Consider the following 144179-nt stretch of genomic DNA (forward strand, 5'->3'; position numbering starts at 1 on the left):
AAGGACGGCACAACATTCCCCAATTGGTCAACATCATACACCATATCAACAAAGCAAAGAATAAAAAACCTATAATCCTCTCAGTAGATGCAGAAAAGCATTTGACAAGATTTAACATTCATTCATGATAAAAACTCAACAAAATGAGGTTAGAGGGAACATACGTCAACATAATAAGGGCTATAAATGACAAACCCACAGCTAACATCATCTTCAATGGTGAAAAATTGAGAGCTTTCCCTCTAGCGTCAGGAGCAAAACAAGGATGTACACTCCCACTTTTTAGTTAACATAATACTGGAAGTCCTAGCCAAAGGATCAGCCAAAACAAAGAAATAAAAGGCATCCATATTGGTAAAGAAGAAGTTAAATTATAACTATTTGCAGATGACATGATACCATACATAGAAATGAATTCAGTGAAATGGTAGGATACATTTATACCCAGAAATTTGTAGCATTTCTAGAAATTAACAAAGTTGAAATTCTTTTAAATACCATTTACAATTGGACCACAAAGAACACCCAGAAATAAACTTAGCCAAAGAGGTGAAAGACCTATATTCTGAAAACTATAAAACACTGATGAAAGAAATTGAAGATGACACAAACAGAAAGATATTCCATACTCATAGATTAGAAGAATTAATATTGTCAAAATATCCACATTACCCAAAGCAATCTACAGATTCAATGCAATCTTTATCAAAATACCACAGCATTTTTCACAGAACAAGCACAAATAATACTAAAATCTGTATGGAACAAGGGGCGCCTGGGTGGCTCAGTTGGCTGGGGACTGACTTCAGCTCAGGTCACAATCTCACAGTTCGGGAGTTCGAGCCCCGCGTCGGGCTCTGTGCTGACAGCTCAGAGCCTGGAGCCTGCTTCGGATTCCGTGTCTCCCCCTCTCTCTGCCCCTCCCCTGCTCACCCTCTGTGTCTCTCCATCTCTCTGTAATAAATAAACGTTAAAAAAAAAAAATCTCTTCCTTAGCTACCATGTTCATTTGTCATTCTCATAAAGTCCTTCTAATCAAGCCAGTAAAGGCGCTTCCGTTTGGGTCTGGATAAACTTTTTTTCAAAAATTGTTAACGTTTATTTATTATTGAGAGACAGAGAGAGACAGAGCATGAACAGAGGAGGGGTAGAGAGAGGAGACACAGAATGTGAAGCAGGCTCCAGGCTCCCAGCTGTCAGCACAGAGCCCGACGCGGGGCTCGAACTCACGAACCGGGAGATCGTGACCTGAGCTGAAGTTGAACTCTCAACCGACTGAGCCACCCAGGTGCCCCTGGGCCTGGACAAACTTAATTTCCACTAATACTCCATAGTATTACAGACTCGGACCATTCCTTCATTTCTCTGCCTCTGTTCCAGGATTCACGTTAGTCCCTCTGTGCTAACCCTAGAGAAACCTACCCTATCCTTCAAGATCTCATAATGGCACTTTTCCTCCAGGAAGCTGTCCCTGATCACCCCAACAAAAATGACCTCTCCCTCCTCACAACCCTGCTTGTGCCCAGTTTACACTTCACTTAGGACCCTTGTCACACACAACCTTGAGATTTTTCAGTTACCTGGTGTCTTAAGACTAACTTCTTACTAGCTAAGATCATGCCTTACTCATCCTACCCTGGGAGCTGACCGAAGGCTTTGGAGGGAACAGCTCTCAGATATATGTTTACCGGTTACCAGAAGTCATATCCATTCTTTAGATGTTGTTCACTGAAGATGGTCAATGTAATGGCACTGAAATCCACAAAACTCCAGGTCACCAGGAACTGTAAGCCCTAAACTGGATATACCCACACGAGATGAAGTGAATTAGATCCTATGGACTTAAATAAAAAGTGTTCTTATACTCTTTTATAAAGCTTACTATAATGTACTAAACCATAGCTCATTAAAAAATTCTAAAGAAAAAAGACGACCATTAAATTGAGGCTGTAAACATTTGTTTTGGCAGACTAAATTTACACAACACAGAAGATATTATGTCACGATTATATAAGTTAACTGTTTTCAGTCCGTAGTCTTTAACTGCACTCATCCAATTATGAACAGAGTTCGTTTGTAGATGGCCTCGAATTACATAGGTTTTATTTTTCCAAAATAGATTCACTCAACTGTGCATGCAAACTTCATGCATTCAGACTTTATTAGAGCACTTAGGAATTGTCACATAGGCATGTCTCCTCTGCTAAAGCTGGCCGTTTTGTTTAAGTGCTGAAGAAAATAGAATATTTGCAGATCCAATGAAATAATAAGTATTTCAAAATACAACACTGTTTTCATCTGAGCTATTTGATCACAAATTAAATCTTCCCTCTACGAGACAGACCAAACAGCAGGTATACAGATGCTAAGATTTCCCCCCCAAAACTTGAGGACACCTCAAATAAAAGACTGATTTTACTTTAAAATCATTAAAAAAAAAAAAGCAACACCCCAAGTTAGTAAACATCCTGAGCTTCCTATTTTCTGACCAAATTTTGATACAGAACGCTAACATTTATGACAACTGGACAATAACACAACTACAAACTACCAACATATCCTGTTCTATTTCCAACTCTGCAGTTCTCAGGGATGCCATTTGGAGCAGAGCAAAATGAAGAAGCCAGGGCCACCGCTGTGTGACCCAAGCCAGCTTTGTCGTCTTCAGGTGGCTCAGACTGGTGGGGGGAAAAAAAAAAGAAAGAACAGCAATTAGTTGAGCCTGAACTACCCAGCTCTTGGTCCCTTAGAACTCGGTGAGCCAACATGAATGTCACTCTGTTTTATCAACTACGTCCCTAACTCAGATATCCAGCGAAGTTCTGTCTTCCACGGCCACTGGAAGCTAAAGTCAGTTCATTGCGGGAGAACTGGCTGGAGTCAAAAACACCCTGCAAAAATGTCTCGAACGTGTGACGCTTCGAGGATGTGCCCGCCATCTCTCAACAGTCCAGCACAGCAGGTTATTTTTTTCCTCCCTTATTGAAGAAAAGACCAGTATTTCTTGGGTGGAATACCAAAGGCTGGGCTGGCTTTCGGGGCCGTGCTGTGTGCAAAATGCATGTTTGTTAATACACGGATTGGGACGGAGCCCAACGTGATGCTCATAAAACAAGATGTAGGTAAGAGCTGATATCAAGGAGGGAACGGATTTTCCCGTCCTAAAGCGTCCTAGGCGCAGGCTCATCTGCAAAGAATGGCAGACAGAATCACCTGTGTGATTTAAGTTATTTCTCTTTTTTCTGTGTTCAGCTCGGGTAATTTGACTTGGGCATGAGAGACAGTCCTAGATACCTACCCAACGTCTGTTCTCCCTTTCTTCCTTATTTACAGAACCCCACTTGTTAGGAAGACAGTAGCAGTTAAATTCTCCCCAACTCCCTTTCAACCAGGGTGGGCTACTGACCCAGTCAGTAAGATGGAGACAAACTTCTGTTGGTTTGGGCTTCCATGAAAACAGTTTTCTTAATTTAGAAAAAAACGGAAGGGGAAGGTAGATTTTCCTGGCACACGTCTTTGACCTTTCACATTTCACCTATTCTCGTCCTTCCTACCTGGAGTGTAGAAGAGATACCCAGAAGTAGAGTGGACACTCTATCGAGCCCAAAGCCATATGAAGGATGGCTGAGCAGGAAACTAAAGGGACCTGGGTCTCTGATGGCTGCTTACTGTTACCGCATCACCGGCCCTGGATAACCTCCCTCCCTCTGGGCTGCCGCTTACAGGGAAAAAATAAAACCCCTGTTTGGTGTAGCTGCTGCAGCCTGATTCCTGTTACATGTGACCAACTGTAACATGTACATTTAATTCACATTTGATCCAGTTCTCCAGTAGAGCTAGGAATTAGGCTAATATTCTTAGCCCAGATTTGTCTTTTTCCTACATCCTCTTTTAGTGCTATTTTGATGTGAAGATTTGTTATTTTTGTTTCTCTAAATTTTGGGGGGGCCTTCCCAAATTTTTTCCTGATAATTCAAGTGATTCAAGATATAGGTCAAGTGATTCAAGATATAGGTAAAAGGATGATCACTACAAAATTATTTGTAATAATAATTTAAAATAAGCTGGATGTGCATCAATAGGGAATCAAATGTATAAGTTGTAGCAGGTCCACAACCTAGAATATTTTATAGTTATTAAAAAATAATTCTGGACTTGGAAAAGGATCCTTTTATTGCTCAGAGAACAAAAATACACATAATATTTAGTATAACATTTATGTTACTTAAAGACCTACACATGTATACTTATACAGACATTTGTATACATTCTTCTATAAGTATTGACAAAGTGTCTGAAAGAACATATACCAAACTATAAAGAGGTGGTTACTTCTAGATCACAGGTAAGAAGGAGGGTTAAGGAAAGGGGGAAAAATAACTCTTTATAAATGTTATGCTGTCTGAGTTTATTCCACAAAAGTAATTCGTATCCGGGACTAAATTCTAAAAATACAGAAGTAGTCTAGATTCACCTAAAATGTCACTACACAGAAATACCCCAGTTTGGTGCATATCTTCTAGAATCTAGACCTCTCACTGTGTATACATGCACGTACGTTGCGCAAACTCTCTTGTCACACCATCCTCCTTGTTATCTCATTGGTCAACTGGTTCTTCTCTTCTTCTCGCTTCATCTCCCTGGAGCAGCCCAAGAACTTCTCTCTATGCTGGCCCTTCTCTCTATGCTCAGTCCCTAAGTCAATTCGGCCAGTCTTATGCTCAGCTTTCTCTTTCCACACCGAATCAGTCTCTTTCATCACACTTTTTTTCTTCTTACCACTGTCACGAATTTTTATCTATTTACTCTTCACTCTCTGTCTATCCTACTAAAATGTACCCTCTAGACGGTCAAGGACCTCTTGGGTATCATTCTAACCCCAGCAGTGAAGACAATACTTGGCACCTAATAGATGCAGCAGTTTGTGGAGTGAATGGACATAATACACCCTCATCGAACATTTAAAACAAGTGGGATCTGGGGCGCCTGGGTGGCTCAGTCAGTTGAGCATCCGACTCTTGATTTTGGCTCAGGTCATGATCTCACAGTTCAGGAGGTGGAGCCCCACATGGGGCTTTGTGCTGACAGCACAGAGCCTGCTTGGGATTTTTTTTCTCTATTTCAAAATAAATAAATAAACTTTAAAAAAATAAAACTAAAAAAACCAAATGGGATCACGTGATATGCAATGCTTTTCAAGAGGCTTTTAACTTTTTACTCACGATCAAGTGTCTTCCCGAATCAATTAATCTAATCTAATTCTTTTCAATGGCAACGCGACAGATCATGTAAGTGTATCGATCTATTTAACCAAGCTCCAGCTAGGCATTCAGGCACTTTCCAACAGCTCCTTATCAGAACTGTTATACATACTACTCTACATTTCCTTGCGCAGTCCAATTTAATCTTTAAGAGAGTTCTCTAGAAGTGGGATTGCCAGGTCAAACATCACAGAGCACAACTTTGGATCCCAAAGGAGTTCTTAAAAGTCAACCACTTTTGGTTTTTTTTTTTGATAACTACTATACTCTAAGATATATGGAATTACATTCTTAATGAATATATTTTCATTATATGGTCTACTTAGGGAATCTACCTTAGACCTCTAAATTGAAATTTTCAAGTCGATAACCGTATAAAAAGCCCCATTATTAAATGCTGTGGGAAAGAAGCAAACAGTATTCAAAGAACCCAACCGGGTGAGAGGGTTGCTATCTTTAAAGCGACTGCATCCGGGGCGCCTGGGTAGCGCAGTCGGTTAAACGTCCGACTTCAGCCAGGTCACGATCTCGCGGTCCGTGAGTTCGAGCCCCGCGTCAGGCTCTGGGCTGATGGCTCGGAGCCTGGAGCCTGTTTCCGATTCTGTGTCTCCCTCTCTCTCTGCCCCTCCCCCGTTCATGCTCTGTCTCTCTCTGTCCCAAAAATAAATAAAAAACGTTGAAAAAAAAAAATTAAAGCGACTGCATCCAAGAACAGGATAGTTCGTAGTTGTTCAACACATTCCGTATTTGTTTACTCCGTGGGCCTCACAATACTTCCAGAAAGCTCACAGGGTGGTAGCCCCACGAGCTGCTGGGCCATCTAGAGAAGCATTAGGGCTCATAGTAATACTTCTATAAACTTCTTCCTTGAAAAATCTCTCCAAGTCCATCCCATCCTGTCTCCAATCCTCGGCCTTCCCAATATCCTCGGCCTCTTCTTGAAAGAAAATGTCTCCCTCCCTTCTCCTTCTCACTAAAATGTGGTTGACTTCTGAGGGTGCCACCTTCCCCAACACCCTCTCTCAATTAAAAGTTTTTGTCGTTGCTGTTGTTCTTTTTAACTCTGTTATCCCATTACTTCCTGGCCAGGCAGAGAAACAGGATTCTCCTTGCTCCAAAATGCCAAATACAGGAATTGTTCTCCTGCAGACACTTCTCTGCTGCTTATGCCAACCATCTGAATTATCATCCGTCACCCATCATCTTGGCCCCTCTGTTCACTTGGCCCTGCTTCCTGTCAAGCCTTAGTAGTTACTGAAACTCTGTCATGAGGGACCCACCTTCACTCTCTGGCTTCTCAGTTCTTTCACTTCCTCACCTCGTATAGGATTTTCTTCCATTTCACCATAGCTACACTCTCTCGGATGTGATCATTACAGAAATCCTGATTCATAACATCCTGTTTTCTAACTGCATTTTTCGGGCCTTTCCCAGCCACCTGCTCTCCTTCCCTCACTGTCCTAACTTTTGATCCCACTGAAACTGTCAATCCCTTGACACGATTTATGGGCGGAATGTCTGTATCACCCCCATTCCATTCAATTGCTGAAATTGCCCCCATCCCCGCCATGTGATGATGTTAGGAAGCAGAGCCTCGGGGAGGTAATCAGGATGAAATGAGGTCAGGAGATGAGCCCTCACAAGTGGATTAGTGCTCTTAGAAGAATCAGGACAGAGTTTGCACTCTCTGCTCTCCACCTTGTGAGAACGGACATCTTTATGTTACTGAGTCTCCCCATCTATTGGTCCTGAAATTAGTAACAATGCATTTAGAGTTTCTCCATTAAGCATGATACTGGCTTCTGGACTGATTTATCATACTACAGAGTATCTCATTACTACTATTTTATGTGGGCTTACACAAATTCAGACACAGATGTAGACTTTTTTCAAACACCTTTTGAAATCTATGAAAGAGAATCACAATGATTTTTCTCCCTAGGTCTATCAGCAATCAATGTATTGACAGATTCCCTAATATCACACCATCTTTGTATTGCTGGAATAAATCTCCCTTGATCATGACACATTATTCCTTTCATAAGTTGCTAAATGGTGTTTGCCGATATTTTGCTTAGAATTTTGCCTTAATTATTTTGAGGGAGATTTGTTCTATGGTTCTCTGTGTAATTCTTGTTGGATTTCAGCACTGTCACACAAGGTCCATTTAAAAATTGGGTAATTTTTATTCTTCTGTGTGCTGGAACAGTACTAACGTTACCCTTTAGTACCATTTAGTCAACAGCACCGAAGTTATCCTTTCCCGATAGAAGAACTTCGTGCACAATCTGAACCATTGACTCTCCACTTCTTCTATGAATAGTTCCCATCCCTGCAGGAGTCCATTTTGTTAAATTGTAGTTTCCTGGAAAATTGCCCGTGATTCCAAGTCCTCATCAAAACCAGTTAACACATGAACAAATAAACTCTAGTTCCTGCTTGACCCACACGTTCCTTCCACCCATCTCCCTAACCGGCAACGCCATCCATCCAACTGCTAGAAAACAGAATCCCAGGAGTCATCCTTACTTTATGCATCACTTCCATCTATCAGTGATTTATAAACCGTGGCCCCAAAAGGTACCTGGTGTCTCCCCATTTCTCACCGTCTCCAAAGCCCCTCCATCCAGTTCAGCTCCTCTCCTCTATTCTCACTTCCCCAGTCAATTCTTAACAAGGCAGCGAGGATGGGATTCTTAAAATATAAATCAGATCACAGTACCCTCACCCCCAATGCCTTTGCTCGAACCCACCCATATTTCCCTTCACCTGTAGTACGAAATTCAAGCTCCTCAGCCTGTTCAGTGAGGCCCTGACCTCAATGAGACTCAGTCATGCTCCCAGCTTCCTTTCAAGTAACTGTCCCCTCAAACACCACTCTGAGCTAAGAACTTTCAGTTTTTCAAATATGTCATGTTCTCCCCTACCCAATCCTGTTGCCTTAAACTGTTCCTAAGTCTGGTTCCTTCCTATTCTTTTTTTTTTTTTTTTTAATGTTAGTTTTGAGGGAGAGACAGAGCATGAATGGGGAAGGGTCAGAGACAGAGAGAGACACAGAATCTGAAGCAGGCTCCAGGTTCTGAGCTGTCAGCACAGAGCCTGACACGAGGCTCGAACCCACAAACCGTGAGAACATGACCGGAGCTGAAGTGGGATGCTTAACCGACTGAGCCACCCAGGCTCCCCTGGTTCCTTCCTATTCTTGAAACCCTATCTTAAACGTCACTTCCCCACAGAGACCTTTGATGACCATCCTATCTGAAACTGCACACCCTTGCTCTCGGCCACAGCACTTGTATCCCTCAAAAGCACTTTGTAAACTTGTGCTTAGTTTATTCGCTCACTTGTCTCTTTCTGTCTTTCCTCAAGGAATTTATTTGTAATGGGGGCAGGAACATATCTGTGTGTTACCAATTGTAGCTCCATGTTTAGCCTGTTGCCCGATGCAGAGCAAGCACTCAATTATAAATATTTGTTCAATGAAAGACCAGATCCAAAAGGATCATTTCTAGCATGGAAAATATTAGGAAAGAGGAGAAAGCTTCTTGGAGCCCAGAGCGTTAGAACATCTTTCCCCCATTCCAATTCCATCGAAGCAATCCTTTGCACCTACCCCAGGAATGCAGTCGTCACACAGGACTTTGGCTTTCCTCATGAAGACTGATCTGGATTGAGCCTGGAAAAAAACGGATCCATCTCATTATATTTAGCCAATTTAAGACTATACACAAATGTACATACATACATCATAAGGTTATTTCATAGATCGTTACATTCCTGGATGTCAGCTGAGGAGAATCAATGGCCAATCCAGAATACCATTCTAAGTAATTGATAATTTCACTTGATCCTATTTCATGCACTGCATCTGTCAACACCACTAGCCCAAAACATAGGTAGAGGGATCTCATGACAACCATTCAAAGTATTAATCCCTACTTCCTTGTAGCACTGCGCTAGGGGCTGAAATAATCTAGTCTGCAATAATCTAGTCTAGTGAAAGGAACGGTCTCCTTTCCCTAGCAAAATATGTAAAAACCATCACTGATGCACAAACATGCCAAGAGGGCAGCCCCTGGGTACCAATCAGATCCAGATACTGGATCTTGACCAAGTCCAAGCCTGGTGCCCAGTAAGCACCCAGCATGAGCTAAGAGCATCATTATCATCTCTCCTCTACAAGCCACGGGGTGGTTTCCTTAGGTGACTGGAAGAGTGGAGAGCAAAGGCAAAACCCTGGGAGATGTGTATTTTGGAGGGATTTTTTTTTTTTTTTTTAGTATTCTCAAGTCATACAAAGGGCCTATTGTCAAGGGAGGTGAAAGCAAATAGTAACTATTCCTACAATGTAATCTGTATGAACTGAAAAGACAGCTGTCTAAAAGCTGAGGTTTAGTCAAAATAAGTGAATTCTCCAGGTTTCAGAAATCTAGGAGGTATAATCTTTTCTGCTTCTTAATCTAGTGTTGGTTTATATCAGCAGTTCTCAAAGTGTGAACCTTTGGGACCCGCTGAGGGACCCCTTAAGTTGGAGACCCCTAAGCTTCCAAAGGTTCCTTGAGTCCAAAACTACTTTGGTAATAATGGTAAGTAATAGTAAGACATCATTTGCTTTTTTTCATTCTTTCTCGCACAAATATACAGTGTCTTCCAGAGGCTACAAGATATGTGATATCACAGCAGACTGAACTGAGAAGCAGATATGAGAATACAGCTATCTTCGGTGAAGCCTGATATTAAAGAAATTTGCAAACACAACCCAGTGCTATTCTTCTCACGTTTGTCTTGAAAAATCTGGTTATTTTTCATAAAAATATATTACTCATATCAATATGTAAAGTTTGTTATTTTTTTCATTAGTCATTGTATTTTTTTAATTTTTTTTAATGTTTATTTAGTTTTGAGAGAGAGAGAGAGAGAGACAGAGCATGAACGGGGGAGGGTCAGAGAGAGAGGGAGACACAGAATCCCAAGCAGGCTCCAGGCTCTGAGCTGTCAGCACAGAGCCTGATGCGGGGCTCGAACCCACAGAGTGTGAAATCATGTCCTGAGCTGAAGTCGGACGCCCAACCAACTGAGCCACCCAGGCGCCCCGGTCATTATATTTTTACAAACCAGTCTTTTGAATACGTTCAGCCATGAGTGAAAAAGACTCATTATCATTTGAATTGTGAGCTACATATATCATGACAAGCCTTTTGGAGAGTGAACCCAGGATAAACCCATACCAGTAAAACAAAAACCACTAAAAAACGACAACAACAAACCCTCATGAACATAATGTATAATAAATATACATACATGTTAATTTAACATAAAAAATATTATTGGATATTATGTATTATCCTGAGTTATTTATGTCAAATTCTATTTTTTTAATGTTTTTCTTTCACATTTTTAAGGTATAATTGATACGCAATGTAACATCAGTTACAGGTGTATACAACACAGTGGCTTTAACAACGCGGTAGATTTTGCTATGCTCACCATGGTGCGGCTACCATCTGTCACCATACGATGCTTCTAAAATACCACAGACTGTATTTCCTGTTGTACCTTTCATCCCCATGACTTATTCCTTCCATAACTGGAAGCAGGTGTCTCCCACTCCCCTTCACATATTTTGACCGCTCCCCCGTACCCCTACCTACCCCCATACCTCTGACAGCCACCAGCTTGTTCTCTGGACTTAGGAGTTTTTTGATTTGTTTTTTAGATTCCACATACAAGTGAAATATGGTATTTGTCTTTCTCTGTCTGGCTTATTTCACTTAGAATACCCCCTAGGTCCCTCCGTGTTTTCACACGTGGGAGAGTTCATGGTCTTTATGGCCGAGTAACAATCTGTTGTGTGTGTATATGTATATACACACATACGCCCCACATCTTTACCCATCCGTCTGTTGATGGACATCTAGGCTGCTTCCGGATCTTGGCTACTGTAAATAATAGGGGCGCATGTATCCTTTTGAACTTGTGGTTTTGTTTTCATTAAATACCCCGTCGCAGAATTTCTGGATCATATATTTCCATTTTAAATTTTGTTGAGAAAGCTCCAAACTGTTTCCCACAGTGACTGCATCAGTTTACATTCCTACCAACAAGGGTTCCTTTTTTTCTCATCCTCACCAACATCTGTCATTTCTTGCTTTTTTGATACCAGCCATTTTGACAGGTAGAAGGTGATAACTCATGGTGATTTAGAATTGCATTTCTCTAATGATTAGTGATGTTGAGTATCTTTTTATCTGTCTGTTGGCCATCTGTACGTCTTCTTAGAAGAAATTTCTATTCGGGTCCTCTGCCTATCTTTTAATTGGAACATTTGGCTTTTTGGTATGGAGCTATCTACGCCCTTCATTATATTTTAGATATTAACCCCTTAACAGATATATCATTTGCCAATATCTTCTCCCATTCAGTAGGTTGCCTTACATTATGTTGATGGTTTCTTTTGCTGTGCAAAACCTTTCTATTTTGATGTAGTCTCAATAGTTTAGTTTTGCTTTTGTTTCCCTCACCTGAGGAGACACAGGGTTGTGTCAAAGAGATTACCGCCTATGTGTTGTTTCAAGAGTCGTATGGTTTCAGGTCTCACAATGCATTAAGTCTCTAATCCATTTTGGGTTTATTCATATGCATGGTGTAAGAATGTGGTCCAGGGGCGCCTGGGTGGCTCAGTCGGTTAAGCATCCGACTTCAGCTCAGGTCATGATCTCACGGTCCGTGGGTTCGAGCCCCGCATCGGGCTCTGTGCTGACAGCTCAGAGCCTGGAGCCTGTTTCAGATTCTGTGTCTCCTTCTCTCTGTGACCCTCCCCCGTTCATGCTCTGTCTCTGTCTCAAAAAATAAATAAACGTTAAAAAAAAATAGATTACTTAAAAACAAAATATTAAAAAAAAAAAAAGAATGTGGTCCAGTTTTTCCAGCACCACTTATTGAAAAGATGGTCTTTTCCCTAGTGTATATTCTTGTCTTTTTTGTCATATATTAATTGACCATATAAGCATGGATTGATCTATGGGTCTATATTTGTGCCAGTACCATACTGTTTTGAATACCATAGCTTTGTAATATAGTTTGACACTAGGATTGTGACACCTCCACCTTTGTTCTTCTTTCTTAAGATTGCTTTGACTATTCAGGGTCTCTTGTACTTCTGGATATATTTTAGGATTATTTGTTCTAGTTCTGTGAAAAATGCTGTTTGTATTTTGATAGGGATTATGTTGAATCTGTAGGTTGGGGTAGTATGGACATTTTACAAATGCTAATTCTTCCAGTCCATAAGTATGTATATAGTTCCATTTGTGTCCTCTTCAATTTTTTTCATCAAGATTTTATAGTTTTCAGAGTACAGGTCTTTTTTCCACTTCTTTGGTTTTTATTCTTAGGTATCTTATTCTTGGTGATGCAATTGTAAATGAGATTGTTTTCTTACTTTCTCTTTCTGCTGCTTCATTATTAGTGTAAATATATGTAACAGATTTCTGTATATTAATTTTATATTCTGTGACTTTATTGTATTTATAGGTTCTAATAGTTTTTTGATGGGATCTTTAGGATTTTCTGGATATAGTATCATGTCATCTACAAATAGTGACAGTTCTACTTTTTCCTCCCCAATGTGGTGACTTTTCTTTTTCTTCTCCTATTGCTGTGTAAGACTTTCATTACTATGCTGAATAAAAGTGGTGAGTGGGGACAACCTTATCTTGTTCCTGATCTTAGAGAAAAAGTTTTCCATTTTTTACCATTGAGCATGATGTTAGATGTGGGTTTGACATATATGGCCTTTATTACGTTGAAGTAGGTTCCTCTAAACCCATCTCATTGGAAGTTTTCATCAGTAACAGAATTAGAACTTTGTCAAATGCTTTTACTATATCTATTGAGATGATATGATTGTTATCCTTCATTTTATTAATACAGCGTATCATGTGGATTAATTTGTGATATGGAATCATCCTTGAGTCCCTAGAATAAATCCCACTTGATCTTGGAGAATGATCCTTTTAATGTATGGTTGAATGCAGTTAACTAATATTTTCCTGAGGATTTTCGCATCTATGTTGATCAGGAATATTGGCCTATAGTTTTCTTGTTTTTGTAATATCTTTGCCTTATTTTGGTATCACAATAATGCTGGCCTTGTAGAATGTATTTGGAAGCTTTTCTTTCTTTTCTATTTTCTGGAATAATTTAAGAATGGTATTAATTTTTTTTTTTAATGTTGTTGGAACTCACCTGTAAATCCATATGGTCCTGGACTTATGTTTGTTGGGGCTCTTTTCACACACAGTGTTATATTCATTTCAGGTGTACAATGTAGTGATTCAACAATTCCATATATTACTCAGCACTCATCAAGTGTGTTCTTAATCCCCTTCACCTATTTTGCCCATCCCCTCACCCACGCCCCCCTCCCATAACCATCTGTTTGTTCTAGGTTTGTTTTTTGGTTTGTCTTTTATTTTTTCCCTTTGTTCTGTTTCTCAAATCCCACATATGAGTGAAATCATATGGTATTTGTTTTTCTCTGCCTTATATTTTGCTTAGCAGTATACTCTAGATCTATCCATGTTATTGTAAATGGCAAGATTTCATTTTTTTTATTAAGGTCGCTTCCATAAAGTAGCTATTATAAATAATGTCACAATACACGTAGGGGTGTGTGTATACCTTTGAATTCGTGTTTTTATTTTGGGGGTAAATACCCAGTAATCCAACTAGTGGATCATGGGGTAGTTTTATTTTTAATTTTTGGACGAACCTCCTTACTGTCTTCCACAGTAGCTGCACCAGTTTGCATTCCCACCAAAAGTACACGAGGGTTCTTATTTCTCCACAGTCTCATCAATTTTTGTTGTTGTGTTTTTTATTTTAGTCATTCTGACAGGTATGAGGTGATATCTCATTGTAGTTTTGATTTGCACAGCCATGATGAGTGATGTTGAGCATCTTTTCGTGTGTCTGTTGGCCATCTGGATGTTTTCTTTGGAAGAATGTTCATGTCTTCTGCACATTTTTAAACTGGATTCTTCGGTTTGGGGTGTTGAGCTGTATACATTCTTTATATTTTTTGGATCCTAACCCTTTATCAGATATGTCATTTTCAAATATCTTCCACTATTCAGTAGGTTGTCTTTTAGTTTTATTGGCTGTTACCTTCACTGTGCAGAAGCTTTTAATTTTGCTGTAGTCCCAATAGTTTATTTCTGCTTTTGTTTCCCTTGTTTCAGGAGACATATCTACAGATGTTGTAATGGGTAATGTCAGAAATTACTGCTTGTGCTTTCTCCTAGGATTTTTATGGTTTCAGATCTCATATTTAGGTCCTTACTCCATTTTTTGTTTGTTTTTGTGTATGGTGTAAGAAAATGGTCCAGCTTCATTATTTTGCATGTAAGTGTTGAATAGAATGTCTTTTTCCCCTTGTATATTCTTTCCTGCTTTGTCAAAGATTAATTGACCATATACTTGTGCATCCCCCCAATTCAAAACCAGATAAAGACCCACAAAAAAATGAAAACTACAGGCTAATATCTCTGATGAGCACAGATGCAAAAATCCTCAACAAAATTAGCAAACATAATCCAGCAATATGTTAAAAAAAAAAGCATTCCTCATGACTGAATGAGATTTATTCCTGGGATACACAGATGGTTCAATATTTGCAAACCAGTCAATGTGATACATCACATCAATAAGAGAAAGGATAAGAACCATATGATCATTTCAATAGATGCAGAAAAAGCATTTGACAAAGCACAACATCCATTCACGATAAAGCCCCTCAATAAAGTAGGTTTATACAAAACCTCGGAACAAGGTTTATACAAAACTCAGGAACAAGACAAGGATGTCCACTCTTACCACTGTTATTTAACATAGTACTGGATGTCCTAGCCACAGCAATCAGACAAGAGAAAGTAATAAAAGGCATCCAAATTGGTAAAGAAGAAGTTAAACTCTTACTGTTTGCAGATGACATGATACTATATACAGAAAACCCTAAAGACGCCACCAAAAAACTATTAGGTAAACGTATTCAGTAAAGTTGCAGGATGCGAAATCAATGTTCAGAAATCTGTTGCATTTCTATACACCAATAATGAAGCAGCAGAAAGAGAAGTTAAGAAAACAATCTCATTTACAATTGCACCTAAAATAATAAAGTACCTAGGAATAAGCTTAACCAAAGAGGTGACAGATCTGTCCTCTGAAAACTAGAAAATACTGATGAAAGAAATTGAAGAGACACAAAGAGATATTCGATGCTCATGGACTGGAAGAACAAATACTGGTTTTTAAAATTGTTTTTGATGTTTATTTTTGAGAGAGAGCAGGCAGAGACAGAGTGTGAGTGGGGGAGGGGCTAGAGAGAGAGGGAGACACAGAATCTGAAGCAGGCTCCGGGCTCTGAGCTGTCAGTACAGAGCCCGACGTGGGGCTCGAACTCATGAGCCCTGCGATCATGACCTGAGCTGAAGTCAAATGCTTAACCGACTAAGCCACCCAGGGACCCCAAGAACAAATACTGTTAAAATCTCCATACTGCCCAAAGAATATAGAGAGAGAGAATATATTCTACCATACCACAATTCACTATATATCTAAGTGTTTTTCTCAGGATGGACTCAATTTTTTAAAATTATTGCTTAAAAGAAAACAAACTGGATCAAAAACACTGACATTTGTATGATCCTGCTTATGCTTTTCAAAATTGACATTTCTAGAATGCCCTGAGCCACACTCTCTGCTCAGCGAGTGCCACAAAAGTAGTTGGTTTGAAAGGATGCAGGAACACAGCTGCTTCCGTGCAGTTTCACGCACGTCGATCACCCATCCTACAGCCAGCGCACTACCCTCATTCTTCAACTAAGATACTTCTAGAAGGAATGCTTTGAAAAAAAATACCTCAGCACTTGCAGATCACAGAATGACTTCAGGGCATCAGACTGTTTCCCCCAAAATTCCTAGAATTGAACAAAAGTTTTAAGTATTTGGCAGTTATTCTACTCTGGAACAGATCCTCGTAAGTCACAGAGGATATTCAAGAAAAGGACTTACCAGGGCATCCTCCTCAAGGTGTTTCAGAGCCTGGATATCCTTCTCAAGATTGCTCAGCTCTTGAAGGACCAAACTGTGAAACTTCTCTAGTTTATTCAGTCTGATAAAAGTAAAAAGCACCAGATTTCATTGGGACTGCTTGAATAGGACAAAAGACAATCCTCTTATTGCAAGGATACTTCTTATTGTTCTCCAGACGTTTGTTTTAAGGACACATAACTCAGGGCACCCGGGTGGCTCAGTAGGTTGAGCGTCCAACTCTTGATTTCAGCTCAGGTCATGATCTCACTATTTGTGAGTTCGAGCCCCACGTCAGGCTCCAGGCTGACAGAGCGGAGCCTGCTTGGGGTGCTCTGTCTCTCCCCAACTTGTGCACACTCTCTCTGTCCCCTCCCCCCCAACCCCACTCTCCCACCCCTGCGCTCAAAATAAATAAACTTAAAAAAAAAAAAAAAAAAGAACACCCGTCTCCTCTTCCCTCACTGACCATCTTCATCCCTTAGTTCTGCAAACTTTGATTTAGCCTTTCAACAGAAGACTGGAGGAAGCTAGTATTACAGAGCAAAGAAGAGATAACTCCAGGGAAAAGGACATGGAGGCCAGAGCTGTCCTGGAAGCTACTAGACCACCAATCATGGCTCCCCATCGCTTCTTACCTTCCATTTTCTCCCCTTTCTCTTGCCTTAAGCTGGTCCTGAAGGCTGAAATTGGCTAATAGACTCGTTTCTCCCCTACATGTTAGTTCTAAAGTTTCCAACAGTTGCTCTTTTAACGACCCCATAAACTGCTTTTTTCCCTTGTTTATGGTCTGTCTTCTCCATTAGGCTGGAAGTTCTATGAAGGCAAGAAGCTCCCAAAGCTTGTCATCACTGCTCTCCTGCACTTAGCACGGGACCTGGCACCTGGTGCCACTCAGTGTGCATTTGCCGAATGAAAAATGCATACATATATAACCCCTAAAAGATAATGGGAGTTCTAGAAGTCCAAAGTCCTTCATGGGCTCGTTTTGAAAACCAAATGACATTGCATGTAAGCAAGTTTGAAAAACATCATAAATTTCTACTCACATTACGTTTTCTGCCCTAAGAAACATCCTCCTTCAGTTAAGCAAACCAACCTGCCATTGTTTTCCTCCTCTCCTTCATTCACAGGTCATTCTCTTCAACAAGGAACGATCTCTATACATAGCTTCCTTATACCATTCAAACCTTTGTTTCCAAAACCTCACTACAGAAGCACTTCCGTTGTAATGGCTCTGGATTAACTCTAATCACTACAGAATCCCATCTCTACTCACCTTTCCTAACCTTCACATCTCTCTGAAATCTTATGCCTTTGTTGTTCTTGCTCCATGGTCAAGATATGTTTGTACACGTGTGCGTGTGCGTGTGTGTGTATGCATGAGTGCACAGCACTTTTTATTGTGGCCATATATGTAACATAAAATTTACCCTTTTAGCCATTTCTAATTCAGTGGCAGTAAGTGCATTCACAACGTTGTGCAACTGTCACCACCATCCGTCTCTAGAACTTTTCCCTCATCCCAACAGAAACTCCGTTCTGATTAAACAAGAATTCGTTCCCCACTCCCTCACCCTCTGGTATTCTCTACTCTGCTTTCCTTCTCTATGAATTTGCCTCTTTTAGGTACCTCCTACAAGTGAAATTGTGCAAGACTGGTCCTTTTGGATCTGGCTTATTTCACTGAGCATAATGTCCTCGAGGTTCATCCATATTGTAGCACGTGTCAGAATTTCATCCCTTAAGGCTGAATAATATTCCACTGCATGTATTTAACACATAGCACTTATCCAGCATTTTTACATAGATGTCCGTGCTTGCTCTGTCTTCACAACCGGATTATAAATTTTTTGAAAAGAGTGTTTTTAGGATCATACAATGGGAGACCATGAAGAGGCTTCAAGAAGGCTTTAACCCGTCATGTTACGAAGGAGGAAGGAGAAACCTAGGAAGGTTAGGTGAGGGAGCAAACCTCACACATCGGCTCAAGCTTCGGCTCCTCGTGACCCCAGCACAGTGGTCATGACACAAAAGCTTGTGAGCGATCCCACTTTCACAAACTTGTTCTGAAGCCCAACACTTACCTGCATTGGTGTATCTGGTTTAAAAGTTGGATTAAGCAATCTGGTGCTTGCTTTGCATTTTTTGAATCAAGCGGACTCCCTTTGTACCTAAGCTAAACCATAACAACAACAGCAAAATGATCACATTTGAGTTAACCATAACTACATAAATTCAGTTCAGGTGTTGCGTGGAAAAGACGTTGCATAGCAAACGTTACTGCTAAACGACTGTGATGAGACACCGTGCTACACGCGGTCTATGCATTACCTCAGGTTCAGTGCCAATAAAGAACAATAAGCTAAAATAGGAAAACCTACAGTCTCCCTGTCACAATGTATATTGAATGTTATGAACAAATTGCCATTATAAGTGAGTTTACATTGGTATCGAAGAAAATATAAGACTGTGGAGGCTTCCCATGTTAGTTAAATGAATGTATGTCAGGGTAAGAGATTCTTCCCAAATGTGCAAAGAAATAACTCTTTAGGGATTTAGGAACAATAGGACATCAAAGGAGGGAACTGAAATTCTTCCAGAGTTCATCCTGCAGACAAGATTACGGGATGGCCTACATGCGCATCGCTCAAACATACGCCACCACTCAGCTGACCATCTACCCAAAGCCCACCTCCGCCCTTATCCCAGACGCCTCTCGCATCCAGATGGTCCCCCACTCCCCTCTCCTCCCATCTATCATTATGACCGAATCATTGCTTCTGGTAGTTCAGTTGTCTGAGAACACTACCAATGAAACCAAACCATGAGTCTGATTTCCATAGAGGTGCATCTGGTCTCACCGTAGCAAATGCACAGGTAATAGCAGTCTCATAAATACAAGCCATAATTCACAAAGGCACTGAAATCAGTGACCATGGCTAAGGCAAACGTACCTCCCCAAAAGAGTGCGGAGAACCGTCACTCTGGGTTCACATGATATCCTCATCAAGGAGATCAACGGCACTGATGGATAATAGGAACTTGTTAAACTCGTAACAAGCTAGCTTTTCATTTTTAGTGGAAAATTACCTCAGTTTTTCTTCTCAGGTCTCTAGTGAAGGTTTCGAGGGTTGCGATAATAGCAGAACCATCTGAGTTCTCCGGCACAACTGCTGGGGACGGAGTGGAAATGCCTTCTGAACAATAAAGAGAGAACATCGGGTAAAACGAACACAGTGCTCGAGGTAGATGTGCTCAGTCTATCAGCTGCTCAGAGGTGGACGGGCAGCTAAGAAGCACAGATACGAGCCGCAGAAGTCCCACGGGGGCCTGGCCGTGACTGCAGCCTGGCCGACTCTGGCCAACAAGGCCAGCTTGATCCGAGAGTCCTCGTCGTGAGCACTTCGTGCCGCTTCCCACCGAACCTCACTCAAGTGCTCACCTCCTCCAAACTCTCCCGGAATTTCAAATCAGAGCAACTCTGCCTAAGCAGCAGGCAGAGAGAGGTGTTGTAAGAGGTTTTAAAGAGGATGTGATGGGTGGGACATTTCTATGGGGGCAACACTGGCATGATGGCTCCTGGGCGCCCCAAGTTTTAGGAGGGCTCGCAAGGGCTCCGGCACTATTAAGGGACTGGCAGGTTGTAGCTCATTTCAGCCTCACAAAAGCCACGTCAAATGGGCTCCGTTGTTCCCCATATTGAACAGAGGGATCCAGTAACTTGTGCAAGCTTGTTCTCCATATTGATCCAGTAACTTGTGCAAGCTCACACCAACAGTGCCAGGATTGGAACCCAAAACAAAAGGCTCCAAGAGAGCAAACTGGGAAGACCAGAGGCACCTAACCACCAAACTCTAGTATCTCTGGGCTTCCCAGTTTGCTCTCTTGGAGTCTTTCGTTTTGAAATATGGTGGCCTCACTTACGCAGAAGGCCATCCTTCACTGGGGTAGAGTGGATATCTCTACCACAAAAACCGAGCTAATAGCTACCAACTAAAGCAGAGACCATAATTTTAGGAGCTTTAGGCCCTGAAAATTGCCATCAAGAAGAGTAAAGAGGCAGACATCAACCTGCTAGAAGGACTAGAACATGCTAGAAGTACTTGCTTTGATCTCTAATTTGTGCAACAATTTACTTGTCTTTGAAAGGACAAAATGCTTCAAAATGCTTTGAAAGGACAAAATGCTTGTCTTTGAAAGGCAAAAGCCACTGTGATCTTCAAACCGTAACCCCCTTGGAGTGCGTGCAGGAGCATTCAGTGCTCACAAATCTGTCCCATTCTTGCTTGAATGGCTGGCCGGGCACGTAATGTCACCTGCTAAGCCCGTTTCTTCCGTCACCGACGAGGGGGATTCCGGAGCATCGCCTTCTTCCAGTTTTGATTGTTTGGACTTAGCGAAACTGCCTCCTGATAGGTCTAAAAGCAAGCACAGCACATTAACGATGGCACACCCGTTCCTTCTGTCCCAAATTTCATCTCGTCCTCTTCTTACCAGTTAATACCCAACCTTGGTGAGCAGCCAGCGGCACTTGTTCCCTGTGACTCATTACTTACCGGTGACAGCACCAGCATCAAAGCATGACGCGTACTGATGCCAGAAAGAGGACACATGGGAACAGGCACCCCTTCGACGAGCCCTGTAACATTTAGGAACGGCCTGCTTAGCAAGGGACAGGCTGATCCAAATGAAAAGCAGCAGTGGTTAGCATCAAAAACGCTGCCAGGGCTCAGGCTGAACGGGGCGGTAGCAAGGTAATCTGAGCAGATGGGCCTTCAGAAGCTCATCAGATGGCCCCGCGGAGCGCGCCACCTGCTGGCGACGCTGGAGCTTTACTGCTGCGCTGAGTGCCGCCTCCTAGAGGAGGTCATCTTGGCTGCTCACTAGCTGACGTGACTCTGAGACCTTCAGCTTCTGAGATGTAAATACAGATCCTCTTTTCAATTTGGCAATTACTCAGTATTTTCTATCCGATGTCCGCTTTCATCCCACACATGACCTTGGCTCCATCTGAGCCCTCCCAGTCTTAGCAGCGACACCACCCCGGTCAACAGAACCCTAGAATCAGGCTCAACTCCTGTGTTTCCTTACCATCCACGTCTCCTCCATCATCAAGGTCCTGCATACAGAACGAATCCATCCCTCTTTCTACATTCCCACACCATGACCCTGGTCCAAGGCCATCCTCCCCGGAGGACCTCATCAGTCTCATGCCTCCAACGGTATCGCCTCCCAAATCTCTCTCTTCCCTGAGCTCCACGAAGCAGCAACCTTGTGTTTCCGACTGCTTGGTCAACCACTCCATCTCAAAACCCACTCTATTCTATTCTTCCCACCCCAACCGCTTTCTTCCCCACCGTGCACTTAGCCCCGCTTAGCTGTGAAGTCATGTGGCTTTGCCCCTTCTCCTCACTGCTGTTTTTCCCCTCTGAAGTGGAAAAATCCAAATTCATTACTCAATAAATACTGTGTGTAATGAGCTGTACGATATGGTGCTATCGGAGAGAAGCAAAGACACAAGTTTCTCTTTCCGTGCTCTGCTTCTATACATGGTCTCCCTGTGGCGGGGGGGGGGGGGGGGGGCTCAGACACCCCACGCATGTTCTCATCTCAAGGTCTTTGGTTCTTGCTGCTCCTCGGACTTGAATCCTTTCCCTCACGGATCTGCCCTGAGCTTTCCTCTGGGCGACCGACGTAAAGTTTCAGTACAACCCCCCAGCTTTGAAATCTCTTTCCATGTTTTTCCTAGCCTCTATCACAACATAACACAGTGCGTGTTTTACTTTTCTTGTATATTATCTGCCCTCCCCGCCCCTCCTCCCAACACACACACACACACACTGGAAGGTAAGCTCCACTGAAAGTGGGCATGTTGTCTTCCCCCCCCCCCCCATCAGAATAACACTTAGCAAAGTGCCTGGTCTGTAGTAGACACTCAGGAGATGTTCATTGAATGCGTAAATAAGCGAATGCCAAAAATATCTAAGTTCCTACAAAAAAAAAAAAAAAAGATGTAAGATACCTTAGGAGTTCCTAAGACGGCAACAGAGGGAGACCCGGAACTCCCTCTTTCATAGACACACACACATTTCCAGAGCAATTCCTTCTAAAGAATGGTGGGCTGACTAAACAGCTTTTGCACAGCAAGAGAGAGGGAGACACAGTAATGAAGGGACTCCCATCTGCAGTGGGGAGGGAAAATACTAAGGGAAGGGGAACAGATTTGTCTGCTCCGGGGCACAGAATAAAAGCTGTGGTTTAAAAGGGCAACTAGAATATAAAAGATCTAGCCTTAGGAACCTGCCAAACAGAGGGGGCGCGGGGGGGCTGATCCACTCACTCTGGATCAGAGGGGCTGGTGAGCGCCATGGTTTACGTTCCCCTTCTACCTTGATAGCACAGATGGAAGCAGGGTTGGGCTGCCAGAGCCGACCTACCTCCACACCAGCTGCAGCCCCAGCCCTCCCATCAAGGGGGTGCCAGTGGAGCACACAGCAGACACCCCTGATCAGCAGTCACTACAGCTCTGGCGGACTCACCAAGACGCAAAACGCCCTGGAACACTCCAGGCCTGAACCACTTCACCTCCAGACAACTTGCCAGGGCACCTCCCTCAACTTCTCCCCCTCACGGAGAGTCCCAAAACCTCCGGGCCCTTGCCTGCTTCGGCTCCGGCTGCCCCAACAGAGTACCTTCTGCGTGGAGGCAGCCAGGACACCCCAGTCTGCACCCACTTCGGTTTCAACTATCCTGCCGGGGTGGCCCTCTACTTACAATGCCTGAGGATGTAGAGAAAAAGGAACCCTCTTGTACTGTTGGTGGGAAGGCAAACTGGTGCAGCCCCTGTGGACAACAGTACGGGAGTTCTTCAAAAAGTTAAAAACAGAACTACCTGATGATCCCGTAATAGCACTATTGGGTATTTACCACCAAAATACAAAAACACTAATTCAAAGGGATACATGCACCCTTATGTTTATAGCCAAATTATGGAATCAACCCAAGTACCCATCAATTGATGAATGGCTAACGAAGAGATGGTGTATACACACACACACACACACACACACACACACACACAATGGAATATTAGCCATAAAAAAGATCAGCCATAAAAAAGAATGAAATCTCGCCTTTTGCAATGACATGGATGGAGTTAGAGAATACAATGCTAAGAAAAATAAATCAGGCAGAGAAAGACAAATTTCATATGATTTCACTCATATGTGGAATTTAAGAAACAAAGGAGTAAAGAAAAAAAAAAAGAAAGACAAACTAAGAAACAGACTAACTATAGAGAACAAACTGAGGCACCTGGGTAGCTTAGTTGGGTAAGCATCCAGCTGTTGATTTCAGCTCAGGCCATGCTCCCAGGGTCATGGGATTGAGCCCCACCATTAGGAGGCTTTGTGCTCACAACAGACAGCCTGCTTGGGATTCTCTCGCTCCCTCTCTCTCTGCCCCTCCCCTGTTCACATGCACTCTCTCTCAAAATAAATAAACTTAAAAAAAAGGAGAACATCCATAATGTTTATCTCTGTTTATATTGAGCAGTTTGGGTATTACAGGTATAATTATTTTATATTATCTATCAGTAGATTTCTCATCAGATAATTTGAAGGCCAAGAAAAATGAAATGATAAAGTGCTGAAAAAAAAAACTGCCAACCATGAATACTTGACCTAGAAAAGTTGTCCTTCAGAAAATGGAAAGAGAGATAAAGACACTCCCAGACAATTAAAAGCTAAGGGAGCTTATCACCACAAGATCTGCCCTACAAGAAATGCTGAAAGTAGTTCATCAAGACAAAAATGAAAGGATACTAATTAGTAACATGAGTACATGTGAAAATATGTCACACTTTCAAGTATGTATATAGTCAATATCAGAATACTGTAATATGGTGGTATGTTAATCACTTAACTCTAGTACAAAGAATGAAAATATCGGAAATAACTATACCCATAATGTAATGTGTGCCCAATAGGAACAGAGATAAATTGTGACGACAAAAACATAAAATTTGGGGGAATTTGTATGGAATAAAACTTAAGTTGTTACCAGCTTGAAATAGACTATTAGATACCTAAGACCTTATATGTAAGCCTCATAGTAATGACAAAGCAAAACCTACACAAAAGGGAATATACAAGTATCACCAATTCACAAAAGAGAGGAAGAGATTAACAAAGGAACTACAAAGCAGCCAGAGAACAATAAGATGACATTAGGAATTCCTTACCTATCAATGGCTAAATGTAAATAGACCGATTTAAAAAATGGGCAGAGGATCTGAATACACATTTTTCCAAAGAAGACATCCAGATGGCCAACAGACACATGAAAAGATGCTCAACATCACTCATCATCAGGGAAATGCAAATCAAAACCACAATGAACTATCACCACACCTGTTAGATTGGCTAAAATCGGGGAAACAAGAAACCAGTGTCAACGAGGAGATGGACAAAAAGGAATCCTCATGCACTGTTGGTGAGAATGTAAACTGGTACAGCCACTGTGGAACCAGTATGGAGGTCCCTCAAAACATTAAAAATAGAAATACCATATGATCCAATAATTCCATTACTGAGGGGCATTTACCCAAAGAAAATAACTGGAAGAGATCTATGTACCCCTATGTTTATTGCAGCATCATTTACAACAGCCAAGAAATGAAAGCAACCTAAGTGTCCATCAATAGACAAATGGATAAGGAAGGTGCGAGGTGTGTGTATATTATATGTGGAATTTAAGAAACACAGCAGATGAACATAGGGGAAGGGAAGCAAAGATAAGATAAAAACAGAGGGAGACAAACCATAAGAGACTCTTAAATAGAACAAACTGAGGGTTCCTGGAGGGGTCGGGGGATGGGTTAAATGGGTGATGGGCATTAAGGAGGGCACTTGTGGGGATGAACACTGGGTGTTATATGTAAGTGATGAATCACTAAATTCTACTCCTGAAATCATTATTACACTATATGTTAGCTAATTTGGATTTAAATTAAAAAAATAAAAAATAAAATATATAAAGAAGTTATAAAACTCAACACCCACCCAAACATATAATCCAATTAAAAATGGGCAGAAGAAATGAGCTGAGAAGGACTCCTGGCACTCAGCCAGCAAGGAAATAGAAGACCAAATCCTCCAGCTATGTGGAACTGAATTCAGCCAACAACCTGAATGAGCTTTCGAGTGGATTTTCCTCCAGAACCTCATCCTCTGGCACCTTGTTCGGCCTTGGGAAACCCAGAGCAGAGAACCCCAAGCAGCCCCCGCCCTCCTGATCTACAGAACTGTAAGATAATAGATCTGTATGGTTCCAAGCATGTATTTGATCTGAGTTGTTTTAAGTTTGTGGTAACTTGTTATGGTAGCAATAAAAACCTTATATGTAGAAGACTAAAAAAAAAAAAAATTTAAATAGGCCAAAGAAATGAACAGATATTTCTCTGAAGAAATACAGATGGCCAACAAACACGTGAGAGATTCTCAACATTACTCATCAGAGAAATGCAAATCGAAACTACAATGAGGTATCACCTAACACCTGTCAGAATCGCTAAAATCAATAACACAAGGAACAAGTGTTGGCGAAGATATGGAGAAAAAGGAACCCTCTTGCACTGTTGGTGGGAACACAAATTGGTGCTGCCACTATGGAAAACAGTATGGTGGTTCCCCCAAAAGTTATAAATACATACATACATACATACAAATACATACATATATACATAAATAAAAGGGAGGCCTGGGTGGTTAAGTCAGTTGAGTGCCCGACTCTTGATTTCGGCTCAGGTCATGTTCCCAGGGTCGTGGGATCAAGCCCCACATCAGGCTCTGCACTGAGCATGAAACCTGCTTGGGATTCTATCTCTCTTTCCTTCTGCCCCTCTCCCCTGATTGCACACACTCTCTAAAATAAAATAATAGTTAAAAATAGAGCTACCCTACAATCCAGTAACCACACTACTGGGTATTTGTGAAAAAATACAGAAACACTAATTCGAAAGGGGTACATGCAAAAAAAAAAAAAAAAAAAAGAGAGAGAGAAGGCCAAATGAAGAAATCTACTCTTAACTATAGAGAACAAACACGGTGGCCAGAGGGGAGGTGGGTATGGGGATGCGTGAAATGGGTGATGATGATTAAGGCGTGCACTTGTCACGATGAGCACTGGGTAATGTATGGAAGTGTTGAATCACTATATTGTACATGTGAAACTAACATAACACTGTATGTTAACTATACAGGAATTTAAAATAAAAAAGTTCTATTAAACACTTTTGATTAAAAAATAAAATTAAAATCATATCAAATGTCATTTCCAACTATAATGGTATAAAACTAGAAATCAATTACATCAAATAAGGAAAAAATAGAAAAAACAAACATATAGAAGCTAATAACATGCTATTAAACAACCAATGGGTCCATATAGAAATCAAAGAAAAATTCAAATAATGCTTGGCGACAAATAAAAATGAAAACACAAGGATCTAAAATTTTTGCATTGCAGTAAAAGCAGTTCTAAAGGGGAAGTTTATAGTGACATACATCTATAGTGACATACATACATCTATAGTGACATACATCTACATACATACATACAAAAAAACAACAAAAATCTCAAATAAAGAGTGAAAGATTACACCTAAAGAAACTAGAAAAAATAAAGACCGAAGTAAACAGAAAAGGAAGATTAGAGCAAATATAAATGAAGTACAAGCAAAATTTAAAAACTCATTGAAACCTAGAATTGGTTCCTTGAAAAGACAAACAAATTGATAAACTCTGAGCAAGACACATCAAAAAACTTGAAAAATATGAAAAAAAACCCCCACTGATACCACAGAGATTAAAACAAATTATAAAGGAATACTATAAAAGGTTCTATGAAAACAAATTGGGCAAACCAGGAGATGGGTAATGCCCAGAAATATAAAATTGAGCAAAATTGAGTAAGGAAGAGAGAAAATCTGAAGAGATTGATTACAAGTAAGGAGATCAAATAAGTAGCCCAAAACTTCCCAACAAGCTAAACTTTATGACTACATGACTTTACTGGTAAACTCTATCAAAGAATATTAATCCTTGAGGTTGGCTCAGTAGGTTAAGCACCAGACTCCTGATTTCAGCTCAGGTCATGATCTCACTATTGTGAGACTGAGCTCCATATTGGACTCCGAGCTGAGCAGGAAGCCTCCCTGGGATTCTCTCTCTGCCTCTCTCTCTCTCTCTCTCTCTCTCTCTGCTCCTCTCTTGCTTGCGGTCTCTCCCTCTCTCTCAAAATAAACAAACATTTGGAAAAGGAAAGAATATAAATCCTCCTCTCAAACACTTCCCCCAAAACAGAAGAGGAGAGCACATTTCCAAATTCATTTTATGAGGCCGGTGCTACTATAATATCAAAACCAGAAAAAGAGACCACAAGAAAATTATAGGCCAGTGTACTTGATGAACATAGATGCAAAACTCCTTAACATCATATTACCAAACTGCATTTACCAACTTATTAAAATGATGGTCATGATCAAGCACGATTTATTCCGGGGATGCAACAGTTCAATATCTGCAAACCAACAGGATACGTAACATTCCCAAGAGGAAGGATCAAAACCATATGGTCATCTCGACAGGTGCAGAAAAAGCATTTGACACAGTACAACATCCATTCATGTTAAAAAGTCTCAACAAAGTTAGTTTGGAGGAACATACCTCACATCACAAAGGCTGGTCATGAAAAACCCACTGTTAACATCACACTCAATGGTGAAAAAGTGAACACTTTTTCTCTAAGATCAGGAATAAGACATGGATGTCTACTCCTACCACTTTCATTCAACCCCACACTGGAAGCCCTAGCAGTCGCGACTGACAAGGAAAAGAAATAAAAACCTCCATACTGGTAAGGAATAAAACTCTACTCACAGATGGCATCAAAGATAGTAGGTATATAGAAAACCCAACAAAACCTCTACCAAATATGCTCAGAATGACTAGATTTAGCACAGTTTCCAGAGATGGAATATATACAAATCTTCTGCATTTATTATACACTCATAAAGTAGAAGAGAAATTAATAAATCAATCCCATCTATAATTATACCACAAAGAACTTACCTAGTAAAACAAATGTAACCAAGGAGGTGAAAGACCTGTACACTGAGAACTGTAAGACATCGATGGAAGAAATTAAAGACAACATAAATGCGAAGATATGCCATGTTCATGGACTGGAAGAATTAATATTTGTTAAAATGTCCATACTACCCAAAGCAATCTATAGATTCAGTGTAATCCCTATCCACACGGCAACAGCATTGTTCACACATCTCAGAACAAATAATCCTAAAGTTGATATGGAACCACGCAAGACTGCAAATAGCCACAGCAATCATGAGAAAGAAGAACAAAACTGGAGGTATCACAACAAGGCACAAATCACTATCTTTAAGAGAAACTTTCACTCTCATGTTCACTGCAGCATTATTAACAATAGCCAAGACATGGAAATAATGAAAGTGTCCATCAGCAGATGAATGGACAAGGAATACGTGGCATATATACACTATGGGATATCATTCAGTGATTAAAAGATGGAAATCCTGGCATTTGTGACAATATGGTTGGACCTGAAGGCACTATGCTAAGTAAGCCAGATAGAGAAAGTATTGTATGATCTCTATCGCTATATGATGATGCATGTATAATCTAAAAAACCGAAGTCCTCAGAAGATGAATTGTTGGTTTCCAATAGTGGGGGTAGGGAGGAAATGGATGAAGTTGGTCAAATGGTATATACTTCATGGTCAAATGAGGTTATAAGATGAATACGTTTGGGGAATGTAATGTATAGCATGATGACTACAGTTAGCAATACTGTATTGAATATTTGAAAGTAGCTAAAAGAGTAGATCTTAAAAAAATTCTCACACACAAACTATTTGAAGTAACCTATGTATTGACCTTATTGTGGTAATCCTTTTGCAACAAATACATATATCATATTGTATACCTTATTCATTATTTGTCAATTAAATCTCAATAAAGCTGGAAAATAAAATTTATAGAAGCATAAAAGTTCCTTGAACAACTATGTCAACCTTAAAGAAGAGTCAAGAGGATCAACTCTCCCTATTAGATAGCAAGATGTGCTATGAAAGTAGAGTAATAAAAAAAGATAGTATTAGTGTGATAATCCAGACAGACCTATGAAACGCTAAAGAGCTCCCAGAGATTGACCTACATTTATATGGGAACTTAATATTTGACAGAAAGCATTTTAACAGCAGGGGAACAAAAAAAATTATTTAGAGGTGACACAAAAGACTTAAAATCACTAAATGATTTTAACATCTGGATCATTACTAAAGCCATATGAAACTAAGAAATCCACCTGGATAAGAGATTTCAGTGTGTAAGACAGAAGTCTAAAATTAAAAGAAAATTAAAAGTGTATCTTGGTTATCTAGGGAAACAGATAAGCATTACCAAAGGGGGGAAAAAAAGCAAACAAACCCAAATAATTGGGTTACATTAAAGTTGAGCAATCCTGCCCTGTAAAGAAACTTAACACAATTTTAGTAGGCAGACAATAGATTGGAAGATGTTTGCAATACTACAAACAGATACAAAAAGATAAAGAAAAAGAGATTGACATCTAGAATATTCAAGCAGCTACTTTAAAAGACAAGACAGAAACCTCAATGAAAAAGAGTGCAAGAGATATCAAAAGGAATTTACAGAAGAAGAAACCCCAAAGACACACAAGCATATAAAGAGATATCTAACTTAGTTATCAGAGAAATGGAAATGTAAAACAATGAAATATCAGGTTGCCCTAGTAGACTGACAAAACTTGGAAAGCTAAGTAATGCCAACTATTAGTGGGGGTACAGAAATTTAGAAACACTTTGCACTTCTTGTGGGAATTTATAATCATACCATTCAGGAGAGCAATTAATCTCATTAGGGTGCATAAGAAGATACACATAATGGTGTCCATTACTTTTGGTGATGACATGGAATTAAAAGTCATTGGTATCCATTACTGAGAGAGGATAGGCAAAGTGTAGTAGATGCATAACAGGAGTACTAGAGCAATGAATATAGATCTTAAAAACTGCTGAGTAAAATAAGAAATGAGATATAACAATACTATTTACATAAAATTACATGCATTTACTATTTTATAAGAACACATATAAACAAAAGTTGAGTATTAAACATTTTACAAGGTGAGGGAAATGGGGAGATATTGGTCAAAGGGTACAAACTTCCAATGATAAGATTAAGAAATTCCGGGGATCTAATGTACAGCATGGTGATTTTAGTTAGCAATATACAGCATGGCGATCTCAGGTCAGATTTTAGTGTTATATACTTGAAAGTTGCTAAGAGAGTAGGTCTTAATTGTTCTCACCACAAAAAAGAAAATGGTAAACGCTCTGATGGTAATCATTTTCCAATATATAAGTGTATCAAATCAATGTGTATTCTACCCAGTGAAAATTTATTCAAGAATAAGAGTCATTTTCATACAAGCAAAAATTGAGACATTCATTCCTACAAGCAGACCTTCACAAAAGATGTATTTTAGGCAGAAAGAGGTCCCCAAAAATGTGGAAGTGTAAGACACAGGAAAAATGTAAACAAAATGGTAAATATATAGGTGTATAAACATGGACATTACTACATAAAACAAAATCTTAAGGTTTAAAATTAAAATAAAGGACACTACCACATGTTGTGGTTGGGGCAGGCTAATGGGATTCAAGAGTCTTAAGTTCCTATACATAATCTAGGAGGAAAATAAGGTTATTGATTAGACTTTAAAAAGTTATGTATGTTATGATTTCTAAGTTAACCAGTAAATGAAAAGAAATAGAGTATATAAATGATTAGAAGGAGAAATAGAATTAAGAATAAAATACATAAAATGCTTAAGCAAAATGAGAAACACTTAAGCAAAATAATACGAGAAACAAAACAAAATGTTTGGGTCACACAGAAAGTATAAAATAAATTGGTAGATACAACCCAAATACAGGAGTATTACATTAAATGTAAATGGACTAAATACTCCAGTAAAAAGACTTACTATTATATGAGGGCAGGGGGAATCCAATTATAGGCTGTTTACAAATGATATCTGTAACATGAGGATATATATGTTAAACATAAAAGGATAAAAAACTTATACCATGCCAATGCTTAACAAAAGAAAGAAACTTCAAGACAAAAACATTACTGAAGATAAAGGCAGTCACTTTGTAATAATAAAAATTTCAGTATATTATGTGGATACACCATTTTATATTTATAACAACCTAAATATATTTTATACAAAGCAAAATAGAACAGAACCAGAAAGAGAAATTGGTGAGTCCACAAACATAATGAGAGGTTTTGACGTACTACTCTCAACAACTGATAGAACAATTAGACTGAAAAAAATTAGTAAGAATATAAAATTTGAAGAACATAGCTAAGAAAAGTGACTTGATGGATATACATTTGTATAGATGTTACGGTAACTGTGAAATATACTCTCTTAACAAGTTAGCTTTTTAAAAAGGTTGACATATACTGTGTCAGAAAGTATATCTCAAAATTTCAAAGGATTAAGTTATACAGACTCTAGCCACAATGTGTCCTCTAGCACAATGCAAACAAACCAGAAAAGAGTAACAGAATCATAGCTAAAAAAAAAAATCCCCTACCATTGTGAATTAAGAAATACACATCCAGAGCACCTGGGTGGCTCAATCGGTTAAAACATCTGACTCCTGATTTCAATTCAGGTCATGACCCCACAGTTTGTGATTAGAGCCTGAGTCAGACTCCGCACTGACAACATGGAGACTGCTTAGGATTTTCTCTCTCCCTCTCTCTTTGCCCCTCCCCTGCTCACGTACATTCTTTCTCTCTCTGTCTCAAAATAAATAAACTTAAAAAGAAAAAAAAAAAGAAAAGAAATACATTCCCAGGTAATCTTTGGGTCAAAGAAAAAAATTTTTAAAATAGAAAATACTTCAAAGTGATAATGTATGTTACAATGTGTGGCACTCACCTATAATGATAAGAAATGTACATCATTAAAAATATAGAACGTAGGAAATCATGTATGAGACTATCTTTGACTTTTTGGTAGGGAAGAATTTCTCAAGACTAAAAAGTGCTAACCATAGAGAAAAGATTAATAAATTAGAATTCATCAAAATTAAAAACTTTATCCGAAAAACCAGCCATAAAAACCTACAGTGAGAGCATCACAAAAAGAGAAGGTGCAAACCACATAGTGGAAGAAGACATTTTACAAGACCTATAACCAAGTCCTCAACATACGAAGAGTTCCTAGGAAGAGATCTAAAAAGACCATCCTTTAAGACAAGTGGGCAAGACATTTTAGACACTACACAAAAGAGGAAATTCAAATGGCTAACATACAAGATGATGCTTAATCTTATTCGGGGATATTCAAATGAAAACTTCAACGTGTGTACACACATAAACACACAGAAATTTTAAAATCCCAAGGGTTGGGTAACATGAAGCAACACAACTCTCGTACACAGCTGATGAGAAAGCAAATTGATACAACCAGTTTGGAAAACCGGTTTGGCACATCTTCAATAGTTGAAGATATATAAACTCTGTGGTCTACCAATTTTTTTCCTAAAAATATACCTAGAGAACATTTTACACATAGGTACCAGGAGAAACGTGTGCAATTCTGCACGGTGGCATTATTTATAAGCAACCCAAACTGCAAACAATCCAAATGTCCCACCTCCCTAGGACAGATAAAATATGCTCTATTCATATAACTGAATGTTATGCTGTGATTAAAATGAATACGCTTTCACCCACACCCATCAGCATGAATAGATTTTACAAATGATATTGACCAGAAGCAGGCCACATGAAATTTACACAGTATGACGCCACTGGTTTGTATTGTATGTGAGATAAAAACTACACTACATATTATTTAGGGATGCATACCAAGAAAGAATAATAAAGAAAAGCAACAGAAACCTTTTCACGAAAGTCAGGACTGTCATGATCTCTTCAAGGGATGGAGGGAAGTAACAGAACATGATCCAGTGTGGAAGGATGCTAGGTCAGCGACAATATTCTAGTTCTCGCTCTGGGTTGTGGTTACACACATGTTCGCTTTAGAACCATTCTTTAAACTGTGCACATATTTTCCATTCTCTTCTGAAGGTAGGATATTTATCACAATGTAGAAATGAAAAAAAAATAAAAGCACTGGAATCCAACACAAAATTAAGGCTAATGGGCTCCCATGAAGGGGGAAAGGGCAGGGATGGATTTGGGGTGGCGCCTAGCAAGATTGTGAGACAGTACTGTTCTTTTTCTTAACCCGGATGTTGATTCACAGATGTTTGTTGTGTTGACATACCGCACATAATAGATGCTACATATAATATAAAGCCATTTGAATCTTCCGGATACCTCATTTAAAATGTAAAGAGAAAACAAACTATTCAGGAACATCATCAAGAGTGGCTAGGTGCTATCCTAATTCACAGCACTGTGAACAGGCCTGCCTGAAAACCTTATCGTAAACTGTAAGTGACCAACTCACTTGGGAGTGGAAAGAACCCCTGGACCAGATCCTTAGCAAAGTGCCCCCACTGAGGCCTCCTTTGAGACTGCAGAAGAGGTAGCTGGCCCCAAGCTATATGCTTCTTGAAACTTCTTGGTCCTGAACAAACCACCCCCTGCCCCCGGTCTCTCCTTGACCTTCATGCACTTTTTGAGCAGGTAAGCAGATCACAGTGCTCTCTCCAACACTCTGTAGAGTGATTTTTCTTTGCTGCAATTAGAATAACAACCCAGTCTATCAAAAGCAAATTAATTTTGCTTTATTCTGCAAAGATTTTAATGTTCTCTCACCTCTGTCTTCCAAGTTTTGCAGCTTATGTTTGAACCCGGTACTTTTCATCAACGATTCTTGGTCCACCATCTCAAAAAAAAAAAAAAAAAAAAAAAAAAAAAAAAAAAAAAAAAAAAAAAAAAAGAAAAGGCCATAAATGTCTATTAAAATAAGAAACAAATGGTGCTACATCATCCCTTAAGAAGGAATAAGTACCTTATGCAAGTATAATATTAGTTCTGGAAAACCAGTTGAATAACAATTAAATAGTACCTTAGATACATTTTCTTCAACTTCTGAGTGCTCCAAGGAAGACAGATCGCTCAGTGCGTGGGGACTTTGAAGTTCTGAGTGTTAGAACAGTTTCAAGGGAATGAACAAGCTTAGAAGCAACGTCAGGTAATAAACTTCAGTCTCTATATTAAATATGACCATCCAAAAAATGGTACTAAATGAAAACAAGCAAACAAAAAAAACTTGCACCTTTCAGGGCATGTATGGTTATTAGGTTTGTAGATCTGTAGATAAAATCAAGGGCCTCAACTAAATCAGCCCCTTTCACAGCTGCCCACCACCTGGCCCCAAATATACAGGCAAGGTTCCTGCTACCTCAAGTTTGTGACCTTTCTTCCTCCTCTCATAGTTCCACTTCCTTCTTTCCTCTTACTCTCTAACAGTATATTTTTCTTTTTCTCTTCTCCTTACTCCTTTCCTCCCGGTGGCGGCCAAGCTAAGAGGTTGTCAGTCACGTCCTTACGGACTGCTATCATGTGCTTGGCAATGTGCTAAGCTGCAGAATTGATCAAGCAGAACAAACCAAAATCCCTAGCCTTACAAAAGATGTGAATACTTTTTCATAAAATACAGTGGAGGTTAAGATACACCTAGTGGAACAAAGGTTGGCAAACTCTGGCCCCTCAAGTCAAATCCAGTCTACCACCTGGTTTTATAAAGTTTTATGGAAACACAGCCATGCCCGTTGGTTTACATCTTGTCTGTGGTTCATCTGGGGCTACAACTGCCAAATTGAATAGTTGCAACAGAAACTATAGGGGCCAAAAAGCAAAAAAAAAAAAAAAAAAAAAAAATTACTATCTGGTTCTTTACAGAAAAAGTCTACCAATCCCTGTTATAAGTCATCACCTGAGTTTTCGTGCTTCTTTAAAGATGAACACAAGCTAATCTCAAATGTTAAAGCAAAATTAAAATATCCTCTATTTTTTGCTAATGAGGAAATTAAAGAAAAGATAGTATTCGTACTTTTAACAGATATTCAAAAAAATTTTTTGTTTAGTTCTAAGTATTTTTCCTAAAATATAAGTTTTTTTCTATGCAAATCAACAGAAAATCAGGTACCTGCTTTCTGGGCAGAATCTTCTGGAGTTAAAAGGGCAGAACTACTCTGAAATTTTGCTCCAGAAATTTTTGGAGGTATGGAATTATTTTGCTTGGAGGTATCTTTCCATAGCGGTATTAGAAGTTTAGCCTAAAATATAGTACCTTTTTAAGAGTGTTAACATTCATAACCCCTCAAAATAGTTTTTAGAAATTCCCATACATTTCTAATAACCTTTAACATAATTTAGGGAGCACCTGGGTCATGATCTCATGGTTTGTGGGTTCAAGCCCCGTGTTGGGCTCTGTGCTGGCAGTGTGGAGCCTGCTTGGGATTCTCTCTCTCTCCTTCTCTCTTTACCCGTTTCCCCACTTGCTCACTCGCTCTCTCTCAAAATATATAAACAAACTTAAAAAAAAAAAAAAATTAAATGCTTTACGTATTGGATTTTCTCCATTTGAAAATAAACACTAAGACCATAAGATCCTAGAATTGGAAGCACATGGTCATATATCAATTCACAATTCTAACTCAAAGATAACTCTAATCAAAGTTCTCAAAGTAGGGAACACAGCATCGGCAGCACCCCAGAACTTGACAGAAATGCAAATTCCAGAGCCCCATCTATTATTTACTCAGTCAGCAACAATGGGATGGAACCTAGCAATCTGCATTTAAACAAGCCTTCTTGGTCATTCTGATGATCCCTGCAGTTTGAGAACCACGTCTTATAAATAAAGTTTTATTGAAACGCAACACGCCCATTGCTTTAGGTATTGTTCATGGCTGCTTTCACGCTACAGTGGAAGAGATGTATAGTCACCACAGAAAATATTTACAATCTTCTGTGTCTAGAATGTTAACAATATTTACATCTAACCCTTCACAGAAAAAGTTTGCTGATTCCTGCCCTAAATTATCCTCTTGTACTCCAACACAGAGAAATGAATTTTGGATGCTAATATTTGTACAAACTCAGTAATGCCCTTGCCGGAAAATAAACAGACTTCCTGTCAGTTGCAGAGCTTAAATGTATGGATTCTCAAAGCTTTGATGTTTGGGGTTATTTCAAACAAAAGCTGCATGTACTTTAAATTTTTCTTTTGGCCTATTGCTAACGGATAACTCCTATTAGTTTGAACTATTCAAACAAATATTTAGGTCAGAACCTAATGCAGGGCTCAAACTCACGAACTGCGAGATCATGACCTGAGCTGAAGCCAGATGCTTCACTGACTGATCCACCCACATGCCCCAGTGTCCAATATTTTCAACTATGTTATTTTGTTATTTTTTTAATGTTTATTTTTGAGAGACAGAAAGAAAGAGAGACAGAGTGTGAGAGGGGTGGCAGGGAGGGGAGGAGCAGAGAGAGGGAGACACAGAATCAGAAGCAGGCTCTAGGCTCCAAGCTGTCAGCACAGAGCCCGACACGGGGCTGGAACTCACAAGCTGTGAGATCATGACCTGAGCCGAAGTCAGACGCTTAACTGACTGAGCCACCCGGGTGCCCCCTTAACTATGTTACTTTAAAACAAGAATAACCAAAGTGAATTCAGAAACTTTGAGGGTTTATTCAATATTTATGTAAGCCTGAAGTCATTTCAACCACTTACAAAGATTTAAATGTTTAAGTCATTAAAAGCTTTAGAAATAACAGGTCAGCCAACTGAAAACCAAGGGAAGAATTAAACCAAGAAGTTTATTTCAAAGTGTTAATTCAGAGAGCGTATATTTACAGGAAGTCAGGATAGCCCAGATTTTAGCATCATTCATAATAAACATCTTTCAACAAATTTGGCAACAATGAAGAAAGATCCTTAACTGTTTACCCAAGATTCACACTAAATAACCATTTATAAGACCTTGCAATTTCTATTGACAGCGATTTATGTACCAACAAACTACTGGTTATTCTCCTATTCCTGAAAGAAGATTTTTTTTTTTTTTTGAGAAATAAATGACATTTAACCCTAAACAGATTGAACTGTCTCATGCTAATGCCCTAGGGGCACATGACAGCCCAGATCAAATTTACTTACTTCGTCCTTCTCACGGTCACCGCCGCTGCTGGGAGGGGAAACTGGCAAAACTAAAAGAAAAGAAGTGTACAATGGGGAAGTTTGCCTATGAGACATACAAAAATTCATTTCTCCCTCTCTCCCAGTTATACATGCCCATACTAGAAGTGATTCCCACATCCTGAAGCTCGCTCACATGTGTAGCTCTTAAGATCCCTTTCTAATATCCACCTTGTTCCTGAGACCTCACCCCCCGACATGAATTTTGTGCTCCAGACCCTACCTCTGATGCTGTCCTCACGTCAATTTGTCCTCGTAATTTTACCTCATTTAAAACATTTCCTCTTCTGCACACCTGAGTGCTGGTCTTTCCCAAGGATTAGCTCAAATCCCACCTGCCTCTTCCTTGAAGCTTCTCCTAGCTCCTTCTTCTAGCTCATGTTAGATGATCCTTATCTGAACTCCTACTCCATTTATCTGCAGCTCATATTTAATTATCGGTCAATTCTACATTCTCTCGTATGGTTTCGTGGACGTACACGTTGGCCTTTCCAACGTAATGGTAGCAGGGAAGGGAGGGCACGTAATCAGTTTATCTTTGGTACCCTCCCTCCTTCCGTCACATAACTGAAAAATGCCTGATTTATTTGAAAAACGACTTGAAAGAAGACACGGACCAAACTCACTTCTCACGCTACTTCTAATTCTCGTCTTTTTCCTCCCGGAATACGGTCTTAGGGATTTCCTTTTTTGGTTACTGGTCCAAGATCGTTCACTGGTCCCAGTACTTGAATCCTGATCACTCTCTGAGAAGAGGTGTTTCCTGTAATTAAACTTTCACAAGCACAGATGAGAAATGAGCACTATTCACAGGGTGTTAGTGTCCTTTACGTACAATTAAACATATCGCTACAGGGTCAGACAAAAGACCGGTAACTCCTTCTAGAAGACTGCGCTCTCCTGTAGTATAAAGGCAGAGAAGTAAGGAGAGGGGAGAAAAAGAACAGGTTTCATCAGTCAGTTCTCAACCAAACTGCTGTTGTGAGGGATGGGAGTCCTCTCTCATCAAAAATAGTTGTAACTGAAGAGACCATAGGTGACTGTTCAGAAGCTGACATACCTGAATATCATCCCAACACTTTTAACTTCAAAATATTATTGCAAGTGACAGAAGAATTTATAAAAATACTTTTTGCAATGACAAGCATGTCATTTAGAGTAACTAAAGTCAAACAAGGGAGTAATTTCTATTTAAACCTCAAAGTATTTTTGAAAGTAAGACTAGCCTGGGGCGCCTGGGTGGCTCAGTTGGTTAAGCATCGAACCAGTTCAGGTCATGATCTCATGGTCCGTGAGTTCAAGCCCTGGGGCCGGGCTCTGTGCTGACAGCTCAGAGCCTGGAGCCTGCTTCAGATTCTGTGTCTCCTTCTCTGCCCCTCCCCTGCTCATACTCTGTCTCAAAAATAAATAAACAATAAAAAATTTTTAAAAAACAAGAGCAAGCATTCCTTCATTTCGTGCACAGAATTAAAAAAACCATGCGGCAAGGCTTGGCCAGTTTCTTTAGTTTATGTAAAAAGGTATTGTTATTCACAAAACAAAAATCTAGAGCAGTAGCTCTTAAATTTGGCTGCATGTTACAATCGTGGGGGTGGGAGAGCTTTAAAAATTTCCAGGGCCTAAACATCACCCTAGATCAGTTAAGTCAGAATCTTTGGGGGAAGGGACCCAGGCTCCAATAGTCTCATCAGCTTTCCTAGCGTGTTTCCAGTTCAAAGACTGAGCAGCAGAGAGTGAGGACCATTGCTAAAAGCAAGCCAGATGGAGACTTAACTTGATGAAAGCCCATGATCTCAATTAAAAAAATTTCATTTAATGTTCATTATAGAGTTTTTAAAATGCACTGACTATGGACTTGGAGCAGTGTGCTTCCTAAAGTGAGAGGCACACAGAAAGGGTGTAAGTTGGTGCAAATAGGAATGAAAAAAAAACACGTTATGGACTCACAGTAAATAATTTCTTTTCAGTTCATTAACACTTCTGATTCGATTCAGGATAAATCACAGGTGCTAGAGGGTCCTTAACACTTTTCTTCTACTTAATCTTTTTTAACAAAGCAAGAACTGACTTTCGTTTTAAAAGTGAAATAATTTTTTTATAATAAGTCTCAGATCAATTTAATTAGAGATAATAAATGACCAGGGCGGGGACACATTTTGAAGAAGACTTGCAAATAACTGAAATTTTGAAAGTAACTGCCTTAAGACAAGTAAAGTTACTCCATTACCGACATCCTTGTTTCTGGCTTTCTCTCCCTGTCGGAAGCAGAATCTGCCCTAAAACAAAATAGGTCAGATGAACAGAACTGTATCAACACTGCCTTCTCCCTCCCTTCACTGCCCAGCCCAGACATTTTTCCCCCCTTTCTGTGCCCTTTGTCTGATTGTGAGCCCAGTGCGTGGGAGGTACCCCCCACCCCCAATCCTGCAGACGGACTTCTTATCTTATAACCCATTTCTATAGATTCTCTACCAGACAACAACTGGTTCTTTAAAGCAAAGGAATCTTTGTTGGACTCTTCTCTGCCGGGCATACAGAGAACTGGGAAGGCCAAGTTAAAACCAGCAGGGAAGCAGGGAGGTGTGGCAATGCTGCAGAATGGCATTTCCTGCCTGGCTCTTCCTTAGAATCAACAAGGAAGCTTAACAAGAAAGCTCTTCCCAATAATTAGTGAATATTGAGCAATTTCTCATATACCTGCTGGCCATTTATGGTCTTCGGAGAAGTGTCTATTCAAGTCCTTTGCCCGCTTTTTAAATTGGGCTGATTTTATGGCTATTGAGTTGTAGGAGTTCCTTAGGTATTTTGGTAATTAACTCCTTATTGGATATATGCTATGATTTAAAAAAAACAACCACACCCAAAATATAACAAGTGTTGGTGAAAATGCGGAGAAATTGGAACACTCACAAATTGTTTGTAGGAGTGTAAAATGGTATAGCCACCATGGAAAACAATATAGAAATTCCTCAAAAAATTAAAAGTAGAACTAACGTATGATCCAGCAATTGTATTTCTGGGTATACACCCAAAAGAATTAAAATCAAGAGCTTGACGAGATACCAGCAATCCAATATTCATTTACGTATTACTTACAATAGTCAAGTTATGGAGACAATATGGATAAAATGTGGTGTTATATACGTTACTTACAGACAGACACACACGAATACTATTCAGCATTAAAGGAAAATCCTGAAATATGTAACAACATGGATAAACTTGGAAGGCATTTTGATAAAACAAACCAGCCGCAAAAGGACAAATAGAGCATGCTTCTACTTCTAGAATATCTAAAGTGATACCTACATATCTGATATTTTAGATATCCGATATCTAAAATAGTCAAACGATAGAAACAATAGAGAGGTTATTGAAAGGAGCTGGAGAGAGAAATATGGAGTTACTTTTCAATAGGTATAACGTTGTGTAAGACGCAGGATAAGTTTTAGAGATCCATTGTTTCACACTGTGCCTACAGTTAACAATACTGTGCTCTGCACTTAAAAATGTGTCAAGATGGTAGAACTCACGCTAAGTGTTTTTGTCATTATGAAAACCAAAATCAAAGACAAACGAAAAAGCTAACGCACCATATTTCTGGGTAACCATTGATCCACTTTCTGCCTCTATAAATTAGTTTGCATTTTCTAGTATCTTATATGAATGGAATCATACAACGTGTAGTCTTTTTTGTCTGGCTTCTTTCATTTGGCATGATTATTTGGAGATTATTCAGTTGTGTGTATCAACTTTTTATTTCTATTTCTGAGTAGTAGTCCGTCATATGGATATACTAAAATCTGTTTATGCACCCATCTGTTGATGGGCATTTGGGTTGTTTCCAGTTCAGGATAATTACAAATAAAGCTGCTCTAAACACTCATTTGTGTGGACATATGCTGTTCCTTCTCTTGGGTAGACGGCTAGGAGTGGAGAAGAGAGACTGTGAGACACGTACATATTTAACATTTTAAAAAACTACCAGCAGTGTATAAAGTCCCAGTTGTTCTTCATCCTCACCAACACTTGGTATAGTCTGTATTTCTCATTTTAATCACTGTACTACATGTGTGCTAGTATCTCATAATTTTCATCTAGATTTCCCTAATAGCTAATGACATTGAACAAGTACTTACCTATCTGTAGATCTTCCTTACTGAAGTGGCTGTTCAAATCTTTTGCCTATATTTTTACCGGGTTGTAGTTTTGTTATTGAATTTTGAGAGTACTTAACATATTTTGGGTACAAGTCCTTTAATAAGTACAGGTTTTACCAATTTTTTCTGCAAGTGTGTATCCGCTCCCTTCATTCTCCTAAATTTTTTTTTGAAAGTTTTAAATTTTGATTAAGTTCAATTTATCAATTTGTTTTTTTATGGCCTGCACTTTGGTGTTATATCTAAAAAATCTTTGCCTAATGGAAGGTCACAAAGATGTTTTCTTATGCTTTCTTTCAGTTAGGTTTTTACATTTGGATTTATGATTGATTTTGTTATTTGTGTGTGTGTGTGTGTGTGTGTGTGTGTGTGTGTGTGTGGTGGAATGTAAAGACCAAATACCATCGATCTTGTTGCATATACAGAGAGTCAATGGTTCTAGCACCATTTGTTGGAAAAAGTGATTTCTCCACTGAATTGTCTTTGCATTTTTGTCACATGGCAGTTGTCCATATAGGCATAGGAAGACTTCCCGCTCTGTTCCACTTATCTATCTACCTTTATGGCAACAACATACTCTCTTGATTACTGTTAGCTTTATACAAAGTCTTGAAATACATAATATATTAGTCACTTTGTATTTCTTTTTGAAATTTGTTCTGGGAGTTACAGGTTCTTTAAATTCCCATCTGAAATCTAAAAATACCTTGCCAATTTCTAAAAACAAAAACACAAATCTCTGCTGGGATTTGAACTGGGTTTGTATGAAACCTATTAGAGATCAATTTGAGAAAAATTGGCATCTTATCAACATTCAGGCTGCCATCCCATGAGGAGAGAGAGTTATCTCTCTCCATTTATTCAGATCTTCCTTAATAGCTCTTAGCAATACCTTGTACTCTTCAGTGTAAAAGTCTTGCAAATCTTTTGCCAAATTAATCCTTATCTATGTCATTTTTAATACTATTGTAAATGGTGATGCTAAAAAATTTGATTGTTGCTAGCATACAGAAAGAAACTTGATTTTGTATATCAATCTTGTATGCTTCAATTTTGTTACATTTACTTATTAGTCCTTTAATAATTAATTTCCACCGGGGGCTCACTCCTTGGGTGGCTCAGTCGGTTAAGCATCTGACTTCGGCTCAGGTCAGGATTTCATGATTTGTGAGTTTGAGTGCCATGTCTGGCTCTGTGCTCACAGCTTCGAGCCTGGAGCCTGGTTCAGATCCTGTGTCTCCCTCGCTCTTTGCCCCTCCCCCACTTGTGCTATGTCTGTCTCTGTCTTTCAAAAATAATAATCAACATAAAAAAAAATAATTTCCACAAAGTTGCAGGATACAAAATGAACACAGAGATGTCAGTTGTGTTTCTATACACCAATAAAGAACAATCTGCAAAGGAAATTAAGAAAATAATTCCATTTACAACAGCATCAAAAACAAATTATTTAGGCATAGACTCAAGGAGGTGAAAAATGGAAAGATATCCCATGTTCATGGATTAGAATACAATATCATTAAGATGTCAACACTATGCAAAGCATTCTACAAATTCAATACGATCCTTATAGAAATCCTAATTTTTTCAGAAAGAAGGGAACCCATCCTAATTGTCATATGATATCCCAAAGAACTCAGAAATGCAAAAGTCTTGGAAAACAAGAACAAAACTGAATACGTCACACTCCCTGATTTCAAAACTTACTACAAAATGACAGTCACAACACTGCGGTGCTGCCACGCAGACAGACATACAGACCAATAATAGAAGGGAGTGCACAGAAAAAAAACTTTCGCACATATGGCCAAATGATTTTTTGACAAAGATACCAAAACTATTCAACGGGGGAAAGAATAATGTCTTCAACAATGGTGTTGAGAAGCCTAGAAATTCACATTCAAAAGAATGAAGCTGGACCTTCTACAAATACAAAAAGAAACTCAAAATAGATCCAAGACTGAAACATAATCATTGAAACAATAAACCTCCTAACAGAGAAAAACTTAAATGACGTTGGACCTTGCCAGCAACGATTTCTTAAGTATGACACCAATAAGATAGCCAACAAAAGAAAAAAATACATTGGACTTTATCAAATTAAAACCTTCTGTGCACCAAGATATATAATCAACGAAGTGAAAAAACAGCCCATAGAGTGGAATATTTTCAGATCACATATTTGATACAGTTAACATCTAAAATATGCAAAGAACTCCTACAACTCAACAATAAATAAGCAAATTTAATTACTTGGCCATTTCTCCAAGTAACATATGCAAGTGGCCAATAAGCACATGAAAAGAGTCTCAACATCAGTAATTATAAAAGCAATTCAAACCCCCAGAAAGATACTGTCTTACGTGCATTAGCACGACTATTATCAAAAACAACGGTGTTGGCAAGGAGGTGGAGAAATTTACACCCTTGTGCACTGTTAGTAGGAATATAAAATGATGCAGTTGTTCCGGAGAATCTCAAAAAATTAAAACTAGACTGTTTTACATAAATTCCACTTCTGGATACATGCAAAAGAATTGAAGGTAGGAATTCAAACAGGTATTCAAACACCCATGTTCATAGCAGCATTATTCACAATAGCTAAAAGGTGGAAGCCACCCAAGTGTCCACTGAAGGATAAATGGATAAGCAAAATGTGGTATGTATGTATATTCAATCTTCAAAAGAAAGGAAATTCTAACAAAAGTTACAACATGAATGGATCTTGAAAACATTATGCTAAGTGAAATAAGCCAGACACAAAAGGACAAATTTATATGGTATACCTATGCTAGTCAAATTCAGACTAGGGGATGGGGGAGGGGGAAATTGGGAGCTATAGTTTAATGGTACAGAGTTATATTACAAAAAGAAAAAAAAAAAACAGACCAATATTCCTGATGAACATAGATTCAAAAATCCTCAAAAAAAATATCAGCAAACTGAATTCAGTAACACATGAAAAGGATCGTTCACCACAATCAAGTGGTATTTATTTCAGGGATGCAAGGATAGTACAATAGCCACAAATCAATCACCGTGATACACACATTAACAAATGAAGGATAAAAGTAATATGATGATCTCAAAAGATGCAGAAAAAAACGTTTGACAAAATTCTACATCCATTTGTAATAAAAACTCTCAACGTAAGTTTAAAGAGAACATACCTCAATGTAATAAAACCACATATGACAAACCCACAGCTAATATCCTACTCCATGGTGAAAGGCCGAAAGCTTTTACTCTAAGATCAGCGACAATAAGGATGCCTACTATCATCACTTTTACTCAACATAGTACTGGAAGGCCTAGCTGCAGCAGACAAGAAATAAACACAAATTCATGAGGAAGAAGGAAAACTGTCACTATTTGGGGCACCTGGGTGGCTCAGTTGGTTGAGCATCCGACTTCAGCTCAGGTCATGATTTCACAGCTCGTGAGTTCAAGCCCCGTGTCAGACTCTGTGCTGACAGCTCAGAGCCTGGAGCCTGCTTCAGAATCTGTGCCTCCCTCTCTCTCTCTCTGCCCCAACCCACTCACATTCTCTGTCTCTCTCAAAAATAAATAAAACATTAAAAAAAAAACCTATCACTATTTGCAGATGGCATAATAACTGCATATAGAAACCATAAAGACTCCACCAAAAAACTATTAGAATAAATGAATTCAGTAAAGTTGCAGATACAAAGTGTACAGAAATCTGTTGCATTTTTATACACTAATAATGAACTACCAGGGAAGTTAATAAAACAACCCATATAAAATTACACCAAAAAAAACCACCTAAAAAATAAATTTAACCAAAGTAGTGCAAGACCTATACTCTGAGAACTGTAGAATGTTAATGAAAGCTAATGAAAATGATATAAATAAATGGAAAGATATACTGTGCTCATGAATTGGAATAATACTGTTAAAATGTCCATGCTATCCAAAGCAATCTACAGATTCAATACAACCTCCATCAAAATACCAGAGTATTTTTAACTGGAATAATTTGTATGGAACCACAAAAGACCCCCAATATCCAAAGCAACCTTGAGAAAAAAAGAAGGAAAATGGCAGTATCCCAGTCCCAAATTTCAAATTATATTACAAAGCTTTAGAAATCAAAACAGTATGGTACTGGCCCAGATACAGACACACAGATCAATAGAACAGACAGTCCAGAAATAAACCCACAGTTACATGGTCAAGTAATCTACAGCAAAGGAGTAAAGAACATACTATGGGGAAAAGACAATCTCTTCAATACGTGGTGTCGAGAAAAATGGACAGGTACATGCAAAAGAATGAAACTGGACCACTTTCTTACGCCATACAAAAAAATAAACTCAAGTGGAACAAAGGCCTAAACAGAAGAACTGCAACCATAAAACTCCTAGAAGGAAATAGGCAGTAAACTCATGGACATCAGCTGTAACAATATTTTTCTTGGTCTTCTCAGGCAAGGGTGACAAAAGCCAAAAACAAACCATTGGGACTACACCAAAATAAAAAGCTTTTGCACAGCAAGGGAAACCATCGACAAAAGGAACAGACAACCTACTTAATGAAAGAAGATTTATGTAACTGATTTATCGGGTAAAGAGTTAATAACCAAAATATATGAAGCAGTGATATAAGTCAACACCAAAAAGACAAGTAATTCTAAAATGCGTGGAGGACCTGAATAGACCTCTTCCCAAAGATGACATAAAGATGACCAACAGACACATGCAAAGATGCCACTAATCAGGGAAATGCAAATCAAAACCACAGCGAGATATCACCTCACACCTGTTGGAAATGCTAGTATCAAACAAGAAATAACAAGTGTTGGTGAGGATGTAGAGAAAAGGTAGGAATGTAAATTGGTGCAGCCATTATGGAAAACAGTATGCCATTTCCTCAAAATTAAAAATAGAAATACCGTACAACCCAGCAATTCGACTTCCAGGTATTTACCTGAATAAAACAAAGACATAATTTGAAAGACACATGTGCCCTGTGTTTACTGCAGCACTATTTTCAATAGCGAAGATATGGAAGCAACCTTAGTGTCCGCTGACAGATCAAAAAAATAAAGATATGGTACACTATGCAATGGAATATTACTCAGCCATAAAACGATTACATCTTCCCATTTGTGATGGATGGAACTCGAGGGTATTCTGCTAAGTGAAAGAAGTCAGAGAAAGAGAAATACTATGTGATTTATATAACGTATCCAATTTATACGTAAACATATATAATTGTTGAATCACTAGGATGTACAACCGAAATTAATACTGCATGTCAACTATACAAAAAATGGGTAAAGAGTTTGTTTTTGCAAGATAAAGAGTTCGATGGATTGACTAGTGGGGATGGTTGTACAAGGTACATGTACTTAATGCTACTGAACTATACACTAAAGATTATCTCAACCATTTCTTTGTTCTGCATATTCAAAAATTTTTTTAATTTTATGTTAAAACTTATTAGTTCACACGAGGACACCTGGACTGCTTCCATCGTTTGGCTATTGTAAATAACTTCCATAAACATACGGGTGCATATATAACTTTGAATTAGTGTTTTTGTGTTTTTGGAAAATACCAGGTGGGTGATTGCTCGATCATAGGATAGTTTTATTTGTAACATTCATCCATTCATCTGTTGATGAACACTTGGTTTCCATATCCTGGCTATTGTAAATAGTGGTACAATAATCATACGGGTGCATATATCTTTTCAAATTAGTGTTTTTGTTTTCTTCAGGTAAATAACCAGTAATGGGATTACTGGACCATATAGTATTTCAGTTTCAATTTTTTTGAGGAAACTTTATACCGTTTTCCACAACAGCTGTACCAATTAGCATTCCCACCAACAATGCAAGAGGTTCCCTTTTTCTCCACATCCTCAACAACACCTGCTGTTTGTGTTTTTGATTTCAGCCATTATGACAGGTATGAGGTAATATCTCATTTTGGTTTTGATTTGCATTTTTCTGATGAATGATGTTGAGCATATTTTCATGTGTCTGTTGGCCATCCAGAGGTCTTCTTTGGAGGAATGTCTGTTCATGGCACCTGCCCATTTTTAAATGGGATTGTTTCTTGGGTGTTGAAGTTTATCAGTTCTTTATATATTTTGGATACTAGCCTTTTATTGGATACGTTATTTGCAAATATCTTCTCCCATTCTGTAGGTTATCATTTGGTTTCGTTGAACATTTCACCACACACTAACTTTATCTTGCAGTAGTCCCAATGGTTTATTTTTACTCCATAGTTCTCTTGCCTCTAGAGGCAACAAACAGAAATTTTCCTATGGCTAATGTCATATTGCTGTCTGTGTTCTCTTCTAGATGTTTTTGGTTTCAGGTCTCACATTTAGGTCTTGAATTTATTTTTAACTTATTTTTGTGTATGGTGAAAGAAAGTGGTCCAGTTTCATGCTTATGCAAGTGGCTGTCCAGTTTTCCCAACACTATTTGTTGAAGAGACTGTCTTCTTCCCACTGTATATCCATTTCTCTTTTGTCAAAGATTGAATGACCACATATTGTGGGTTTATTTCTGGGTTTTGTTCTATTCCATTGATCTGAGTCAATTTTTATGCCAGCACCATACTGTTTTTATCACTGCTGTTTTGTAATATAACCTGAAGTCTGAAATCGTGATACCTCCAGTTTTGTTATGTTTTAAGATTGCTTTGGATATTCACTATCTTTTATGGTTTCATACAAATTATAGAATTGTTTTAGCTCCATTAAAAATGCCATGGGCATTTTAATTGGGATTGCATTAAGTGTATAGATTGCTTTGGGTAGTATAGACGTTTTTAACAATATTTGTCCTTCTAACCCATGTGCATGGAATGTCTTTCCATTTCTTGGCATCGACTTGAAATTTTTTACAAGTGTTTTATAGTTCTCAGAGTACAGGTTTTTCACCTCTTTGGTTAAGTTTATTCCTGCCTATTTTAGTGTTTTTGGTGTAGTTGTCAATAGGGTTGTTTTCTTAATTTCACTTTCTCCTGCTTCATTATTACTGTAAAAGAATGCAACAGATCTCTGTATATTGACTTTACATTTATCAGCTCTAGTAGTTTTTGGTGGAAACTACAGGGTTTTCTATATCTAGTATCATTTATTTTTTCATCATTATAAATGTATTTTTTGTTTTATTTATTTTTAAATTTATATTCAAGTTAGTTAGCATATAGAATAAACGTACTTTTCAATAGGGGATGGGGATTAAAGAGTACACCTATTTCCCCCATCTCCTCTCTGGTAACCATCAGTTTGGGGAGTTGGCTAGGAAGATAGTAGAGTAGGAAGACCTTAAGTTCATCTTGTCCCGTGGATACAAGGGGACAAGAACCATGTCAGAATAAACCCCCTAAACAACTCCAAGACTGACAGAACAAACTACACAACTAAAGGTAGGGAAGAGGCCACATCAAAGGTAGGAAAGGCAAAGACAAGTTCTGGGAGTAAAATGGACAGTGGCCATCTGCAGCAGGAATAGGACCAATGTTGCAGAGAAGGGCAGAAAACAGACTTCGGCACTGGGCAGCCCACAAATAGGGAGGACAGATCTCTGTAACATTTGCCTTTGAAAGTAAGAAGCTGAATTTATAAGTTTGTAAAATCAGCCAGACTTAAAGCCTGGAATTTTAAAAATTGGCAAGCTTGGATCTGGGGGAGCCCAGGTGACATTAGAGAGACAGCATTAAAGAGACAACAGGAGGAAAAGCCTGTGTATATACAGCTAGAACTAGGAATATGAATAATGCTGGGGGCAGGTGGGAGGGTGATTTGCTCATTTCAGGGAGCAGCCTGGAGGGATCAGGAGGGTACCCTTCCAACAACAAGGGAGCTGGCAGATGCTATTTCCCTCCCTCATGCCCCAGCATAAACAATGGTCACCTAAGTGGCCCTGGCACTCCTTATTTAACTTGCTTGCACCAAACCACAATATCCCATACCCCCAACCCCAGTGCATCAGCCCTTCCGAGTCACTCTGGTCTCAGCCCCATCACAACAGACCCCTTTCCCCAGAAGACCAGCACAAACACCGCCAATACCACATCTCCTGACTCCCACATTTTGTGGGAATTCAGTTCCAGTAGCAGCATGGGTGGGTATCATTTTGCAAGCAGACCACCAAACACCTTGCTGGCCCACATTAGGGCAGCAGAGATCTGCAGAGATCTGGACTGAAGGTAAAAGAGGCCAAGATTCAATAGCAGAGCATATGCAAAACAAATAAGAGACACTCCATGAAGTCCCAGTCCCTGGGGAACAAGGGACACTGTAGTACAGGGCACTACAGAACAGAACCTCCTAAGAACAAGAGAAGTAGCTGACTTTTCTAACACATAGAAATAGACACAGAGTCAGACGAAATGAGAGAAACATCTCCCAAGTGAAAGAATAGGACCAAAACCAAGAGACCAAAGCAAAACAGACAGAAGTAATAAGCCTGATAGAGAATTTAATGTAATGATCATAAAGATACTCACAGGACTTGAGAGTGGAGAACATCAGTAAGACCCTTAACACAGAGACTAAAAAGAACCAGAGATGAACAACTCAATAAATGAAATTTGAAAAATATACTTGATGGAATAAATAACAGTCTAGATGCAGCAGAAAATGAATTAATGACCTGAAAGACAGAATAGAAAGTCTAAGCTGAATGAAAAACAACTATGCAAAATGAGAATAGACTTAGGGAACTCTGACTCCATCAAACATAGTAACATTCATATTATAGCAATCCCAGAAGAGAGAAAAGGGGGCAGAAATTTGAAGAGATCATGTCTGAAAACTTCCCTAATCAAGGAAAGGAAACAGATATCCAGATCCAGGAGGTACAGAGATTCCATCCTAAGTTCAACCCAAGATCCCTCCCAAAAATTCAATCACCTAAAATTCACAATAAGATGCATATTAATTAAAGTGACCAAAAGTAGCTATAAAGAAAAAACTTAAAGCAGCAAGAGAGAATCAGGGTAGAGACAAAGAGGAGTTAAGATGGTGGAGAATTAGGGGGACCCTGGGCTATCCTTGTCCCTCAAACACAGCTGTATTGAGGTCAGATTACTTGGGACACCCAGGAAATAGATCTGTGGAGTGGCAGAAGGATCTCCACAGTTCGAGGGAGATAGCTTGGCAGGAGCGAGGTATGTGATGTGAATTGGGCAAAAGAAAATGGCAGAGCCATGGAGGGGAGGGAATCCTTTCTATGGAGAGATAAAAGGGAGAGCAAGTGAAGGAGGCATTGAGAAAGTGTGGTATATGGTTACCACAGGAGGAAAACCTCTCTGGACCATGGACTGGGGAACAAGAAGTGCTAATGTCCTAGTTCATTTTTGCAAACATCTTTTGGAGATCAAACTCTGAGGTTTCAGAAGTCCGTGACCCTCCAGAGTGGCGCCATGGTGCGTGTTTGTAAGGAGGGAGCTGGCCATGGAGTGCATAGTGTGGTATAGAGAACTCTGGGGCACACTGGGAGAGAAGAGTCCCCTTCCTGGAGTACCTTTGGGAGACTGTTTATTGCCTCCCCAAAGACAGAAGACCCTGCAGGTGTCAGCCAAAGGCCTTTCATCAGCAGCGTGGAGAGGCTCCACTCAGGAGAGGAATGGATCCATGCCACGTCCTTTAAAACTTTGGGTTTTGAATCCCCGATGTGTGCCAAAGAGGAAGTACAGGATCGTTGTGATTCAGGGCAAGCTGACTGCCCTTGCTATTCTGGGAGGGCTACCAGAACAGTGGGGGTTGAGAGCCCTGGTCTAGGGATGAGAGAGTGGGGTGGCACCATTTTCCTTCTCAAAACCAAAAAGGTGGTACTTCAAGGAGGAGCACAGTGGACCCCAGCGGAGGCAGGATCCACTTACATCAAACCCTGCCCCTCCATGTCTGGCAACTGCTTATTTACGGGGGCAAGATGGACACTGAGCCAACAGAGCCAGCCTCCTCTTCAGACTAGCACAGTGAGCATCCCTAGGCACCAACAGACAGCTGTTTCTTTTTTCCTCATTTTTTTCTTTTGCAATCAGGCTCATAGTTTGATTTGTTTTTTGTCATCTTTTTTTTTTTTTTTCTTGGACCGGGCTTTTTTATTCTTTTCTTTTTCCTTCTTATCTTTTTCCCTTTCTTTTCCTTGAAATCAGCCTTAAAGTTTTTTGATTCCCTTTTTGTTGTTGTTCCCTTTCCTTCTCTCTTTTTATGGGATTAGGCCTCCCCACCTCACTGCCATTTTTTCCCCAGGGTTATTTCAATAAATAAAAGTACACTTAATTAAAAGTCCAAACACCCTACCAATGCAAACAAGGAGAAGCTCTGCAGAGGACTGACCAGTGGGATAGAGCAGCCAAAACCCAACAGCAGAGTGTATGCAACATACACCAGAAACACTTCCTGGAGTGCTAGGCCCTGAACAGCGTATAACCCCTTTCTAATATAGTAGTACTCTCAGGTGCAGGACACATAACAAGCTTTTAAAACACAAAAGACATAAGCTGAGTCAAAGTGACAAGATAGAAGAATTCTCCCCCAAAGAAAGGTCAAGAAATCATAGCCAGGGACTTACTGTTAGAAGTTAGAACAACAGTCATAAGACTAATAACTGGGCTTGAATAGAGCATAGAAGCCACCAGAGAAACCCCTTCTGCAGAGATCAAAGATGTAAGGACTAATTAGGATGAATTAAAAAAAAAAAAACAACTGTGGCTGAGATGTAAAACAAACTAGATACAGTGACAGCGAGGATGGAAGATGCAGAAGAGAGAATAGTTGAAATAGAAGATAAAACTATGGAAAATAATAAAGCTGGAAAAAAAAAAAAGAGGGAAAGGAAGTTACTAGATCATGAGGGGAGACTTACAGAACCAAGGGATTCCACGAAATGAAACAGTATCTGTATCATAAGAGTCCCAGAAGAAGAGCCAGAAAGAGGGGTAGAAGTTTTATTTGAACAAATTATAGCTGAGAACTTCCCTAATCTGGGGAAGGAAGCAGGCATTCAAGTCCAAGAGGCACAGAGAACAGCCTTCAAATCAACGGACCAGGTCAACACCACAACATGGCATAGTGAAACTTGCAAAATCTAAGGATAGAGAATTCTGAAAGCAGCTAAGGACAAAAGGTCCTTAACCTACAAGGGTAGACACACAAGGGTAGTAGCAGACCTGTACACTGAAACTTGACAGGTCAGAAGGGAGTGGCAGGAAATATTCAGTGTGAACAGGAAAAATGTTCAGCCAAGAATCCTTACCCAGCAAGACTGTCATTCAGAATAATAAAGGCTTTCCCAAAGAGACAAAACCTAAAGGAGTTTGTAAACACTAAACCAGCCCTGCAAGATCCTAAGGGGGACTCTGGGTGGAAAGCAGAAAAGACTACAAAGGACCAGAAAACATCACCACAAACATGAGATCTACAGACAACACAATGACACTAAATTCATATCTTCTAAATGAACTAAATGCCCCAGTCAAAAGACATAGGGTAGCAGAATGGTTTAAAAAAACAAGATCCATCTACATGCTGGCTACAAGAGACTATTTTAGACCTGAGGACACCTGCAGATTGAAAGTGAGGGGATGGAGAACCATGTATCATGTTAATCGATGTCAACAGAAAGCTGGAGTAGCCATACTTACATCAGACAAACTAGATTTTAAAACGAAGATTGTAACAAGAGATAAAGAAGGGCATCATATCATAATTAAGAAGTCTATTCATCAAGCAGAGCTAACAATTGTAAATAGTACTCCCAACTTGGTTTATATATTTGGGTGCTTCCAATTAATCACAAACAAACAGATTGATAGAGATACCATAATTGTAGGAGACTTTAATACTGTACTTACAACAATGGACAGATCATCTTAGCAGAAATTAATAAGGAAACAATGGCTCTGATGACACATTGAACCAGATAGACTTGACTGAAATATTCAGAACATTTCATCTTAAAGCAGCAAGAATACATATTTTTCTCATGTGCACTGAGAAAATTCTCCAGAATACATCACATATTGGGTCACAAATCATCCCTCAACAGGTACAAGAAGACTGAGATCATACCATGCAGGTTTTCAGACCACAATGCTATGAAACTTGAAATCAGCCACAAGAAAAAAATTTGGAAAGCCCTCAAAGATATGGAGGTTAAAGAACATCCTACTAAAGAATGAGTGGGTTAACCAGGAACTTAAATTAAAAAATACATGGAAACAAATGAAAATGAAAACATGACAGTCCAAAACCTTTAGGATGCAGCAAAGGCAGTCCTAAGAGGAAAATACATGGCAATTCAGGCCTATCTCAAGAAGCAAAAAGGTCCCAAACTATACAACCTAAGCTTATACCTAAAAGGGCAGCAAATAAAGTCCAAAGCCAGCAGAATAAAGGAAATAAAGATTAGAGTAGAAATAAATGATACAGAATTAAAAAAAAAAAAAAAAAAAAAGGTCAGTAGAACAGATGAACTAAGAGCTGGTTCTTTGGGAGAATAAACAAAATTGATAACCCCCTAGCTAGACTTCTCAAAAGGAGAGAGGACCTAAATAGATCAAATCACAAATGAAAGCAGAGAGATCACAACCAAAACCACAGAAATGCCAACACTTATAAGACAATACTATGAAAAATTATACGCCAACAAACTGGACAACCTAGGAATGGACGAATTCCTAGACACTCTCATACTACCAGAACTCAACCAGGAAGAACTAGAAAATTTGAACAGGCCCATAACCAGCAAAGAAATTGAATCGGTTATCAAAAGTCTCCCCCAACAATTAAGAGTCCTGGGCCAGATGGCTTCCCAAGGGAATTCTACCACACATTTAAAGAAGAGACCTATTCTTCTCAAATTGCTACAAAAAATACAAATAGAAGGATAGTTTCCAAACTCATTCTATGAAGCCAGCATTACCTTGATTCCAAAAATCAGAAAAAGACCTCACTAGAAAGAATTACAGGCCAATATCCCTGATGAACCTGGATGCAAAAATTCCCAACAAGATAGTAGCAAGTCGAATTCAACAGTACATTAAAAGAATTACTCACCATAATCAAGTGGGATTCATTCTTGGTCTTCAGGGCTGGTTCAATGTTTGCAAGTCAATCAACATGATACACCATATTAATGGAAGAAAGGATAAGAACCATACGATCCTGTAGATGCAGAGAAAGCATTTGACAAAATACAGCATCCTTTCTTGAGAAAAACCCTCAAGAAAGTAGGGATAGAAGGAATATAACTTAACATCATAAAAACCAATATGAAAACAGTTAACATCATCTTCAATGGAGAAAAACTGAGAGCTTTCCCCTCAAGATCAGGAACATGACAGGGAGGTCTACTCTTACCACTGTTGCTCAATATAGGACTGCAAGTCCTGGCCTCAGCAATCAGACAACAAAAAGAAATAAAAGGCATCCACACTGGCAAGAAAGAAGTCAAACTTTCACTCTTTGCAAATGAGATGATACTCTACATGGAAAACTTAAAGACTCCACCCAAAAACTGCTAGAGCTGACACATGAATTCCACAGTCACAGGATATAAAATCACTGTATAGAAACTGGTTGATCTCTATACACCAATAACAAAGCAACAGAAAGACATATCAAGGAGTCAATCCCATTTACAATTGCACCAAAAACATAAGATACCTAGGAATAAACCTAACCAAAGAGGTAAAAGACCTTTGTGCTCAAAACTATAGAAAGCTTATGAAAGAAACTGAAGAAGATACAAAGAAATGGAAAAATATTCTGTGCTCATGGATTGAAAGAACACATATTGTTAAAATGTCAATACTTCCCAAAGCAATCTACACATTCAGTTCAATCCCTGTTGAAGTAACACCAGCATTCTCCACAGAGCTAGAACAAACAATCCAAAAATTTGTATTCAGAGAAAGACCTGAACAGCCAAAGTAATGTTGAAAAAGACGACCAAAACCTGGAGGCATCACAATTCCAGACTTTAAGCTGTATTACAAAGCTGTCGTTATCAAGATAGTATGGTATTGGCATTGAAACAGACACATAGATCAATGAAATAGAGAACCCAGAAATGGACCCACAAATATATGGTCAACTAATCTTTGACAAAGCAGGAACGAGTATCTAATGTAGAAGACAACAGTTCCTTTAACAATGGTTCTGGGAGAACTGGACAACGACATGAAGAATGAAACTAGCCCACTTTCTTATTCCATACATAACAATAAATTCAAAATGGATGTGAGACAGGAAACCATCAAAATCCTACAGGAAAAAACAGTCAACAACATCTTTGACCTCAGCCACAGCAACTTCTTACTTGACAGGTCTCTGGAGGCAAGGAAAATAAAAGCAAAAATGAACTATGGGGACCTCAAGATAAAAAGCTCTGCACAGCAAAGGAAACAATCAACAAAACTAAAAGGCAACTGATGGAATGGGAGAAGAATATTTGCAAATGACATATCAGATAAAGGGTTAGTATCCAAAAATCTATAAACAACTTACCAAACTCAACACTGAAAAAACAAATAATCCAGTGAAGAAATGGGCAGAAGACATCAAAGGCTGCTTTTCCAAAGAAGACCTCCAGATGGCTAACAGACACACGAAAAGATGCTCAACATCACTCATCATCAGGGAAATACAAATCAAAATCACAATGAAATACCACCTCACATCTGTCAGAAAGGCTAAAATTAATAACTCAGGAAACAACAGATGTTGGCAAGGATGTGGAGAGGGGGGGAACACTTTTGCTCTGTTGGTGGGACTGCAAACTGGTGTAGCTACTCTGGAAAACAGTGTGGAGGTTCCTCAAAAAATTAAAAATAGAACTACCCTATGACCCAGGAATTGCACTACTAGGTATTTATCCAAAGGATACAAAAATGCTGATTTGAAAGGGTACATGCACCCCAGTGTTTATAGCAACACTATCAGCAATAGCCAAATTATTGAAAGAGCCCAAATGTCCACCAACTGATGAATGGACAAAGAAGATGTGGTATGTATGTATGTGTACACACACACACACACACACACACAGGAATACTACTTGGTGATGAAATCTTGCCATTTGCAACAATGTGGATGGAGCTAGAAGGTATTATGCTAAGTGAAATAAGCCAGTCAAAGAAAGAGATGTCATATGATTTCACTCATATGTGGAATTTGAGAAACTCAACAGATGAACACAGAGGAAGGGGAAAAAAATAAGATAAAGGAAAAAAGAACAGGAAAAGGAAAAAACAGAGGGAGGCAAACCATAAGAGGCAAACCATCTCTTATGTGTCATATGTAAGAGATGAATCACTGGGTTCTATTCCTGAAGCCAAGACTACACTGTATGTTAACTAGCTTGAAATTAAATTTAAAAAACAAAGTAAAAAAAATCACAATAAATTAAAAATTCATATGTAAGCTGTACGATACAGGCTAACATGTAGAATTGGAGACCTTGAAGGACAGGAAAAAGTGAATAAGACTAAATCTTTCAAGAAGTAATGGCTAAAATTTCCTACATTTAATAAAAAAAAAACCTATAAGCCAACATATCCAAGAAGCTCAACAACCCCTAAGCTCAAGAAACATGAAAACAAAAACAAAAAACTACACCAAGTCACGTCACAATGAAATTGTTTAAAATTATTAATAAGGAGAAAATCTGAAAAGCACTATCAGGGAAAAACATCACCTTACACATAAGGGAATAAATAAGAATTATAACGGACTTCTCATCAGAAACAATCAAGTGAGAAAACAATGCAGCAGCATCTTTAAATTATTGGAATAAAAAACTCAGCCTAGAATTCTATATCCAGCGAAAATATCTTTCAAAAACAAAGTTGAAGCAGACTTTCTCAAACATGTAAAAATTGTAAGAATTCATCAGCAACAGACCTGCACAAAAATATTGAAAATCTTTAAAGGGAAATAATAACAGATCAAAATTTCTACTTGTACAAAGGAATGAAGAGCAGAACTAGTTAGTATGTGGCAAAACATAAATTCTTTTAAAGTTTTTACAAATTATAACAATTAGAAATAATAATAAAATTAGAAGTTTATAGCCTATGTAGAAGTAAATTGCATGATATAAGTAGCAAAAACTGAAGTCATGTTTAAGGACTGATGTGTAAAGCAATGTAATATTCCCTGAAGATTGAGGATGGTAAGTTAAATGTGTATATAGATCATAAACTATTAAAAACCACCAAAGTTATAACAAATAAACTGACAAAGGAGATAAAATGGAGTTATTGAACATACTCCATTTATCTAAAACACATCAGGAAAAGTGGAACAAAAAACAGACATGACAAATAGAAAACAAATAGCAAGGTAATAGAATACAAATACAACCATATAATCATGTGAAATGTAAATGGTTTATCCCAATTAAAGAACAGACTATCATAATAAGATAAATAGCAAAGCACAACCAAATCCTGCCTATAATAAACCTGCCTTAAATATACAGACCCAAAGAGGTTTAAAGCACAATGATAGGAAAAGATTTGCCATGCTTACACTAATAAAAAGAAAGCACGCTAACATCATACTAAATAGTTTTCAGAACAAAGAATATTGCCAGAGGTAATTCTGACATATTTGGCCAACTAATATTTGAAAAGGGGGCCAAGAACACTCAATGAGGAAACAGTCTCTTCAATACGTGATGCAGGGAAACTGGATAACCACATGCAAAAGAATTAAATTGGACCCCTTTCTTCCAATACTCAAATATTAATTCAAATGGATTAAAGACTTAAATGTAAGACTTGAGACCACATGTCTCCTAGAAAAAAAAAAAAAACACACAGGAAGAAAGCTTCTTGACATTGGTCTTTGCAACAATTTTTTGTATGGAACACCAAAAGCAACAAAAGCAAATATTTAAAAACTGGGACTACATCAAACTAAAAGGCTTCTGCACTGCAAAAGAAACACAAAATAAAAAATGCGGTTTACAGAAAGGAAGGAAGTATTTGCAAATCCTGTTCTGGTAAGGAGCTGATATCCAAAATATATGAAGAACTCCTACAACCCAATAACAGAAAAAAACAAGCAACCTCATTTAAAAATAAGGCAGGGGATTTGAGGAGAAATTTTTCCAGAGAAGATATTCAAGTGGCGAATATGTATATGCAAAGGTGCTCAACGCCACTACTCAGGGAAAGAAAAATCAAAACCACAATGAGGTATTACCTCGCACCTGTTAGAACTCCTATCAAAAAGACAAGAGAGTACAAGTGTTGGTGAGGATGCGGAAGAAAGAAAACCCTGGTGCCCTATTAGTGGAAATGTAAACTGATACAGCCACTATGGAAGACTGAACAGCTAGTATGGAGGTTTCCCAAAAAATTAAAAATAAAACTACCATACGATCCAACAATTCCACTTCTGGATATATATCCAAAGGAAATAAAATCACTGCGGAAGAGATATCTGCAACCTCGTGTGCATTATAGTGTTATTGACAATAACTAAGATATGGAAACAACCTGCCTTTTGACAGATGAACAGATAAAGATGTGGGACACTATTCAGCCATAAAAATGTAAATCCTGCTATTTGCAATGACACAGACGGACCTTGAAGACATGCTAAGTGAAATAAGTCAAAGAAAGACAAATACTATAGTATGTTATTTATATATGGAATAAAAAAAATCAACTTAAAATTGCAACACTAATGCCCATTTATAGAGGAGGAAAAATGTGGTATCGCTCAACCGGAGTATCACTCAACCATAAAAAAATAAAACCTTGCCATTTACAACATCATGGATGAACCTAGAGGGTATATGGCTAAGTGAAGGAAGCCAGAGAAAGACAAACACTGTATGATTGCAACTCGTAGGTTGAATTTAATAAAGGAAACAAAAAAACAGACTCTTAAATATAAAGAGCTGGTTGTTGCCTGAGGGGAGGTGGGGAGGAGGAGGAGTGAAAAAGATAAAGGGGGTTCAGCGTATGGTTATCTTGATGAGCACTAAGAAATGTACAGAATTGTTGAATCATTATACAGTACTCCCGAACCTACCCTAACCCTGTGTATTAATTATACTTGAATGAAAACAAAAGTAAATAAAAACGCACTCAAACCCAGAGAAAACAAAGACCAGTTTTGTGGTCACCAGAGGTGGAAGTTGGGAGGGTGGGTGTGGTCAAAAGTGGAGGAAAGTGGTCCAAAGTTATCAACTTCCAGTTAGAAGATAAATACCGGGGTTGTAATTTACATGATGGCTATGGTTAATGCTGCTGCATGACATGTTTGAAAGTTTCTAAGGGTAGACCATAGAAGTTCTCATCACAAGGAAAAGGCAGTTATAATTTTACGAGGAGCTGGATGTTAAATAAAATTCTATCAGGTGGATTATGAAAAATATTAAGTTGGTTTAGTAAGGTTGCAGGATCTAAGATCGATATATACAAATCAACTGTGTTTCTATAGGATAGGCAACCAGAAATTGAAATTTTAAAAGAACATAAAAGAGTATGGAAAACTTATATATTTTTCTAAATTTACCCCTGATTTATAGGTTTAAGATTATAAAACATTACTGAGCAAAATTTTAAAAGTCCTACATAGGGGCACCTGGGTGTCTCAGTTGGGTAAGCATCCGACTTCAGCTCAGGTCACGATCTCGCAGCCTGAGTTCGAGCCCCGCGTCGGGCCCTGTGCTGACAGCTCAGAGCCTGGACTCTGCTTCAGATTCTGCGTCTCCCTCTCTCTGCCCCTCTCATGCTCTGTCTCTCTCACTCTCAAAATTGAGTAAATGTTAAAAAAATTTTTTTTTAAATGGAAAGTCCTACATCAATGAAGACATACATCAGGTTTGAGACCATGAAAACAGTCTTACAATGTCAATTCTCCCCAAATTGATCTACAAATTTAATACAATCCCAGTCAAAATCTATAAGACTGTTTTTGTAAAACTGATAAAATTTATACGGAAATGAAAGGGACTAAGTATAGTCAAAACAACTTAAAGTTGGAAGACTAACACTACCTCATTTCAAAATGAGATATAGTTAAGATAGTAAAGCTACAGTAATTCGGATGATATGTAAAGTCTGATCAATAGATCAATGTTACAGAATATAGGCATCACTTGCTTCATTGCACTTGGATTTACTCCCTTTCACAGATACTCTGGGCTTTTGTTGTTTTTACAAATTTAAAGTTTGGGGCAACCCTGTAATCAAGCAAGTCTCTCAGCACCATTCTTCCAATGGTATTTGCTCTTTTAGGTCTTTGTGTAACATTTTGGTAATTCTTGCGATATCTCTAACTTTTTCATTGTATTTGTTATTGGTGATCTGTGAGCTTTGAGGTTACTATCATGATTGTTTTCGAGCACCACAACCCGTGCCACAACCATCCACTTCCACATCTCTCTTCAGGCCACCCTGAGACACAACAATATTGAAATTAGGCCAACTAATAACCCTACAATGGCTTCTAAGTGTTCAAGTAAGAGTTGTAGGTCTTCCACTTTAAATCAAAAGCTATAAATGATTAGAGGTGCCTCGGTGGCTCAGTCAGTTACATGTCCGACTCTTGATTTAGGCTCAGGTCATGATCTCATGGTTTGTGAGATTGAGTCCCTCATGGGACTCTGCACTGACAGTGCAGAGGGTGCTTGGGATTCTCTCTCCCCCTCTCTCTCGGCTCCTCTCCCACTCATATGCAGAGGCACACTTTCTCTCCCTCAAAGCTTTAAAAAGCTATAAATGATTAAACTTTCTCAGGAAGCCATGTTGAAAGCGCTAGGCCTCTTGCAGCAGTCAGCCAAATTGTGAAGGCAAAGGAAAAGTCATAAATTAGAAGTGCTATTCCAGTGATCAGTGATTTAAAAAGATAAAAATAAAAAAAAATAATAAAGCAAAACAGCCTAATTACTTATCTAGAGAAAGTTTTAGTGCTCTGGATAGAAGATCAAGCCAGCCAGAACCTTCCCTTCAGCCTTCCCTGAAGGCTAAGAGGTGAGGAAGCTGCAGGAGAAAAGCTGGAATCTATCAGAAGTTGGTTCATGAGGTTTAAGGAAAGAAACCATCTCCCTAACATAAAAGTGTAAGGTTAGGCAGCAAGTGCTGAGACAGAGGCTGCAGCAAGATCCAGAAGATCTAGCTAAGGTAATTACTGAAGGTGGCTACACTAAACAGATTTTCAGGGCAGACAAAACAGACTTCAATTGGAAGAAGATGCCACCTAGGACTTTCATAGCTAGAGAAGTCAATGCCTGGATTCAAAGGACAGGTTGGGTCTCTGGTTAGGGAGTAATGTAGCTGCTGACTTTAACTTAAAGGCAATGCCCATTTACCATTCCCAAATCCCAAAGCCCTTAAGAATTGTGCTAGATCTACTCTGTATGTGCTCTATAAATGGAACAACAAAGCCTGGATGAGAGCACATCTGTTCACAACATGGCTCACTGAAAATTTTAAGCTCACCACTGAGAACTGCTACTCAGAAGAAAAGATTCCTTTCAAAAGATTTAATACTCACTGGCAATGTACTTGGTCACCCAAGAGCTCTGGTGGACATATACGAAATGTATGTTATTTCATGCCTGTTAACGACATCTATCCTGCAGCCCATGGATCAAGTAGTCATTCAAGTTTCAAGCCTTATTTAAGAATATATGGGGAGCCTGGGTGGCTCAGTGGGTTGAGTGTCCCACTTCGGCTCAGGTCATGATTTCACAGTTCGTGGGTTCGAGCCCCGCATCGGGCTCTGTGCTGACAGCTAGGAGCCTGCTTTGCATTCTGTGTCTCTCTCTGTTCCTTCCCTGCTCACATGTTGTCTCTCTCATGAATGAATGAATGAATGAATGAATGAATGAATTTCATAAGGTTATTGCTGCCACGGACAGGGATTTCTCTGATGGATCTCGGAAGCCAGCTGAAAACCTTCTAGAAAGGATTCACCATTCTAGATGCCAGTAAGAATATTCATGATTCATAGGAAGAGGTTAAAATATCAACATGAACAGGATTTGGGGAGAAGTTGATTCCAACCCTCACGGATGACTTTGAAGGGGGTCAAGATTCCAGTGGAGAAGTAACTGCAGGTGGGCTGGAAACAGCAAGAGAACTAGAAGTGGAGCCTCAAGATGCACTGAATTGCTGCAACCTCATGATCAAACTTGGACAAGGTGTTGATCTTCGTGGATGAGGAAAGAAAGTGGTTTCTTGGGATGGAATCTATTCATGGTGAAGAGGTTGTGACGATGGTTATGGTGGCAGCAAAAGATTTAGAACATTTCATATACTTAGTTGATAAAGCAGCAGCAGGGTTGGAGAAGATGGGCTCCAATTTGGAGGGAAGTTCACTGTGGGTAAAATGCTATGAAAGAGCATCTTCTACTACAGAGAAATTGCTCATAAAATGAAGTATCAATTAACATGGGAAACGTCACCGTTGCCTTATTTGAAGACACTGCCACAGCCACCCCACTTTCAGCAGCCAACATGGAGGCAAGAGCCTTTCCCAGCAAAATAACTCCCTGAAAGCTCAGAGAGCATTTTTTTTTTTTAGGAATAACGTTTTAAATTAAGATATATACAGTGTTTGTCCAGACATGATGCTATTGCACGCTTTATAGCTTAATGTAATCATAACTTCCATATACATCAGGAAACCAAAAATTCATTTGACTTGCTTTATTGCAACATTCACTTTATTGTGGTGATCTGGAACTGAACGTGCAACACGCATGCTGGTGCACAGTCTAGAAAGAGCTACACATGTTTTTTTTTATTCCTTCAAAGTTTCCAGGAAAATTCAACAGAAGTAGTAATTGTTTCAATAAATGATCTGGAATAACTGGACAGCCGTATGAAAGAAAGGAGAAGGCAGGGAAGGAAAAGGAGAAAGAAATTTCAACCCTTACTTCACACAATATATAAAAATTAACAGAAAATGGTTCATAACTGAAATAAGATCTAAAACTGAAAATATCCTAGAAGAAAATGTAGGGAAACATATGACTGAGATGATTTGCCTACGATTGTTTAAGCAGATCACAAAAATAGTATGAAGTATAAAAGAAAAAAAATCAATTGGGCTTAATAAAAATTAAGAACTTTTTCTCTTGGGGTGACTGGGTGGCTCCATCGGTTAAGCATCCAACTTCAGCTCAGGTCATGATCTCACAGTCCATGAGTTCAAGCCCCGCGTTGGGCTCTGTGCTGACAGCTCAGAGCCTGGAGCCTGCTTCTGATTCTGTGTCTCCCTCTCTTTCTGCCCTTCCCCCATTCATGCTCTCTCTCTGTCTCAAAAATAAATAAACATTAAAAAAATTAAAAGAACTTTTTCTCTTTAAAGACACTGTTCTATTCAAGCCAAAACTTTCTAGGGATACGCCCTTGAGTCGTTCTGGTGTCCTCCTGTCCTCCTTTAGCAAATGGAGGTAAAAATAATACATTCCTTTAGGGATATTCCTTAGGGTGAAGACTAACCTATCGAAGTGAATGCCTTTAGTAAATGCATTTAGCATTTAGTCTAAAATCTAAGCTGTATTAGCTATGTACCAGCAGGCCTGAAATAAATATGCATGGAAATTTCAAAAAGACATTAAACACAAAACATAGTTGATCGAGGACTTATGACTTGCATGTAGAATATACAAAGAACACTTAAAATTTTTTTAAGTTTACTCATTCTGAGAGAGAGAAAGAGAGAGAGCAAGTGAGCGAGTGAGCAGGGAAGGGGTGCAGAGAAGGGGAGAGAGAATCCCAAGCAGGCTCCGCACTGTCAATACAGACCTCAACATGGGGCTTGGAGCCACAAACTGGAGCTCCAACCCACAAACCATGAGATCATGACCTAAGCCAAAGTTGAGTCCAACACTTGAAATGACTGAGCCACCCAGGCACCCCTATAAAGAAAACTTTCCAGTCAAGAAAGCAAATAACCCATTTTTAATAGTATAGGATTTAAAGATTTATTACCCAAGAAGATACAGAAAGATGGATAATAAACCCATGAACGGATGTTCGACACCATTAGTCATTACAGAAATGCAAATCAGAACCACAATGAAATACTATTACACTCCCACTGGAATGGCTAAGATTAAAAAGATTAACATTACTGGGACACCTGGGTGGCTCAAGGTTAAGCATGTGACTCTTGATTTCAGGTCAAGTCATGATCTCACAGTTCATGGGTTCAAGCCCTGCATTGGGCTCCACGCTGTCAGCTTGGGATTCTCTCTCTCCCTTTCTCTCTGCCCCTCCCCCACTTACACATGTGCTCTCAAAATATATAACTAAAAAAAAAGACTAACATGACCAAGTACTAGCAAGAATGTGAGCAATTAGAACTCTCAAAGACCTTTGGGAGTGTTCAATAGTTTAACCACATTAGAAAACCTGTTTTGGCAGCCTTTTAAAAGTTAAATGTACACCAACCATGATCTAGTCATTCCATTCCTATGTATTTACTCCAGAGAAAATATATATCCATACAAAGACTTATCTATGATCCCAAGTGCTTTACTTATAACACAAAACTGGAAACTCAAATGGCCATCAACAGGCGACTAGATGAACGCATCGTGGTATATCCGTGAAGGAACTAGGACTTGGCAACATGAAAACGAAGTATTGATACACACAATGTGGATAAATCTCAAAATAATTATGCTGAATGAGAGAAGCTGGGAGAAAAGAGTGCGTACTTTTTTAAATATTTATTTTTTGAGAGAGAGCAAATGTCACCGGGGGAGGCACAGAGAGAAGGGGACAGAGGATCCAAAGCAGGCTCAGTGCTGACAGCAGAGAGCCCGATGTGGGGCACGAACTTACAAACTATGAGATCATGACCTGAACCAAACAAAGTCAGACACTCAACCACTGAGCCACCAGGCACCCAAGAGTGCCTATTCTTTGATTCCATCGATAGATTTTTTAAAACGCAATCTCTTCTATCCTGGAAAAAAGCAGATGAGTGATTGCAAGGGGCAGGTGAGGGGGATGGAAAGGGAAGAAGGATTTCAAAGGGGCAAGAGTATCTTGGAGATGATGGCTCTGTTCATTATCTTGATTGCAGTGATGGTCCCAGTGTAGACATATGTCAAAAGTCAAATTCCACACTTTAAATACGTACAGTTTATTTAATTCCAATGATCTCAATAAAGCTATAAAAAGTACTTGTCCTATGACCCATTTTTCATAGGCCTATATGGAAAAGTGACAAATTAATGGCCAGATGGATACACGTTTCCTGGGCTGGGAATATTCAGTGTTTTGCTGCAGAAAAAGACATCACCAAGCATATTACTGGGGGTATAATGGTAGATATCTATAGGTCAGGAGAACAATCCAGCACTGCTCAAATCATTATGTGGAAAACTGCACACAATACTCTCTCCTTGCGTGGGGTGTGGTCAGATGCAGAAAAGACGGAGGGCCCAGGCCATTGACATATATATTAACTAGTCACCCTAATAGCAATCAACATGGTTTATTAATTTTGAAAATCGTGGGGCACCTGGGGGACTCAGTCCGTTAAATGTCCGACTTTGGCTCAGGTCATGATCTCATGTTTCGTGGGTTCGAGCCCTGCGTCGGGCTCCGTGCTGACTGCTCAGAGCCTGGAGCCTGTTTCTGATTCTGTGCCTCCCTCTCTCGCTCTGCCCCTCCCATTTGTGTACATGCTCTCTCAAAAATAAACAAACATTAAAAAAAAAAGAGTCACATACCTAGATTTGTCATTTAATTTAGGATCTTGCACTTTTACTGATGGTTCTTGTAAATTTGAAGATTCATATTTTGAAGTAACTTCCAATCATGAAAATTAAAAACAAAAATTAAGCTTTTCAAGTAAACACTTAAGAATAATACTCAAAAGCCTTAGGATACATTTAAAAAATCTGACCTTGTTGCACATCATCTGGTTTCAACTTTTCAGGTGAACTATCTCCTGTATTTGTTTGCTGTAGAAAAAAATAGTTACAGTGCCTTTGAAGTCCCTCTTTTGAAATGCTCTTGGAGCCACTTTACACATCCACAGAAAAGCATTTCCACTAAATAATGAGATACCACGCTTTTCATTCGCTAGACTTTGCTCCTAATGACTGCTGACTGCTCCAAAAAATTGATATTCACTCTTAGGCAAAGATTTGCCACTCGCAAAAACACGATCATTACGCTTCTATGTAATCTCCATGAAATTAAATATAAACAAAATGGGGACCAGACTGAATACCTGTACATGCCAAGAGGTGTGTTAGGATGAAAATAAAATGTATGCCTAGCATCCAGGAGGGCTATAGTATGAACCAGCTATTACCCCCATTTTATAGCTGAGAAGCCTCAGACTCAGTGATGTTAATTTCCCCAAGTTCCTGTATCTAGTCAGGGAAAACCAGGTCCGACTCCAAACATTAGACTCTTTTCCCTATAATCTTTTCCCTACAATCTCAGTCTCCGTGAGAAAACGAGGCAGAGGCAGCCAAGTCACACGTTCCTCTGGACAGCCAAGTTGCATGGAAGCAGAGAACCCATGAACATGGCAAACAAAAGTAATCTAAAGGAGAGGAGTGCCCCCCCCCTCAAAAGGGGGAGATCCATTGGTCAGGAAAAAAATGGACTACAAGCCAGGAGAGATGCCTTCCACCTGTCAGCATCCTGGTGGACACAGTTCAAAACTTTGTGCCCAGCATCCCATACTCACGACAGGCTCATTAGACTGATCATTTACAGGGAGAGCTGTTGGGCAGTGGTCATCTCCAGCACTCATTAACTCTGCCAGCTTAGTGGATTCTTCTGTCTGGTCTATACACATAGAGAAAAGAGCATTAAAAGTGGAAACAATAACCATATGCCACGGTGACCACATTCTCCCATCGTTCTTCATGGGACCCCATGCTGACAGTACATCGCCATCTATTGGTAAGAGCTGGTAATCACATCCTGTCTTAAATCTCAAGTCCGAAATCTACCTGCACTTTGAGAAAGAAACAGCTTTGGGATGGGACTCGTAATAGATACAGGATCTATGCAGGGTCAGCTTTGGGGGTGGCCGGGCCTTTCCGTGCCCCCATATTCTGCCTCCAGCCACCCCTATCATATTTTCTCCTTTTTCCATTTCCATTGACCCACAAGAGAATGTATCAGACTGGGAAAATAATATAAGATGTTAGCAACTTTTCTTTCTCCGTAGGTACAATGGAACATTTATTACTCTTACAGGACCACAGGCTTTCAGTGACCTCTTCCAAGTAAGGTTTTATTATTGTCTTTATAGGGAATTCAGAGTAAGAAATTTTATTTCCCAGTATACCTGTCTCTCTTTCATGACTGCTAGGAATGTCAGTGTCTGCTTTCTCAAATTTACCAGAAAGTTCGGAGGAGCTTATTTTCTGGTCAGGCAACATCTGAAATGCAAGCCAAAATCCACATGACCTTTAAAAGGACTAAACTCTTAAAAATTTAAGGAAAAGCTAAGGCTCAGAACACAGCAAAATGATAAATTCAAAGTTAGTCTTTGGTTTGTCCTCTTTTGAAGGATAATGTTACTGTTTCCACCTCTCTGACCCCCTTCCCTCCAGGACTAGCTCTGGCTGACCACTTCCCTTCTTTCACTCACTCCGTCCTCGTGTCTTCACAGCCTGCAGTGAGTTCCCAACTGTGGGATTTCTCCAATCCCCACTCCTTCCTCACAAGGGCCTCACGGTCTAGGAACTGCAGCTGAATCACAGGAAAACCTTAGTTCTACCCCGAAACATTTTCTTCACTTTGGGAGACATGGAAATACACACAATTCTGAAGTTTTTCTTTTCTTTTTTTTTTAATGTTTGTTTATTTTAAGAGAGAGAGAGAAAATGAATGGGAGTGGGGCAGAGAGAAAGGGAGAGAGAGAATCCCAAGCAGGCTCCACACTGTCAGCGTGGAGCCCGATGTGGGGCTTGAACCCACAAACCGGGGACAGCATGACCTGAGCTGAAATCAAGAGTCAGATGCTTAACGGACTGAGCCACCCAGGAGCCCCCTGAGGTTTTTCACCGAATAAAGGCAAACCTCTAATGTTGAGGCAGAAAGGAAGGGAAGCTCAGAAGACTAATTCACCAAAGCAAAGTCATTTTGGTTTTCGACTGACCCTTAACCTGTCAGCAGGTCGTAAGAAGAGTCATAAGATCTGACTCACAGAAGACTGTAAGACTCCATTCCAACCGGCAGTAAAAGGCGGAGGCCATTGTTAAAATTGGTCCCTATAGGTAATCTCGCAACCCTAGGAAAATGGAAAAAACTTACCTCCCAGTGTAAATGATAAACCCAAAGCTTCACAGCCCCTCCCTATAGAGTTAGGTAATTTTAAAAACATAAAACCCTTTTCCAGAGGCAAAGCGGGGTCCCTTTTCCTCATCTTGGAGGAGGGGCCACTACTTTGTCTGTGAAGTAGCTCTTTTCTTATTTCTAGGTTTAACAAATCTTTGTCCCTTTCTCTAAATGGTTTTCTCTTGAATTCTTTCTCCCATAAAGCCAAGAACCCTCTTGGTGAGGGTCTATACACCCTCTCTGTGGGGGCCTTAGCCTATGTAGCCTCAGTGTTAGGCCAATTCATATGTAATATGTTATAGGAAGTAATTTTTCGGTAAATGATTCTCTTTCTCTCGTCCTCACCCATGAAATGGTCTTTTCATAGGGTGAGTCTTTGGGAACACTACCACAGAGCACTTTACAGTGTATGAGAGGTCTTCATATGCAACTCAATGCCAAAAGCAAATGGGCCCAAAGCTTCCCCCCGACTTCTTAATTCAACCCCCTATCGGCCATTATCATAATATCGTAGGTCTCGTCACTAATTTCTTTGCTCTGCCTATCATCTGTGATAGAGAAAATCTTTGTGATCTTTGCTGTGTGTCAACAGGAAACATCACAGTCAATGATCTGGAGGCTGTATCAGTCTAGAAGAGGTATAAACCATTTCGGCATAAGACCAGGAGATAAAATTTCAGAACTCCCTAAGACACACGATTTCTAGCGATTCCCCTTGGTCCTCAAGGAGGGGAGAGAGAAGGAAATACTAAGAAAGCCCACAGCAAGTATCCTCAGAACTTCAGGAAGAATGTGGTGAGGTGGTAATGTTGTCCTAGAAGATTTTTAACTGTTCACAATAAGTGGAGTAAAAGCATTTTGAGGCACAAAGGGGTTTTCTGTCCTACGTGTGCTTGTTACAGAATATTCCAAAGATCAAGCTATCTGCTTGAGCAGATGTTCACATCAAACCCCAACAAGAAAGTTAAAGACATAAAAACATGCTAAAACAGGGGCGCCTGGATGGCTCAGTTGGTTGAGCGACCGACTTCGGCTCAGGTCATGGTTTCACAGTTTGTGAGTTCGAGCCCCGCGTCGGGCTCTGTGCTGACAGCTCCGAGCCTGAAGCCTGCTTTGGATTCTATGTCTCCCTCTCTCTCTGCCCCTTCCCCACTCACACTCTGTCTCTCTCTCTCTCTCTCAAAATAAAATAAAAACATTAAAAAAATAAAAAAAAACACGCTAAAACATTTCCAAACGATCCAAAAGAATTAAGTTTGCCACCTGTTTGTCTTCTCCTAAAGCTTTGATAGAAGCTTGTGAGATGTTGAATTGCAAATCAAAATGGATTTCTATTTTCATCACTTCTTTGTTGCTGATATTAAAAGGCTTCTTCAGGTAAATGATAAGCATCTTCACATTTCCAGTTTCTAACAAAAAACAAAGTATACAAATGCTTATCAACACGCTGAAAGGTTTTAAGATTTTAGAATTGTAAACAACCGCACTGGGATATTTGTCAACTGCTCAGATTTGTCTGCAATAAGAAGTTGAAAAGAAATTGTGTTAGATAAAGTTACTTTGAACTCATTTTTATTAGAAGCACATTTGTGTGTTTACACATACAAATACACACAGTATGATTATGTAGTTAATCCTGGAAAGACAGGAAGTTACTTGTCTTAGCAGCCAAGCAATGGAGATGGTTTTGGCTTCTAAAATTTGATATGATTTTTTTAATTTTTAAGATTTATTTATTTTTGAGACAGAGCACAAGCAGGAAAGGGTGGTGGGATGGGGGGGTGGTTGTGGTGGTGGCAGACACAAGATCCGAAGTGGGCTCTACACTGACAGAAGCAAGCCTGATGCAGGGCTTGAACTTACAAACTGTGAGATCATGACATGAGCCAAAGTCGGAAGCTGAACCAACTGAGCCATCCAGGAGCCCAATCTGATTTTTTTTTTAATTTTAAGTGATCTCTACACCCAATGTGGGGCTCAAACTTACAACCTCAAGATCAAGAGTTGTGTGTTCTACCAACTGAGCCAGCCAGGTGTCCCTTCAATCTGATTTTTAAAGATCATTTTGTGAATACAAAGTTTTACCTACAGTAAGTATTTTACCACCCAATGTATAAACCACAACACTCATTCTCCTTCTTAATCTCAGATCTCACTTCTAAAATTCAAAATAAAATTCATTGTTCCCGATATGCAAAAATGAAATAATCTTATTTCAATAGACTCCATGTAAGAAAGAGAAATTAAAACATCCTAGAGGCACCTGTGTCTCAGACAACAGTCACCTTGAGGGCCTCCTACCAGGACATCAGCTCTTTACTGATGAATAACAACTGGTTTCAGAAGACAAGATAGAACAAAATTCATGGAGAGTTCAAGAGTAAACCACAATAACTATAAACTGAGTCAGAGGCACCAGGCAAGAAAGTCCCTGAAAGAGCAGACAAAACTAAGGGTCACAGATTAAGGAGAATGGAGAGAAGAGTGAGACACACAGGGGCCTGGATCTGTGACCACTGAACCCCTGAAACATGGCTAGTACAAACTGGCATGTCCTAGAAGTATAACATACACATCAGTTTGTGAAGACTTCACACACAAAAAGGTAGAATCTCTCATTTTTTATAGTGATTACCTATTAAAATAGTAATATTTGGAATATATTGGGTAAAATATGTTAAAATTTGCTTTTTACCTTTTTTAATGGACTACTATAAGATTTTTAAATATGTGGCTCCTTTGATGGCACCACCCCTCCAGCTGCCCTCACCCCCCCCCAGCTGCCCTTGCCCCCCCCCAGCTGCCCTCACCCCCCCCCACCCCCCCTCCAATATGCCCTTGGCTGCAGTCCATCCAAAGAGGTGCCACAAGCCTGGAAGTACACAAGCAGGCCCAATAGGAGCCATGACCCCTCCAAAGGGACTCCTGCTCTGGGTAGTGGGGGTGGGAAAGATAACCACATATACCAGCCCACTGCAGGCCCCAACCATGGGCAGGGACAGGGGGAGAGACGTCTCGTGTGAATGCAGGCCCCACTCACCAATGAAAGCTTCTCAGGGTACAACACAGGAAAAGTGCCCTGCATTTTGGTGCTTTGGCATTTTGCAAACCCCTGGTCTGACTCAACTCACGCGAATGTGGCCCCAGACTGGCCCACTAACAACACAGGAACTAAAATCCCTGCCTCCAACAGGCAAAGAGAGCCGATGCAGACAACTGTACTGAAGGCAAAAATGTGGTTACCCACAACAGTAGGGTGCATGCAATACATAAAGCAGCCACCCACGAAGTACCAGATTCTGGTGAACAGGGGACACTGCCCTTCAGGGCACTCCAGGACCTCTTCTTCATAAGGCCACTACTTTCAAGAACTGAAGACATAGCTGATTTTCCTAACACACAGAAACAGACAAAATGAGTACACAGAGGAATATGCCCCATATGAAAGAACAAAATAAGATTACAGCAAGAAAGCTAAATAAAAACGGAGCTAAGTAATATGCCTGATAGAGAATTTAAAGTAATAGTCATAAAGATACTCTCTGGACAGGAGAAAAGGGTGGAAGATCTCAGTAAGACCCTCAACAAAGACACAGGAAACCTAAAGAACCAATCAGAGATGAAGAGCTCAATAACCAAAATTAAAAATTTACAAGATGGAATAAGTAGTAGACTAGAGGAAGCAGAAGGACAGATCAGTGACCTGGAGGACAGGGTAATGGAAAGCAGCCAAGCTAAAGAGGAGAGAGAAAATAAAAAATGAAAATAGACTAAGTGAACTCAGCAACACCACCAAATGTAACAACATTCTCATTATAGGGCTCTCAGAAGGAGAGGAGAGAAAAAAGGGTGTAGAAAATCTATTTGAGAAATAATAGCTGAAAACTTCCCAAATCTGGGAAAGGAAACAAATACAGATCCAGGAGGCAGAAAGTCCCCAACAAAATTAGCCCAAATAGTCCAGGCTAAGGCACACTGTAATTAAAATAGCAAAAAGTAGTGATAAAGAATTTTAAAAGCAGCAAGAGAAAACAGTTATATACAAGGGAAACCCCATAAGGCTATCGACTGATTTTTCAGCAAAAACTTTTCAGTCCAAAAGGGAGTGGCATGCTATATTCAAAGTGCTGAAAGAAAAAAACCTACAACCAAGCACACTCCATCCATCAAGGCTATCATGTAGAATAGAAGGAAAGATAAAGAGTTTCCAAACAAAAGTTAAAGGAATCCATGACTACTAAAGCAACCCTATAAGAAACGTTAAAGGGGACTCTCTGAGTGGAAAGGAAAGACCTTAAGAGTAAGAAAAGTAGTAAACACAAAACAGTAAAATGAAGCATATCTGTAAAAATCAGTCAAGGGATTCATATAATAAAAGGATGTTAAGTATCACATCATATACCTAAATCATGGTGGAGAGAAGAGTAAAGAACGGATTCAAACTTAAGCAGCCATCAATTTAACATACACTACTATATTCAAAAAATGTTATATACAAACCTAATGGTAATCACAAATCAAAAATCAGTAACAGATCTGTAAAAATAATGGAGAAAGGAATCCAAGCATCTGACTAAAGAAAGCCAGAAAACTGAAAGAAAAGAGGATGAGAAGAAAGGAATAGAGAAGAACTACAAAAACAACCATAAAACAAATAATAAAATGGCAATAAGTACATACCTATAAATAATTACCTTGAATGTAAATGGACTAAACAAAAGACAGACAGTAACAGAATAGATAAAAAGCAAGACTTATCTTATATGTTGCCTATAGGAGATTCATTTCAGACCTAAAGATGCGTGGAGATTAAAGGTGAAGGGATGGAAAAGCATTTATCATGTAAAAGGATGTGAAAAGAAAGCTGGGGTAACAATACTTCTATTGGAAAAAAAAGACATGAAAGACTGGCTCTGCCTGCATTCTGCCTTGACCTTTCCATGTGGCCCTTGGGGTATACTGGGTACTTCCTCCAGGATCTGATAAATGATGCTATGAATGCTCAGTGGGGGAAAAGATGGTGGCAGAGTAGGAGGGCCCGAGGCTCATCTTGTCCCACAGACACAACTAGGTAAATACCAAATCATCCTAAATACCCAAGAAATTGACCTGAACATGGACAGATCAAACTCCACAACTAAAGGGAGAAAAGAGGCCATATAGAGAAAGGTAGAAAGTGCGGAGCCTTGATGTGGGGGAGAAATGGATCTCGGGAGCCACAGAAGGGAGGGGGCCATAAACAAGGGCAGGAAAAGGAGGAGCACACAGGGGAACACACAGGGAGAATGTTTCCCTAATGCCATTGACTTGGAAAATGAAAGGGGTTGAATTTTGAGAGTTCTTGAAATCACCAGGGCTTAAGACATGGAGTTTTAAAAGTCAATGGGCTTGGCTTGAATAGAGCGTGGAGGGCACTGACTGCTCCTGGAACGAAGGCAGGTAAACAACTTAGGGGCAGTTTGGGAACAGCAATCTGAAAAACACCTAGGACACACAGAAGGTGATTATTCACTATTCTAGGAGCACTTCCTTGAGAGGTAGCGTTCATGGAGATGTTTCTCCAGGGACAGAGGAGCTGGCCAGTGCCATTTCCCTCCCCTGCCTCTCAGCATAAACACAGAGACACCTGCAGGAAGCAGCATGGTGCCCACACTGGCTTCCTACCTTGCTTACACCAAGCCCCACCTCCTGTGCTCTGGTGGCACTACCCTTCTCAGTCAAGCCTGCCTCAGTGACAACATGGCAGGCCGCACAAACCCCTGCCCAAACCACGTCTCTGATCAGAGTTTTGCAGGGTCTCAGTTTTTGTGTAAGCAGTATCAAGTATCATTTCACAGGTAGATCAGAGTACACCTGGTTAAAAGTCACCGCATTCAGGTCAGGGATCAAACACTGCCTGTGGGGGATAAGCTTAGGAACCCCCCCAGGCTTACACCAATGGGTTGACAAGGCATAAAGAAATACAAAGTCATAAAATGCTCACACCTGAGTTTGGGTAAAACAGATTGGCACTCCAAGAATAGGGGGGTGCAAAGACACCCCAAGAATAGGGAAGCACAAAGGTGCCAGGAATAGGGAGGTGCAAAGGCACCCCAAAATAAAGAGGGGGTGCAGAGCCCCCAAAACAGAGAGGGAGAGGCAAAGGCCTGAAACAGAAACAGTGCAAAAGTGCCCAATACATAGGTATATGAAATAAATAAGATTAGATGTTCAGGGTGGAAGCACTCCCAATTTAGTACTATAGCAGAAAAGCTGCTTTCACAGGAGGATAGGGCCAGGTTAGGTAAATTGGTGAATTGGACTATGGACTGCTGCGCTGCAGGCAAAGCAGCCCAGAGCAGAAATGGTTAACAAAGCAGAAAAGGTGTCTTGTCAACCCTGAGGTTATTCCCCTGTCTTATCCCCTAGGCTAGCTAAGGTAAACAGAGGTGCTGCCTCATGTCCGCTGTAAACAACCCTCCTCCCGACTGTCCAGTGCCCGGATTTTGTTTTATATTAACCCAAACCCCTAACCACAAATATCCTCAAGATCCCCTTTCCCTCACGTCCACAAGTTAGCATTCACAGATTCATTGTCCCTTTGTGCATGTCCATCGCCATGTTTGTAAGCCTTCTGATCTTAATAAAAACGGGGCAAGGACCCTTATTCAGGGCTCTTGTCTTTTCCTGGACATTAGCCATCTCTCACTTTCAATCCTGTGTCGCACTCTTTTGCTAAACAAGAGAGAACTTTAGACTTAATCTACAACAACTGCCCACAGCAGACAAGGAGAGCCTCTGCAGATGACTGGCCTGAAGGATAGAACAGCCAAAACACAACAGCATAGTGCACGAAGCATGCACCAGAGACACTCTCTGAAGCACCAGGCCCTGGGCACTACATGACCTCTTCTTAATAAAGCCATTACTTTCAGGAGGACACATTACTGGCTTTTCTAACACAAAGAAGAAGGCAGAGACTTAGACAAAATGCAAAGACAGAAATTTATCCCCAGTGAAAGAACAAGATAAGGCCATGGCCAGAGATCTAAGTAAAACACATAAGTAACATGCTTGTTGGAGAATTTAAAGCAACAATCATAATACTCACTGGGTTGGAGAAAATACGTCAGAGACACCCTTACCACAAAGATAAAAGAGTTAAAGAATCAATTAGAGATGAAGAGTGCAATAAAATGAGATTTAAACAGGCTTGATGCAATTAACAGCAGGCTGGAAGAAGGTGAGGAATTAGTGACCTAGAAGACAAAATAATGGAAAGTAATGAAGCTGAACAAAAGAGAAAAAGAATAAATCACAAGAATAGACTTAGGGAACTCAACGGCTTCATCAAACATAATAACATTCATATTATTAGAGTCACAGAAGAGAAAAAAAGGGGGCAGAAAATTTATTGGAGGAAATAATAGAAGAAAACTTCCCTAATCTCAGGAAGGAAACAGACATCCAGACTCAGGAGGCACAGAGAACTTTCATCAAAATCAAAAAAAGCAGGCCAACACTAAGATATACTGTAAACAAATTTGCAAATTATAGTGATAAAAAGTCTTAAAAGCAGCAAGACGAAAGAAGTCCTTAACATACAAGGGAAGACCCATAAGGCTAGCTGGAGACTTCTCAACAGAAACTTGACAAGCCAGAAGGGAGTGGCATGATACATTCAATGTGTTAATTGGGAAAAATCTGCAGCCAAGAATACTCTGTCCAGCAAGGCTATCATTCAGAATAGAAGGAGAGAGAAAGTTTCCCAAACAAAAACTAAAAGGAGTTCATGATCACTAAACCAGCACTGCTGGAAATATTACAGGAGACTCACAAGTGCAAAGGAGAGACCAAAAGTGACAAGGATCAGAGATAATCTCCGGAAACATTGACAAAAACAAGCAACAAAATGGCAATAAATACATATCAATAATTACTTTGAATATAAATGGATCAATCCTCCAACCAAAAGATACAGGGTGTCAAAATGGATTAAAAACAAGACCCATCTATAGGCTACCTATATGAGTCTCATTTTAGACCTAAAGACACCTGCAGATTGAAAATGAGGGGGTGAAGAAACACCGATACACAAATGAATGTTAAAAGAAAGCCAGAGTAGCAAGACTTAAAAATAAAGGCTATGATGGCACAAAAACAGACACTCAGATCAATTGAACAGAATAGAGAACCCAGAAATGGACCCACAAACATATGGCCAATTACTCTTTGACAAAGCAGGAAAGAACACCCAGTAGAATAAAGACAGTCTCTTCAGCAAGTGGTGCTGGGAAAACTGGACAGCGACATGCAGAAGAATGAACCTGGACCACTTTCTTACACCATACACAAAAATAAACTCAAAATGGATGAAAGACCTAAATGTAAGACAGGAAGCCATCAAAATCCTCGAGGAGAAAGCAGGCAAAAAACCTCTTTGATCTTGGCCACAGCAACTTCTTACTCAACACGTCTCCAGAGACCAGGGAAACAAAAGCAAAAATAAACTATTGGGACCTCATCAAAATAAAAAGCTCTGCACAGCGAAGGAAACAATCAGCAAAACTAAAAGGCAACTGACAGAATGGGAGAAGATATTTGCAAACGCCATATCAGATAAAGGGTTAGTATCAAAAATCTATAAAGAACTTATCAAACTCAACATCCAAAAAACAAATAATCCAGTGAATAAATGGGCAAAAGACATGAATAGACACTTCTCCAAAGAAGACATCCAGATGGCCAACCAACACATGAAAAAATGCTCAACATCACTCATCATCAGGGAAATACAAATCAAAACCACAGTGAGATACCACCTCACACCTGTCGCAATGGCTAACAGTAACAACTCAGGCAACAACAGATGTTGGTGAGGATGCAGAGAAAGGATCTCTATTGCACTGTTGGTGGGAATGCAAGCTGGTGCAGCCACTCTGGAAAACAGTATGGAGGGTCCTCAAAAAATTAAAAATAGAACTACCCTGTGACCCAGCAATTGCACTACTAGATATTTATCCAAGGGATATAGGTATGCTGTTTCGAAGGGGCACATGCACCCCAATGTTTATAGCAGCACTATCAATAATAGCCAAAATACGGAAGGAGCCCAAATGTCCATCGATGGATGAATGGATAGAGAAGATGTGATACATATATACAATGGAATATTACTCGGCAATCAAAAAGAATGAAATCTTGCCATTTGCAACAACGTGGATGGAACTAGAGGGTATTATGCTAAGCAAAATTAGTCAGAGAAAGACAAATATCATATGGATTCACTCATATGAGGGCTTTAAGAGACAGAACAGATGAACATAAGGGAAGGGAAGCAAAAATAATATAAAAACAGGGAGGGGGACAGAACATAAGAGACTCCTAAATATGGAGAACAAACAGACGGTTACTGGAGGGGTTGTGGGAAGGGGGATGGGCTAAATGGGTAGAGGACATTAGGGAATCTACTCCTGAAATCATTGTTGCACTATATACTAATTTGGATGTAAATTAAAAAACTTTTCTTTAAAAATAAAAAAACAATAAAATAAAAATAAAGACTATGACAAGAGATAAAGAAAGACACTATAATCATAATGGGGAGCAACCCAAAAAGATATAACAATTGTAAATACTTAAGTACCAAACATGAAAGCACCCAAATACAGAAACCTGTTAATAACAAACATAAAAGAATCATTAATACAATAGCAGTAGGGGACTTTAACACCCCACTTACAGCAAAGGACAGATCATCTAAGCAGAAAATCAATAAGGAAACAATGGCTTTGAATGACACACTGGGTCAGACTTAACACATATTCAGAACATTCCATCCTAAAGCAGAATACACATTCTTTTCAAGTGCACATGGAACATTCTCCAGAATAGATCACATTAGGACACAAATCAGGCCTCAACAAGTATAAAAGGACTGTAATCATACCATGTACCTTTTCTGATCACAACATTATGAAACTTGAAGTCAACCACAAGAAATTTGGAAAGACCAAAAATGCATGGAGGTTAAAGAACATCCTACTAAGTAATTAGTCAGTCAACCAGGAAATCAACAAAGAAATAAGAAAATGCATGGAAACAAATGAAGATGAAAACACAATGGTCCCAAACCTTTGGGATACAGCAAAAGTGGTATTAAGAGGGAAGTTTATAGCAGTACAGGGGTACCTCAAGAAAAAGCTCAAACAACCTAAGTTTAAACCTAAAGGAGCTAGAGAAAGAATAACAAAACCTGAAGCCAGGAGAAGGAAGGAAATAATAAAGATTAGAGCAGAAATAAGTGATATATAAACTAAAAAAGCACTAGAACCGATCAATGAAACCAGGAGCTGCTTCTCTGAAAAACTTAACAAAAGGGATAACCCCTTATTGAGACTTCTATCAAAAAGACAAGAGAAAGGACCCAAATAAATAAAATCAGATGAGAGAAGAGTAATAACAACCAACACCACAGAAAAACAAATTAATTATAGTATTATAAAAAACCATACACCAATAAATCGGGCAACCTGGAAGAAATGGATAAATTCCAAGAAACAAGCTACCAGAACTGAAACAGGAAGAAATAGAAAACTTGAACAGATTGATAACTAGCAAAGAAATTGAATCAGTAATCAAAACTCCCAACAAAAGTCCAGAGACTGATGGCTTTATAGATGAATTATATCATTGAAAGAAGATTTAAACCCTATTCTTCTCAAACTATTCCAAAAAATAGGACAAAAACTTCTGGATTCATTCTGTGAAGTCAGCATTACCTGATACCAAAACCAGATAAAGATCCCATTAAAAAAAGAACTACAGGCCAATATCCCAAATCATTCCCATAATCAAGTGAGGTTTATTCCTGGGATGCAAGCGTGGTTCAATATTGACAAAACAACGTGATACATCACATCAATAAAAGAAAGTATAAGAACCATATGATTATTTCAATAGATGAAGAATCATTTGAAAAAGAACAGCACACATCACATTAATGATAAAAACCCTCAGCAGAGTAGGTTTAGGGGGAATATACCTCAATGTCAGTAAGGCCATATACGAAAACTCCATAGCTAACAACATCATACTCAATGGGGAAAAACAGCTTTTCCACTATGGTTAGGAAAAACACAGATGTCCACTCTCACCACTGTTATTTAACATAGTACTAGAAGTCCTAGCCTCAGCAATCAGACAACAAAAAGAAATAAAAGGCATCCAAATTAGCAAGAAAGTCAAACTTACTATTCACCAGTGACGGGATACTCTATATAGAAAATCCAAAAGACCACCAAAAACTGCTAGAACTGATACAAATTCAGTAAAGTTGCATGATACAAAAACAACCTTCAGAAATATATTGCATTTCCATACGCCAATAATAAAACAGCAGAAGGAGAAATTAGGAAATCAATTTCATTTATAATTGCACCAAAAACAATAAGATACTTATGATGAGGGACCATAAGGCAAGCTGAGGGCCAAGCACAAGCTAGCACACACCCTCCCCCCACCCAAGGTAGGATATGTATAATATTTTAGGAGCTCCTGGTACCCAAGAACAAAGGAAAGGACAGAAAACAGTTAAACTGTTAAGAGTCTCCATCAATTCACAAATATCTTAGTACAATTACCAAAAAAAGGTCAATCTTATCAATGGCCTAAAATCCAGGCACTCCCTACTGTCTTAATGCTTTACTAGAAGGAAAACAACCTTAGTTTGACAATAGCTAGACCTTCAGCAATCTGGGAGTCTTTAGCATATGAAAATCCCTTTAAGAAACTTCCTCCTGACTTTATCTCCCCCAACACCTTAATATGTCACTAGTCACTCTTTACAACCCCAGTGCTGCTCTTTCTGCATACGGGTCCTGTCCTTGTGCTTCAACAAAATCACCTTCTTGCACCAAAGAGGTTTTCAAGAATTCTTTCTTGGCCATCAGCTCTGAACCCTACCATCACCCCAAAACTTCATCACCTATAAATAAACCTAACCAAAGGGGTGAAAGACCTATAAACTCTGAAACCCTGATGAGACACTGAGCCCCCTATGTAAGCATATACCAGCTCCTGCGCCTGGATCGAGACCTCCTGTGGGCTGGGAGATGGTGGTACAGGGCCTGTTTCACATCCCTGCTCCTGGGGCAGCAAGAGACCGGCGTCTTAAGTGGGGGTGCCCTCATCCCGAGGCATGCTGCACCACTGGCCCAGGCCTGCTGTGGCTTCTGGCAGTGCTCACCTAGTTCTCGAGGCCTACTGCAACAGAGAGAAAGGAGACAGGGAGCAGGCAGCGCTGCCTCCCAGGGCATAGTGGAGGAGGCTGAGGTCATCCAGCTCCTGAACACAGCCAAGTTGAGCATCACCAAAGATGAGCCAGAAAGGGCTGAGCTAATTTAACATGATTCATCTTGCCTAACAGACCAACAATAGAAAGGCCATCACTTCCACTTTCGATTTGATGGCCAACTTAGCATTTATATGGGGTCAGCTTGAAAATGCTGAAAAGCTTTTTAAAGCAATAATGAGTTACCTACTTGGAAGGGACGTACAATAGGAAAACAATGCAATAATTCAACTCTCTCTAAAGCTGACCAGTATCTATGCTGCTCAAGATAGCCAGCAGGAGCAAATTCCCATCTATGAATTCTACGTGTCAACTCTAGAGGGAAAAACTGAAAGAGGAAAGGAATTAGCAGAAGACATTTTGTTGGCAAAAGAGAAAGCCAACACCCACCTCCTCCTTGGCATGTGTTTAGACACCTATACTTGCTACCTTCTATTCTCCAAGCAGAGAACAGAAGATGTATGAAATAGAACAGGTTTGAAAAAACTTTGCAGATTTTTGAAGAAATACTAGGAGGAAGACACCCATAGACCGTCATGCTGATGAGTGCCGTGGCTACCACCCTGGATGCACAGGGCCACTTCGATAGGCCTGTGTTTATGTGCAACGGGCATCAGATCTGGTGAGACAGAACATCCTGAGCTGCTCAGGAATCCACGCTGCTCAGGAATCTAGCTGCAATTCTGATGCACAGAGAAGGATACGCATAAGCAAAAGAGATCTTCCAGGAAACACTAAAGCAAGCAGAGCTGAAAAGAGAGGAGGTTTCCATACAGCACCTCAGGGAAGAGTTGGCTGAGCTGTAAAGAAAAAGTAGACCTTTTAACTTAATTTTATGAAGCACTAACTCCCTTTCTGTTGTAGGGAATTTTCAGCAACAGCTATTGTGTCAGTCTCAGTGGCACCCAAACCATTGACTTAAATCTTTTTTCCTTGATATTCAAGTGTCGTCAACTTACCTATGGTGAAGGACTAGTTGTAGACACTACCTCTTTTGTTTTTTTTAAAAGGAACAACAACTTTTAGCCCTGGCTGATTTTGACTTCTAAGGACAGATAAGTGATGCTTTCAGTTGTAACCTATGGTTAGGTGCTAGCTGTGCTGGTCTAACTATAGGTGGAGATGGGCCAGTTTTCCCTTGGGATGGGTGTGTGGTGATACCCCCTCCCAAGCATCTCTATCCTAACACTTTGGTCTGTTGATTTGCCACCCTTTATTTTATCAATATCTGGCTGATCACAGCGATGTCTCATGGCAAAGGGGGATTATGGGGAGTTATCTTATTTGAAAAATAAGAAATGGTGAGTTTTCTTATTTCACGAAGCCCAGTGTGGGATCTAATGCATAATGGACCCAAAGTATTATCTTGGTTTACACCAGTGTCCAGCATGAAGTTTCAAAGTAGGAATTAGGACCTTGAAAATATGGCCATTTCATTATAAATGAAAGGGACTATCTGTTTTTATATCCGGTTCTATACAACTATGAAAAAGGGGGGAAAGGAATGCTACAAACTCCTGTCAATGCTATTTGAGCACTCCATTTCCTCTGCAACCTAGGTCCCTGAACAGACTCATCTGAGGAGCTCTTAAAGACACACATGCCCAGGCTGCACCCCCAAACCTTCTGTCTCAGGGTAGGGCCTTACAAATTTAACATGCAAAATATCCGCAGTAATTCTGATATGTACTGCTAGTACCAATCTGGATCCTAGTCCTGGCCTTTTGAGTTTGGGTCTCAATATCCTCATCTGTAAAGTAGGGATGGAGACGGTAGCCATGGGAGAACATATTTAAGCATCTGACCTTAAGTGAATAGACTACTGTGTTGAAAGATCTTTATCACACTGCTTCAAAAGTATATACATACAAGATAGGCAGATGGAGGTCTTTACCTTAGCAGTCTGGAAAAGAGCTCTTTGCCTAGCGGAATGGCAATTTTATAAGCACCATAAAGGAACACTGTTATTGCTGGTAAGCTTTTGGGGGTAAGGATGTGAATGGGAATGATAAACAGATATTTTTGTTTCTTGTGTACATACTGCAAAAATGTTTCACGATACTCTCAAAAAAAAATCACTGATTAAAGAAATTGAAAAAAAGAAATTGAAGATGACAAAGAAATGGGAAGACCTTCTATACTCATGGATTGGAAGAACAAATACTGTTAAAATATCCATACTACGTAAAGCAAACTACAAAGTTAACACAATCCCTATCAAAATACCAACAGCATTTTTCACAGAGCTAGAACAAACAATGCTAAGATTTATATGGAACCACAGAAGACCCCAAACAGTCAAAGCAGCCTTGAAAAAGAAAAGCAAAGCCAGAGGCATCACAATTCCAGACTTCAAGTTGTATTACAAAGCTGTAGTGATCAAAACAATATGGTACCAGCACAAAAAAAGACACATAGATCAATGAAACAGAATAGAAAACTCAGAAATGAGCCCACAACATGGTCAATTATGTTAATTATATGGTCAATTACATGATCAATTGATTATATTAATTGAATGGTTAATTAATCTTCAACAAAGCAGGAAATATCCAATGGGAAAAAGACACTCTTCAACAATTGGTATTGGGGAAACTGGACTGCTTTCAAAATGAATTCAAGGCCTAATGTGAAACCTGAAACCATAATAATGCTAGAAAAGAGCCCAGGCAGTAAGATCTCTGACATCAGCCATCCCAACGTTTTTTTTAGGTCTTCTGATGCAAGGGAAACAACAAAACTTTTGCACAGAGAAGAAAACAATCAACAAAATTAAAAGGCAACCTATGGAATGGGAGAAGATATTTGCAAATGAACTATCTGATCAAGGGTTAGTATCCAAGATATATAAAGAACTGATACAGCTCAGCACCCACAAAACAAATAATGCAATTAATAACTGGGCAGAAGATGTGAAAAGACATTTCTCCAAAGAAGACCTACAGATGGCCAATAGACACATGAAAAGATGGTCAACATCACTCATCAGGGAAATGCAAATCAAAAGGACAATGACGTATCACCTCACACCTGTCAACATGGCTAAAATCAACACAAGAAACAAGTATTGGCAAGGATGTGGAGAAAGAGGAATTCTTTTGCACTGTTGGTGGGAATGCAAAGTGGTGCAGCCAGTGTGGAAAACAGTATGGAGGTTCCTCAAAAAGTTAAAAATTGGATTATCATACCATCTAGTAATTCTACTGTGTGTTTACCCAAAGAATACAAAAACATTAATTCAAAAAGATACATGCACCTTAGGTTTGTTGCAGCATTATGTACAATAGCCAAATTATTGAAGTAGCCCAAATGTCCATGGACACATGAAGAGATGATATGGCCCCACTCAAAAAAGGGTAACTCCTGATTTCATGCCCCTCAACATTACTTACCAACCTAGAAGAAAGAAAATATAAGTGGATATGCCTACATGAACCCATCAATAATTACTATAAATCTCTGGGGGAAGGACGGCAGGTACTACCACCTTTTTTTTTTTTTTTTAATTGTGGTATAAAACATTTACCATGTAAACCATGCTAGTTCATAGCACTAGTATGCTAGTTCATAGCATTAAATTTATTCACATTGTCATACAACAGATTTCCAGAACTTCCTCCTTCCCACAGCGCCTGAAAACCACCATTCTACTTCCTGTCTCTATCAATTTCATTTTTCTAGATACCCTATAAAGTGGAATCATACAATATTTGTCTTTTAGTGACTGGCCTATTCATTTAGCATACTGTCCTGAAGGTTCATCCATGTTGTGGCATGTGTCAGACTTCTTCTAAAAGCTGAATAGTACTTCATCATATATATACATACACACACACTTTTCTTTATTCATCTGTAGATGGACATTTTGGTCGCTTCCACCTCTTGGCTATTGTGAATAATGCTGCAATGAACACCGGTATGCAAATATCTCAAGTCCTGCTTTCATTTCTTCTGGATATGTTACCTAGAAGTGAAATTGCTGGCTCATACGGTGATTCTATTTTTAAGGTTTTGAAAAACTGTAACTATTTTTACAATGAGAAAACCAGGCACGTAACCGAATCCTAAAATCACAGAGTGAAAGAGTCACCAACCCCATACCTCTGCATCCTGGCCCTGAACATAGTGTTCCTTCCACCACGCTATACTATTTCCCTTCCACCTCAAAGAATAAAGTCTGCTCTAGAATCAGAACTAAATGTGGGGTAGAATTCATCATCTTACCTATTATGCTGAAATTAATCACTGCTTCCTTCAAAATTCTTACTGAGTCCCACAGAGCACTCTTGGAAAAAAATAAGGTAAATTCATGAGCACAAAATATACCTGCATATGAACAATTTCTAAGCACTTAGGTTTAAATAGGATTCAAATGCAGTTACCTTAGTATTGTCTATATAAAAAGTTACACTCTGACTTCCGAGGTTGAAATCAATCCAAAATTTCTCTAGTTTTTCATCATTTGGTTTTCTCATCTATAATATATAATTAAGGCATAAATTGTATAGATACCATGTTAAAGGGTCAGATGAAAATTATTCCACTAAAAACAACTTCTGCTCTTCATAGAAAAAACACTACCCTAATATTATAGTATGTCTTGATGGTCTTACTCTTTTCTGCAAAATGAGAGGTAGGTCTCAACTTTATACAACTAAGCTATTTCTTCAGGGGGCGGGGGACACAACCACTATCCTTAGCTTAACATTTAAAAGATGTTTAAATGTGTCTGGAGGACTCTATCCACACAAGTCCCCCCCCCCCCCGCCCCGTGAGAATCATGAGAAGATAGTCATATGTTGGAGCAGTAACAATCCATACTGTAGATGCATGGAAACTTCTAGAGAAGGAGGTATTATGATCAAATATAAGTGATTATTTGCTATCCAACTTAATATATCCATTAAAGTAGAGCTAAGACTTAAGTTCAAATTACCTTCATTTTAACTGATTACTACAAGAACATTTTTTTTTAAAAAGCTTCAAACAGTATGACCTTTAGAAAAACAGTGTATGTGTCCTTCTCTGGCTTTCAGTTTCCACATAGGTACCTTTCTGAAGGCACGTTACCAATGCCTTTATTTCCTCTCAGCTGTTTTCTAGACCTATCAGGAAATATATAAAGAGTTTTTATTCCTTAACAATGGAAAAAACACTAGACTTACTACTCTACCACTTGCTTTTCCAACAATGGCATTTCTTAGACATCTTTCCATCATAGGTGCTTACTTTTTAACACCTATAGAGTTGAATGAAAGTTTTAACCTATGATGTATGTTACTGGAAGCCAGTTTAGGGCCCTGATTGAAACTGATGAAAATTTAGAAGTAAAAAAAAAAAAAAAAAAAAAAAATAGAAGAACCACCAAGCAGATGTTGGAACCTTCAGATAACCAGGAAGAAAAAGAATGGAGATAAAGGAATCAAAGAAGCTACTAAAATCAGGAAGAGAGATCCTAGGGAGGAGAAACTTGTGGTATGGTCATGCATTAAAGGCTTAGCTCCCAGAGGCCAAGAGAGGGGCTCTGAACCCAAAACAAAGAAATGGTTAATTAGGATATTTTGAAGACGAGATCCAAGAAACATCAACAGAGTCAAGGTTCAGAGATCTTTGAAGATTTTATCCCCAATGGAGGTGCTATAGGTGGATATTTTTCCTTTAGGAAGCAAAGAAGGTGGTGAAAAGAGACCTTACCCTTAGACTATAAAGTACAAGATAGAATGATCTAGAAAAAACAGAGTGCTCCCAATTTCTGTGGATAAAGTGGGGAATATCAATTGGATGGAAAAAAGGGAATTGCCCTTTTCCCTACAATCTAGGCATGAACAATGGTACTCACTAACAGGGTAAAATAAGGCCAGATTCCTCTGATTGACTTCATGAACACAGCAGCAACCCTAAAATTCCTGCATCTAGTAGTAACAGTAGGGTCCTTAAACGTATTAGTAATGCAACCCAGTTATGGTAGGATAGGATACAGGAGAAAGAAGACTTCAGAGTTGCGGCCTCTAGAAGTAAACTTCCTTCTCTAAAAAGCCCTTCTGTGTGGGGAGAGCAGTGTGGCCTAACTCATGGGTTACATTATATACCACTCCCAGGGCCCCCAGAGATAAACTTACCTCATGCCCATCAGCAAAAGCAGCAATACATGGGAAGGAATAGACCCTGCAAAACACTTCACAATTAAAATGCAAAATAAAATGTGGCTGGAACCCCAATACAACCTACAGATGTTCTATAACAAGAATTTGTAACTAGGGTGGGCAATTAAGTCACTTAGCACAAAGTATGGACAAGGGTCTCAAGCCTGCAAATGGATACTACTATGAGTAGGTTTCCAATCTCCATCTGGCAGTCTATAAATCAGGTTTATCGGTACTAGATCTCAGCCCAGTTGTGTGGCAAGATTCCCAATGGTAGGAGTGAATTCAGAAAATTCTCATCAAGGACTTTGTCTGTGAAATAAATTTATCTCCAGTGCCTCAAACCTTCAGGAAGTCACTTTTCATAAAATCTTCTGGACATGTTAAAAAATGTTCCAAGTTATAAGTAAATGTGCTCAAATACTGATAGAGATAAACACATACAAATGAATCACTAGGGAGAAGGGATCTAATCTTCTGATGTTTCTATTCAATGCATAATCCATTAGTGATCAATAAGTTATGTATCCTATATTCTCTCCTGAAATAAAACAGATCCTAGATTTTTCTTTAGTATTAGACATTTTGAGAAAACAACTAGTCAATAAAATAACACCCAGAGAAATATCTTACCTTCTTTCATCACCAAGTCTGTCGTTTAGGTGATTGAGAAATCGTCTACCATCCTTCAAAGGAAATAATGCAAACTTTAATTAAAAAAAACAACAGAGGTCTTATTTAAATACTATTTTTGCCAGCATGAAGAAGCTAGTGTTTGCTTTGAAACTCCCAGGACCCAGTAACATCTCAAGGTCTCACCAAGATTCATTATTACAGGTTAATTAAAACGATACTTTGTGTTATAAAGAGGCAGCTTCAGACCCAAATTCTGGAAGGAACCCCCAGCCAGCAGATTTTCAGCAGAGGAATGCTTTAAGTCTCCAAAAGTTATAGGCACAGTTACATTTCATTGGGTTAAGAGAAAGAGAAATACGTTTAACTAGTGACCTAGATTTGTTTCGCTAACGCACCGGGCGTCCATCTTGCTAACATCTGCCCAGCTCAAGCCAACCACAAATCCATAAACTTGTCAACTTGGAGTTTATCTGGGTGTGTTACCCGCTGCCATTTTTCCTTATAAGGAGTTCTCTAGCCTATTCCTTCCTAGTTTCTCTTTCCTGATACAAGTTCAGAGAATAAGGATTATTTTTTAAAGTTCTCCCGACCCGAAGCTAGTAGAAAGGTAAATTTGTTGCCTCCAAAATACTAAAGCTGAACAGACACTGACCCAGGCTTTTGTCCCTTTTCTTAGCAAGGACTGGCTGTTGTAGTACATCCTCACACTTTATACATTTATTCAGCACTAAGTAGACAGCAGTAATGTAAGTCTGGACCTCAAAGTAGCTCAATTAAGAAGTGCATGGCTCTGTGGGGAAGAGGTTTTGCGAAACACTACCTTTGACCGATTTTCATGAAAATTCCCTGCAGAGGAGAGAATGACACAGAGGAAAAAGGAAACTAGCATCTGAATGCCCACCACATCCCCGGCACTTTTGGTTTCTCTCATTCAGTGCTCACAATTTTAAGGTGGCTTTTATTCCCATTTCACAGATAACAACCCTAAGCCTTCATAAGTCAACTACCTTACATGATGTATGCATTTTTGTAAGCCAGGGAGGTAGTACTCGAACCCGAGGCTTATGTATGGGCTTTCCATCTAGGTCAAATGGAAAACTGGCTAGACAACTACTGTGTATCTGGCAACAGGCTCAAAGTTAAATGTATTTTCAATAATATATTTAAGAGTTCAGATTTAATAAAATTCTAATTACATAGCAGTGTTGACTAGAAAGGCTTGGTTCAACGCTTTCGTGGTTATTAAGAATTTTACTTTTTCCCAAGGGCCTACCCCTCATTTTAAGAGTGTTTTGAAAGAAGAGGGAAAATATTTTAGCTATTTTAAGATGTGGGTGAATACGCAGCCAAGCTATGAGCTATTTTTGTGCTATTCAAGGATATAACCACGGTGAGCCAGACTGCGTGGAAAGCACTGAAAATTATTATTCCTCGAAACTGTAGAGCACCCCATGCCAATTTCAGCCTTCCCTCATCTTCCCAGCTGCTCCATGCAAGACTGAAATGCACATTTCTTTCTTCTACAGCTCTGACCACCATCTGAGGGTCGCTAAAATGGCTCCCTACTCCATGTTTTCTCTAACTGGATCTATCCTATTCGCATTGTTCTGTGTCCAGTATAAGTTACCTATAAAGCAGCCTTATCTGTATGTCCAGATTTGGCCCACAAATCTGGTGTTCACGTGGTCCTCAAATCATTTCACAGAGATGGAAAACAGGAAGCTTAAGAATGACAATTTAATCACATTTGAAGAAAAACTCCTCCCCTGAGCCCAATGCTCAGGAAAACAGTGTGAGGATGCATTGATTAAATGGAATTCTGATGACCAAGAATCGCACCGTCTCAAATTCTCGATCCTTAATTTCTTTGAAAGCTTCAGCAATGATGTCATCTTCAAACCACTGATGGACAAGGTCCCCCCTGGATTTTTTCAAGGTCAGTCTACACAATGCTTCGGAAAGAGCAACCTGCTGGTCATAATCTAGAGATTAAAAGCATGATAGACCTAGATCATTCCGGATGGGCACAAAGCAAAAGAAAAAACAAAAAAAGGTTCTCCAAATTAGCACTGTTGTAAGAAATTCCATCCTGGAAGACTAACATTGTATGCTATAAGCCTTATAATGTAACCTGGATCATTATTTAAATTCAATATTTAAGAAACATCAGGAGGAAATCTAAATAAGCTACCATATAGCAATTAAAAAAAAATCTTTGCATTTTATATTTTAGAAGTATTAAAATATTAAGAAGCAGCTCCTCAAACAGCCTTAAAAAATATTACTACCAAAATAAAAGCCCAAGATAAATTGTGGTATTTCACAACTGATAAAAATATACATGTTTCAATTTCGAATAATTTTAAAAGTCACATCGCAGCTGGATATACAAAACACGAAGACATTTACAGAATGCTTTTAAAATTTGTAAAATAGTATATGTTGCTTATGAATCCATAAAATAAAGGTATAAGAACCTACTTTTGAATGAAAACCAAATCTAAGTCAAGGATTATCTCTACCAATGGAGAGAATGGGATCAGGGACAGGTACACAGGGGGCTTTACATGGAACTCTGATTCTACATAAAAAAGACTAAGTAAATGTAGCAAAATGAAAATCTGACTTAGCTTGGTTGGTTGGTGAATAAATGAGTATTCGTGAATTATTCTTTATGGATTTCAGCATGGTAAAACCTTTCACAATAAATTACAAATAAAATGCTAATTCTTATTTTCAACTTGACCAAAATTTATTATCCACAGTTCCAAGATGCTCATAAAGCCCAAGTGGCCAATATGTAATACTCTAACATTTAAAATTCTGAACACTTCTTACCACCCACAGTCAAGATTGTCCTTGCAAGGTCTTTCCTGAAACATTTAAATAAATTAACATTTTACTGAAGTGAATGAACATACATAAAACTTTACTATTTTGACATTAACATTTAAAATCAAGATGTAGATTTTTGAAATTATTTCAAATTCAGCATCAAAATTTCTGAAATGTCAAGAATACATTTTTATGGAAACACAGTTTATATATTGACTTAAATGCACTTTTTAAAAGAAGCTAGAGTTGTTATAGATTCTGAGCTTCTATTCCTCCTTCTGTGAAATGAATTCAATTGGATGATGTCTGAAGATTTACCAAATGCTAAGAGTCTACAATTTTATAATCACCTCATCAACGTGTGAGGATATATTTCTTATAAAATCTGTTTAAAAAATATAGTTGACACCTGGAAAAAATGGTACAGCAAGTACTAAATCTTTCTAATGTGTTTTTTTTTTAACATTTATTTTTGAGACAGAGAGAGACAGAGCATGAATGGGGGAGGGTCAGAGAGAGGGAGACACAGAATCTGAAACGGGCTCCAGGCTCTGAGCCATCAGCACAGAGCCTGATGCGGGGCTTGAACTCACGAACCGCAAGATCATGACCTGAGCCGAAGTCGGACACTCAACCGACTGAGCCACCCAGGTGCCCCATCTAATGAGCTTTTAAAAACGGACAAATGGAGAGGGGCACCTGGGTGGCTCAGTAGGTTAAGTGTCCGACTCTTGATTTCAGCTCAGGTGGTAATCTCAGCTTGGGAGTTTGAGCCCCACCTCGGGCTCAGAGCTGACAGCCTGAAGCTTGGTTGTGATTCCCTGCCTCTCTCTCCTCTCTCTCAAAAATAGAGAAGCATTAAAAAACTGACAAATGTATCCCCTTTATTAGATGTAATAGGGTTAACTGGTTGAATTATAATAGACCCCCATATCATATCTTCCTTTAACAATTTCAGTTAATTAAATATCAACAAATATGATGTGGATCTTTCTTATCTGAAATTACACCCATTTTAAATAGACTGGCCAAGAAATCTTTTAGTTCAGTTTCTCATAAACAGATGGATTAAAAAGAAAATTAAAAAGAGGCCTTAAGATAGGACCACTGCTTTGTGCTTGCAGCCTTTATATTTGACCTGAAGTCCAGAGCATTCCAGACTCTCTAGCACGCACAAACAATACGGCGGGATCATAGGATTAGTTTGAAAACTTAGGAGAAAAGGATCAGGTCAGCTGTTCTCCAAATCTAAATATATCGCTGAGAATAGTGATTAAACGAATGTAGTTGAATTTTTTTTTTTTTTTTTAGGAAATAGTAGATACCCTGCAACCTGCATGCACTAGTTAACGGACAAACGTGATAGAGGTGGGCTCATGGTCACCGATAACCTCATTTGGGCCTACAATATGGCAAACTTCGTTGCCCTTCATCTCACCAGTCACGGCTGCATGTCACAGGAATGAGTGTGTGCCGCACAAGGTCAGCGATGCTGGTCAGTAGTGGTTAGCACGGTCACGGATACAGGTTCACATTTTCGAATAGGGTACTGGTTTTGCCCTTTCCACAGCCACACAGTACAACCTTACCCCCAAATGTCAATGTCCCAAGAACTACAGAATTGTAACAGAGTCAAAAAAATTAAGAATCCATTGATTTTTTTCATTGTTGAAAAACAATACAAATCCCACGCTTTACTGGCGTAGCTCAAAGTTGGTAGCCTTTGAGCATTTGCTCTTTACCAGATAATAGGCTCATCACTTCCAATGGATTGCCTGATTCGACCTGTATAAAAACTATCAGTCAATGCTCCACTTTGCAGGTGAGCAAACAAAGGGAGCAAAACCAGGATTCGAAGCCCCACAGTCTGGCTCCAGAGTCTGTACCCTGAACACGTGAGTCACTAATTCACATTCACAGTGGGGAAAAAATGGTCTATACCCCAAGAAAGCACTTCAGCTCACAAACCTGATAGACATATTACTAAAAAAGAAAAGCCTAGCAAAGTCCAGTCCTCCTTCACTACTTAGCATAGTGCCTGATATAGGGTAGGTGCACAAAGCATTTACTGAAAAGAAGCAATAAAGTTGTCAAGTCTAAGGAGAACAAAGGTTGAGGTAGTACAATCCAGAGAGGTTTTGCCCTTCCGTCATTCCATCAAGTACTACCTCACTTACATAAGACGACATGGGCCTTCCAACAAGGGGAGTTGTTTTCTCTCTTCCCGAGGCACAGCATGCAAAATGGAGTTCAAAGTCTTCAGAGCCTGTTTGGAGTTGGAGAAAGTATTCACGGGAAGACACAAACATGGAGAGCTGGGCACAACCTTCTCTAAGGTCTCTAGAGCAACGGTTAACTGATTTGTTACTCGCAACTCACCTCCTGTTGAATCAAATGACTTACAGTCTTTTCCGTTACCAGAAATCCTAAGGTAAATATGAAGGAACTCAGCATCTGAATTTTTCCTGAAATCACAATTTTAAAAGAATCAAACTGACGCTAAGACAAATAAGGAGACTCCCACACGACAGGAAGAGGCAAAGACTGGAAAAGCCGTGAGGGCAGTAAACATGTTAGGAATTAAAACAGCCTGGGCAATAAAACCTGGACAAAATGCACCGGCATCACATAGACTCTCATTCAGCAAAACAGGAGCATCCACGAAGTGTGACTGTGTGGGATTATCCTATCTCAAGCAAAGCTACTTTTTTTGGTCCAGACTGAGGGACAAATATACAAGGGGAAGCTCCTTGTACAGAAAACAGCAGTTTTCTGTTGTTGCTTACGTTTGTGCATTTTAAAAAAATAGATATTTGTAATATCTTATTCAAACAGAAGGTTTTTAATAAAATGTTGGCCTCTATGAAATAGCATAATCATAGAAATTTCAACAGCTATTTATGTCAGTACATAGTAAAAGGAGTATGTGGTTATCCTTCATGCTTATTAAACTAGATTTGTGATTTCATTTATGCACATTAAGATATAAAATGATGGTGGTACTTTCCAAGCTTCTGATAAGTGCAAAAATTTATGGTAAGGTGATAGCATTACTTTGATAGGTTCGAACATGCAATTTTGATGTATGTATTATCATAGGTAATATACTCAACCCCCATATAATTCATGAAACTATAGGAACCCAAACCAGAAAATAGAGAAGAGATTCCTCTTTCATCAAAAAAACAAAAAAAACAAAAAAACCCCACAAAAACCAAAAAACAAACAAACAAAAACAAAAACCAGGGGCGTCTGGGTGGCTCAGTTGGTTGAGCAGTTGAGCGTCCGACTTCGGCTTGGCCCAGGTGGTGATCTCACAGTTTGTGGGTTCGAGCTCCGCGTCAGGCTCTATGCTGACAGCTGAGAGCCTGAAACTGTCATTGATTCTGTCTGTCTCTCTCTGCCCTTCCCCAGCTCGCTCATGCACTTGCCCGCTCTCGCGCGTGCTCTCTCTCTCAAAAATTAAAAAAAAAAAAAAAAGCCAGATGGATACTGCTAGATGATCTTTGGGAACCAGAAATTTCGCTAATGGCTGAGCCAACAACTTGCCTGCCAGCTTAAAACTTGAGATTTCAGATGGACAGCAGGGATCCTAAAGACCTTTATGTACCAGGTTAATTAGCAAATACCAGATGTCAATCTTTTCCTTTAAATAGTAAAGAGAAACTGACAAATGCAGCACTACAAAAAAGGAAGGAGGGGGCACTGCCATCAGGTAGCAGAAGAGGGACTTTCAAAAAAGTGCTTACTTCAGCAAACAAAAATTTAGGAAGCATCTTGTCACAAAAAACTTCAAAGCGCAGGAAAGAGAGGCCCCACCCTCAAAGAGCCAGCATAATAAATAACCTGGCCTGAGACACAACAGTGTGAAAAGCACCTGGGGGGAGGGGACTATATGTTGAAGAGTCTTACTTACTAATCTCAGAATGTGTGGTAGAGGGGCAGGTATCTTTAGGAAATTTCTCCAAGAATAAAAATGCCGGTGGGCACCATTTCTCTCCCCACTCCCAGCTTACACAGCTGGACACGTATGGGAGCCAGCAGCGACCCTCTCAATCTTGCTAGCACCCCATGCCCCACCCCCAAAGCTCCCTTACAGACCTGCTCCATCCAACCCGCCTGCCTCAGCAGCCATCCCTACAAAGTGGGTCCTGCCCCGACACCAGGCAGGCAGCCCCGGTAGGGACCAGCACCACTCCAAAGTGTATACTGCCCTGGGGAGAAGAGGAGATAATCTCGCACACCAGTTCACCCCCGTTTCCAGCAGCTAAACTGTTCAGCTGGTCACGCAGAAAGAAAGCCCTGCCATTAGGTGTGCCTGCAGCAAGGACACTGATTGCAGATACCTAGTCTGACTGTCAGCCCATCCACCAATAAAAGCCCTGTGAGCCACATGGGGAGAAAGCCCAGTCATCTGATAGACCCACACAGAGAGGCTAATTGCCGACAGCTAGCCTGACTGCTGATCCTGCCGATCTAGGAGCCCAGCGGCCTTGCACAGGCCCCTTATCACGGCATGGACCAAACCCTGCCCAGTGTGCCCACGGTAGGCAAAATGGGTCGTTGCCACTGACCGGGCTACAAGCAAACACAGCTAGATACAATAGTAACTCAGCCCATCACTCGTAGGGTTGTCTAGGAGACACCCCTGGATTGTTTGGTTCTGATGACCGAGGGACACAGCCCTACAGGGAACCACTGAACCTCTTCTACACAAAGCAACTACTTTCGTCAGGAGGAGATGTAGCGGTCTTCCCTAACACATAGAAACAGATGAAATGAGTCAGTATTCCAAATGAAAGAACAGGACAAAAATCACAACACAAGAGCTGGAAGAAACAGATAAGCACTAAAGAATTCTAAGCAATGGTCACAAAGATACTCACTGGACTTGAGAGAAGAGTGGATGAACTCAGGGAGAAGGTCAGCAAAAGACAGAAAATATAAAACAGTCAGAGATGAAGGATCCAGTGACTGGAAAAACAAAACAAGATTTAAAAAAACCACTCGAGGGAATCAGCAGCATATTAGAGGAGACAAGAGAACAGCTCACGGATCTGGAAAACAAGGTAATGGAAAAGAGCCAAGCTGAACAGCAAAAAGTAAAAAAAAAAAAAAAAATGAAAATAGGTAAGGGAACTCATCAAGTGTAGTAGCAGTCACATTATTGGGATCCCAGAAGGAGAGAAGAAAGGGGCAGAAAACTTATTTGAAGAAATAAATGGAAAGTTCCCTAAACTGGGGAAGAAAACCGACATCTAGATCCAGGAAGCACAGGAAACTCCTAACAAGATGAACTCAAGGAGGTCTACACCAAGACAGATAATAACTAAAAATAGCAAAAATAAGAATTCGGAAAGCAGTAAAGGAAAACAACTACATACAAGGGAAACCACATGAGGCTATCAGCTTATTTTTTTTTTTAGCAGAAACTTTGTGGGCCAGCAGGGAAAGGGATGATACATTCAAAGTGATGATATGAAAAAGAAATTATAACCAAGAATACTCTACCTCGCAATGTTATCATTCAGAATAGAAAAGGGGCTTCCTAGACCAACAAAAGCTAAATGTGTTCATCACCCCTAAACCAGCCTTACAAGAATTACAGGGAATTAGTGGAAAAGAAAGGCTAGAACTAAAAGCAAATTACAACAGGAAAAAAGTCACAGGTAAAAACAGACCTTTTATTAAGGTAGTATATTCATCACTTATAAAGCCAGCATGGAAGTTCACACACAGAAGTAATAAAGTTTGTCATATCTCAAAAAACAGTCAAGGATATGCAAGACAAAAATATGACATCATACACATAAGACAGGGGTGGGGGAGTAAAAATTTAGTGCTTTAGAATGCACTCAAACTTAAGTGACTGTCAACTTAATAAAGACTGCTATACACACAAAATGACATAAACCTAATGGTAAACAGAAATCAAAAACCTCTAACAGATACACTTGGGTTCCTTTCTCTTTTTTATGTATGGGTAACTCTAGAGAAAGCCTTCAAACTACAAGGAAAGAAGCCAGAAGAAACAGAGCTACCAAAACAACCCGAAAACAACGAACAAAATGCCAACACATCCCTCTCAAATTACATTAAATGTAAATGGACTATTTCCATCACGGAGAAGATGGCAGAGTAACAGAACCCTAAGGCGACCTCATCCCACAGTACAACTTGATCATACTCAACAGCATAGATAATCCAGAAAACCACCCAAAGACTGGCACAACAAACACCATAAGTAAAAGGTATAGAAGAGGCCTTACTGAAGAGGGTGGGAAGGGCAAAGAGGCAGTGGGAAACAAAACAGATCACAGCCATCCACATTGGGGTGGGGGGCCGGAAGTAGAGAGGAGAGAGAAACATACTGTCTCGCTAGGGATCCCACACCAGGAAGACAAGTCCCCATAACAACTGGCTTTGGGAGCAAAGGGGATAAATTTTGTGAGCCTTACGACCAGTGGGACTTAAAGCCTGGAGTTATAAAAACCAGTGGACTCTGTTCTGAGAGAGCCTGGAAGGCCCTAGAAAGCTGAGTCTCCACCCTTAAGGAGACAGTACAAACAGTCCATGGAGTTATAGCATAAAAGTAGCAGTTTGAAAAACTCCTGAGAAATATGGGAAAGAGTAGTTTATTTATTTTGGAGCATGTCCTGGAATGGCAGGGGTTGATGAGGGTCTCTCCAGGCATAAAGGAGCTGGAAGGCACCATCTTCCTCCTCCACTCCCACACCACCCCCCCCCAGAATAAACACACAGCTACCTGAAGGAACCAGCACAGCACCAGCATTCACTACCTAACTTGTTTACACCACACCCTGTCCCCTGCCAGGCTTGCCTCAGTCCCAATGTTGCAGGTCCCCTCCCACAAAAGATTGGCACAAATCTTGCCAACACCATGACTCCCAACCTAAATGTTTTGTGGGGCCTTGGTCCTGGTGGTGGTGGTGGGGAGCCCGGCAGAAGCTGGAGGCACACCTTGTTAAAATTGCACACCCTGCCCACTTTGCACACTTTATGGATCTTTCCAGGCCACCCAGGTCCCAGCGGCAGCCGCTAGTCTCATTTCATAAGTAATTTGGCACACACCTGGTTAAAACTGCAGGACCCATCCTGGCGGGGTACCAAACACCACCCACAACAGACAGAGCCTCTGCAGATAACTGTACCGAAGGAAAAAGTAGACAGGACACAACAGCAGGCCACACACAACACATACAGTGACAATCCCTGAAGCATCAGGTTCTGGTAAACAGGGGACACTGCACTGCAAGGCAATACAGGACCTTTTCTTCACAAGGCCATTACTTTCAAGATCAGAAGACATAGCGGACTTTCCTAACACAGAGAAACAGACACAGAATTGGACAAAATGAGGGGACCAAGGAATGTTCCAAATGAAAGAACAGGAAAAACCACAGCAAGAGACATAAGCAAAATGAATATAAATAATATGCCTGATAGAGAATTTAAAGTCGCCATCATAGGGGCGCCTGGGTGGCGCAGTCGGTTAAGCGTCCGACTTCAGCCAGGTCACGATCTCGCGGTCCGTGAGTTCGAGCCCCGCGTCAGGCTCTGGGCTGATGGCTCGGAGCCTGGAGCCTGTTTCCGATTCTGTGTCTCCCTCTCTCTCTGCCCCTCCGCCGTTCATGCTCTGTCTCTCTCTGTTCCAAAAATAAATAAAAAAAAAAAAACGTTGGAAAAAAAAAAAATTAAAGTCGCCATCATAAAGATACTCCATGCACTTAAGAATGGAGGACATCAGGGAGGCCCTTAACAAAGAGATAAAGAACCAATCAGAGATGAACACAATAAATGAAATTGAAAATACACTAGATGGAAAAAACAGCAGGCTAGAGAAAGAAGGGGAGTGAATTAGTGAGCTGGAGGACAGAGCAATGGAGAGTAGTCAAGCAGAGCAGGTGAGAAAGTTATGCAAAATGAGAATAGACAGATTGAGGGAACTCGTCAACTCCATCAAACGTTAACATTCATATTATAGGAATCCCAGAAGAAGAAGAGAGGAAAGGGGGCAGAAAACCTATTTGAAGAAACAATAGCTGAAAATTTCCCCAATCTGGGGCAGGAAACAGATCCAGATCCAGGAGGCACAGAGAGCTCCCAAGAAAATTAACCCGAGGAGATTTATACCAAGACCTACAATAATCAAAATGGCAAAAAAAAAAAAAAAAAAAAAAAAAAAAAAAAAAAAAAAAAAAGTAATGATCAAGAGAATTTTTAAAGCAACAAGTGAAAACAGTTACATATTTAAAAAAAAAAAAACAACCCATAAGGCTATAAGCTGATCTTTCAGCAGAAATTTTGCAGGCCAGAAAAGAGTGGTAGGATATATTCAAAGTGCTGAAGGATAAAATTTGCAGCCAACCATACTCTACCCAGCAAGGCTAGCATTCAGAATAGAATGAGAGATAAAGAGTTTGCCCAAACAAAAGTTAAGGAGTTAATGACCACTAAATCTTCCCTACAAGAAATGATAAAGGGGACTCTGAATAGAAAGCAACAACTAGGAGTAATAAAAGGAGGAAACAGAAAAACAGTAAAAATAAGTGTATCTGTAAAAATCAGTCAAGGGACTTACAAAATAAAAGGATGTAAAGTAGGACTCATATCTAAAACATGGATTGCAGGAAGAGGAATAAAGAATGGGTTCAAAATTGAGCAACCATCAACTTAAAATAGACCACTATATGATGAAGATGTTATACACAAAATTAATGGAAACCACAAGTCAAAAGCTAGAAATAGATAGATTCCTTTCTCTTTATTTTGGCCTAAGTGTATCACTAAAGAAAGCCAACTAATTGTGAAAACAGAAGAAAGGAACACAGGAAAACTACAAAAAACACCATAAAGCAAGCAACAAAATGGCAATAAATACATACCTATCAATTACTTCGAAAGTAAATTGACAACACACTCCAATGAAAAGGCACAGGGTGATAGAATGGAAAAAAGACAAAAACAAAAACAACAAGACCCATCTACATGCGGTCTACAAGAGACTCATTTCAGACCTAAAGACACCTGCAGATTGAAAGTGAGGGGATGGAGAAACATTTATCATGCAAATGGATGTGAAAAGAAAGCCAGGGTGCCGATACTTGTATAGAAAAAGATAGACTTTAAAACAAAGACTATAACAAGAGACAAAGAAGGACACCTTATAATCTTATCTCCTTGTTGGATGATCTCCTTTATAACAATTGTAAATATTTATATATTCAACATAGAAGCACCCAAATACCTAAAACAATCCATAGAAAACATAAAAGAATCAATAGTAATGCAATAGTAGGGGACTTAATGCCCCACTTACATCAATGGACAGATCATCAAAACAGAAAATTAACAAGGAAAGAGTAGCTTTGAATGACACACTGGACTAGATGGACTTAACGGATATATATATTCAGAATATTCTGTCCTAAAACGGAATACACATTCTTTTCAAGTACACATGGAACATACTCCAGAATAGATCACATATTAGGCCACAAAACAACAAATACAAAAGAGACTGAAATCATACCATGCATCTTTTCTGAACACAACACTATGAAACTAGAAATCAGCCACAAAAAAATCTGGAAAGAGAATACATGGAAGTTAAATAACATGCTACTCAACAATGAATGGGTCAATAAATTAAAGAAGAAATAAAAGACAAAGGAAAGTGAAAACAATGGTCCAAAATCTTTGGGATGCAGCAAAAGCCCTTCTAAGAGGGAAGTTTCTAGCAATACAGGCCTACCTCAAGAAGAAGAGTCTCAAACAAATGACAGAGCTAGGGGAAAATAAAAACACCAAGAACCAGTAGAAGGAAGGAAATAGTAAAGATAAGAGCAGAAATAAAACAAACTGAAACAAACCAAAACAAACAAATAAAAAAAAAAAACAATAGAACAGATTGAAACCAGGATCTCGTTCTTCGAAAAGAACAAAATTGATAAATCTCTAGCTAGACTTATCCAAATAAATGAAAAGGACCTAAATAAAGTCACAAATGAAAGAATACCACAAAAATACAAATGATTATAAGAAATTATGGAAAATAATATGCCAACAAATTGAACTACCTGGAAGAAATGGATCGATTCCTAGAAACATAACTTTCCAAAACTGAATCAGGAATAGAAAACAGATTACCAGCAAGGAAATTGAATCAGTGATCAAACAATTCCCAACAAACAAAATTCCAGGCCCAGATGGCCTCACAGGGGAATCTACCAAGCATTTAAGGGATAGTTAATACCTATTCTTCTCAAACTATTCCAAAAATTAGAAGAGGAAGGAAAACTTCCAAATTCATCCCCAGAGGTCAACATTACCCTGACACCAAAACCAGACAATGATAAACAAACAAAAAGGCGAACTACAGGCCAGTAGCACTGATGAACACAGACACAAAAATCTTCAAAATACTAGCAAACAGAATCCAAGAATACTTAAAAAAAAAAAAAAATCATTCACCCTGATCAAGTAAGATTTATTCCTGGGATACACTGATCCCACTCAATGGGGAAAACTGAGAGCTTTTTCCCTAAAAGTCAGAAACAAGACAAGGATGTCCACTCTCACCACTTTTATTCAACATAGTATTGGAAGTCCTAGCCACAGCAATCAGACAGCATAAAGAAATAAAAGGCATCCAGACTGGTAAGGAAGAACTAAAACTCTATTTGCAGATGACATGATGCTATCTATATATTGGAAAACCCCCTAAAGACTCCACCAAAAAACTAGAATGGATAAATGAATTCAGTAAAGTCACAGGATACAAAAGTCAGCATACAGAAATACATTGCATTTCTATATACTCATAATGAGGTGACAAAAAGGAAGAAAACAATCCCGTCGACAATTGTACCAAAAAAAATTGGTTAAGTTTATTCCTAAGAGGTAAAAGACCTGTACTCTGAACACCAATGAAAAAAATTGAAGATGACACAAATGAAAAGATAGTCCATGTTCATGGATTGGAAGAACATGTTTTAAATGTCCATAGTATCCAAAGCTATCTAAACATTTAATGCAATCCCTATCAAAATATCTACAGCATTTCTCACAGAACTAGAACAATCTTAAAATGTGTAGGTAACCACAGAAGACCCCAAATAGCTAAAGCAATCTTGAAAAAGGAAAAGCTGGATGTATCACAATCCCAGTTTTCAAGTTATACTACAAAGCTGTAGTAAACAAATCAGTATGGTACTGGCACAAAAATAGACCTATAGATCAACAGAATAAAAACATAGAAACAAATCCATGATTATAAAGTTATTTAATCTTTGACGAAGGAGATAAGAATATGCAATGGGAAAAAGACAGTCTAGTAACAAATGGTATCAGGGAAACTGGACAGCCATATGCAAAAGAATGAAACTAGACCACTTTCACCATATACAAAAATAAACTCAATGGCCTCAAGACCTAAATGTGAGACCTGAAACCATTAAAACCCTAGAAGAGAGCACAGGTGGTAAGGTCTCTGATGTCAGCCATAACATTTTTCTAAACAGATCTTCTGAGGCAAGGAAAATAAAAGCAAAAATAAACTGCTGGGACTTCCATCAGAATAAAAAGGTTCTGCACAGTGAAGGAAACAACCAATGAAACTATAAGACAACCTACTGAATGGGAGAAGACACTTGTAAATGACCTATCCCCAACAAGCATTAGTGTCTAAAATATATGGAGAATTTGAACACCAAAGAAATAATTCAATTAAAAAAGTAGGAAGACATGAACAGACATTTCTCCTAAGACAACATACAGATGGCCAACCGACACATGAAAAGACGCTCAACATCACTCATCAGGGAAATGCAAATCAGCACCATAATACACTATCACCTCACACCCGTCAGAATGGCTAAACTTAACACAAAACAAGTGTTGGTAAGGATGTGGAGAAAAAGAAACTCTCTTGCCCTATTGGTGAATACAGACTGGTATAGCCACTGTGGAACACAGTATGGAGATTCCTCAAAAAATTAAAAATAGAACTACCCTATGATCCAGTAATCACACTACCTAGGTATTTACCCAAAGAATCCAAAAAACCCACTAATTTGAAAGGATATATACACCCCTATGTTTACAGTAGCATTATTTACAATAACCACTTAATAGAAATCGCCTGTGTCCATCAATAGATAAATGGATAAAGACATGGCATATATACAGTGGAATATTACTCAGCCATAAGAAAGAAGTCTTACCATTTGCAACAACATGGATGGATCTACAGAGCATAATGCTAAGCAAAATAAGTCAGAGAAAGACAAATACCCGATGACCTCACTCATATGTGGAATTTAAGAAACAAACAAGGGAGGAAAAGACAAACCCAGATAATGAACTGGTAACTGTAAGAACAAGCAGATGGATACCAGAGAGGAGGTGGGTGGGGGAATGTGTGAAATAAGTGGAGTAGGGGCACACTTATCATGATGAACATTAAGTCACGTATAAAATTGTTGAATCACTATATTGTACTAATCTATTGAAACTAATACGTTAACTATACTGGAATTACTTTTTTAAAAAAAATTTTTTAGCATTTATTTATTATTGAAAGACAGAGTCAGAGCATGAGCAGGGGAGGGGCAGAGGGAGAGGGAGACACAGAATCCGAAGCAGGCTCCAGGCTCTGAGCTGTCAGCACAGAGCCTGACGTGGGGCTCCAACTCACAAACCGCGAGATCATGACCTGAGCCAAAGTCGGATGCTCAACCGACTGAGCCACCCAGGCGCCCCTGGAATTACTTTTTTAATAAACGGCAGAAAGAAACTGGAAATCAGAAAACATATTAGAAAAAATGAATTTGTAAATTTTCAGGCTAAAAAAAAAAATCAATATACAGAAAATTGTTCCTATACACTAATAATGAACTAGAAGAAAACACAAATTGAGAAAACAATCCTATTTATAATTTCTATTTTTATAAATACCTAGGAATTAATTTAACTAAGGCGATAGACCTGTACTCTGAAAACTAAGACATAAATGAAAAAAACTGAAGACACAAATAAGTAGAAAGATATAATTGAAAAAATATTGTTAAAATGTTCATACTATGCAAAGTGATCTAAAACTTCAATGCAATTCCTATCAAAATACCAGTGGTATTTTTCACAGAACTAGAAAAAAAAGTCTTAAAATTTGTATGGGACCAAAGAAAGACCCCAAACAGCCAAAGCAATCTTGAGAAAGAAGAACAAAGATGGAGGCATCATGCTTCCAGGTTTCAAACTATATCACAAAGCTACAGTAATCAAAGCTGTGTGATACAAGCACAAGAAATAGATACATAGAGCAATGGAACAGAAGAGAAAACGCAGGATAAACCCATGCTTATCTAGTCAATCTACACCCAAGGAGGCAAGAATATCCAATGTGGATGTTCCTGGGGATGTGGAGAGAAGGGAACCCTTGTGTATGATTGGTGAAAATGTAAATTGGTGAAACCACTGTGGAAAACAGTATGAAGATTCCTCAAAAAAAAAAAAAACCTAAAAACAGGAATACCGTATGGTCCAGTAATTTCACTACTAGGTCTTTACTCAAAAAAAAAAAAAAAAAAATTAGAACACTAATTTGAAAAGATACACGCACCTCTATGTTTATAGCAGGATTATTTATAAGAGCCAAGATCAGGAAGCAACTCAAGTGTCCAACAGTAGATGAATGGATAAAAAGGGTATGATACACACTATGGAATATTACTCATCTAAAAAGGAGATCTTGCCATTTACAACAACATGGATGGATCTAGAGCATATTATGCTAAGTGAAATAAGTCAGAGAAAGACAAGTACTGTAGGATTTCACTTCTATGTGGAATCTAAAAAACAAACAAACAAATGAAGAAACAAACAAGCAAAAAGACTCAAGTACAAAGAATAAACGGGTGGTCGCCAGAAGGGAGGGGAGTTGGGAAGGCAAAGTGGGGAGGCAGACAAAATAAAGGGGATTGAGAGTTACAAACTCCCAGTTAGAAGTGACAGAGTGTCACAAGCACAGCTTTGTAAAAGTGCTGACAACACTAATTCCATCTCTGGCCTCCATCTTGTCCACATCTACACCATGACCTCACTCAAGGCTACGAGTTGCATGCCCTGAGGAGATTGTCTTTCTCTGACCTTCCCTGAAGTGGCGCACAGAAGACCCCACTTCAGATAACCACCCTGTGACCACACCACCATGCCCCTCACCCTATAGAAGCTGGGGATTAAGGTCCGGCCTTGGCGGATAATAGCCACATAGCTCAGCGATCTTTTGTCCGCCCAGTCCCCCCTGGTAAGTTACTCTGAATAAAACTATGTAAACAGGATGGAGTGGTTTGCTTTGTTTTTTGGTCTTAGAGTACCTTCTCGGTCTGGAGGAGATCCTCAATAATATTACAATAATGGTGTAGGACGCCAGAGCAACTATACTCATCACAGAGAGCATCAAATAAGGTACGTGACTGTCAAATCACTATGTTGTACACCTGAAATTATGTCAGCTGTATTTCTATTAAAAGTAGGTATTTAAAATATTTAAAACTAAATAAAAGGCAGAGACATACTTTACAACAAAATCTCTGCATTGCAATATGGCTACCATTAGATGGTCAATACATCCATGTACTTAAACTTATTGTACTTTTATATGTCATTTAGGCAAATATTTACTTACTGTATGCCAGAATATTTTACTAATGAAAGATAGTCAATCAGTGGCAAATAATATACTTACCTTTACTACTACTTCTGGAAATAACCTAGTAAAAAAAGAAAAGGCTTATATTATGTTTCAGAAGCATTATCAACTATAACTTTAATCCATTAATGCCGATATTTCTCTAACAGGCAGGACTTGACTTTAAATACAGTAGAAAAAAGTTTAGGGGCGCCTGGATGGCTCAGTTGGTTAAGTGTCTGACTCTTGATTTCGGCTCAGGTTATGATCTCAAGGTTCATGAGCCCAAGCCCTGCATCAGGGTCTCCGCTGTCAGTGCAGAGCCTGCTTCCGATCGTCTGTCACCTCCCTCTCCCTCTGCCCCTCCCCCACTTGTGTGCTCGCACTCTCTCAAAATAAATAAACTTAAAAGTTTAGAGAAATCCGGGGCCCCTGGGTGGCGGAGTAGGTTAAATGTCTGACTATAGCTCAGGTCATGATCTCATGGTTACCGAGTTCGAGCCCCACATCAGGCTTTGGGCCGTGGAGCCTGCTTCGGATTCTCTCTCTCTCTCTGCCCCTCTCCTCCCCTGTTCTCTCTCTCTCTCTCTCTCTCAGAAAATGAATACAACATTAAAAAATTTTTTAAAAAGTTTAGAGAAATCCTATTTGACCTTCAGGCACTATTAAAATCAGCATATCATCCTTAAACAGGTGAATAATGTATATATGAAAATAAATCATTTTTCTTCCATAGCATTGGTTAGTTTCTATTTCATTTAATATTTTATTTTTTTAATGTTTATTTTTGAGACAGAGAAAGACAGAGCATGAAGGGGGGGAGGGTCAGAGACGGGAGACACAGAGTCGGAAGCAGGCTGTCAGCACAGAGCCCGACCAGGGGCTCAAACTCATGGAGGGTGAGATTGTGACCTGAGCTGAAGTTGGATGCTTAACCAACTGAGCCACCCAGGTGCCCCAATTTCATATAATATTCTAAATACTAAATAAGAGTCTTGGTAAAACCCACATCTAAGAAAACACAAGTTTTATAAATAACTTGAAGATTCCTGCAAATTACCAATGGTATCTGTTCAGTGATGAATCCACCCCCATCCTTACCAAGGCTGTGTCAAAGAAGTCTTCTATCACATTAATCAGGGATGGGTCAGACACTGGATCTGCCACGGTCAGAAATTCTATTGTTCTTTCAAACCAGGAAACCATGTACACAAGAGAAGAAACACAGTTTCAACCGTCTAAGACTCAAACTTCTATGCCTTATTCAATACCGTCTCATAATTCCAGTAAAAACTAGAGCAAAATAGTTTAAGACTTTTCTAGGACATTTTGATTCGACCTGGCTCTAAGACCTCCGTCTAGAACTCTCCAGAATGAAGACCTATTGTTACAGTGTTGCGCTAAGAAGCTCTCAGATACCAGCCAGAGTTGGAGATTTGGCCAAGAGGGATGCCAGGAAGTCATATACGGGGGCTAGTGATTAAAGATTAAGAGATAAATGAGCCTCCCCACACAGGAGCAATTCTGGTCTTGAAAACTGTAGAAAACATACTATCAAAGGAGGTGCAGAATTCGGAACGTGCTAGAGAAGTACGTTCATACAGTAACTATGCCTCAAGCCTTTCTTTTGCCAAAAGCGTCCAGCCAATTGGAGATTTGTTTTTCTACAGGAACGTATATGCAAGTTCATATTAAGCTGCTAGGATTGGTAGGATTTAAGATAAACTCCTACAACATTGATTCAAAAAAGTGAAGGCCATCTTTGGACCACTTTTTTTTTTTTTTCTTTTTGCTTAGAAAAAAAAACAACAACAAAATCCTGTGGGCATAGTTTGAAATCCTCAAATGAACATGGAATAGGAGGAGTTTGTGATCAAAAACGCTTACAGGAGTGAGGCCTTGGAAACTTCGTCCACTTGGCAGCCAAGAACCCAAAGCACCCCCAGCTGGGGACCATGGACATAGCAATCAGGTCCCAACCTTGACTGCACATTAGGAAAACCTGGGAGGCTTTGAAACGCCCTGATGCCTGGAACCCCTCACAGACCCCGGAATTCAGAATTGCTGGTGGTGGGACACAGACAGTGCTCGTTAAAGCTTTCCAGGTGATTCTAACGTACAGCCAGGTTGGAGGGCCACTGCTGTGCTCCCAGCGATGCTCCTTTTGTCTCACATCAAGCAAAGATTTGCATTAAACTGAATCATCCATCTGCTGGGGCAAACTTTTCTCTGATAGCCTGAAAAATGTCCCTCTATACAATGAAATTCACCGCTAATGCCACATTTCCCCCTTTCTATATTCATAGGCAGAATTTTATGCTTTTAAGTACCTTTTTGTCACCACTTCACTTACCAACCCAAATCGTATCCCCCTCCCAAGCCCACAAAATACACTGAATATAGGTAAAGAGATGTGAAGGAAACGCCACAGTATTTGATTGAGACTTGCTACCAGAAGTCACTCTCTGGACCCATTATGTGCCATGATCATACATGGTCTAACAGATTCACCAGTTGCCCCCACAGCTGTGTGATTACCAGAAACACGAGACAAAAATGGTTATTTACAGAGGTAATAGCTAGTATTCATTATGCACACGGTATAGAACAAGTTGCTTAATCCTCCTGGATCCTAGGGTACAGGACTAAACATGTTCCTTTCCATGGGAAATTCTTATTCTAGAGAAATAACTTCCCGGTATATTTTGTGCTGACCTGCAAACATAATTGGCTTTAGAAGTACAGAATCTAGTATCCCAGCCCCTTTGATAATACCAATGCATTTTCCTTGACCAACACCTACATGAAACAAAACATGCTTTAGAATGTGTCTAAGTTACGGTTCAGAAATTTCCATCACCAATTAGAAATTTCCATATTCCACTGGAATTCAGATTTCAAAAACTCTAGTGGAGACTTATTTGATTGGACTCTTTAAATCTTGGAAGGGTATTTTAAAACCTAAGTAGGAAATTCAGGTTGGGGTAGATCTTAACTCATCCCCCTGCCTCCGCTCCACCGCCCACCCCCCCCAAAAAAAAACCCATCGGCCCATGGTTCCAAGTTACCCGTGGGACATCCTGCTCCATTTCCTTTCAAGTTTTACCTCCTTTTCCCCATTTCCTGTTATCTGCACTGGTAAGTGTAGGAGGGAATTAGGTAGCACTACATGCAAAATGAAATATATACAATGTGCCTAAGCATAATCCTTAGATCTACCCCCCCCCCCAAGCGCTTTTAAAGTCCCTGAGAGGAGTTAAGGAAAGCCTGGTCTTTACTTGGTCTCCACCAAGAGATCTTTATTCCCTCCCACAGAGAGAATTTACAGTACAGAAAAAAACAAAAAACAAAAAACAGAGCAATCTCCCTGAGCCAATCTGGCTTTAATAAACTTCAGGTACTAGAGTCCGGGGGGTGGGAGAAAAAAAAAAAATCAAAGATTTTAGAGCCAGCCAGATCACCCTCTTGCCCCTCTACCTTCCCTTACCTCCTCACCAACAAATCAAACACCTAACAGCTGCAGAATCTCATCTCATAAAACAAGGGAGAGGCACCAAGAGATTTCCTAGTCTGTGTTGCTTCCAGCAACATAATAATATAAAGGCACTCATAATAGTACCCGCTGGTTAACCCCTAAGAACCAGGATAAAATTTCACAACTGCAGGACTTAGAACGAACAAAAAAATGTGTTTGCTCTTTGTGTTTTCAGACTCAACCGAGATCTCTGAAGTTGGAAAAGTGGGCTATGGCGAGGGGAAGTATTTGATCCTTTATCCGGGTCCAATGTGGTCACTAATTCTATTAAAATAGTTATAGAGCCTTTGGTGGGGGGTTGGGGGGGATGGAGAATAGCTTAGTCCCTGCTCATCCTGTATTTCCAAGTTCAGTTCACCAATTTAAACATGTTATTACAGCAACTGGCTTGTCAAGGGGAGTAGAGAGTACGACCGACTCATTCCTGCACACTCCCCAAGGGCCCTGCCCAGCACATACATCAGGAAGCCTATGCAGACTTTTTGATGGATACAGGCAGTACGCACATCATTATCAATTTCGGCTCAAATTTGATTTCAAAGGAACAGAAAACACCAAACTAGATAACGGGTTTCACACCAATTTAAATTACCCAAAGCCACACAAGATCAAAACAGGACACTTATCTTTGGGATCAGTCCCTGCTGAATTAGCAAAGGCTCATCTTCTTTGACACCATCAATGCAGAATCGCTGAATACATTTCAGCAACAGCGAAACATACTGAAATTCATTTTTATCCAGTTCCTGGTTATTAGACCACACAAAGATAAAGCCTTACAATGCAAGTTAAGGGAACAGATCCTAAGCGTTCTCATCACAAGGAGATTTTTAAATTTTACTTAAGTTATCTCGCCACCCAACGTGTGGCTAGAACTGACAACCCCTTTTCTGACTGAGCCAGCCAGGTGCCCCTCATCACAAGGAAATTTAATCTTATTTTGTATCTACAGGAGATGACGGATGTTACATGCATTATAAAATGATTACCACAACAAGCCCAGTCATTGTACCATACAGCTTAGACTTACATAACGTGCGTCAATTATAGCTCAATGGGGGGGGGGGGGGGGGGGGGAAGACTTACAAATAACTACACATTGTTGTTCCACCCACAAAACAACTTACTTGCCTTAGTTATTGACCTGTGAAGATGGTAGAATACAAGATGATTGTATTTTTGAGGACTGTGGCTTGCTCTCTCTTGAAAATAGTCTTTTATTTTCTGAAATCCTTTATCATGGAAGGCATCAATAATAAGCGATTGAAGCTGGAAAGTTGATAGTTTGCAAATTATTTCCTCCCCCAAGAACATTTCATAGCAACATTTCTAGCATTATCAATAGTAATTCAGTGTGAAAATTAGAGGGCAAATATAGACCGTTATTTCTTGAACAGTAAATCATTGAGCCAATGGTTGAGTTTGCCGGTTTAAGATAGCAGTTTGCAAAATGTGGTTCCCGGACCACCAGCAGCATGGGCTTCACCTGGGGACTTACTAGTAATCAGAAACTCTAGGGTAGAAGCCTTCATGCATGCTAACTCTGAGAGCCACTGACTTAAGGAGAATTATACTTAAGTACAGGTATCTGCAGAAGACTTTATCCTCAGTCATGTTAGAAATTCTAAAACACTAAAAAATTCAAACCTATTAAAAGCAACATAAATGATCAGAATACAAGAAAATGAACTCAACAATTACAGATGGAAGTCGACTAAGGATGCAAATTGTCATAATGAATGCAATTCTTCTTCTGCCTGAACATTAGGAAGATATACTTCTAAATACGTATATTTGAAGAGACACTTCCTTAAATGTCTGTACTATAAAGATATGATTTTTTTCATTCAGTTCAGTCCAATCCTACATGCTAAATTACCAATATACAAGATCATTTTAATTTTTTTTAATGTTTATTTTTGAGAGAGAGAGAGAGTATAAGCAGGGGAGGAGCAGAGAGAGGGAGACACAGAATCTGAAGCAGGCTCCAGGCTCTGAGCCATCAGCACAGAGCCCAACGCGGGGCTCGAACCCACAAACTGTGAGATCGTGACCTGAGCCAAAGCTAGACGCTTAACCGACTGAGCCACCCAGGTGCCCCTACAATATTATTTTAATAAGGAAGCAGTTTAGTGCATACGGCCCCAAATTCCACTTATTCTCACTACTGACAAATGGAAAGCTAGCATTTGAAATTAAACGTGCCAACAGCACATTTACAAGTGAACCTTTTTGTGCCAGCTGTGTTGAGTGTTCTGCAGATGTTCCCATTTAATCCTTACCACCACCCGGAGAGAACAGATTCCTTATCTGGGGGTAGCAGCAAGGCTGGGAGAGTTTAAGAACTTGCACGAGATCACTCAGCTGAGATTTACAGTCAGATTCTCGGACTCAGAAACTTAGACTTCTGCCTGCTTAAAACTCCACCTGGCTTCTCTGTGCTCAGTATAAATCCAAACCCTTTGCCTTGGTCTCTAGGGCTCTGCATGATTTGGTAGGTCAACTTTTCTCTTTTTTTAATTTGTCAACTTCTGCCTGACTTCCCTATTAAGAAGTCCTAAAAAAATAAAATTGTGCCTTGCCTCAGGGCCTTTGCACAAGAAGCCTGGACCGCTCCCCCCACCACTTTCTACCTGGCTGGCTCCTTATCCTCTAATCTCATCTTTCCAGATCACCTTTTTTAGTCCTATCTTTCGGGACTTTATCTCAAGTAAGGCAAGTGTCTCTCTCCACTCTCAATTCTCCATGATGATACTCTCTTCCTTTTCTTCCTACTCCTTCCCTTTGGTCGGTAACCTGTTTCTTTGGCTTTCTGCCAGGATGTAAGCTCCCTGCGGACAGGAATTGTTTGTTTTGTTCAATACCGTCTACCTAGACTAGTACCTGGCCCAAGATAGATTAGACTAAGATATTGGTAGGACAGTGGAAAGCTTGGTGATAAACTGAATGTGGAAGATGAGGGAAGGAGAAGGAGCAAGGTTTCTCTGCCTCTTGAGCTTGAGCTTGGCTTGAGCAACTGGAGAAACCGATCGCGGGGACAGCCCAGCAAACAGCGAACTAGAAAGAGCACGCCTGCACACCCTCCCCCACCCACGGAAAGAAGCTTGATCTTTACGTAGAAAGCATCCGGGGCAATTCTGCTCCCATCTTCTTCCTGAAGGGACTGCAAAGGATCGTCCTCTTCCTGTGTGCAATAAAAATATTGTTTAAAAAAATGTTTCAAAGAAATGCATTTTCAAGTTTCCATAAAATACTTTTATTTTTAAATGTTTTTATTTCTTTGGGGGGGGGGAGGGAGAGACAGAATATAAGTGGGGAAGAGGGAGAGGGAGACACAGAATCTGAAGCAGGCTCCAAGCTGTCAGCACAGAACCTGACCCAGGGGGCTTGAACTTCTGAACTAGGAGATAATGACCTGAGCCAAAGTCCCCTGCTGGCAGCTTAACTGAGTCACCCACCCACACACCCCTATAAGAGGCTCTTAAATACTGAGAATAGAGGGTTGTGGGAGGGGAGTGGGGGAATGGGGAAAATGGGTGATAGGCATTAAGGAGGGCACTTGTGAGAAGCACTGGGCACTGTATGTAAGTGATGAATCACTGGGTTCTACTCCTGAAACCAACACTACATTGTATGTTAACTTTAAAGGACTTTAAAAAATAAAAGAAACGAAGCTTCATGTTGTCATCCTGAACAAAAACTTTGTTCCCCATGCCATTGATGACGGGTCTAAAGTAAATTACCACTTAAAAATAATCTCTCCAATCTTCCTTAGTACCGTCTATGACACATACAGACTATCACAAGAAACAAAACAAACATCGTTGGAATAAGCAGTCACACAAAATAAGCAAATTAGAGTGACAACGATGAAACAGAAGGCTTCGGATTAATGAACTATTTGTAGAATGAGAGTTCGTAAATAAAGGTTTGGAAAGTGGGTTTCAAGCCCAGTCAGGAGTTTAAGCTTTAGGTTTCTGACTTGCACGAATTTTAAGTCTTCCTCTAGGACTTTTACCGCAACTCCAAGGATCAAATATCAACCACCACCGCAAGAGAATTCACCAAACATAGAGGATTGTTACACTTCTCTTCAAGGGCAATCCTGGTCTACCACCTTGGTTTTCACCGCACGTTGTGCTACATTACATAACAGCATCTCCTCTGCTCACCGCATCCCAACAATTAATTAAAAGTACAATACACAAAAAAACATCCTTTAATGTCTTCTAAAGAGGCTTTTTAATTATTTTAAATTTTTTAATGTTTTCTTTTGAGAGAGCGCGAGGAGGGGAGGGGCAGAGAGAGACAGAGACAGAGAGAGACAGAATCCGAAGCAGGCTCCAGGCTCTGAGCTGTCAGCACAGAGCCCGACCTGGGGCTCGAACTCACGAACTGTGAGAGAGATTATGATCTGAGCAGAAGTCCAACGCTTAACGGACTGAGCCCCAGGCGCCCTTAAAGAGGTTTTGGTTTTTTTTTAAAGTATAGCTTGGGCGCGCAGTCCTACTTCTATATGGACTTGACCAAACTCCTTGAAGGTCAGCATACTTTGCAATATTATCGTCATTATTTATAGATATGAAAAACTGGGTAAATTCAAAGTCCCAAATCCAGACTTGTTTATTTTTTTCACCAACGGTGTATTCGGTGAAACGAACGTTGAGAGGTAGGAACGCTGGAGGGACCAATCCACCCCCAAGTCCGGGGCCGCGGGCGTCTTAGGGACCTTTATCTACAGTTCAGGTAGCCTGAAGTCCCAGCGCTTGGGACCATAAGTCTGGGGCCCACATGGGTGAAGGTCACTGCATGGTCTACGCAGCAAGAGGGGAAATGGGCTGGGAAAACATCCAGGGCAAATTGAGAAGAGCCATCTCATTGCCTTCCAAACATTAATCCTCTAGTCTCCCCTTCACTGGGCAAGGGACCAGAGGTTTCTATCCTGCCCGGCCGCCTCACTGAAAGCTCCCAATAAACTGCCAAGCAAACCTAAGGAGGTTAAAACGCTCAAGCCAGCCCGCACCCCAGGCTATCTCCCCGGCGTCCAGCTCCTTTCCCGGCGGCGTCCGGGGTGTTAGCCGGTGCCGCGTCTCTGGGCGACCACGCCAGCCTCTGCAACCCCAGCCCGACGGAGCGTGCGCCCTTGCGCCCGCCTGGAACCGCGGAGAGGGCGCGGGGACCACAGGGGGCCCGGGCCCGCCCAGGGTCACTCACCGCCAGCATCCCGAGGCTCCCGGCCCGTGGCGCGCCTCGCAGCTGCGCCGCCTTCAGCCTCCTCCTGCGGTTCTTCAACCCGAAGCCAGGGAGGGCTGGGCAGCGCTGCGGTGAGGACCCGCGCAGCCCCGCCGCGTTTGGATTCCAATCCTCGCCGGGAACGCTAATCAAAGAACCCGCAGCTGAAATTCACCAACATCGTTACTTGCGAGTAACTAGCAATCGTCGTCAGGCCACCTGCGCGCGCGCGCGCACACACCTTAAAGCGTTTGTTCAGACGATGTGAACAACGTCCTGTACGCATTCTTTATTGGCGAAATTCTAAACTGCTGGATTTCCCCTTTGCGGAAAGGGTTTCCTCTCCACCTTCAGCGGCTGGTTGGGCTGTCTTTGGTCCATTGATATTGATACGGACTAAAGGTGGCCTTTCCCCACTGGAAGCTGATTTGCGCCTGCAATGGTGACAATTTTCCTGATATCACAAAAGGTGTTATGCCTTTTTGAACACGACGGTGTAGTCGGTCAAAAACAAAACGAAACAAAACCAAAAAAGGCAAACAAATGTTTTCATCCAGTCTGCTTGTTTTCTATCTACTTGCTTTAAGGAGACAAGAGTGTATACCAACGGCCAGGTTTCAGCCACTAGGTAGCCTAGGCTGTTTGCGCGAACACCCTGGCAAAAGGAAGTTGGACTTGGCGTTTTCTTAAAAACAAACAAACAAACAAACAAACAAACAAAACGAACAAACAAACGACCCCTCAGATCCAAACGTTCCTCGTGTAAAAATCTATTTGTGTTTTAATTACAAGCTATGAATATTTCGTGCCACGACATTTACAGAAGATACTTTTTTGCATCCAAGCAAAACCTGATAGAGCCTGAATCTGTGTCAAAGCCCGGTCTGTCCATGCGGTGCGTTCAAAGTGATAGTTATTTCAGAGATCTTGATAGCTGTTCCCTGACAAACAGGATGTAAATACAGTTACACTAATTTACCGATTTTAATCTAAGCCTAGCAAATGCAAAGCCTTCTTCCTTTGCTTTTGAATTAGTGGGCTTTTACTCTACCAAAATTGTAGTCAAGGAAGAGCCAGCCGTGAAAATAAAGTGTTCTGAACCAATAAAAATACGAATGCAGTAAAAAAAAAAAAAAAAAAAAAAAAAAAAAAAAAAAAAAATTCAAGGATGGTAACGAACAATAACCAAAATACAGTTTAAGTGCATTTTATTTTAGAGAATAAAATAAGAATATGATAAACAACATAATAAAATTAGTTTTCTTAACATTAGGCAAAATCGCTATAATCAGTCATTTACAGAATTTGAGGGGGGGAATATTCATCCTTCCAAACTACATGGTTGTTGTGGAATTTTCAGGAGAAATGTGACACAATACAATAGACAACACGACTACTTATTTATTTTTATATTTTCACTTTGACTAACTTCTTTTGCTAACCTATTTTATTTACAGAGACATAATTTTAGAGCAACTTGAAATATACGCTTTACTTTTTCTCAAACTATGATGGAGACTCTATGACATTTCTTTGGACACCAGAATCCATTTAGAAAAAAAAGCATGTGATTTGTTGATTTGGCTTTAACGTTAAAAATCATATTTGTTTGTATTTTTGAAGGGTAAAGACTCTCCAGGAACATTCTAAGATTAGAGAGACAAGAACAATTCTAAAAAATGTTTACAGTAAGACCTGGAATTAACTTCTATGTAGTCTCAGAGGTGATTTTAAATTAGTTTGTTTTTTTTTTTTAAGGTTTATTTATTTTTGAGAGAGAGACAGTGAGCTGGGGAGGGGCAGAGAGAGAGGGGGGACACAGAATCCGAAGCAGGCTCCAGGCTCTGACCCATCAGCACAGAGCCCCATGCGGGGCTGGAAACCACGAGCTGTGAGATCATGACCTGAGCCGAAGTCAGACGCTTAACCGACTGAACCACCCAGGAGCCCCTAAGTTAGTCTTGAAGCTATGTTTAAATATTTTAAAGTATACATATCTTAACCTATCACAATTAACGGACTATTTGTAAAAGAAAAGTATGAATAACCTTAACGTTTGGAAGACAAACGACATAAAACGCAACTGACTGCCAAGAGTGGTCAGACTTTTGGCAGTAGGTTAATATGATGAAAACCTGCGGACGAAATCCCTGGGAGGAGAGTGGACACCCTCTTGGTTTCCTCCCCGATCCTCCTCGTGGCGACTACCTGAGAGTGATATTAATCGGAAAGAGAACTTGAGAGGCGGGGAGAGACCGGGGGAATGGACAAGTGAGTCACTTTCTTCTGCGTGGACTCTTGCCTCTGCTTGTGGGAGAGAAGCCAGCTTGGAACTAGAGAAAGAAGAAAGTTCGTGAAACTGCCCAAAGCTGGCATTTTCCGTCACGGGCGTTGTCCGCGGTCAGGGGCTGGTGGCCCCGAAAAGCATCACACCACGAAATTGACTTTCCAAACAAACCTGACTGTGCTCTTGACCGGGAGGTAAGAAGGCCGCGAGCGTGCACAGTTATCTGGCGCACGTTGTGAGCTTAGCGTGCATCCGCTTTGTTCTGTCTTTGGCCAGAGGAAGACACTGGTCCGGCAAGAGGTGGTGGCCTGCGCGCTCCCGGCGCGTCCCACGCAGCATCAGTGAGCGCGCCCCGAGCGCGCAGGGCGATGCCTGGGTCTAGGGCGCTCGGGCCTCGGGGTTCCGACGGATATAGGTCGGAGAATCCCCCTCTAACAGTGATTGGCCTTCGGGGGCGGCTCTTCTCTGGATAGGGCTGGGAACCGAAGTGTGCCGCCTGCAGAAAAAGGCTCCGAGAGTAAATTCCGGAAACCGTCTTCTCTCGCCGCCCAGCGTGGCCAAAGAGCGAAGTAAGTCATTTCAATCGATTTCTTTTGTTGGGCGCCTCCAGGTACCGGAATCACCCTACGGAGGCGGAAGAACAGATGAAGACGACGTGTCTCGGTCCTGGGGAATCCACAGCGTCCTGGGCCCGTCACCGGGCTTCAGCATTCTCCAGAAAACGTCCCCAGATGGAATGGGGGTAGTTCTACAATGCCAATAAAGACGGTCTTTAAAATGTTGTTTTCCGGTGGATGGCGACTAAGAACTGAGAGTCCCCATCCCCTGTTTAAGCAGATAAGGAAACTGACGCTCAGAGAGAGCCTAGACGAGAGAAGGAGAGAGAGAGAGACAGAGGGCGAGAGCGCGCGCCCGAGAGAGCGCCAGAGCGAGCAGGAGCTTAAGCTCCCGGGGTCCGCAGAGACCACATCCCCCTCCCCGTCCAGCTACCTTTAGCCCGTCTTTCCCTAAGGTTCTCCGGGCTCACTTTCCGGGACTCTTGTCCCACCAGGCCACGTCCCTGCGCAGCCCCTCCGAAGCATAAGGACACCTTAGGCCCGCGAGCTCACGGCGACCTTCGGCATTCCTTCGGACGCCACACCACTACTCCCTAAAAACGAGCACGGACTCCCGGACGCTCACAACAGCTACGACAAAGCCCGAGACCTGGAGCGCGTGAGCCAAAGGCTAGCTGGTGTGGGCGCAGTTACCCAGACAGCAAAGGTCTTAAATAAGGTGCCCGGGAATTGAGTATTGGTTCTCAGAGGACTTGTCTGGAAAGCGTCTGTCTCAAAACCTTCCATCTAAACCCAATCCGAAACCGCAGAGGCGAGGCGAGGTGGGGGGCGGGGGGGAGGGGAGATTTCAACTTAAAAGAGACATTCCAACTTCCCACCTGCACCCTCGCCCCTTGACATCTTGGCTTCCCTTTCCCGAGGGCTCGGGTCCACCTGCCCCTCCGTTCCTAGTTCTGTCCGGGAGGCGGTGACCCGCCTTGCAGGTGCCGGGAGCGTGGGAGCTGACGGGGAGCTGGGAAAGGCGGAGCAGGGGGAGGTGTGTCTTTATAAATGCGCGGGCAGCGGTCAGGCGCACACGCAGCGGTCCGAATGGAGACTTTTCAGCACCGCGGCTGAGAACAGGGCTCTTACCCCGCGGTCACCACTTCCGGATTTCTCAATAAATTTCTCTCTGTCTCTCTCTGTCTCTATCCAATTCATTTTTTAAGAGGAAAACATCACCTTGCACATCTCTAGATTTTTCTTCTGTTTTTCAGGATCGTTGGTGGAGAGCGCAGGCGAGGTGGGGCAGATGCTGGCGGAGGCAGGGCAGAAGGAGGACGCCGTGTGCTCCTACGGAATGAAGCTCAGTTGGGATATCAACGATCCGCAGATGCCTCAGGTGCGGGAAACCGATGTGGGCGCGCATGTGGCTCTGGCCATCCACAAAAGGGCTGGTGGCGTTCAAGTTCTTGTAGGGACCGAGGAGAGACCCCCCCTCCCACCCCCACACCTCCCGAGAGTCCTCAATGGTTAGAGGGACCCCACAAAGGGCAGAGCTGGCTTTAGTGATCTGCCTTCTCCCAGCTCTTTCCTTGCGCTTATTTGAAACACACCCATAGCCCTGAGACTGTCAGGCCCTGGGTTCCCAGTCATCTGACGACAGCAGGATGCCTGTCTCTCACTTTCCTTCATCCCAGATAGAAATCAGGTGATTCTTTCTTGATCCGTTCTTTGAAATTCATGAGAAGGGTAGCAGAGAGTCTCAACAAATGTGGATTCCATTGCTTCTCATGCAGCAAAACTGTAAGATGCGACTATAAATCGGGGTGGCTCGAATCTTAAACGAATAGCGTGACTTGGGTGATTTATTCAGACGCCGTGGCTGCCTGCATGGTCATGCTAACCAGACCATAGGTGCAGAGAGAGACTCTGGAATCCAGATTTTGGACACAACTTCTGAGCTTACTTTTCTAATGACAAGGAAATCACCTTCTGTTAGGGTGAATTTGTTTTGTTTGTTTTGTTTTAACGGAACAAAGTAGTTTAGGGTCAAGTCCAGGGGACGAGCTGGGCAGTTACTGGCTTGGGGCAAAAGCTGAGGAAATGCCTTTGAAGTCTTGGGTTTAGGTAGAAGGAAAGGGGAGTAGCTTCCCAAGTATTTGCAAAGGTGGACTTCTAGCAATGTTGTGGCATAGGCGTAAGAGACATGGTGTTTATTCAACATCTATGATCTGCCATATTGATATTCAGATGGATAGCAATTCATTAGCAAAGTCAAGTAGCCTCTTGACTACTTTTTTGGATGTATATATGAGATCAGCGCTTTTTTGGATGTATATATGTATAGTAATTCAGGGTTTTTTTTAATGTTTATTTTTGAGAGAGAGAGAGAAAGAGAGAGCAAGTGGGGGAGGACAGAGAGAGAGAGAGGGAGACACAGAATCCAAAGCAGGCTCCAGGCTCCCAGCTGTCAGCCCAGAGCCCAATGCATGGCTCGAATTCATGAACCATGAGATCATGACCTGAGCCGAAGTCAGATGCTTAACTGACTGAGCCACCCAGGTGCCCCTGTAGTAACTCGTTTTAAAGCCTGCTACCTTACAGTCAACTGGGACCATTTGTGTGAAAGTGGACCACAGCATGGCAAAGACACCTCCTTCTCACTGACTTCCATCCAGAAATCTTCATAGGAAAAAAACCCAGGATCTTCCATTTCAGAAAAGAGCCACTTCCAAATAATGGGAAGATGGCTCCCTCTTTCAAGCGTTTTCTAGACTTCCGATGCAAATGTGAATTATTTTTCCTTTGGGAGACTGGTTCTTAAGCAGGGCATGCATGTAGCCTCTTAAAAGGGCAGGTGCACTGGGAAGCAGAAGTGGAGAAACAGGATCCTGGCCCTGCTCTGGCTAACAGAAGGGGCAAGAGTGACATTGGCCGGATGACCTTGAGATAGTTCCTGAATTTGCCTGAGTTTCAGGCTAAGATGATCTGTCATCAGGTGGTGGAACTAGATAACAATCTCAAACTGTCATCCAGATTTCCTGTCAAGTTCAGTGTGTGCATGCTCAACTGCGTGTGCACATGTGCTGACACATTTGAACAAATGCAACTCAATCCTGGAGTCCTCTGTTCTCGTTGTGATTTTAAAACATGGTCTCTGCAGCTTCATTTTCAGTGTCACCGCTTTGGTAGCTGGCATGAGATGGGGGCGGGGGGGGGGCATGATTCTCTATCCCTATGGGGGGACGCTAATGGAATCCTCTCTTCTGGAAAATTGTCTATTTTACTAACATCCTTAGATTGAAGTGTTCGCTTTAAAAACAAAGATATTAGCATTTAGATATTAGAGTTGTTAGTACATCATTATATATTTCATTTGTGACTTACCTTAAGTCAGCGTATTAATTTATGTCAATTGCAACATTTCTGAGAAAAGATAAATGATGCCTATTTGTAATAACGATGATTTCGACAATATCCCTGTGGTTTTAGAACCCACTGGAACCCAAAACTGCCCATTTACCTATTACTGTTGAAATGTTATAATACTAACGATGTAGCCAAGTCAGAATTGTCGGACCGAGAATAGTTTTTGCCCTGCAAATGTTAGATCTCATTACTTGGGGGTGGTGGGAGAGACAGAAGGTGCAAATGGCTTATTACTATGATAATACTCTTCTGGCCTCTACCCTGCGGGTGAAGCCAGTCGGGTCTGGCTGCCACAGATCTGTTTAAATACGAGTAATGCCACTGTAGAAGGTTATCTCTCTAACTTTGGCTTCCTTGTCTACAAAATAAGAGTATGGATGCCCATCATGGAAGGTTGTTGTAAGGATCATCGATAACTTCGTAACGTGGCTTTGTGGGCCATACTGTCTCTGTGCCAAATACCCAATTCTGCCATACACAAAAAATAGCCCTAGACAATACGTAGACATATGTGCGTGGCCATGTCCCAATACAACTCTCTTTATGGATCTTGATATTTGAATTTTATATAATTTTCTTTTTTGGGAGGGGAAGGAAGAAGAGAGAGAGAGAGGAAGAGTTGGAGCAAGCCAGGGAGGGCAGAGGGGGATGGGGAGAGAAAGAATCTCAGGCAGACTCCATGCCCAGCACAGAGCTGGACAGGGCTCCATGTGAGATCATGACCAGAGCCAAAATCAAGAGTCTGACACTTAACCCACTGAGCCACCCAAGCACCCCTGAGTTTTCTATAGTTTTCATGTGTCACAAAATATAATTCTTTGGATTTCCCCCCAACCATTAAAAAATATAAAAATCCTTCTTAGCTTGTGAGTTGTGTACCAAAATAAGTGACAGGCTGGATTTGGCCAAGGGCTCCAAGTGTGCCGACCCCTGCCCCAGATGGGACCTGGTAAATACTAAGTGCTTGGTAAAGGGCAATCTAATATTCAACTTCTGTGCAAGAAAGACATTACAGTATCCATACCACGTATCATGGGCAAAGACCACCAACCACGAATATCGAAGCAGTGCTCAGTATTTTATTTTTTTATTGTTTTATGGTTTCAGGAGTAGAATTTAACAATTCGTCACTTACGTATAACACCCAGTGCTCATCCCAATAAGTGCCCCCCTTAATGCCCATCACACATTTAGCTCACCCCCTACCCCCCCACCCTTCCAGCAACCCTCAGTTTGCTTTCTGTATTTAAGAGTCTCTTATGGTCTGCCTCCCCCTCTGTTTTTATCTTAGTTTTCCTTCCCTTCCCCTCTGTTCATCTGTTTTGTTTCTTAAATTCCACATATGAGTGAAATCATGTATTTATCTCTCTCTGACCGATTTCGCTTAGTGCTCAGTATTTATTTAAAATTTTTTAATGTTTATTTATTTTTGAGAGAGACAGAGCACAGTGGGGGAGGGCAGAGAGAGAGGGAGTCACAGAATCCGAAGCAGGTTCCAGGCTCTGAGCTGTCAGCACAGACCCCAAAGCAGGGCTCAAGTTCATGAACTGTGAGATCATGACCTGAGCGGAAGTCTGATGCTTACCTGACCGAGCCACCCAAGCACCCCAAAATGTCTTCATTTTTAATTTAACATTTAAGGATACCCAGAAGTGGTATACCACGGTGGTAAGGCAAAGAGGCTCTGTAATCAAACTGTTAGGGCTAAAATCCTAGAGCCATGTCTTACTAGATGTGTGACCTGGGGCACGGCAAATAACCTCTCTGGTCTCCGTGTACTATTGGCTTAAATTGGGACAATAAAAGTATCTGCTGTCGTGTGGGTTCTGAAAGGCCAGATGAACTAGTACATGGACAGCATTTAGAGGGTAATCGATGAACAGCCAGTCGACAGAACAGCAGGTGACATTGTGTGATAGCACAGTTTCTGTGGTTTATGACATCTCTGGAATGGAAAGGGGCCCTTCTTCACGCTACCGTGCTCGGGACAAATGCAAAGCGTGGCGTGTCAGGTGCGGCCTGGACCAACTCCACGGCCCTTCCCTCCCCTTTCCAGGAGCCGGCCCACTTCGACCACTTCTGCGAGTGGCCCGACGGCTACGTGCGCTTCATCTACCGCAGCGACGAGAAGAAAGCCCAGCGCCACCTGAGCGGCTGGGCCATGCGCAACACCAACAACCACAACGGCCACATCCTCAAGAAGTCGTGCCTGGGTGTGGTAGTGTGCGCCCGGGCCTGCGCCCTGCCCGACGGCTCCCGCCTGCAGCTGCGGCCCGCCATCTGCGACAAGGCTCGGCTTAAGCAACAGAGTGAGGGCCTTGTGGCCGCGAGATCCCTTTTCCCGACACCTGTGCCCTGTCCTCCTTCCAAAGCGGCCTGAGTCTGAGTTGCTATTAATCTTTCACTCCCTCTGGCTTTGCAGAGAAAGCGTGCCCCAACTGCCACTCGGCTTTGGAGCTGATCCCCTGTCGAGGGCACAGCGGGTACCCTGTAACCAACTTCTGGAGGCTTGATGGCAACGCGATATTTTTTCAAGTAGGTGGGGAAGGGGGGGATGTTCCAATGTGCGGTGGATTTTTTTCATCCTGCTTACGGACCTGACCACCTGCCATGTGCCTTAGAAACTCGGGACTAACCCAAATGCAGCGCCGTGGCCAGAAGTCGGTGCTGGGGAAATGAGCTCACCTTGTGTGTGCTCTTTAAGGGCTCTAAGCCAAATTGTAGTTATAGCTGAGTTAATACGGTGAAAGGATTGCTAAGTAACCTTTTAAGATTTCTGTTACTGACGCTGCTCAATAGTTTTTTCCTCTGTCGTTTTGAGAAAACAAAAAACAACTCGCGATCTTGGGAAAGGCGCAATTTTTGACAAACACAGCAAGGTCCCTTCCGAGGAACAAACGTATGATTTGTTTCCTTATTGATGCAGGCCAAGGGAGTCCACGATCACCCAAGACCGGAGAGCAAATCAGAGACGGAAGCTAGAAGAAGTGCCATCAAGAGACAAATGGCCTCTTTTTACCAACCCCAGAAAAAGAGAATTCGAGAACCAGAGGTAATGGGGAGCTGACATTACGCTGTAGTCTGTGTTCATTGTCATCACAAAATACACTGATTGTGTAAAATATGAATGTCATAAATTAATTAGAAAGGTTTGATTTTATGTGAAAATTGTATCTCCCACAAAATGTCATTGAGTCACCATTTTGGATAGGGTTTCTTTTCTTTTTTAAGTTTACTTATTATTTACTTTGGGAGAGAGAGAGAGAGAGGGAGGGAGGGGCCGAGAGCAAAGGAGAGAGAGAGAGAGGGAGAGAGAGAGAGAGAGAGAGAGAGAGAGAGAGAGAGAGAATTCCAAGCAGGCTCCACACTGTCCGTGCAGAGCCGGATTTGGGGCTTGAACTCACAAAGCATGAGATCATGACCAGAGCTGAAGTTGGATCCTTAACCAACAGAGCCACCCAGACACCCCTTTTCAGACAAGGTTTCTAATTTCTTCTTCTAAAAAAAAAAAAAAAAAGCAAACCATTTCTACTGTCAATGATACAATGAGGGTGTGTGTGGTCATCCGTATACAAGGGCAGTTACCCATTTTTAATAACGAGAGAAACATGTGCATACCAACAGTGAGTTAACAGCACATCCTTGAGAGGGTAGGGTCCTTGGCCTTATTTACATAGAACAGATAAAATTTCTTGGGGCAAAGTGATCCAGTTTGGCTTTTCAACCAAAGCATGCCAAGCAGACATGTTAGTCTGGGGGTAGGAGAGAGTGATGTTTGAGCACTTTCTATGTGCCAGGCACACAGGGTCTAAGAGCTTTCACACACGAAATGGTCACAAAAGCCTAAAGAGAAGGTTATTATTTTTGAGCCCCGTTTGTTTTTTTGCGGTTTTGCCGATTCTACGTTTGGTTAGAACTTATCTTTCCTGTACTAACTTTTAATTTTATTTGTTCAATTAGAATTACCTGCAATTCTTAGCACTTGCAAGGTAGGGGTAAGAGGCTCTGGGAGGCTAAAAGTTTCTATTTATGCACAAAGACACCAGATCAACTGTGCTAACTTTATTTTTTCTTCTTCAACAGTCTTAATTCTTTTTTTTTTTTTAATTTTAATTAGGCATCTGAAGCTCAGAGAGGTTAAGTAACTTGTTCAACTCATGAGGGACAGAGGCAGGATTTGAACCCAGGTCTGTGTCTCTATGATTATAAACATAGGATGAGGAAACACAGAACCGTCTACCACTCAGACCCACCCTTCCCAACTACCCGTGAACCCTCTTCATTCAGCAGGCTATTCATGCCCGGCCAAGCTTAAGTTCTACAGCCCTTGGACCGTGTGCCCAAATCACGTACCTGAGCAGTGCTATAACATGGCACAGAACCCACTAATTGGAAGTGGTTTTTTTTAATGGTTTTATTTTTATTTTTGAGAGAGAGAAAGAGAGAGAGAGCAGAGGAGGGGCAGAGAGAGAAGGGGACAGAGGTTCTGAAGCAGGCTTTGTGCTGATAGCAGAGAGCCCGATATGGGGCTCAAACTCACAAACCATGAGATCGTGACCTGAGCTGAAGTCAGATGCTTAACCGACTGAGCCACCCAGGCACCCCTGGAATTTGTTTTTATTCGGTGGTTGGCTACTTTTACAAATGAGCTTGCCCATGTAATTTACATTTTTATTTACAAATAAAAATTTATATCATTTTTTTTTTTTAGGTGGGGGAGAATCAAGACAACAGTGGACATTTCAACAACATATCTTCCTTGGAAGATTCAGAAGACTTTGATATAATTACTGACACCGGCTTCCCTATTCCAGCACAGCCTTGCTTTTCCTTCCCGAGCTCGGATGCTTACAGAGCTACCTGTGACCTTGCCACCTTTCAAGCGGACATAATGCCACCCTTTCAGAAATATCCAAACCCAAGAATCTATTTGCCCAGGGCACCTTGCAGCTACGAATTGGCAGGTCCTAGTTACACAAATCCAAACACACATCCCACCCTTTGTAAAAATTCCAGCAATCTCCCGAATGACACGGACTGGGTCCATCTAAATGCACTGCAATATAATGTCAACTCATACAGCAGCCTTGAGAGAAGCTTTGATTTCGCCAGTAAACAACATGGCTGGAAACCAGCTCTTGGAAAACCTGGCCTTGGGGAGAAGACGGACCATGGACAGTTCCAGGCCGTGTCTCCTCACCCTTATTGTAACACAGAGCTTCCCTGTCGGTACCTCACGACTCCCTCCGCAGGTGCTCCAGCACTACAGACTGTGATCACCACCACCACCAAAGTGTCCTACCAGGCCTACCAGCCCCCTGCTCTGAAATACTGTGACAACATAAAGGAAGTTAAGAGCCTTTCGGGGTGTAACTATGCTTCTGAAAACATCCCCGTGTCCATCTACCCGGAAGGTTTGGACTTGCCGACCACAGCGGCCAGGGCCTCTCCGGCAGGGCCGCTGCCTTTGAAAATTCCAGGTGATTGCAGAGCTATGAGACCCACTTTGGCTTTTCCTCAAGAGTCGGCTCCCTCCGGGACAGACGGAGCAGAGACTTGGGACGTGTGTTCATCTAGGTTGGGGTCGGCAATCAGTTATTCGGATGGGGTTAGTCCATGCTTTAGCTATGGCAGTGAGGACTTTTGAACCATAATCCTGGGCACGACATAGTATTGGTGTCCATGCAGGCAGGAAACGTGGAAATAGGAACTATCTCTTGTTGAGCTGGGAGATTGACCTAGGAGACACATACAATAATAAAAATGTTGATCAGTTGAGAAAATTATGGGTTGGGGGTGTTTAGAAAGTATAGGGAAATTTTGCGCAGCATTTTAAAACCTATCACATGACATAGAATTAGGTCTGAAATGTGACTCTCCCAAATGAACCTACAAGCAAACTGGATACCATGATGATCAATGAGCTAAATTCACTGGAGGAGAAGCCAAGAATCCTGATTCTCCTTCTAAGCCTTTCCCAGTTGACCATAGAGAGTTTCACAAATCCTTATCTGGCCTTAGAAGTTGTCAGAATAGCGTCAGGAAGAAATATTTACAATCTTCTCTCCTGAGTCACTTTGTAAGTGCTAAATAGAAATTTTATAATCTATTAAAAGAGCTTCAGGGGCGCCTGGGTGGCTCAGTCGGTTAAGCGGCCGACTTGGGCTCGGGTCATGATCTCGCGGTCCGTGAGTTCGAGCCCCGTGTCGGGCTCTGTGCTGACAGCTCAGAGCCTGGAGCCTGTTTCGGATTCTGTGTCTCCCTCTCTCTCTGCCCCTCCCCTGTTCATGCTCTGTCTCTCTCTGTCTCAAAAATAAATAAACATTAAAAAAAAATTTAAAAAAAAAAGAGCTTCAGGAAATACATTTGATCATTTTATCCCAAGTATATATCTACTGCTTTAAAAAAAAATCTACAGTATTGCAGTGATAAGATGCCATTGTTTTTAAGAGAATCTTCTTTTGCAGTATCATCGGAATACCTTTTCTTGACATTGATGAATGTTTTCATTGCAGACGCAACCTAACGGTGATGTGTAGTTAATGGATTATTATTGTGCTAAAATATGTTTTTTTTTCCTGATTCGCTTTCAGAATTAGAACTGAGATGTTTTATTCAAACACAGATTTACTGTTCATTTGTTACTCCTCATAAATGTCATTGATAATGTTCAATTAAATGTAATAAAGGAGTTTTAAAGTAATGTAGCTGATGCTTGTGCAATTTTGAAATAGAAATAGGAAAAAAAATGTCGTTCATATTATGACCTTGGAAAACAGTTGTTATAATATATAAAACCATATTCATTTTATCTGACAGTTTTATAGTTTATTTCATTTTATTTTTTATACCTTTGTCTCCCTTCACCCATTTTGCTCACCCCCACTGTTGGCAACCAAAAATACGTTCTCTATATCTATGAACTCCGTTTTTTATTTTTTACATTTCGCATGTAAGTGAGATCATATGGTATTTGCTTTTCCCTGACTTCTTTCACTTAGCATAATGCCTCAAGGTTCATTTATGTTGTCACAAATAGCAAGACTTCGTTCCTTTTTATGGTTGAATGATATTCAATCATATCTATATACCACATTTTCTTTATCCATTCATCCATAGGAAGACAAGTACTTCAATTGTTTCCATGTCTTGGCTATTATAAATGATGCTACAATGAACATGGGGGTGCATATAGCTTTTCAAATTAGTGTTTGTCTTTTCTTAGGATGGATACCCAGCAGAGGAATTGCTGGATCACATGGTAGTTCTATCTTTAATTTTTTGAGGAACCTCCATACTGTTTCCCACAGTGGCTGCACCAATTTACATTCCTACCAACAATGCACAAGGGTTCCCTTTTCTTTACATCCTCGCCTACACTTATTATTTCTCGTCTTCTTAATAATAGCCATTCTAACAGATGTGAAATGGTATCTCATTGTGGTTTTGATTTGCATTTCCCTGATGATGAGTGGTGCTGAGCATCTTTTCATGTACCTGTTGGTCATCTGTGTGTCTTCTTTAAAAATGTCTCTTCAGATCCTCTGCCCATTTTTAAATTGGATTGTTTCTTTTGCTATTGACTTGTATGAACTTTTTATGTATTTCGGGTATTAACCCCTTGTTAGAGATATGATTTGTAAATATTCTCTCCCATTCAGTAAGTTGCCTCATGTTGATGATTTCCTTTGCTGTGCAAAAGCCTTTCAGTTTGATGTCATTTACTTGCTTATTTTTGCTTTCGTTGCCTTTGCTCTTGGTGTCAAATCCAAAAAAGCATCACCAAGATCAATCAATGTCAGGGAGTTTATTGCCATTGTTTTCTTCTAGGAATTTTACAGTTTCAGGTCTTATACTTAAGTTCTTAATTCAAGTGAGTTAATTTTTGTGTATGGTATAAGACAGTGGTCCAGTTTCATTCTTTTGCACGTGGTTGTCCAGTTTTCCCAGCATCATTTGTTGGAGAGACTGTTCTTTCCCCATTGTGTATTCTTGCCTCCTTCATTGTAAATTAATTGACCTTTTATATATGGATTTATTTCTGAGCTTTCTATTCATTTCACTGATTTATGTGTCTGTTTTTATGCCAATGGCATATTGTTTGTTTACCACAGCTTCAAAATATAGTTTGAAATCAGAGATCAGAATGCCTTCAGCTTTGTTCTTTTTTCTCAAGATTGCCTTGGCTGTTTGGGGATCTTTTGTGGTTCCAGGCAAATTTTAGAATTGTTTTTTCTATTTCTGTGGAAAACGCCATTGGAATATTGATAGGAATTTTTGCATTGAATCTGTAGATTGCCTTGAGTAATATGAATGTTTTGATAATATGAATTCTTCCAATCCATGAACATGGGATATCTATTTATTTATGTCTTCTTCAGTTTCTTTCATTAATGTCTTATGGTTTTCAGTGTGCGGGTCAGGTCTTTCACTTTCTCAGATAAATTTATTTCTATGTATTCCAGTAGTTTACTTTAGAAAGAACTATTTGCTGTGCTAATAACAGAAAGCCAATTCAAAATATTCAGAATGCACACACACACACACACACACACACACACACATTTTTGCATAGCTCCCAATACTTACTAAAATCATTCAGTTTTCAAATTAATACAAAGTACCTAAATTTTTTTTTTGAGAATGGAGTATTTTCGTTGCATAGAATACTCAATTTGCATCACTAAATCTCAGTACGTCAGATAGATACCATTTTAAATTATTGAGTGTTATATATGTATTTTACCACCCCAATAAATACATGGAGTACTAACCTCAAGATTAAATAAAGATGAGTACACTCCTGTGATTCCCTAGTCAACTCTTTCTTCGGTCCACAACTTCCCTCTAGGAGACGCAACCCTGACCACATGTTAGAATCTCCCGGGCAGCTTGAGTGGTTCTAGTATGCAGGGTGCACCCCAGACCAATTAAATCAGAATCTCCAGGGCTGACACCCAGCCAGGATACGTTAAAGCTTCTCAGATGATTTCAAAGTGCAACCAGGGTCTCTAATTTGCCAGAATAGTACTGGAAACCTCTTTAGTGTAGGCGTTCCAGGAAGTTCAACACAATATGGTCTCATGGAGGCTTGAAAGGAAGACAGTATTCTCAGTGTAATTAATCTCTATCATCTATGACTGTTCCCCGGATGCCATTATTGTGCTCATTTAATGGAAAAGGGAGGAAGTTGACAGGAGTCATGTCATTTGCACTGTAAAATACGAATTAAAAATTGGATTTTGAAAGTGACAAAATTAGATATAGTACCCTGCCTATAAGTCAAAGCATGAGCTCATTCATTCATTCATACATTCAACAAATATTTATTGAACTCCACTAGGCATCAGTGAACTGCAAGTATTACATATGCTCAGTGAGTGAAATAGAAGCCTCTGCCCTCTTGGAGTATGTGGGCTGGTGGGCTACACAGACATTCAGGAAGCAAGCACACAATGTACCTACAGATGGGAAGGGCCATGAAGGAGAAAACGGTCCATATGCGGACACAGAGAATAAGAAAATGGAAGCGAAACCCATTGGGATAAGTGGTGAGGGGAGAGCTCCCTGCAGTACGTAGTCAAGAACCAAAGGGTAAGGGGCGCCTGTGTGGCTTGGTCGGCTGAGCGTCTGACTTCGGCTCAGGTCATGATCTCACGGTCCGTGAGTTCGAGCCCCGTATCGGGCTTTGTACTGACAGCTCAGAGCCTGGAGCCTGTTTCAGATTCTGTGTCTCCCTCTCTCTCTGCCCCTCCCCTGTTCAAGCTCTGTCTCTCTCTGTCTCAAAAATAAATAAACATAAAAAAAAAAAAAAAACCAAAGGGTAAGAAAAGGCTGTCCAGGTCGATGGCTGGGGAAGAGGCTGCGGATGAGAAGTAGCAAGTGCAAAGGCTCTGAGGCAGCAGAGCGTATGTGGTCTCAGAAGGCCTAGTCAAAGGGACAAGAGGACACAGAGTATCAGATGGGTTGGAAGGGAAAGCAGGGTCCAGATTCTTGAAGTCCAAAACAAGGGATTGACATTTTATTCCCAAAGCAGAGGCGAACCAGGGATGAATTACAAGCAGAAAAACGACACGATTCAACTCATGTTTTGAGACGATCGTGTTTAGACAGGGGCTGAAGTGAGGTTCAAGAGGCCAGGAGATTATTGCAAGTTATTCAGGCATGACAGAATGATGGCTCGAATTAAGAGGTAGCGGTGGAGATGAAAGGAAGTGGACAGACGCAAAATGCAAGTCAGAGGTAGAATCAATGGAAGTCACTTACGGTGTGGACGTGAGATAGTAAGGAAAAGGAAAAAAAAAATCAAGAACAACTCTCGTTTTCCAGGTTCAACAAACTGAATGGCTGGTGGTGCCATTCTCCGAATAGTGGCAGCTGAGAAAAAAAACAGTTATGATCAGTCCATGTTTGTGAGTCATCTGAGTTATCAGATGAATATAACACTGTAGCTCCATGGGGAGATCAGAGCTACAGATAAAACCCAGGAAATCCTAAGTCTAAAGTTGCTTTATCATAGCTCAGCCTTGTAAGACAGCCTGGAGTTGTACTATCCAATATGGTAGCTGCTGGCTATATGTCGTGATAGAAATTAATTAAATGAAATAAAAAATTCAGGGGCACTGGGTGGCTCAGTCGGTTGAGCATCCAACTTTGGCTCAGGTCATGATCTCGTGGCTGGTGAGTTTGAGCCCCGTGCGAGGCTCTGTGCTGACAGCTCAGAGCCTGGAGCCTGCTTCAGATTCTGTCTCTATCTCTCTTTGTCCCTCCCCTGTTTGCACACTATCTCTCTGTCTCTATATCAAAGATAAATAAACATTAAAACATTTTTAAATAAAAATTGAATTCCTCGGTCATAACTAGCCTCATTTCCTCAGCCACCCACGTGTAGGTAGTGGCTGCTGCATTGATAAGTGATATAGAATATTTTCATCCTCACAGAAATTTCTATCAGATGGCGTTGGTATAGAAAGAGAAGAAAGGGGGACCTGGTATGGAGCCATTAAGGAATTTCCAATTTTTAAAAAAAAAATTTTTTTTAATGTTTATATTTATTTTTGAGACTGAGCATGAGCAGAGGAGGGGCAGAGAGAGAGAGGGAGACACAGAATCCGAAGCAGGTTGCAGGCTCTGAGCTGTCAGCACAGAGCCTGACATGGGGCTCAAACCCACGAACCATGAGATCATGACCTGAGCCAAAGTCGGACGCTCAACCGACTGAGCCACCCAGGCTCCCCAGGAATTCCCCATTTGTAGTTAGAATATAAGAGGATCTGACAGAGGCATGAGGATTTGTGGTCAGGTAGGTAGAAAAGCAGGACAGAGAAGGGGGTCACAGAAGCCAAAGCTCTTTCAAAAGCTGGAGGGAGGTCAACATCACTGGAAGCTGCTGAGAAGTGGAGGACGAAAACGTGTCCGTTGGATCTGGCAACATGGAAATTATTGGTGGCCATGACAAAAGCCATTTCTCTGGTGTGATGGGGCTTTGTGAGGTGGATCGGAATGGGCCGAGAGCCAATGAGTTGCAAGGTGTCGGACACACGTCTACTCCATGGATTGTGTAAAGTTGATATCACAGTGTAAATAAAAGCCGATGTGCTTGATTAAAAACTACGTGGATAGCTTCAAATTTCTTCCAGGGAAATTTGCCTTGGTGAGAGGGTTGCTAGAGCTAGCAAATAATATACAGGATTCCCTGTTAAATTTGAAATAAGTAAGTAAAGTTTGAGTAAAAATATATCCCAAACATTGTATGGACCTACGAGAAATATTCACTGTTTATCTAAAATTCAAGTTTAACTGGGTATCCTTCATCTGGCACTCCTACTTGGTTCGGGTGTTATAATTTCACTGTTGTTCAAAATATGGTAAATGACACTTGATGAACTAGGAGATTCAAAATGTCTTTACAGAAAATGATTTGGTTGCCGAACTTCTATGGGGACATAATATTTATTTTAACGAAGTAGTCTACTTAATGGGAGAGAATATATTTTTATAATCCTTTAAAGCATAAATATCATAGGTAAACTTAATAAATGTTTCAAAAGCAAAAAAACACCCTTTAACATTTCTATTTACAACCAGAGGTCCTACCACTAACTTCTTCAGCTGACAGTCACCATATTGATTCATATTTCCAGGCCACTTGGTTAAAGCAACAACGACAACAACAAAATTCTTCATATCTGACATCGGTAATGGATTTTCCATGAATCAGCCCATTAGAGCTTCTGATCCACACTCAGACAGCTGAGCCACCCATATAACTTTGTGTTTTATGGTTTGTCTGATAAATCTTTTGAAACATGAGGCATTCTGGGGCTGTGGGTGTGGGGAGAAGAGGCTGAAGAAGCCCCTCCGTGGCTTCAGCCACCTGTGACTCTCTGACTGATGTGCCCAAAGGCCACTACTGAGTAAAAATGCCGCCTGGCTGCCTATGGAGGCCTCTGCATGTGGAAAATAAACATTCTCTTTTCTAATGCTTCTTACGGGGGAGGTTTTAAAAACCCCACTTGAAAAAGGCTTCTGCCTTCAGATGGCTTGTTTAATAGACTATATTACTGATCCAGGTTTCCATAAGCCATCTGAATTCCTTCTCTTAGCTACTCTAAGCACTATGCTTTTAAAGATCTTTTCTGGCTATTGTCAAGATGTAGCAATAAAACCCCTTAATTCAAGGGCACCCAGAACTGCGACACCAGAAAGGGATGTATAGAAGTCATCTCTCAAGGTCTCTGACTTCAGGCTCGACTGCTGGCCTCGCGGGCTTCTGAACCAATCCATTTCTGCTTGGGGTGTTACTATCCTTATTGCAAGAATATCACAATCACCGTGGGACTCCAAGAGAGCCTTGTAAAATACAGGTACAACCTTATGTTTTGATTTTGTGATTAAAAAAAAAAAATCAAGTTCATCTTAGAGAATATATCTGCAAAAGTGATTGAAAAAATTGTGACATATTCAACAGAATATTCCTGAAGATGCTATTATGAACATAAAATTAAATAAGCCCACCAAAATTTTGCAGAAATCTTCAAAACTTACAACACACACACACACACACACATCCCAATCAATAGTAAGTGTTGTAAACTTTATACATTGTTTAAAAAACAAAACAAACACAGAGAACTGGCCTTTGGGGAAATTGGCTTTCAGCAAATGTCCTTCCTGAAGGAATTCACTCCTGTCCATCCTACCATCTTGCACTGGACATCCACTGGAGACCACCCCCTCCCCCATTTGAACCTGAGACACTTGAGACCTTGTCTTGCAAAAGAAGAGAAAGGACAGGAGAACACAAAGTCTGACCATGGTCAGTCTGGAAGTGGAGGAGAGCCTCTAGACCACGCTGTTAGACTTGGTGAAAGGGATCTCAGCCCACGGCTTGCCTGCCGGTGTCTTACACAACTTCAGTAAGACAGGTCTCCTCTACTCCCAGGTGGGCAAGATGTGCCTGGGGCATCTTGTGCTGCTGGAGAATAAGTGCTTGAACAAGCAAACAAACCCGAAACAACAAATGAGATCCCCTAACAATGGGATCCTGTCAAAAGGGCACAAGAGTCAACTGAAAGAGGGCCCAATGGTCAAAGCTGGCACAATTTAAAAAAAACATTTTTTTGAATTATATTATTTTGAATTATAATTCAAAATGTTTTTAAAAATCCATGAGGCCATCCTGATATAAATACGTGATGGAATAAAGAAACTAACAAACAGGGGAGAAGAGACAAATGTCCCATACGGAATAATTCCAAATAATTCATTTAGGCACTCCTCCCTCAAGAAGATGGACCATAACTCCCCAATCTTTAAATGTGGGCTCTGCATTGTGATTTCCTCCCAAAGAATACTATAGAGAAAGGGAGAAAAGAGTGACTTTACAGGGGAAAAGTCTGACAAACTTTCCCTCAGTGAGGTGCTCAAGGCCAACATCAACAGCGATAAGTCATGTTGATAGTACGGGCCCTTGATGTGATGTGATGAAAATGGCCCTTCACCTCTGGGTATTTCCTCCCCTCCAAAACCAGAATCCCAATGTAATCATGAGAAAAACCACAGATTTGGGGGGCATTCCACAAAATACCTGACCAACCCTCAAAACTGTCAAGGTCATCAAAGCAAGGAAAGTTTGAAAGGTCCACCATCTGGAAGAGTCTAAAAAGAAAAGACAACTAACGGTAATATGGTATCCTGGATGAAATCCTGGAGAAGAACGGGACACTAGGTAGAAATTAAGGAAGTCTGAATAAAGTATGACTTTAGTTAACAATAATGTATCAATCATTATAACAAAGATACCACATGAATGTAAGATGTTAATAATAGAGGAAACTGGGTGCTGGCATACATGAACTCTTTACTAGTTTCTCAATAATTTTCTGTAATGCTAAAAAAATATGTCTATATAAAGTAAAAAATAAACATTCCTCCTTCCTGGATCCCATCTTTAACAGCAGAATCTCATGCACAAAGGGATGACAGAGCAGAGCCTTTCACTAGGAAGGCAAAACTATCCTTCTATGTGTCTAGAACCTTAGTGTTTCCCACTTCGATGTATATTCGAAGGCATTTTCCCATCTCGGATTTTGATCAGACTGGTGCACTGGACTAAATTTAGCAAGATGAAATTGAATGTGATAAAGGTCTTACCCTGCTCTTATGGGGTCTTAAAAAAACCAAACACATGCAGCTGGGAATTGATGGGTCATCAGCAGCCCCTGTGGAGAGAAGTCTGGAGTTTAGTGGACACTGTGAGTCTACACTGTAATGCAGCAAGGCTCAGACAGCAGCTTGTGAAGCAGACGGGAGTATGGCTGGACAAGGTGTAGCCATGGTCACGGATATTTCCAACTAGCCACTATTGTCCTGATCATCCTGCTTGTTAGGGCATTCCTTTTCGTTGTCACAGACCTAGGTGGATGTTGATTTCATGCCCCAGACATGCCCATTTTGTGTGCAGGCATGCCAAACAATCAAAATATCATGCCCGGGCTGGCAGCATTTGCTATCAAAAAAGCCAGAGCAACGTCAGAGGACATCAACAGATTACACACTTAAGAATACAGCTAACATTCATCAAATGATTATTCTATGCCAGGCACTATACTTTTCACGTATGCTCCAACTTTATCCTCTGTCAAAAGATGTGACCACCATTCAATGCCTGAAACAAAATGTTGAAATTATTGCTGAACAGGGGAGCGCTGTACTTATAAAATGCAGTGTCTCTGAGCAAAGCAGACAGCTGCACTTGTACGGGGTTTAAGCAAACGTCAAGTTCAGGGATCATGCGTGTGCGGAAGCAGGGGCCTTAGGGATGAGTTGGTATTTGGGCCTGGAAATGGAGTTATTCAAGTAAGACGGTTGTTGGTTGGCTGACCTTCAGAAGTATGGTCATTGCTGGGAGGCTGTTGCTAATTGGCTGTTTTTAAGAAGCGTTGCTCTGTCACCGGTTGGCTTTCTGTTACTGTAGCAAGTTGTCATTGATCAATTACGATGGGTTTAAACCTGGTTCTGGTGATTACCTGTTTCTAAAGCCAAGGAACAACTGTTTCTTTCCTTAAAGTAGACTATCTTTTTATTCTCCCACCACAAGATACCATGAGGTAGTTACTATCGTCATCCAGAGATTTAAGAAACTGAGCCTGAAAGAAGTTAAGTAACTTAAGTCATAAAACTGTTAAGTTAAATCCAGCTCTCTCTATTGCCAAGGCTCTATTCTTAGGGACTACTAAGGTGTGCACGGACTGATACTGGAGCTAGGATACGGTGGAAATAATTCTGCTCTACCTTGTTCTCATCACACCTCGTGCATATTAGGGAAGGTGTTAGTAGCCTGGAGCATATTCAGAAAATAACGAGGAGGCTGAGAAAAATGAAAATAGTTTGTCGTTCAGTGTATTAGTCAGGGTTCTTCAGAGAAACAGAACCAATAGATACATTTCTAGATATATGTGAGAGGGAGATTGAGAGAGAAAGAGAAGGAGAGAGAGAGAGAGAGAGAGAAAGAGAGAGGGAGAGAGAGAGAGAGGGAGAGAGAAAGAGAGCTTTTAGGAAATTGGCAGACATGATTGTGGGGACTGGCAAGTCATAAATCTGTCAAATGGGCTCACAGGCTTGGAATTCTGGCAAGAGCTGATGTTGCGGTTGTCTTAAGCCCAAATTCCACAGGGCAGCAGGCTAGAAGCTCAGGCAGGGTTTCTACGTTGCAGTCTTGAGGCCAACTTGCACCTCCAGGCAACCTTCCTCTTTTCTCTTAAGTCCTTCTTCTGACTGGATGAGGCCCATCCACCTGACAGAGGGTAATGTGCTTTACTCAAAGTCCACTGATTTAATGTTAACCGCATCTATAGATATCTTCACAGAAACATCTAGAATAATGGTGGACCACGGGGGACCGCGGCCCAGCCAAGTTACCTCATAAAATTAATCATCACACTTGATAAAGGGACACTTAGTTTCAAGGGACCAAGAATATTTAGCTAGAAGAAAAGACTCAGACGGGACATGGTAAAGTCTAGAGATACTTAGACGTAAGCTCACGCAGAGATGGGATTAAGTATGTGAAGTTTGGGGGCATGATCTTCAGACAACACTGCAAAGAGTGAGCATAAGAAAGGACCCTGCCAGTGCTCACACAGCTGTTTAGGGGCTGGAGTTTGGACCCAGCACTTCTGTACACTGCGAAGATGGAGTAGGCAGTTCCTTTTGTGGAACGACTTGAGGACGACAGCTCCCTCCCCTCGGGGGTACCTGGAATCTCTCCTCCATGCTTGTGGACAAATGTCCTAAGTTACTTGGAAGACACGTATGGAACATACGAAATATGTGTTCTATAATCTGAAATAGTGACGGTGGGACAGAAAACAGGATGCATCTAGAAGTTTCCGCAGAAGCAACCCATCGAAGGTAAAGAAGAAAAGAGTGGAGAAAAATGCATCAGATTAAGCAGAGCATTTTGTTATCATAGAGCCTTTTCCATGGGCCTTGGAATCCATGAATCAAGCTAAACCCTATGAATACGGGACTCAGCACATCCTTAGAGGGAAGATACGAGGGGAGACTCCAACGTTCCAAATATCAATTTCCATCCCACATCCCCTGTTTTGCATTCCTTCATGACTCATTCGGGACAAAAATTTCGTTCAGACTTACAAACTGCCTACCCATAAAACACAGCTTAGATTCCTCACACTCTGAAGTTTGGATTTATGTTGACAAAATTTAATTAGCATATTTTAAGATTATATACGATTAGGCATTTAAAAAAACTAAAACACATTTTATATGGAGAAGAAAAGAGGACTGATACTACTCAAAGTTAATAATAAAGGCCTTGTCTACTCATCAAAATGGTGCATTTACCATGGTAATCTGTAATTTGCACTCTGCCAGTAGCTATCTGGGAATTAATGACATTCTTCTACACTGTGCACCGCTGGTGGAAAATACTGGAAGTTCACCTGTCAGCGATGGCCAAGAGACCCTGGAGGTTTGGTTCTCTGGTGAGAAAGTTGTCTTGAGTCTGTGAAATGTTTGATGAGGCATTTGCTGAGCTTGAAGGGAGTAGCAGGTGGTGACAGAATAACAAATGCTATCAGTGACCTGTATCAGTTGTGCAAATGCCAGGAAAATAATTTCAAGGTGATTTCTCAGGTATTTGTAAGAGATTAGACATCAAAAATGGCTGCTGGCTGAGAAGATCATGCACTTCACCTTGAATTTCTTGATTAGTCTTTGGGCTGTAGAGATAGCCCAAAACACATAAATACGTCTACTTTAAATAATCCAGCAAAGAATGGAAAGATCTCATTTGGGCTCCCCTAATTACCCCTTCTTTAAATTGTGCTTCAAGGGAAATTCTAAAGTAAGGAATCAATTCTAAAATGTAGAAATAGAGTAAGGAATGAAATGTACATGTTTTATCGGACATTTGTAATGGCAGGCTACCCTCCTACTCTGTAGGATTCAACAGACAACAGGGATATTTGTGAAGTAGGAATTCTTTCTACGAGTTACATTCATACCTTTTTTGGTCCCTAAACAATTCTGGTATCATAACCTGTTAGAGTCTACTCCCCACTCCCACACAATCAGCTATGGAATCACAGACCCTTCATGCCAGGAAATACAGAAGCTCCCAGGAAGGGGTCTATATAAGTCAGAGTTTTCCAGAGACACAGAACCAATAGGATATACATCTATATGTATGTGTGTGTGCGTGTATATATACTGTATACACACACACACACACACACACACACACATTTATTTTAAGGAATTGCCTTGAGTGATGGTGAGCACTGGCAAGTCTGAAATCTGTAGAGTGGGCTGACGGGTGAGAGGCTGGAAACTCAGTAGGATTCGATGCTGCGGTCTTGAGGTAGAATTCCTTCTTCCCAGAGAAACCTGTTTTTGCTCTTAAAGCCTTCAGCTGATTAGTTGGGACTCACCCACATCTTGGAGAATAATCTCCTTCAAAAGCTAACTGATTGGAAATGTTAGAAACATCTACAAACTACCTTCATGGCACATCCAGGTTAGTGTTTGGCTAAACAGCTGGGCACCAGAGCCTAACCCAGTGGACACACACATCTGAACCGTCACAGGGTCATTGGTCGTGGGTCCTCCAACGTCCACGCTTGTATGACGGCATGGAATGCCCTTCCCTGAGATACTTACATGGCTGGCTCTTCTGTTCATTTCAGTCTCATCTCAAATGTCATCTTCACAGGGGTTTCCATGACCACCCCATCTCTTCTTGCCTGGATCCCTTCCCACCTCCCTTCTTTCTATCACCATGCCCTGTTTTCTTTTCTTTTCTTTGTGGAGTTCTTTGTTTTTTCTTACTGTTTCTTTTTTAAAAAATTTGTTTACGCTGATTTATTTTTGAGAGAAAGAGACAGAGCATGAGTAGGGGAGGGGCAGAGAGAGAGGGAGACACAGAATCGGAAGCAGGCTCCAGGTTCTGAGCTGTCAGCACAGAGCCCGATGTGGAGCTCGAACTCATGAACCAGGAGATCGTGACCTGAGCTGAAGTCAGACACTCAACCAACTGAGCCACCCAGGCGCCCCAAAATGAGATTTTTTTTTAACGTTTATTCATCAGAGAGAGAGAGGGAGAGAGAGATGGAGCTCAAGCAGGGGTGGGCAGAAAGAGAGACAGAATCCAAAGCAGGCTCTAGGCTCTGAGCTGTCAGCACAGAGCCCGAGAGGGGGCTCCAATCCATGAACCGTGATATCCTGACCTGAGCCTAAGTCGGACGCTCAACCAACTGAGCCAGCCAGGTGCCCCTTTTCTTATTGCTTCTTATGTCCCATCAGAATATAAGTTCTATGACAGCAGGACTCTGACTATCACATTCATCACTTGCTTATATCAAAAACAGTACTGGCATAGAGCAGGCATTCAGTGAACATCTTAGAATTAATCAATATAGCCAATAAGGCACATAACTCATTCCATTGTTAAATAGCTAATTTATAAGAAACTTACAAAAAATTGTTACTTATGCTAAGCTAAAATCACCATTCTATGAAAAGCCATTCACTTGTCCTAGACTTATCTTTCGGACCACCCAAATACTGTTTTTCATTCTATATCTTTAAGCATTTGGATACAGTTGTGGGTTTGTTTGTTGTTGTTGGGGTTTTTTTGGGGGGGTGCTCTTATTAATTGCTTCTTATCCAGGCTATGTGCCTTCAACACCTCCTATATTATGGTTTCCAGAGTCTACCCTAATTTGTCTGTATCCAACAGAAAGATCTCTATCTTAAGGCAAGCCTGCCAGAATAGAACACACTACTCCAGGTACCAAAAATGCCACGTTGGAGACCCGAATGTTATAACCCTATTAATTTGATTGAATGGATAATTATCATTTCTAGGAGCCATATCACCCTTCTATATACACAGAAAATGCCTCTTTATGGTTACCAGAAATTTGCTGAACACCTGTCTGTGCTGAGCAGAGTAGATTGTGAGGCATCTGTGAGGTGCCTGGGTGGCTCAGTCGGTTAAGCGTCTGACTTTGGCTCAAGTCATGATCTCGTGGTTTGTGTGTTCAAACCCTGCATCAGCCTCTCTGCTATTAGTGCAGAGCCTGCTTTGGATCCTCTGTCCCCTTCTCTCTCTGCCGCTCCCCTGCTTACGCTCTCTGTCTCTCTCTCTCTCAAAAGCAAACATTAAATATATATATATATATACATATATATGTATGTATATATATGTATGTATATATATGTATGTATCTGTCTCAAGAAGTTTATAATCTAAGAAGAAAAAAACTATTTCACATAATCAGAATCAGAGTTGGAAGAAAGTTTCAAGGGCACCTAGGCACTTCCTCTCCATTGATGGAAAAGACAGTGGGGCCCCAGAGCAGTGATGAAATGATAACGAACAAGACAGAACAGAATGTGATTGAGTGATCATCAATCAGGTGGTGCAGACAATAAGAACAATAAAAGAAATTCAGAGGGTAAGAAAATCAGTAGCCCTTTGAGTTGCTGGTAAGAGCCTCACAGAAGAAGGAAGCCTGGGCCTTGGGGTATGGAGCGAATTTGACAGATGAAGGACAGAGATGGCCGTTAGGAAAACTGGGCTTCTCAGAGACACAAGACAAGACAGAGTATGGCATGTTCTTGAGACAAATTCACAAGAATAGATGGTATTTATATAAAATACTAATATATTATATAATATACAATTAATGAAATTATAAAAATTGACTTTGTAAATGTAAAATTAAAGTTTTATGGAAAGCCTACAGACTAAGGAAAGCCCTAGCAAACACCAGATAATATGAACTAAAGTTTATGGGTAATTCTAATGTAAGTATCAAGAAGATGCTGTGAATAGTAATAACTAACCACACATCAAAAATGCATATAGCATTGTTTCCGTCTCAAACCGTAAAAGTACTAGAGCCTAGGAATAGTCTAGTGAACATGGTAGAAAAATATTAGCATTTAGAAAGGAAGAAACTGATCCATAGAAAAGAATTTGGGTTCTCTAAGTTGTCTTCTGGCTTTATTCTCTATATTTGTCATAGCACAGTCTGAAAAAAGAGAAAAACAAAGAGAAGAGGAGGAAGGAAGGATGGAGGGAGGGAGGGAGAAAGAAAAGAAAGAAGGAAGTAAAGAAAGAAGAAAAGAAAGAAAGGAAAGAAGGAAGGAATACAAGGAAAATCTTGTGTTTCTAGAAGTGGTGATTGCACATCTTGAATGTATTAAATGCCACTGAATTGTTCACTTTAAAATGGTTAATTTATATTATGTAAATATCAACTCAATTTTTTAAAAAATCAGTTTTACTAATTCAGAGGAAGTGTTATAATAATATGGAAATAGAGATGCCCAAGAATCCTTCTCTTACTGGTTTATAGAAAACAACGTCTATGTTTACTCATTGGATTCAGATGATTCAGGAGTCACACTGTTCTTGAACTTGGGGTGGAGCAACCTAGGTTATGGAAATACCTCTGGAAAACAACTGTGTATAATTATTGCCTTTTACTAAGTCATATGATCATTCTGAATGTACTCTCTGCCTCAGTAGAATCTGGAGATAGAATTGTATTGTTGGAAGGATCAGCTATGGCAATGCTTTGTATATTCATTCAACAAATAAGTCTGGAGCTCCTAGCGTGTGCCAGACATTGCCTTGACACTAGAGATAGAACAGAGGACAGCTAGCTCAAATCCTTGCCCTCACTGAGTTTGCATTCCAGTTATGGAGGTTGATGATACACAGGACCTCAGTAAGAAATTATCTAGTATGGCATATATTACTAAGTGCTAAGTAAGAAAACAGAGCCGACAAGGGAGATTGGGAAGCATGTGTTGGAGGTATGCACGTTTAGATGGAGAGGGCATTAAGAACGAGCCCTTTGAGTTAAAAATCAGAAGAAATTGCAAAGCTGGCCACGTAGATATATGAGGTAAGAGCATTCCCGCAGAGAAAACAGTGGCTGTTCAGCATGTTTGGAATGGCCATTTTTCTGTACCTGGATAAGTAAGGGGATAATAGTACAAGTAACGTAGCGCCTTGAAAGTCTTCATAAAAACTGTGACATAGGAAAACATTGGAGGGTTTTGAGCGGAGGGTTTTAACCTAATACGTGTTTTAACAGAATTGCTCTGGTTGATACGTTGGGAATAGATTGATGAGGGGTAAGTGTAGAAGCAGGGAAGCAGGTTAGAAGGTTATTTCAATAATATGGGTGAGAAATTATGGCGGTTTGGACCACGATTACGGGTCCCAGGGGTGGTAAGACATGATCGAGTTCAGGACATATCACAAATTAAAGCCTATGAATTTTGCAAATGCGAAGAGTAAGAGAGAGAAGATTTGAGCATGACACATTAAATAATTAATCTGCTAGCTAAAATCATGGGGTTGCCATTAGCTGAGATGGGGAAGGCAGAAGGAGGAGCACTTTGGGGAAATGGTGGAAGGAGAGAGTATGAGGAGCTCAGTTTTGAACATGTTAATTTCAAGCTTTTTGATTTCTAAGGGAAGTATTGGGTAGGCAGTTGGTTATATGAGCCTAGAGTTCAGGATAGAGGCACAGGCTGGATATAAAAATTTGGGAATCATCAGCATATTGTGATACAAGGCATTTATAGACTGTAAAATGCTATTCCAATATACAGCATTGTTACTTAGCAATTCCTCATGAATATAACACAACTGCAATCATTACCCCACCAACCCCTCTGTTCGGATCACCAAAGATACTTTTTAAAAGATACTGTTTTAAAAGAACACAATTTTTTTCTTTCTGGAAAATAGGGTACATGCAAGGGGTAATTTTTTCTTGTTCTACTTCCCAACTACTTTATTGCTGGTTTTAAATGCTAAGAAGTTGAGAGCTTCCTAATTAACTTTAGGCTTGCCAAGTATTATCAACTGGAAGTTCTGAGACGGCCATGTAATGGCATCCTCTTCAAGAATGTTTATCTTCCTAGGGACTGAGAAACTCAAATGTGAAATGCACAGTCTTAAAGGAGCACGAAGCTGCTAGATCAACCACTGTCTTGATAGTAATCATGTACTGAAGAACATACTGCCAATCTTTGATAAGAAATATGCTGGTAGTTAAAAACATACACACTTTATAACACTCTATCCCATGAAAAGAATTGAACGAAACCTCTACTGGGCTTTAACCACTGAAAAGACAATGATTTGAGGATGAAACAACACATGGGAAACATGAGGATGAGAATATATGGGAGAATTGCAAGAATACTGATTCCATTCAATCACTGAGATCTTGATGCTATGTTGAGAATCAGAATACATATTTGCTTTTACATAATCTACATGTCAGTTCATAAAAGTCCAAA

The 144179-nt window shown here is 40.3% G+C and overlaps 2 protein-coding genes and 1 pseudogene across 2 annotated transcripts; 2 read left to right on the forward strand and 1 right to left on the reverse strand.

Annotated features, from left to right (window-relative positions):
- Positions 1-2515: 2515 nt before the first annotated feature.
- On the reverse strand, positions 2516-114710 carry SYCP2L (synaptonemal complex protein 2 like). Its single transcript, XM_042985260.1, has 32 exons — positions 114549-114710; positions 112450-112518; positions 110466-110603; positions 109961-110080; positions 106901-107005; positions 105857-105881; positions 93469-93554; positions 93267-93355; positions 91093-91127; positions 90094-90236; positions 88252-88304; positions 87595-87640; positions 85858-85950; positions 85700-85760; positions 70408-70553; positions 68150-68243; positions 67541-67641; positions 66743-66800; positions 66567-66645; positions 39916-39964; positions 38315-38462; positions 37650-37699; positions 35628-35757; positions 34545-34618; positions 34292-34361; positions 20672-20773; positions 19446-19552; positions 18440-18531; positions 16335-16434; positions 16182-16240; positions 8875-8937; positions 2516-2678 (listed from the first exon to the last, which is right to left on the reverse strand). The coding sequence occupies exons 1-31, from the start codon at positions 114555-114557 to the stop codon at positions 8913-8915; spliced, it is 2556 nt and encodes an 851-aa protein (XP_042841194.1). The 5' UTR covers positions 114558-114710; the 3' UTR covers positions 2516-2678; positions 8875-8912.
- On the forward strand, positions 81237-82314 carry LOC102971341 (annotated as a pseudogene).
- Positions 114711-118701: 3991 nt separating the features above from the next.
- Positions 118702-126468, forward strand: GCM2 (glial cells missing transcription factor 2). Its single transcript, XM_007073108.2, has 5 exons — positions 118702-118791; positions 122878-123130; positions 123244-123356; positions 123748-123873; positions 125533-126468. The coding sequence occupies exons 1-5, from the start codon at positions 118702-118704 to the stop codon at positions 126466-126468; spliced, it is 1518 nt and encodes a 505-aa protein (XP_007073170.2).
- Positions 126469-144179: the final 17711 nt, after the last annotated feature.

The sequence above is a fragment of the Panthera tigris genome, chromosome B2, assembly GCF_018350195.1.
Source record: "Panthera tigris isolate Pti1 chromosome B2, P.tigris_Pti1_mat1.1, whole genome shotgun sequence".
NCBI lineage: Eukaryota > Metazoa > Chordata > Mammalia > Carnivora > Felidae > Panthera > Panthera tigris.

Coding starts and splice junctions, on each gene's coding strand:
- SYCP2L (XM_042985260.1), bottom strand. Junction 70,554..85,699: donor GATTAATTTCAGCATAATAG/GTAAGATGATGA, acceptor GTTTTTTGTTAG/AAACTGGAAATGTGAAGATG. Junction 38,463..39,915: donor AGCCAGAAACAAGGATGTCG/GTAATGGAGTAA, acceptor TGCTTGTGAAAG/TTTAATTACAGGAAACACCT.
- GCM2 (XM_007073108.2), top strand. CDS start 118,702: ATGCTGGCGGAGGCAGGGCAGAAGGAGGACGCCGTGTGCTCCTACGGA. Junction 123,131..123,243: donor GGCTCGGCTTAAGCAACAGA/GTGAGGGCCTTG, acceptor CTGGCTTTGCAG/AGAAAGCGTGCCCCAACTGC. Junction 123,357..123,747: donor GCAACGCGATATTTTTTCAA/GTAGGTGGGGAA, acceptor TTATTGATGCAG/GCCAAGGGAGTCCACGATCA.